We start from the raw sequence: 111,852 nt of genomic DNA on the forward strand, positions 1-111,852 counted from the left end.
ACAGTTTTTGTTAACATCTTGCTGTTATTTCTTCTTTTTTAATGCTTTGATATAAGAGATGCTTGCTTGTTGTTCCTAATGTTATTTTTATCTTTAATGTTTAATGCAGGTCACCTAGGTGGCATTTATTTAAACCCTAAAGTGGGATATAAATAATATTTCCCAATTCAAACAGTAAAAGGCCAAGGATGATGGGAATTATGGTCCAACATATGGAGGGCCACGGGTTCCTCGGCCCTGATGTAGGCTAAATAGAAAGCATTTGTGTTGACATTTAAGACCTAATCAGTTGTAGTGAACCAGTAGCTCTCTTGATGCTTGACATGGCCACTGGTCAGGGATGGTGGAATTTGCAATCCAGCAGCATCTGAAGGGTCACATATTTCCTATTCCTGCCCTAAATGGCCTAAAACTGGGAAAATATAGAGACTGCCTTTTCCACCATGAGTTTACAGATTTTGAGATTCTCAAATGGGTTTTTGCTGACAGTGCATTTATTGCCCAGATTTATGCTGTGTGGCAGAAGAAGAGTCTTCTTTGTGGTGACCCCTTCCTTGTCAAACGCCTTCCCTTGGAAGTCCAAAATGTTAGTTCCTGCTGATGACTTTTTAGAAAACAAGCTAAAGCCCTTTTTTCTGCTATCTTTTAGGCTGCAGTGTCAGTCCTTTCTCTGTATTTGTGCTGCCAGTGTTTTAGTTTTATTATTTTCTCAGTTTTTAATAGTCAGATTGTTCTAACAATTTTTATAGGGTAAATCTGAGGAGGGGAGAAGATGGAAATAAATCAGATCCTTTCATATTCCAATGAAAAACTCACCAAGGTATCACACAGTCATAATGTTATTTGTCATCATAACTGAGGCTTGGTACAAAGTATAAAAATGCATGAGTATAGTTGCCCATATAGGCTTGTAATTGAAAACAGAGGGACAGAAGGAAGAGATTTTCCTAGCTAAATAAAAATAAAAACAAAAGCAAAAATATCCATAAGATGCCGATGTTTCACAAGTGTTTATTGCTCCTTATAAAAAGTTGGTAATGAGTGCAACTTAGAAGTCGGTATGTTTTATCCTCCAATATTTGCCAGGTGGCAATATGTACACTTTTACACTTGACAATTCAATCCTGCATACAAGTCAAGGCCTGTTGAAAGGAAAGGGGAGGAGGTTCTAATGGCTGTAACACCCCTGCTAAAGGACTGTGAAATGTATAAATGTCGGTCTCCCTTTCCACTCTGTATAGGCTCAAGGCACATGTAACAGCTGCTGCCATGTTGGTTTCAGCCAGGAGCTGCCCCAATGATTGGGGGTACTTAACCCCTTCCCCATAGCTTACCTTTGACTCCACCCCCAATACTTGTCTCTTCAACCAAGCTGTGATGCCAGAATTGAGCTTGGCTGGAAGAAAGGTTATGGAAAGAAAAGTGGTGGGTGCAAGGATGGTTTTGCTCTCCTTACTGAGGTAAAAATAAAAATCAGACCCCCACTTTATGCATACCTGGGGAAGACGAGGTTTAAGCAAATGGGGCTGCTAACATCATGCATAGTTTGAAGACTAGAAAAGACCTATCTCTACACAGCCATACCATTAATCTGCATCTTTTTCAGTCACATACATGTAGCTCCTGAATGCTACCATTTTGAGAACTCCACAACTCACTATATGCTAAATAAGTTCCATTACCAACCATTTCTTTTGCTACAGCTATTAGGGAAATTTTTGTGGGGGGTGATTTTTGATCATCACTGGTGGTTTAACCCTATTCTGAAGTACAATTGTAGAGGAATTGTTTTCTCGTGCTTCCAGTTTTAAATGGCTAATAAGATAAATAATGGCTGCGAATTAAAAATTGGATTGCCTACATAAGACTTTTTCTTGGTTAACATTTACCATTCATTAGCTGGTGATGAGCTGCTATCTTATATCTCAAGGTGGAGTCATTTCACTAATTATTTCTGTTCTCCAGAAATATTTACTATAGTCTCCACAGTCATTCAAATAAAGGGCTATAATCAGGTGGGTTCTTTGTTTGTCTGCAAGGCTCCAGCAGCAACTCTCCGCCAGAGGATGTGATTATTTCTTCCTAGAAAGAGAAAACAAATTGCATCATCAGTGTGAAAAATAATCATGTTGAAATGACTATATGGCTTACTATATACTGCACTTATGAAGCCCCATAAGCACATCTAGGTTCATGCTGTAAGGTGTTTTAATTCTTTTGATGGTTCATATTAAACCAGTTGACAGGAGACATATTAGCATGGTGTTTAATATCTGGGGTGGGGGGAAGAGGGAGATCTTCATGATTAATTATCCTGTTCTGCCTTCTAACAGCTCAGCAAGGGATTTTTTTCTAAAGAGGAAAGAGGGAATGCACAGACTCACAGCCACATGATCAGCAGACTGATATAATGTATCTATAACTGCAGCGAACTATTTCTGACATAGCAACTGGGTGTTCAAATGCACTCCGATATTAAAATAGATGATAAAAAAGCTCTCTCTACACACGCAGAGCTAGCATGTTGGGGAGAAAGCTTAACTGGCAAGTTTTATGTTGTTGTCATTTTTGAGATGAGGGACCATTCGAGCATTTAATCCCTCACCTGCAGTTTGAGGTGCTGCAGTTAAGCAAGGGCTGTGTCATTAACGGCCTGCTAATCATGTAGCACAGCTCCTAAGGTTCACGTGAAAACCTCATTACCTCCATGCTAAACAAATAAACATGGGATGCAGGTGGGACCACGGCTAGGATGATTAATCATTCCAGCTCAGCTAAGCTCAATGAGAAGAGACTCGCTGGTGCTCATGTACATACTTACCATTGTTTGTTTTCAGTCTGGAAATAGCAGCTATTATCTTTCTCCATCTAGGATGTGGCACTGTCTAATCATGCAGAAGTCGAAGGATGCATTATTCACCCATTCCTATTCATCTTTGCCTTGGATATGAGTTTCTTCCTCCCCACCCTCTGCCAGCCCCACCTCCTTTTAAATGCATGTTCTCTTGCCTGCTGCCTGTTTGCAATTGAATCACTTGTATCTAGATCATCTGATGCTTATACATAAACAGCAATCATCTGAAACATTTCTAAAATGAATTTATTTTCGACAGCCCTAGCTTACAGGCCATTACTCATTGAAGATTCACTTTTTGCCATGTCTGGTACATTAAGATGCTTCAAGAGAACTGAAAAGGTTTTGTCTCTCTGTGTGTGTGTCTGTGTGTGTGTGCACGGGAGGTGGGTATAGTTTATTTGTTCAAATACATATTGTGCATGCACACACAACCAAAGCCAGAGATCAGAAAAACCCAGTGCCGGATTTACGTATAAGCTAAACAAGCTATAGCTTAGGGCCCCACTCTCTTGGAGGCCCCCAAAAAAATTAAAGGGGAAAAAAGTGGATGTACTTTGATAAAATACATATTTTGTTATGTGCAAATGGCTTTAGATACCCATTAGGTCCACAAACTACCATATAGGATATATTAAACACACACAGAAAATTGACAATTTGTTGTTGACAATGGACAGCTGGACATAAAAAGGGCCCCGTTACCTTCAGTAGCTTAGAGCCTCATCAAACCTAAATCTGGCCCTGGAAAAACCAAAGACAAAAGGGTGCAGCCTATTGAAATCAGTAGCAAAACTGACTTTCATGGAGAAAGAGGCAATCCTATGTCAGGATGCCAAGGGTCTTGTAAAAGAGTTCCTTCTTCTCTAGTGTAGTTTCTGGATAACTGGAGTAAAGTTACACGAATACACTGCATATGTAATTATATGGCCCGGAAGAGCCACTCTTGACCCTGGCACAATGATTACAGTTGCCTGGTGTAATATGGATCCCTTGCTTGGCTCCATGGTGAAGATATGTCTCTGTGACAGGCCTGGCTAGTTCACAGGCCACCTCTGCCTGGACAAGCCGCAGAAAGTGGTTTGCTAGTCCTCACAGATTAATCTCCTGATCTTAATGCTGTGGCACTCAGCAATGATATCAGGAAATAAAGTGCTCTTCCAGCTGCTGAGGGAGACTAAAGGGCAGCATTCCTTCCCCTACCCCAGTGTTGTCATGGTGGTGGGTTGCCGGAAACACAATCTTTTGCTCTTTACATATCTAAAACTGACATAAGGGACTGAGGGCATGCATTTGCACCACTGACAAACTGGTTTAAGAGCCATTCCCTCTCCCTGTGGAACTCTGGATTGTAGATCTGAGGCAGGCATAGGACTAGAGTCTCTTGGTTCTGGAAATGGCTGCATACACATGATACATTTCAGGAACATCTTTCCTCCAAAGAACCCCAGGAAATGTAGTATACCTCTCATAGTGCTACAGGTCCCAGCACTCCTAACAAACCATAGTTCCCTGGATTCTAGGTGTTGGGCGAATGTGCTGTAAGTGTATGCAGCCCTGTGATGACCCTAACCACAACCCTGCTTCTGCAAAGTGCTTTTAGAACACATCTGAAGGATATCCACATACAAAACCAATGTACAGTGGTACCTCGGGTTAAGAACTTAATTCGTTCTGGAGGTCCATTCTTAACCTGAAGCTGTTCTTAACCTGAGGTACCACTTTAGCTAATGGGGCCTCCTGCTGCCGCCACCACGCGATTTCTGTTCTCATCCTGAAACAAAGTTCTTAACCTGAGGTACTGGGTTAGCGGAGTCTGTAACCTGAGGTACCACTGTATCTACAAACCTGCACATCATTGGTTTAGGAGGGCTACCTGTAGCATTTTCTGCATTGTGTTTAAATGTACATGAACTTGACTTTTGGGTCTTTATAAACTCTCTCTCTCTCTCTCTCTCTATATATATATATATGAGATTTAATAATAGCAGGTAGACTGGCTGGTGCCTGTATACCATTGCATTTTTCTGTCATTACCACAGCTGGCTCTGACTTTTTTTTCCTGTATTTATCGTTAAGAGTGCACTCAGATGAAAAAGGCACCGGAGTTAGTGGCTGGGGAGATAAGGAAGGGGCAACATCCCAAGACGGCGCTGTTAAATCTCTTTCCCATTTGACCACAGACAATTAAGCGAGACTTGCCTGCTCACTTCAGGGGCCAAGCAAGTCCTCTAACAAGCTTGTCATAGCTGCAGCCATTGATTTTTCTCATCGGGGGACATCCCAATCTATTTTATTTTGAATGTCAGAGGCTAATGGACGTTTTGCTTTTGACAGGTGTCCCTGTGCTTCCTCCCTAGATGGATGGGCTTTTCTTGTGCTCTTATTGCCTATGATGAGCAAGCTGGGAGGAAGAGAAATACAAAGGTTTTCGTGCAAGCTTGACTCTAGGGAAAGAAGGGGGATACTGAAGTTGCCGCAGTCCCTGTATCTGAAGTTTGTAGGACTTTTTGTCGCTGGTTCTGTAACTATGCCCAGGGTTGTGTGCATGCTGTGATTCTGCAAGGAGCAGTGGGAGAGAAAGGCAATTCAGTTCCCATTTTAAGGTTAGCCCACCTAATATGCACTTTTCGAAGCAATACTCAAACTGAACGACTGTTCTCTTTTGAAATTCACACTTCTCTGAATTTTGCAATTCAGTTCCCCAGCCAAGATGGAGTAAAAAAAAAATTGTATACTATGGTAAATTGTGCATAGAAATGCATATATTTGTGAAAATGGCATCCCAAAATGCATTAATTTAAGGTAAACTGCTTTGCAAAAATATGAATTAGGCAAGATTGCATACAAAGATGTGTACATTTGGAGAAATTCGCACTGGTCAATTTTCATGAGAACATTAAAAAAATCGCAAACCAACAGAAATGTGGAGAACTTAAAATTCAGATTGGAAAAATGAGAAACTAAGATAAACCAAAATGGGTAGATTTGTGCATCCCTATCTGGAAGCTTGAGAAAATGAGACTGAGTCCACAATTCAGCTTCCCGACTATCTCAGCTGTCTATTTCATTTTATTTTATGGTCTTTTTAGTGCAAGATTCTAGACCCATGACCCTTCAGATGTTGTTGGACTACAACTCCCATCATACCCGAGCAATGCCCAGGCTGAATGGAGCTGACAATAGCAGAAGGGTCCCAGCCTTCCCATCTTTGTTCTAGCTTTTGTGGCTGCAAACATAAGCTTGAAAGTATGTGGGCAACACCAGCTGAAATTTTAGGGCCAAGCTGACAGTGATGTCATTACATATGCATTGCAAGTTTTTTAAAAACAAAAACAAGCAAATAACAAAACCAATTGCTAGTGCAGGCGACCAATCCCTTCCACTGCAAAAACAGGTACAGTGATACCTCTGGTTAAGAACTTAATTCGTTCAGGAGGTCCGTTCTTAACCTGAAACTGTTCTTAACCTGAGGTACCACTTTAGCTAATGGGGCCTCCTGCTGCCGCCGTGCTGCGGCGGCGCAATTTCTGTTCTCATCCTGAAGCAAAGTTCTTAGCCTGAGGTACTATTTCTGGGTTAGCGGAGTCTGTAACCTGAAGCATTTGTAACCTGAGGTACCACTGTATGCAGTATCGCCCAGGTTACCATTGTGATGTCAGAATTCCCAAACCTGCCAACAGGAGGACAGAGGAATATAAGGAAATCACAACTCATTTTAACTGTGTGCTGAGCAAGCCTTTTCCTTTACAAGGGGGACATAGCATTTGAGTCTGTAACCTGAAGCGTCTGTAACCCGGGGTAACACTGTATAGGGGAAAGAGAGCTTTAACCGTTTACATCTGCCGTGGTACAAACTGGAATCACAAACCAGAAGCCTGCTATTTGCAATGGAAGCAAAGTTTCCAATGGTGCCTGTGTCAGCTTTCCTCCCATTTCAAATAGCTGGCACATAGGGAAGACTGGTTCTGAATGGGGGGGCATGCCCCCCCCAACTTTTGACTGGTTGGTTAGTCTTTTTAAAAGCAAACAAACAAACGCCTATCTAGTTGGGTTCTCAGAAATCAAAGGAGGGTGTCTAACTGAGACTCCCAACCTTTGGGTGCAGGGTAAGGGCACTCATAATCCTTGCCCCTGCTTGCTGATGAAGAAGGAAAGAATGCCATATAATAAATTATGGGGAAATAAAGAAATCACACAAAATCAATAAACTTGCATCATCTATTTTGATGAACTGAGCTTTTCCTGATATGGGACCCGGATTGCCTTGGCACAGAACTTTAATAAGGATGGGCTCTTCCCCTCCCCATTTTTGCACAAAATACACAGGTCCCTTGCTATATCATGTATACTACCAGTTCCCCATCTTCTTTCTCCCAGAAGCATTACATCAGAATGAAAAATAGCTCTATCTACACTGCCTGACGATGTGCTTTGCATTCACAAAGCCTCTGACTCAGGCCCCGACAGCTCCAGTTAAAAAGGCACGCAGGTAGCAGGGCTGCGCAAAACCTTGATGAGAGGAATGGGGAGCAGCTGAGAATGAGCCAATAGTCTGATTTAGTATGTATATGGAGACTGTGAGAGGATTAAGCTTGTTCCCCTATTTCACATGCTCCCAAGTGATAGGAGCTGCATGGGTTGGGCTGCACTGCATTTGTCAACAGTTTAGTGCACACTTACCCAAAATATACACATTTTTACAAACAATTTCCCCTACTAGAATGGTTGTTTTTGCATTTTATTTTCCCTTTCATAGGCATTTATATGCATTTCTCCCTAATATGTAGAACCTGCAGTCTCTCTCTCTCTCTCTGTGTGTGTGTGTGTGTGTGTGTGTGTTTTCGGGGAGGGGGAGGTTCAGCACTTGGACCAGCTCTGGACAGTTGAATCCAACTGCTATACTGATTTCCCACAATGCCCTTGCCACAACACCATTGAGGCATTATGGGAAATGAAAATGGTAGCTAGACTCAGCCATCTGGTGCTTCAGATAATGCTCCACCACAGTCACCATGCCTAGAGCTAGCCTTCACTCCCCAAACCTGGAGCCAGCCCTGTCTGTAAAGACTAATTCTGTATAAGACCCGGGCTCACACTGCTTCTTCCTTTTGAAATATTCATCAAGCAAGTTCAGTTTTTCATATTCTGTGCACATAGCAAGTAATACCTTGTGGAAATCGATAAGGTCTGTGAGTGTGGCATGTCGGTTGGGATCCACCCCTAAGAAGCTGTAGAAGTCTCCGGAAGCATCCACCAGGAAATGTTTGAATCCACTCTGATGGCGATAGGACAGGGCATATCCCCAGATTTTCTCACTGACCCGCACTAGGAATGCTCCCTCAGACTTGTTCATCAGCAGCTCTTCTGCCTCCTGGCGACTAATAATTCCTGCCCAAAACAGAGCAAAAGAACTGTATCAAGCAACTAGTATTCCCTAGAGCAGGCTTCCTCAACCTCGGCCCTCCAGATGTTTTGGCCTACAACTCCCATGTTCCCTAGCTAGCAGAACCAGTGGTCAGGGATGATGGGAATTGTAGTATCAAAACATCTGGAGGGCTGAGCTTGAGGAAGCCTGCGCTAGAGGTCTGGAAACATATGCATAGTCCATTAAATAAAGGCATTCAGACGTCAGGTGAAGCAGGCTGTTTCATATAAAATCTTATAATGCATCAAATGGCATAGTTTTTAACAGAGGGATGGGGAACCTGTGACCTCCAGATGTTGTTGAACTACAACTTCAACCACCCCTTCCCACAGACCATGCTGTGGTGGAGCTATTGTTGGCATTCAACAACATCTGGAGGTGTAATATAAATTGTGGAAGAGCATTGTGAGACTGAGGATTTTTTAAATGTCCAAATGATGAATCTACAGTATCAGGCAAACATTCTGGAGCCTCTGGGAAAGTACATATGTAAATTACAGCACTGTAATATGAAGCACTTCAAATTGGGCTTTTTTTCTTCAGGAAGGAAAGACAACAGCCAGTCTTCATCATGGCATGTAAATAGACAATTACATTGCCCGGCTGTGAGTTGTGAAGGCCTCTCCCTGCAAGGCCCTTTCCACCTGGCCTAGGGGGCAGGGCCCAGACTCATCAGTCCTACTCAAGAGACTCCTCATGGGGCTGGAGGAACATCGCCCGGCTATTGTTTTATTGATTTAATATGCTGTAAACTGCTTTGAGGTTATTAAAAATATAAAGTGGTATAGAAATTTTAAAAATGAATAAATAACAATAAATAGATGAAGAGCCACCAACCAAAGCAGTCAATTGTTAAACATTCCAGAATTGCACAAAAAGTACCTAGATCTGTGTAATTCTGGTTATACATTTGCAAGGAAGGCAGGGGGACACAGGCTGATAGATAGAACCCCCATGTGACACAGATTGTCTGAAGCGGCATCATTAGATTCTAATACAATGTACCATGCGCCAAAGAGAATCATACTGGAAATAAGAGCTCTGTTTGCATAGGTAAGGTTTCACGTCTCTGCCTTTCTGGCCTTCTCTGAATATGCAAATGGAAGGGCTGGCAGTGCTTATATAGTATCTCCTTTTGCTGATGGTTACCACCTCAGTTTAAACACCACACAGATAGATCAGGCATGTTTGTCCTCGGTAAAGAGGGTTGCACTGGCAAGAGTAATGCCATCAGTTCAGAGAGAGCTGCTGGGGTTTTCGAAGTGGTTGGCTTTCTAGTTGACAACTTTGTGATTCTCTAATGGTGATGCTCTCATCAGGGAGCCTTTACTCGTCCACCAGGCAAACTGTGTTAAAGCAGCATGTACCACTGCCCATACAGGGCAAATGCCAAACAGCTCTTGGAATCAAAGATATTAGAGAGGGCTGAACTGGCCCCAGTGGCTATCTTTCTACCGTTGCCCGTATCACGCAATTTAACAGCTGGCTGGCTGTACCAAAATATAGCTACTGCATTCTAGCCTGCAGTTAGCTAGAATCCTGCCTCCAAACCAGGAGTGTATGTATGTGAGTGTATGTATAAATTAGCTTGTTGTACAAGGTAAAATTTATATCCGTTGTGCCACCCAGTTCTGCTTCTGCCCCCCGCCCATCACCACTGGCATGTGACCCCCAGAAAGTTGTCCAGAAGGGAATGTGGTCCATGAATTGAAAAGGATTCCCTGTGCCTCGGGTAGACAGAGCTAAGCAATGCTCACTCAAGGATAACTGCAATCCGGAAAGCACAGCTGGACCTATAGGGAAGCAGCCAACTCAGAGTGTGCATGAATACATACAGAGTGGCAAGCAGAAGAAGACTATATTGTAAAGAGAAATATTAAAGCTGATCCTCAGGTTTTGAAGTAGACTTCCCTGCTGTGCTCCTCACTTTTAAATATGTATATTCCCTCTAAAGCTGGAGAGGATGCAATGTGCAAATCTATGCACATGTATTCCACATATTTAATGTCAGAGCTGTGCCAAATATTCTCCAGTTTCAATATTCAATTCAAAAGTAGCATGCGCGCTACAGGCAAATTACAGAAAAATTCTCACGTCACCAAACACATGTGCTGTTTCGACACTGTTTGGTGTCCCCTAGTTCATCTGGCTAATGCATCTTTTCCCCTTTTCTCTGCTCCCATTGCCTTTGGCTTCATTTGTTCAACCTGCTGTATCATCCCAAAGATTGCATTGATTCACATGATTTTGTATATGAATGTCCAAGGTGTTGTCATATGAGATGTACCATCGTGGTGTCATTGACAACTCCCCGCCCCACCCCAAAAAACCCACATAGCTAAGGAGATGAAAGGGTGGCAAGGACAATGCAACTATGCCAGTGTTTTCTAACTTGAGGCGCATTTTACTTGTTATACCTCCATCTTGCCCTTTCTCCAAGGAACCCAGGTGTTTCCCAATTTATTGCCACAACAATTCTAAGAGCAGGGTTAGGTGGATGGACAGTGACCAGACCAAAATCATTTTGTGAGATTTATGGCTGAATGGAGTTTGAAGCTGGCCCTATTCCTGCTCAAATCCAAGACCATACACACACCACACCAGCTCTCTGATTTTATAATCTTTGCAGCATCGCTCTTCTAAGGCTGCCCACTGAGATTGACGCGATCTGAGCAATCCATTCCAGCTGGACAGCAGATTGGACTCTGCATATACAACAGAAATACTGAGCTGACAGCCATCCAGAATTTCACTGGCCATCATTATCAAACACACACCACCAAATGCGGTCATTTTCAACAAGCTGTTCACCTCCTCCCCCCAACCCACCACCGGAAGGAAAACATAGCAGTCTTCCACATTACCTTTTCTCCTGCCAGAGCATACCTTTGTTCTGAGGCACGGGTGTTATTTCATGGGTATAAAATTTTAGCTAGCTTAGGGCAACACTCATATTTGTTTTAGTTCTCTCCCCCCCCCCAAAAAAAAGCTGGAAAGAATTCTCAGGAAGCTTTCTTGTTATTTCTGTGTTTGGTTTTCTGATATCGTCAAGAGTTGTACCTTATCTTTTCAGCTCTCCCACACCTCTTTGTTTTAGTTTGCATCTAACCAGTCATTTGCCAAGTGTGTGTTAATTAGAGAAATGGAAGCCCTCCTCCTTTCTGCTTTAAAAAAAATATACTGTACTGTTCTCATGACAACAAGAAAGCAAACAGAGAAGGGTGGGGGCTTACAGAAACCACTCACTTTGGGACAGTTATTGGAAAATAAACAACATCTGTAGAAAACCAGTTGAAACAGTCTGAATTCAAGTGGTCTGGCATCCCATCTTGTCCTCCTAAGGCACCCTGTTTTGAATCACTGATGCCTTTATTAGTGTGATTTGAGATATTATGTTATCTGCAGAAATCCATAGCACTGACCTCTCCCCTTCCATTGTTCCCACCATTTTCCTCTTTTCTTTGGTTTTGAAAAAGGTACACACAAGACCAGGTGTGCAACTGGTCGGGGGAAAACAGCAAAACTGTGTTCATAGCAAAAGCTGAGCAGAAAGCATTTGTAGTTTTATTTGCACTCCTGTGGCCAAAATATATCTCCATCTTGGTGTGCTTTCTAATGCTGCCTTCCACCTCTGAAATTTTGTTTATTCTTTGCTGAAGTCCTGAACACTAAAAATACTATGTTCAATAGGCTGGTTTTTAAGGCTCTGGAGAGCTCTGTAGTCTTTGAGTTACTGGCTCACAGGATATGGTTAAGAGAAGCACCAGCACTTTGGGAGATATCCCTGAGCTTGTCAGAACAAACTTGGCAATTTCAGATTGTTAAGGGGGGGGGGGAATTATATGGTCAAATGTGCAATGAAAACCTTCCTAAGCATACAGAACTAACATACCAGCAAAGAGATTTTCCATTCATCCTTGTCCCTGCAAGGATTTGTTTTGTACATGCAGATGTGTAGCATCACAGTTTTTAATGTGGTGAAGATTTCAAACATGCCTCCCTCCGCTTGTCTGCTGGAATGGTACAACCCAGCAAAAACTGCCCTCCCTGCAATTGTGCAGCTCTGAGCACCATGGATGAGACAACTTGAACCCAGGTCTCCCTGATCCAGGTGTAGCGGACTCTGAATGGCTATGATTGCAAATACTACAGTTCTTCCATTGTTTAACTCGGAGCATTATTTAATATATATTGAAATGCAGTGCAAAGTGAATCCAAAGACAGCTGGACCTAGAAACTAAACTGCTGGAGGGATTCACCATCTGCTGGTATCGCAGGCTGAATTCACAGACTCGCTCGCAAGAAATCGCACCAGACGTGCTTGTACTGCTGGTAGCAAAAGCACAATTTTGCAGCTGGGAACAAGCAATAAGGATTTAACTGACATGAATAAAAGGTAAAAGAAAACAAATCTTCCCAGGTGTGAGAATATATAAATTAGAGAGTGATTCCCAGGGAAAAAGCTGCTATATTTCAAGGATAACTTCAATGGTGCTCAAAATGTGAATCACCCTAGGTGTGGGCAGTTCCTTGGAGATTTAGCAGTAATTTAATTCCTCCTGCACAATACAAGTTGAAAGGCTCAAGTACAGGACATATGAGACAATATATTAAATGCCATGGCTGCATTGAATGTTTCTTGATTCCCTTTTAGATTAACAGCTTTGAGGCAGGGGGTGAGGAATAGATCTGAGACCACACCACACAGGGTTAATTCCTCCCTCTTCGCCCCCCACCTGCTGTTGTCCCACCCAAAACGACCCCTTCTGAAGATCCTATTTGCCCCAGAAGAGAAGTCGTCATTGCTGCCAATAGAGCTTTCCATCAAAGAGAAGAGCAGCTTCAGGGGTGAGATCTTTGTCAGGACTGCACCAGGGGGGAAAGGGTTAACTCAACCTCCCCACAGCCCCATTTATGACCACCCATGCATCCAGAGCAATTATTAACAGGAATAAAATTAGATACTTTAAATACAAAAGGTAAAAAAAGGTGAAGGACAATTGGATGGTTAAGTCCAATCAAAGGTGACTCTCTGGGGTTGCGGCGCTCATCTCACTTTCAGGCTGAGGGAGCCGGTGTTTGTCCACAGACAGCTTTCTGGGTCATGTGGCTAGCATGACAAAACTGCTTCTGGTGCAGCAGAACACTGTGACGGAAACCAGAGCGCACATAAATGCCGTTTACCTTCTTGCCACAGCAGTACCTATTTATCTACTTGCACTGGCATGCTTTCAAACTGCTAGGTTGGCAGGAGCTGGGACAGAGCAAAGGGAGATCACCACCATCACACAGATTCGAACTGCCAACCTTCCAATCGGCTTGCCCAAGAGGCTCAGTGGTTTAGACCACAGCGCCACCTATGTCCCTACTTTACATATTTAATGCATCATCTAGTTATATGGGTCTTGATTGGAGACCTGTTCCTCGCTTCAAAGCTTCTTTCCATCCATTTAATGCAACTGGGGTGGTTGTGGGGCCACCACAGAGGGATATCTTAGGAAAGGGAACTGCAAAGAGGTTGAGCAAGATGGGGAGTGTCATAGTACATCTAAGGTAAGGAAAGCTGGCTTACTGAAACTTCAGAATGGAAATTGTATGGCTGCAGGGGGTGGAAGCTGTCAGGGAAATACTCGTTCCAAAGTAGCTCTGGATATGGTAACGCCTGTGCTACCTACTTCCTGTGCTTTGTGCCGAACCACAATTCTCCACTATTTGCTGGGAAATCCTGTTGTAGCAAAGAGCTTGGAAACAAGACCAAAAAGGAGCACCCAAAATCCCACATCATAGGAAAGGGAAAGGCAACCTGTGGCCCTCCTGGTATTGGACACCCATCACCCCCAGCCAGCATGGCAAAGGTCAAGGATGGTGGGAGTTGTGGTTCGGCAACATCTGAAGGAGCACAGGGTTCCCATTTTCTGTCTTAAGATCTGATTTCAAAATATAAGCTTCTTCATTGGCTGCACACATTCTCCAGTGGGCTCACAAGATATGACAATTCAGTGGGGCTTCAACCCAACCTCATGTTGTTTCCATTGTGCTTCATGTGGGGGGGGGACGGTGAAAAGATAGCAAAAAGCAGCAGAAATAGCATGAAAAAATCAGATTAAATGTTATCATTGGCTTGTGGGGGGAGGGGAGCTCCTTATATTAACTGTATTATTTTGGGCATTTCCTTCAAACTGGGCTGTTCCAGAAAGTCTACCGAGGAATGTAATTTCAGCATGTAAACTAGATGTGTGGCCTTTGGAAGTAAAAGTGTTTTATATTTACTGGTTTTTTACTTGATTTCTTCTTCCTATGGAACTTGTTTTTAATTACTGTTTCAGAGTGGCGTAAACTGCTTGCTCTAGTAAGTGGTATATAAATTTTGTTGAATAAACAGAATGAGCCGCCATTTTTGGTAGCAGTCTTGCATCAAGCATCACACCCTAGCTCTGCCCTCAGTTGACTGGTATTTGTTGAAAGGGACATGGGTGGCGCTGTGGTCTAAACCACTGAGCCTCTTGGGCTTGCTGATCGGAAAGTTGGAGGTTCGAATCCCCAAGACAGAGTGAGTTCCTGTTGATCTGTCCCAGCTCCTGCCAACCTAGCAGTTCAAAAGCATGCCAGTGCAAGTAGATAAATAGGTACCACTGTAGCGGGAAGATAAAAGAGGTTTCTGTGCACTCTATTTTCCATCACGTTGTTCCGTTGCACGATAAGCGGTTTAGTCATGCTGGCCACATGACCCGGAGAGCAGTCTGTGGACAAACGCCAGCTCCTTCGGCCTCAAAAGCAAGATGAGCACCGCAACCCCATAGTCGCCTTTGACTAGACTTAACCATCCAGGAGTGTGCTGACTTAACCTTTTACCTACCTGTTGAAAGAGCGCTGTAGCTCTGCCCATGCTTTGTTGCTCAAGATTTCTGAAACAGAAACCTCTACAGAATTATCTGCCCAAATAATATTGAAGTGTCAGGACGAACTGAACACCAGAATCTCTCTGAAATGAATTCCACAGCTCAGGAATGAATTCCCTAGCAGCTTTCCTTGCAAATTAGATGTGCTACACCCACTGCTGTGAGTCGTGGTTAAAACTCTCATTGTCTCCCCCTGCCTCTTCCTGAATTCAAGCTCTCAAGTACTGTAAACCTTTTTCAGATTGCTGTCAAAATATTTTCCCCACGTTCACTAACAAGCTCCGTGCCGCACAAGAAAGGTGGGCCACAGTATTACTCCTCACAGCACACTGCTTGTAACGCAGAGCCACAAATGAATGCTTCTTTGAACTGTGCTGTTGCTTCCTTTCATTTCTCCCCTCCTCTGTCTTTCATTTCAGTTTGCACAAAAAGATTTCATGATCTCAGAGCCGTAATTTATTTCACAATCCAGATAAGAAAAACAGGAAACACAGCTCTCTCTTTTTTACACTTCTGAATTTATCTACTATGAATATATTTACCTGCCCCTTTTTGCAGTTATTATTGTTTTTACTACTAGTACTAGTGCTACTACATTTCTCGTGGCTGAGTGGGGATTTGAACCTGTGTCTCCCAGCTCTGAGTCTAACAACCTAACAGCAGCAGCAGCAGCAGCAGCAACTGTTACCCATCTGACTGGGTTGCCCCCAGCCACTCTGGACAGCTCCCAACAAAATATTAAACCACTACACTACACTCCCTCTGTTTCTGTTCTCTTATTACTTCTGATGATGACTGCTATCTTGCCTTGCCAATGGGTCTCCACATTCTGCCCTCTCAAAACACTTCTGGCTCTGCTCAGCTCCACTGCCCACCTTTTGCCCTGATCTCTTAATTCTTCCTACCAGTGCTATTTTTCTAGAAAAAGAGGTGCCAGAACTCACCATGAATGCCTCCCTTGTTCTCTTATAATGGCAATGGCACCCAGCTGAGAGGTGCCAGAATTGAGTTCCGGTGAGTTCTGGCTGAAAAAAGTCTTGCTACTGAAGCAGCCACCTTATATTAGGGTATCGCTGCATTTGATATGTCCTATATATTTCAAGACCACCTCCAAATTGTAAACTAAAGACATGAACTCATTTGCATGCAGAGTTCCAAATGAAATGGGACTCTGATCAAAAGTGCAGCCACTAGACGTTACCGCAATATAAATATGATGAAATGGTGGCCTTGTTCCAGTAGTATCATAAAGCGCTGCTACCCTTTCATCATTCCAGGGGAAAAAAATCTAATTACTAACACACCAAAAACCTAATCTCATTTATTCAGCTCTTTCTTAAGCACCTATGCATTTCATCAGCATTCATAGGAAGCTGCCTATCTATTTGGATCTGCACTGTTACCGGGAGAAAATGGCCTGGAAAAGGAAAAAGAAAAATGGAAGTCGTTGCAAAATTCAAAAAGAAAGAAGCAAGAAGATGACATTTGCCTACATCTTATACAATCATTTTAAAACTTTAGCAAATGGTTGTCATTATAATTTTGGATGTTCCTTCATTGCAGAAAAATTGCTCATAATTTGTGTCAAAATTAAATTTCACTGGAATAATGGAGCGCAAGTATAGTGTAATCTTATGAGCTGGAATACAAATGCATTTTCCATGCTGGAGGTATATGTCTCTTAAAACACTGGGCATAATCTCTGAGAGCATTTGCAGATGACATAGTTTTGACGTTACAGGAGCCAGAATCTAGTACCAAAAGAGTTTTAGAATTAATTCAAGAATTTGGTCAGGTGACAGGATTTAAACTGAATAAGACCAAAACTAAGGTTTTAGAGAAAAACATGACATTGTTTGAAAAAGAGAAATTTCAGAATGAAACAGGTCTGTCTGTGGTGAGAAAGGTGAAATATCTGGGGATTAACATGACATCTAAAAATGGGAACTTATTTAAAAATAATTATGAGAAATGCTGGTCAGAAGTGAAAAAAGATCTCGAAATATGGTCAAATTTGAAGCTTTCCTTGATGGGTCGAATAGCAGCTATAAAGATGAATGTATTGCCTAAGATGTTGTTTCTGTTTCAAACATTACAAATTGTGGACAAGATGGACTGCTTTAAGAAGTGGCAGAAAGATATCTCTAAATTTGTCTGGCAGGGCAAGAAGCCCAGGATAAAATATAAGATTTTAACTGATGCAAAAGAAAGGGGTGGCTTCGCCCTGCCAGACTTCAGACTGTACTATGAGTCAGCAGCATTCTGCTGGTTGAAAGACTGGCTGCTTCTTGAAAACACGGACATTTTGGATTTAGAAGGTTTCAACAATGTTTTTGGATGGCATGCATATTTGTGGTATGACAAGGTTAAAGCTCACAAAGCATTTAAAAACCATATCGTCAGGAGATCTTTGTTTAATGTCTGGATCAGATACAAGGATTTACTTGAAAATAAAACCCCAAGGTGGTTGTCACCAATGGAAGCGAAAGCTCAGAAAAAGCTTAATATGGAGGCCAGTTGGCCAAAATATTGAGAAATTTTGGAGCAGGAAGGAGATAGACTGAAATTGCAGAGCTTTGAGAAATTAAAAAACAAAGTCCGAGACTGGTTACATTATTTTCAGATAAGGGAGGCATATAATTCGGACAGGAAAATTGGCTTCCAGGTGGAAAAATCTAAATTAGAAACAGAAGTGCTAGAACCTAAAACTAAAATTATGTCAAAAATGTATAACTTGCTGCTGAAATGGAATACACAGGATGAAACGGTTAAGTCAGCCATGATTAAATGGGCACAAGATCTTGGACATTACATCATGTTTGCTGACTGGGAACAGTTATGGACCACAGGTATGAAATTTACGGCATGTAATGCCCTAAGAGAGAATATTATGAAAATGATATATAGGTGGTACATAACCCCAGTCAAGCTCGCAAAAATATATCACTTGCCCGATAACAAATGTTGGAAATGTAAGGATGTTGAAGGTACATTCTTTCACCTTTGGTGGACGTGCCCAAAGATTAAGGCCTTCTGGGAAATGATTTATAATGAAATGAAAAAGATATTTAAGTATACTTTCCTGAAAAAACCAGAGGCTTTTCTCTTGGGTATAGTCGGCCATTTGGTGCCAAAGAAGGACAGAACTTTTTTTATGTATGCTACAACGGCAGCGAGAATACTTATAGCAAAGCACTGGAATACTCAAGATTTACCCACTCTGGAAGAATGGCAGATGAAGTTGATTGACTGTATGGGACTGGCAGAAATGACTGGCAGAATCCGCGACCAGGGAGAAAAGTCAGCAGAAGAAGATTGGAAGAAATTTAAGGAATATTTACAGAAATATTATAAAATTAATGAACTTTGAAAAGATGTTGATTTGAACTTTGGTGGTCTCTAGCTGTTATGATAAAGATAATGGGGATTATAATTGTTTTTGTTATTAAATTTAAAAAAAGTTGAGTGGAAAATAAGGTGATATTCTAAAAGGAATGTTAAGAGATTAGGATTTGCTGAATTAACAAATTGAACTAGAGAACAAGAAGGGGAGGTATGAGGAAGTCAAAGAAATATGTGACTGAAAAACTGTTATTGAAACTGAATTGTTTTTAATATTTTTCTTTTTCTTTTTCTTTTTGTGTTTATATAAAATTGGAAAATTTAATAAATATTCATTTAAAAAATAAATAAAACACTGGGCATAATCCACTGGGGATTTGTGAAAACAGGAACTACAGTATACTTTAAATATACTCCACCCTTTTCATATCTCTCCTGGTTCTGGGAGACAGAGGAGGGGAGCTCATCACAGAAAGAAGGGGGGACCCTAACTCTTCAACAGCCTGAGTCACCTCTGCCTCTTGGCCTCCCTCCTCCCACTTGCCAGCTTCATCTTCTGATTCTTGACTTCTCTCTGCCACAGACACTCTCAGCTCACTAAGCCATGGTACCCCTTCAGCTTCCAACACCTCCTCCTCCCAGTCTTCTCCCTCTGACCACTCATCATCACCCCACCACCAATCCCTGAGGTGTGAGCTTTCTTCTCTTAATGGCTCCCCAACTAGTTCCCCCCACCATCCAACCAGTCCATGATAGCCTCTGGGGGGTGTCTATCAGCAAAAGAGGTTTGTGAATATAAATGTCATCTATGTAAAAAGAAAGGGGGGGGATGATCTCTGGCTGGTAGCCTATGAACATAATCTAGCCATGAGGCAATGTTATTTGGCCCCTCATGGCCCTACCAAATTTCAACCAGGATTTTTTGCCTTTACCATGCTGCTTTCCCCTGGGAAACCCACACTTTAGTGCTAAATCAGAGCAAATGCCATTCAGGTTTTCTCCAGGTTGACATTTGCTCCAACTCAGCAGTAAACAGGAAGGAAAGTGCCATGGCAAGCCCTCAGTTTCACTCATATAAAAAGGTAAAGGGATCCCTGACCATTAGGTCCCGTTGTGACCGACTCTGGGGTTGCAGCGCTCATCTCGCTTTATTGGCCGAGGGAGCAGGCGTTTGTCCGCAGACAGCTTCCGGGTCATGTGGCCAGCATGGCCAAGCTGCTTCTGGTGAACCAGAGCAGCACACGGAAATGCCGTTTACCTTCCCGCCGGAGCGGTACCTATTTATCTACTTGCACTTTGACGTGCTTTCAAACTGCTAGGTTGGCAGGAGCAGGGACCGAGCAACGGGAACTCACCCCATCACAGGAATTCGAACCACCGACCTTCTGATCGGCAAGTCTTAGGCTCTGTGGTTTAACCCACAACGCCACCCGCGTCCCTTCACTCATATAGAACAGACCATTTTGAGAGAGAGAGAGAGAGAGAGAGAGAGAGAGAGAGAGAGAGAGATTCAAAGCCTTCGACAGCCAAGCAAGTTAAAGAGATCTCAATTCTAAGCAAACATCATTTGGCCCATGTAATACAATATGCAGAAGCAAGCAAGCAAGATGGTGTTCACTTTACAACTCTTTCCTAAGTGTGAAACCAGTTATTAACCTAAAACATGTGGCCCATTGTGCATGCTTGCAAAGAAAGATAGGTAATTTGTGGTGCTGCCTTTATTATGCTTTGTGGGAAGCTGTGAAAGCCTTTGTTCCAGCTAATTAGTTTGTGAAGAGGAAAGGCAGTCTTTTTGCTTCCTCAGCTTTCCTTCAGATGCTCATACATTTGGAGCAAATGCAGTAGACTTTGCTGTGCTAATCTGCACATAACCTAAAAGCAGCTGCTCCATACCTTGATTGTCATATAGGGTATATTCACACCAGCAGCGTTTCAAGTCACATTTACACACTGTTGTTCACATCAGAGAGGGGTCAGGGATGTCTTCACTTGACACATGAACTGTTTGGTTTCCCACCCACTGCAACACACACACACACACACACACACACACAGAGAGAGAGAGAAGCTGTCATATGCACATGTGTGGCAGCTGTCTCAAATGTTCACATTACCACTTACTCGACATCCATTTTGAATTGAAGCTGGTTTGAGGGGAAATGCATCAAAAAGCAGTATTTGTCAAGAAACTACAGGATCGATATGGGCTGTGGCTAAATGAGGCTTCAAAAACTAGCAATGGGTGTGCACTGGATGCAGAATAAGCGGTATTGTAAACATACCTAAACTCTAGCTCAGGGAGGGAGAACCTATGGACCTTCTTATGCTGTTGGACTACAGTTCCCATAATCCCTGGCCATGCTGATGGAACCTGGAGTCCAACACATCTGGAATGCCACAAGTTCCCCATCTCAGCTCTAGGAAAAGCAGAACTCTGTATCTCCTTGTTTCTGATGCTCTGCGCATTGCATCTGCTACCACAATCCAGCCTTTATACAACTCTACTTGATTATAATTATATTAATGGTTTGCTGTTTCTGAGGGCTCACTCTACCTGTTGTAGATATAATTGGGTGTCTCAACTGCAACACACTTTCTTACTTTTTGTGCAGGCAAAATTAATGAGCTTGGTCTAAAGAGAAGTCTTTCTAAATCTAGAACTTCATTGCCAGTCTGTTATAACTACATCAGTTACATAGTCAATAGCTAGAAGAAAATGAAAATGCCTCCCGATTGGCCGATATGGTCATTATGACATCACTGGTCTGTTTGTCCAACTACATTTACAGAGGTTCCTGTACTGAGCTGGACTTTGGCTGCCTTTATTGATAGATCAGCTGCCATACTGCAAACTTGTCTCGATACATACTGCAAACTTGTCTCCTTTGTGGGTGGACAAATGTTCTTCATGTCTCCTTAATGTACCTTTGAACTCTAGGGATGCATAAGAAGAGGTAAGCTGGTGGGGAGCAGCAGCAGGCGGGGTGAAAATCTGCAAGGGAAGGATGGCTGGATTTGTGTGAAAGACACAGTCCTGGGTGGGGTTGAAACTGACATTATGTCTGGATGCAGATGGAATTTCCTTGGGGCAGAGGAGCCAAGAGATGAGAGTAGGTCAGAGCAGAGTTGTGGATGGATTGATGCTGGCTCAGTTCTGATAGTTTCAGCCTAACTGATGGGTGCTTCAATCAGAATCCAAAAGAGGCACCAGATTAATGTGAGGAAATGTTTGATTTCTTAGGTAGCATTTACTGTTTTTAAACTGGGCATTGCCAGCTGCTTTAGTATCCCTGCTCTATAACCCTAAGTGTGTGGACATGCTGCAGTTGTTTCCTCCAAGGCATGGGGTAGATCTAGTCCAGTCTTCCTCAACCTTGGCCCTCCAGATGTTTTTGGCCTACAACTCCCATGATCCATAGCTAGCAGGGCCAGTGGTCAGAGATGAAGGGAATTGTAGTCTCAAAACATCTGGAGGGCCGAGGTTGAGGAATCCTGATCTAGTAGATCTTCTTGGATCTGGATTGTATTTCCCCTGATTTGGCATTTGCTAGCCCCCACCCCACCTCATGCTCTCATGCAAGGGAGTGTCCCTAGTTTCATTGGTGGAATGTTGGAAGATATATTTTGCGGGTACAAAAGAGGAATGCAACATCAGCCCCCAGTATTAGCAAACACTTCCATCTCTACGGTTCTATGAATTGTGTGTTCTGGGTGTGGTACCTAAGACTGCATCACAAAGAGGTATATTGGAAAGCTGATCTTAGCAGACTATCAGACCTATTCCCAGGAAAGTGTGCAACTGAATGCATGGGGACGCCCTTCTGATGTTCATGTTTAGGATTGCTCTGTCACAAGTGGGCATACAAACACCAGAGCGCTGCAGTTTAAGATCTACAAAGCTACTATCAGGGTTGCATGATGGTGGGAAATTCAGAACAGACATAATTAAATGATGCTTCTTCGACTACCCCCCTATAGAGAGACACATGCACAGCATCTATACCTGAACAATGGGAGTTGTGTGGTACAGGACTGCAGTAGGAAGGAGAAATCCCCCCCCCCCAAAATCGAGCAAAAGGATTTTGAACCAGAAAGAAGATCCCTCCATCCAGTTTTGGGTAATTCCCCTCTTACAATGCAGCTTTATATGATACACCTCCCTCTCTTGGATAGGGATTACTATCTGGAGAGGGTTTTGGGGTGTGGGTGTGGGTGTGGGTGTGAGTGTGAGTACAGGAGGCTGCAGGAGTAAAGGAAAAGAAAGGTTGTTTTCACAAGCCGCCTTCCCTTTGTGCCACTTTGGGGTACAATTCATAGTAAAGAAAATAATTAAACAAGTAAATATTAATAGATAAAACCTAAAGAGACATTGTAAGACAATTGGAAATCTGAAATAGTGTGTCCATGTATTGCCACCCCCACACCCCATGGGGCTTGTTTTCAATAGTTCTCTTCATATGAATGCTGCAGGCCTGGATTATAAACATGACCCATCAGATTAAACTATATACAAATGCAATTGGTCCTCTCGTTATCACCAAGCGCCTCAAAATATTACCGTGCACTGTGATGAACGACAGTCTCCTCAGCCGTGAGCCAAATGTATACAAACCACAGCCTTAACTCTCAAAAACTCTGAGAAGTTTCATCTAGGAAACCCTGCTGAGCGCAGTACACTTCGGGAGGGGGGGGAATACTCTGGGACATATTAAAGTATTACGAATGTATGTCACAGCAGCTGTCTCCTAACACTGCAGGGTTGCATTATTGCTCAGCAGTGCTGCACCATGATGAATTAACTCAAAGAACTATGAATTTTGTGACATAGGCTGAGTCATTGCATATTGACTCATTGATCTCTTCGTCTACAAGGCCTTCCATGGAATTTGAGAGAATCCCCAAGGGGGTCTCACCAATTTTGCTCTCTGAGTTTTGACCCTTTTCCAGTAGTTACTAGTAGGTTGTGCAATTCTGAATTAATAAGACTCTGTTTAGATGTCTGCTCAGCATTCTGTTTTAATCTGCACCAAATGCCTTTGGTTGAACTGATTCTCATGTTGAAATGTTTTGAAAGTTAGTATAAATGAGAAGTCCTAAAAGGGGGGGAAATATCCTATCTCTTGGACCTAGATCTGCCATAAATAAATTCAGTGTTGTTTTTCTAAAAATAAATAAATAGGGGTACTCTCATTTTCCTACTCATATTGAAATACTGCCTCTCAATGAGGCCAAACTTAGATTCGCAAAATGTTTAGGGGTATGTATACCCCTGCGTCCCCCCAGAAAAAAGCATTGCATAAATTTAATCACTTTTCAAAAGCCTTTGAAGCAAGAGGCCATCAACAGTTCTTGAATGTAATAATTCCATATGTTAGAAACACTTTACGTGAAGCAGTCTGTCCTTTTGTTGGTCTTAAACCAATGACCACAATCAATAATCAACAAGTATCGAAGGGCTATTATTGATTTGATTGGCTTCATTTCATCTCTGTCTCAAATTCACCATCAACAGAGTGTAAATGTTTTGTCAACAACTTCAGTTCTTCATTGATACACCATCTTTGACATGATTTCAATTATTTAATGATGGACGAGTAAAATGATTGGTCCGGCTTTTGTGTATTGAATAGTCAAAAAGGTTAATTGGGCAGCCTGAAAGAAGACCAAACATTGTATTACTGTCATTGAGAAGTTACTAATTTACTAGAGATGCTGATCTCTCTCTCCCTCTCTCTCCCTCTCTCTCTCTCTCTCTCTCCCTTCACTGCTTTCCTTTTGGTGGCAACTCATATTGAACTGTGTCTCGCCTGCCCTAATTGCAATTTGTTGCTAATGTGAAAATAACTGTTTGCTGTAGAAGCCAGTTAAAGCTAGGCTTGGCCTGTGTGTCAGAGAGATGGCAAATGAGCCCAAATACTGAAGGCAGCACATACACAGCAGCACCTGGGAATCCTTTAAAATAAAAAACAGGACATAAAGAGCCAACTCAGATATTCAGGAAAAATGTATAGGGCAGCTCCTTTCGAATGGTACCACTGCAGAATACATGTGAAGAGGCCTAAGCTAAAATCCTCCTTTTTCATACAACATGTAAAATGCCATAAGAAGCTTCGGCAGCACGATAAAACAGAACCATCTCAGTCCATCAAAGGCCTGGGGGAACAGGTAAGACTTTACCAGCACTGAAAAGATGTCACTGAAAACACCAGGTGATTCTCGCTGGAGAGAGCCAGATGGGGAGCCACAACTGAGAAGGCCACCTCCCCTTGTCATCAGCCTCCAAGCCTCCTCTCAGAGGAGAGAGCTGGAGAAAGGACCTCAGATGAAGGTTAGATAGCCTTGTGTCAAGCAATTACTATCCCACACTATCTGGTACATATCCCCACCATTTTCCTTATTGCATAAAGCAGGGGGGGGAGCAGGTTTTTGCACAAGAGCACTAAATCAGCTTTAATTGTGCAACCTGAATTTGCCAGAATGTGACTGACTCTCACCCCCTGTCCCAAATTGCAACGGTCTGGAAGCCCTCCGAGGCTGCTGCAGTAACAAAACAAAAGAGATTAGTAACCAACTCGTTTCTCGGAGTTGCTCCCAAGCTGCCTGTCTCCACTTCCCTGTTTGCCTGCTCACCTGCTTCTCAGTTTGCCATCATCCCTGATGGCCAAGGAACCAGCCTTTTCCAACAATGCATCCGAATCGGAACTGGTTTCCTAATGCCTTCCAACAGATTTCTGATCGTAGCTCAGATTCAAAGCACCTCATCTAGTGCCCGTGAACCACTTAATCTGAATTATTTAATTTCACTGACACTGCTGCAAAAGAAAACTGTTGTTTAAAATAGGGTATTAATTTTGTATGCTGCCCAGCTGGGGAGGGGGGAGCCGGATATCATTCTTTGCAGCTTATTGAGCAGCATTACTAAAATATATATTTACGACGCATTGTAAATTACAGTCTATACTTAACTACAAAGCCAAGGAATAAGAGGACTTTGAAACCAGAACAAATTAAAATCACAATTCTCTTTAAAGCTATCCTAAGAAGCAAAGCCTCAAGTCTCAGTGCTACAGTAGCCACAGTGTAGAAAGTACAATCAACAGGGAACTGCCGCCAAACCTAACCAAATATCAGTGCACTTCTACTAATTCTTTGCAATATATGAATTCATATTTGCCACATACAAATACATGGTATCTCTTTTTGGATCAGTTGCTTTGTGTCAATGAAGCAAGTCCAAAATCCACCACAAACTGAATGTTATACCCTTCACAGAGGGGTCCCCCCCCTGCCCAAACAGGCACATTAAAAGCACACAAGTTGGAAATATTTTTTTTCCTTAGAAACCCACATTTCAATTAAAGATTAAATAGCTCCAGGGAATTTGAACGGTTCCCTCCCCCCTCTTCTAAATTGCTTAAGCTCAAGTGAGAACTTTCTAATTAACAAAGTGAACTTAATATTTGTCTAGTTGCTTCTGATGCATTTATATATTGATTTTATTTAATGGGTGCTAGAATAAAGGTTTGTCTTTTTAACACTAAGGAAGTGGTAACTAGGTACGGTAATGCTGGGGAAAGGAAAGCTCATAGCAAAGGACTATACTCTTTCAAGTCCACATGATTCACCTTGTTTCCCCCAGGAAGGTAGGCTACAGGTCCCTTTTATTCCCAGGTCGTGGACCCAAGAGAAGCCTGCAGGCCCAGTTGGGTCTGCCCCCTGGGAGCAGCCTGCCCCCTTGCATGCTCGCAATTGGCCAGTTATGTGAGTGGGTAGAATCCCCTTCCACAGGCAGCAAGCTGAACCCCACCATCCAAAGGGGACCTCCTGTTAGCAATTTCACTCCTCTGATGCTGCAGATGAGATTGTTGTAAATCACGTGCCTGTCTGGGGAGAGTGTGGGAAACGGAAGACACTCTTATTTCTTCCGCCGTAATGTACTTTCACTTTTACTTGTTCTGTTCGTTCTCTCGGAGCTGGAGAGAACGGACGCCATCATGCTTTTGTCTGCACATAGTGTGTAAATAAATAGTAGAGCAGATCTACGATGTCTCACTCTTCTTGCTGCGTTATGCCAGAAGATTAGTGTGCATATACTAGCTGGTATATGTTGCTGAGCGCACTGCAGATGAGGGGAAATTCCTTTTCCAGAGCTGTGCGTACTGGAGGATGCTCAGAGTTTTGGGGTCTTGCAGGCACCCCCAGGACATTTTTCCAACACCTACATCAACATATCACAGTGGGCAGGGAGGAGCTCCAGCCCACAAAAGTGCCAGCTGAAAAGTTTGGCCAGACTTCCGGCACTGAAACTCTCTCAATCACTCTGGAATACAACCTATGCTCGAAAAATGGGATCTGTTGTTTCTCCTGTACCTCTCATCAGCTTCTGATACCATGGGATTCTTCTGGACTACTTTTACAGGATAGGTGGGGAGGGAGGCACACCAGTGCTCTGGAATTTGTCTCTGCACATCCCATTGTTGTTGTTCCTCTGCCTGGTGGTGGTGGGTGGGGGTGGAGCCTGAAATTCCCTGCATCTGCATAATCTACATCCTTCAGAACTGTGTGCACCTGGGAATGTATGTGGGTTTTAAATAATAATAATAATAATAGATAGCTTGTGTCGTATAAGCTTTTACTGTAGGTAAACATGCAAGCCATATAACTGCTAAGGATGGAAATGGGGCTAAAGTCTTTCTCGAGTGTCTGAGAGAGGCAACAAAGAAAGTGCCTTAATTTATATTCACCACAGGCTTACGTTTTCTTACCTGACCCCTTTGGTCCACATAAATAAACTCACATTTTTTATATGTGTACAAAACAGCTAATGGAAACCTACCCCCCAAAGCCTGCTTTTTATTTTCTAATAATCCTTCGGCTATTTCTCCATTGTAATGTCAGTAGGTTAAGTATTGTCTCCCACTGCTTCCTGAGTGACAACGTTTTGCAGTCTGATCTCTCTACATATTTCTCTGTAATCACGTGCTTTCCCTTGGCATGATTGCAGAGTGCAAGCAACCCCATTGAGAGCCCATTCGTGAGCATAATTTTGCCTTGTCAAGCCTCAAAAATATTGTGGTTCCAAAAGAAACTTCAGATTGACAGCTTCAGCGACTTCCATCTAGAGGCTGAAATCGATAAGGATGTAGTCTTATGGAGGTAGGTCAGTAGGAAGGTCGTCTGCAAAAAAGTTACCTGTAGAGTCAGTACTTTTACCATTATATATGCAGTATTTCTCTTCAATTTCTTTATTTCTTTTATGAATCGTTTCCCATAAGGCATCACAAAACAATTTGCAATATGATGACACATATAAAAGAGTTATATGCAAACTTCCAAAGCACCCCAAAGGACTTTAAAAATCCCTATTTCAATTTGTGGTGCTTTGGAGAGATCCCACTTCAGCTCAGACAAGACCCAAATCTATCCAAAGTGGATCCACCGGGTTCCTGATTTGGGATCAGTTCTTTTGTATACCTCTATAAGGGACATTTCCCGAGGCAAGAGAGTGAGATGGAGAAAGCCAAGTCATTTTTCCAAGTTCTGGTCACACGTTAGACTTAAAATGTGTGCTGTGGAATCTATTTTCAGCAAGCATTGTGTCCAATTCCATTAGTAGTTTTATGCAAACATTGAGCTTGAGCCAAAATCTATGTAAGAAATATTTAATATGAGTGAGAGTCAAAACATTGGATTAATTATCAGATAGTCATCTACTAACCCATTTAAAGTTATTTTGAAATAGCTCTTAAATGGAATTTGCCTTTATCTACATTGGCCAGAAAATGAATTTATAAATGCTTTATTGTTAATTCACTTCAGAATATTTCACAGGAAGTGATTCATAAAATAAATAAATAGTACTGTATTGAACATGAAATTCATCTAAAGAAGGAAGTGTTCTTTAGGCTGAAACTGTAGCACTCAATGGGATTTTCTAAGTACACATGCATAGCAGGGATGAGGGACCTGCAGCCCTCCTGATGTTGGAGTCCAGCTGTCATCTGTCCCAGCCAGCATGACCAATGGTAAGGGATGCTGAGAGCTGCAGTTCAGAGACATAAGTTCCCTGGGATATAGGTTTGCCCTGCTAGGGTATGTTGGGAAAAGGTATTGAAAGCTGTCCCAGCATAACTATAAATAATAGTAAGCATCATACAGCCATCTTGATGACATGAAAGCATTGGATAATCAAGCTGTTGTTGGCATCCGTCTGTCTCAAGAGACAAGGGAGTGTGCCTCCAGGGGTGAAGCCAAAACACTGTGTTAGCAGCACTGAAGTGACTTCCCTGGGGCACAAGCCTGGGCAGTGTGTATGGAGGTCCTGGGCTGCTCAGATGACAAGACCCCCTTCTTGGCCTTTGGGTCCAAAGGAAACCAGAGCAATACATTGGCACCAGTGTGGTTGCAGGTGTTGCCGAAAGGCACCATCCAACCATCTTAGGGAGTCCACTCCTGATTTTTGTAGGGTTTACTCTTTAGTCTTTTCTTCTCCTAAGGATACCCTACAAGGCAGCAGACGTTTAGGACCAGAGTTTTCCTTCTCCTAGATGGGCTACCTTCCCAGGTTGATGAACCCCATCTGCCCCGCACCTCCCTCTACAGCAGGTGCAGAAAGCACCTTCTTGACCTTTGGAGCCACTATTGGTTTGGCCACTCAATCCACTGAAAACTGTCTTCGCGTGCAGGAGAGGTCATAATCAAGTGGTGGAGCTTAAAATGAAAGGAAAGAAGCTTTTCTGAACAGCCCTCATGGCCAGGCAGCAGTGGTGGTAAGCAGAGCTCTGGATTTGTGCCCCTGAACTTCCTTACATCATCTTTAATCATGCCAGTACCATTCCGTATGGATGCATGTCAGTGGCAGCCCTGAGGATAGTGCCAGTGAGTGTAGTTATCTGTGTCACCACTGGACTGGTGAGTGGAGCTTTTTGTTGTTAAAAACTCAGCCACTCACATCCCACCCCTTGAAAGCCACCAATATTCTACACACACCCTTTTTGGGGGGAGATAAGTGGTCCTGCAAAAGTATACGTGTGGGATTCTGGCCTGGCCTGACTTTTGCTATCATGCTCCACTCATCGGACTCAGAAATGTCTGGACACACCCTCCCCCCAAAACACACACACACTTAATTAGCCTACAATAGAGTAGTCCATTACTGGCTATTGCTGCCTTCCATTTCTGTACACAAAGAGAAGTTCTTGGACATGTTAATTAGCAGTTGCTAGGATTCATCAACAGTCAGACGAGAACAAAACAGGAATAAAAAGCAAAAATACCTGCAAATCCACATGCCCTGGCATTGGTGCACATCCTTAATTAGTGACATGGATGGTCTTTCATTGCTTAAGCCTCAAGATTAGATTAAAATTTTACATTAATACTGAGCATTGTCATGCCCAGGGCAACTCGTATCCAAGGTACAGGGGGCTGCTTCTATTTCTTAAGCCTTCATCATGCTTCAGCAAGCAAGTCTGTTTCCACATCTGTGCTAGCACCTGATGTAATCACATTTCCCCCCTCTTTTGAATCAGTAGCAGCTCTCCAATAAAGCAATCTTTTTTCCATCCATCATCTACAGCCTTGGTGCATAAGCACTTGACTCCCAGTTAAACACAAAGGAAAGATGTTCGGTGCATTGTGGAGGGTTAGCAAGGCCTATTTCCACACTGACAATTAGACCGTCGGCATGAATTATTCAGCCCTCTGGCTCTCCGGTTTCAGAGCAACAGCAGTGCTGGCCTTTTTCGCTTCCTTTCTCCTTGCCATATGCCCCAGATCACGTTACCTCCCTTAGATACTCTTCTTTCTTCCTCCAGGAGGCCACGGCTCTAAAACATTTATCGTGTTTGCTAATAACGTCTTGGTGCAGACACTTCTCAACTACAATGGCCCTAGAATGACAATCACAAGGCCTTCAAAAGGACGGGCAGCTTTCTCAACAATTATTAAAAACTAAAGTGAGGTGACATGTTGTACGAAGGATCAAATTATTTGTGAGAACAAAGGAGGGAAATAACCACCACAGTGGCTTCCCAGGGGAGGTGAATTGGAGTCAACAAGGCAATCAACTTTTCCCCCCTTGGTATTGCTGAAGGCTGACTGACCTTGAAAAACAGCCATAATCACCTGGAAACAGTCTTGTACCAAACATTAATGCAAGTATTCTACAACCACCGAAACACTGATTACAAATGAACACTGGAACCCTCGACCAAATGCTTCCTTATTTTTGTCTAATCATTCACCTCAAGAGTACTGCAGCTACGGTGTAGCTGAACCTGTTTACTTCAATTCGCTTACATTTTCCTAAGTGTCCAAAAGTGCCTCGCTTTTTCTTCATGGCACACACTGAAAATACATTTGCGCAGTTTCAGTTATGCGGCTGTTCATGTCAGGTTTGTTTCCTCCATGCCCTTGCCATCGAGTCGTCAGCCTCATTTCCCCACACTGATGTTTAATCCAATTGTCTGACACAGCTGATGTGATTTGTCCATGATTTTGCAATGCCGCATCTGGGATGCTGAGAAACAAAATTACATAACACAGCCAGATCCCCCAGATCCCTCATTCAGAAAGGCACTAAGTTGTGACAAAACATAATTTCAGAGACATCTGTGGTGAACACGGTGGCCCATGTGGCCACCTTAAAACAGCCAGAGAAAAGCAAGAAAAGAAACAGCCACTACAGTTTTTCCAGTAAGCCCTCAGCCCCCAAGCACTGCTTGATTTTCTCATGCCCTCTGCAGATTGCCTCATTTTTCTTCTCCCACTCCCGGCCCCCTGATTGGCACCAGAAACGTTCTCATCCCATTTACTGTGGCAGCAAATACATTCCCTGTTTCTGCTGGGTCCCATTTCTCTCTATATATATATTTTTAACTCAGCAGCTCCAGAATGTAAGAAGAGTCCTGCTAGATCAAAGCAATGGCCCATCAAGTCTAGCATTCTGCTCTCACACGACTGGAGGCAAAACCAGTGAGAGCAAGGAAGCATTGCCCTTGTTCTGCTTCAGCTTCATGATGATGCAACACAATGGTCCTTAAGGAAATAATACCCCCAACTGTTCTAGAATGTCTAGCATGTGTAATATTCTTCCAGGATTCTAAATCTCCATGGGTACAGGAGGCTCTGTCCTACAAATGTTTGTCTTACAACTCACACAGATGGAGATAGGAACTTAGTTCACTCGTATCTGTTCCCCCTGCTCATGGTTAGGTTGTGCACTTGAGTAATGCCTGAAGAAGGCTAGACTGAGCTTTAGTTGATTCCTCTTATATTTCACTCTTCCTCTGAACGGAATGACTTACTTATCATTCTTAGGTGATCCCCTGCCCATTGTTTATTAATTAAATTTCTAAGCTGACCTTCATTCAAGGATCACAGGACAAATTACAATATAAAGACACAAAAATACATAACTTAGTAACAAACAATAACAATATCCCCAGAGAGAGAGAGAGAGAGATTAAAAGGCCAGCTTGTTTTATTAGCCAAAGGCTTGGGAGAAGAGAAACATTTTCTTCTAGTGCCTATAGATATGTAATGAAGGTGCCAGGTGAGCCTCCTTAGGGAGAGCGTTCCACAAATAGGGAGCCACTGCAGCAAAGGCCTGGCCTCATGGAGGAGGCACACAAAGAAGGCCCTGATGATGCTTGCAGGGTCTGGGTTCATATGGAGAGAGGCGGTCCTTGAAGTACTGCAGTCCTGAACCATCTGAGGCTTTACAGGTCAAAACCAACACTTTGAACTGGGCCAGGAAACTAATTGGCAGCCAGTGCAGTTGGGCCAGTATATACTCAAAGCACCTTGCCCCGGTAAGCAGCTTGGCCACTGAATTCTACACCAGCTGAAGTTTCTGAACTAACTTCAGAGGCAGCTTCACATATAACACATTGCAGTAATCTAGCGTAGAGGCTACCAGAGCACTGAAGGCAGAAGTTAGGCCTTCCAGACAGGGATGTAGTTGGTCCACTAGTGAAAAGTGATAGAAGGCAGCCCATGGCACCTAAGTGATAGCAACAGATTCAAAAGTACCCCCAAGCTGTGTAGTCACTCCTTCAGAGGGAGTGTAACTCCATCAAGAACAGCAACCTCCCATCCATCGAGTCTAGGGAACCTCCCACTAAGAGTTCCTCAGTCTTATCTGGGGCCAAAAAGCTCTCACTCCCCCCAAAGCATCACCCTCTGGTAATGACCATCCAAGTAAGAGCAGAACCACCACAAAGTGGTGCCACCCACCTGGACAGTGGCTCCAGAAGGATACCATGGTTGATGGTATCAAAAGTTGCTGAGAGGTCAAGGAGGATTAACAGTGACACATTTCACCCATCTCTCCCCCAACAGAGGTCATCATACAAGGTGACCAAAGCACTTTCTGTGCCAAAACTAGGTCTAAACCCTGACTGAGATGGATCTAGAAAATCATTTTCCTCTTTGTTCTCCAAGCAGCAGAGGAGGACCCATAGGAAGTTATCCCACGGTATCCTCACAACAAACCTGAGAGAGAGTTTAAGTTAAAAGACTGCCATTGGGTCCACTCCACCAGTACTCTAAATGTGTCCTTGGACAACTGCAGCATCTCACTCATGACACTGGGCATTTAAGGTATAACCCACTAAGAACTTCTCCTGTGCAAATCTATTTCAGTGAGTAGGACCTCTATACCTTGATAGGGCTTATGGAAAGAAAGGGGGGGAAATCCTTATGTCAGACAATCCCCTCCCAATTTTTAAAAAATTGTGTGTTTTAGCCAACCCCGCTAAATATTATTTCAAGTTTAGGAAGCTTGTTCTGCCTCCATTCATTTTCTCATAACAATACAGCCCTTTTATCTGTACTATTCATTCTGTGTAATGACTAAGGTAGCTTGAATTTAAATCACATAGAAATTGACTTTCTTTGGCATCTTGTAAACACTCAGACCTCTTCTATTTTTCTTTTCTTTTTCACAAACCCAGATACATGGAGGTGAATTTTCATCTATTTTATTTTATGAAAGATATGTCAGCGATTTGTGACACCGCACAAAGGGGCTTTTGATTCAAGTATTTCCTGCTGTTCACCAGTTCAGTCAGCCTCCATTCAAAGCCCCTCCAGGTCAACTGGAACAATCCTACTGATTCCCATTGGCCCTGCAATAATATCTTCCCCCTTGTAATCAAGGTTTACAGGCATGCCCAAACCACAATTTCCATCCCCACAGTGAACAGAGCTTTGCCATTCGCACCATCTTGAGCTCCTTTGGAGAAAAAGTCAGAATCATAGAATTGTAGAGTTGGGAGGGACCCCGAAGGTCATCTAGTCCATCTCCCTGCAACACAGGAACATGCAGGTGTCCCAAATGGGGATCGGACCCACTACCTTGGCATTGTCAGTTTCACACTCTAACCAACTGAGCTGCCTATAAATGCAACGAATAAAGAAAATAAAATTCAACGAATGCAGCATTACCTCACAAAGCACTTTGCATGTGAGTGTGAGCAGGTTTACCATTATTTCTAATACAACAACCTATTGATTGAATAGTTCATCCATTATATATACTTAAATCTTGCTTTTCTGCAGGGCGGGGGGTGGGAAGAGGCAAAGATACTCAAAGAGTACTATTCAACTACACTTTCCTCACCAACGTAGGCTTGGTTCCAAAGGGCTTCATTTCAGCCAGAACGCAGCAGCGGCCAGATTCAGTCCTTGTGTTAAGGAATTTCTCGCGCTTTGCTGAGACAGAGGCAAAAAAGTGGTGTGCAGTCGATGGTGGCTAAGCAGCTCAAGTGGTCATCAGAAGCAGCTGATATTTTAAGTCAAGTGCTCTACAGATCTTCTCAGACCACTCAGCAGTTTCATGAACAAAGGGATTTCACCTAGGCCTTGTTGTCAATGCTTTCTGCCTGCCAGTAGGCCTCACCCTACACTGCCTGGACAGATCTGTCCTCGAATCCAATAAAACCACAGGAAAGCTAAAGCTACTCATCTTTTGTTGTTGTTACTTGCTTATTGGTGTTCTTACTTTTCCTTGCACAATCACTTGCTATCAATGACGACATCAGATAGGCAAATCTGACTGGCCACACAGAATAGACACTTCTCTGTTTACATTGTGATCCTTGGATGGGTGGGATTACCAAAATAATTCATACAGAAAGGGAGGAAGAAGCAGCCTCTGACGAGCCCAAGACAAGATGATACCCCTTTCCCCATTGCACACACAGAAGCCCACCAGACTGGCAGCTAAATCTTCACTTTGAGACTGCTGACAGGTGTAGCATCCTCTACCACATCTGAGGCAGCAGACCAGAATAGGGGACTTAGGACAAGCGGGGCAGAGGTAAAAGTGAATGCTGCTGCTCCTTCCCACACTGGATCTGCCACCTGAGGCAGTTGCCTCATGCCTAATGGTAGGGATGGCCCTGCCTAGCATGCAAAGAAGGCAATCAAAGCAACAACCACCAAGCTGCAAAGATATCACTGAAAAGGGTAATTATTTGCACAACCAAAGTATTTTTTTTAATAGAAAATTTCTACCATATCAAAATTGTTTGATACTGCTTGAAAAGTGAAGCTGATAAATATTTGGCACAGTTCTAAATAAGACTAAACGTTTTAGGCTAGATTTTTAGGACCAGAATTAATAGCATTCTGAAAACATTTTTGATTCATTAAAATATATTTTTTCCCTCAGATTTCTTCAATTCAGTTTGAGGCAGGTTATGTTTCCTTCCACCAAAAGGCTGGCTTGCATGGACCTTTGTCACTGGAACCAATGCAGTAATTAATCAAGACAGCAACAAAAATGCAAGAGTAGCACTGCGAGCTACAATATTAGGGAGAAAGAAAAGCAACGGAACAATCATATAATGACAGTCATTCTTAGCACTTTGTGACTATTGAATACTTAACCTTTAACACCTTAGCAATACAACAGCCTTGTAAGGCAGACCAGTGGTATCATTATCATTATTATGAGCAGACCAGAGGACTAAGACAATGCCAGAAAATGGCAAGCCCGAGATCACATAGAGAGCTTATAGCTAAAGTGAGATTAAGAACCAGAAAGCTGTCAGCTTCCAAGCTCAGAGGTCAACCCATTGCTCACTGGGCTGTACTACCTAAGACTGCAGGTAAAAGTCCACATGCCTGAAATTTCCTTTATATAAATAGTCCCTGCACACGGAACTTTAGATGTCATGGAGAAAGGATTTAGCCTAGCTTTCTCCCTAACGTGCTAGTTTTCTACGTGCAGTACCGTACGGGCAACTCCCCATTTATGCAAGCGTCATATTCCAAAGCACTGCATGTTTAAGTGAAATCGCATATTTTGGAAACGCCATTGAAAAAGCCTGCAAACACCCTCTATACCCCTGGAAACCCTTGAAAAATCCTTTTAAAAAAACTAAACTCCATGACAATCCCTCCCTTCAACCCTCCTTGTTCAAACTCCAACTTTGCACAGGCCTCAAAGTCGGTGCTTATACTTGCAAAGGCTCATGGGATTTCTAGATGCTATTTTTGCGCCATTTTTGCACCCTTTCATGCCACTTCCAGGTTAGCAGCAGTGTGCGCATGCATGTGCACATGTTCCTCAAACACATGTACATGGGGAGTTGCCTGTACAGGACAGCATTAATTCATACGTGTTTGCACATTCTGAAGTGGTACACGGAATGCCTATGGAGAAGACACCACAGAACACCTAGCCTCCTGTCAGCCATATTGCTGGGCTTACCAGCAGGGAAAAGTGGTGGAACAGTGTGGACACAACAGTGGAAGCACTGGACCGGCTCCACTGATGCACTTATCCCATGCCTATTTTGACCACTGCACTGCACCAGCTAATAAACATCAACAAGGTTAACAAAATACTATTTCGAGAGAGATGTAGCTGTTCCCTTCTTTTATCTGTAAAAAGGCACCTGTGTTTTGGGGCTCAGGCTGTGCACGTCTCATGTGCTATAGCTTCCTCCAGGAAATAAACAAACCTCTCGAGCATCCCACCCCAGCCACTATAAGCTTCCCAGAAAAGCACTTCAGCCTTAAGAACGCCAACAAATAACAGTTTTACCATGAAACCAAGGCGCCACAGTATTAGCGTTCCTCTCGAATCCAGCACGGCGCGGAAGCTGCTCTTCTTTGAACCACTGAATAATAACTTCTCTGGAGAAAGGCCTCAGAGGCCGTTCCCAGGCTTTACTGTATTAAATGAAAAGAAAAGAAGGAGGTTAAAGTCGCACGGAGATTGCTGTGCTGAAATGAAATTGCACATTATGGAATAAAAGGGATTTCTTTTCTAACCAGTCAATGAGGCAATTATGGTTTGGAAAATGCTATTTCCCACTTTCTATAGTACTCTTCAGGCTAATTAAACATGAGGTTTGATTACTTAAACATGGGGGGTGCATAAAGAAGGCACCAGGCAAGTCTTTTTGCCAAAGCTATTTCAGAACCAGGGGGCTGCCACCCAAAAGTCCATAGTAGCCACCCAACCAGGGTTCAAGAAGATGAAGAGACAAAGCAAAGAGTAATTTTCAGGGTTCAATGAAGCAGCACACTAAAATGGTTTTGAGGCTTTTCTCCCAGTTCCTGAAAAGTGATAAGAAACCTGAGTCTATGGAAAAACCAGGCTTAGTTTGTTTTATTGGCTTTCATCCTGGAGGTGGAACAGAACCTTATCTTTTGCCCATCTTCTCCATCCAGAGCTCCTGATGTAGGAGGGCACTGTTTGCACCATTTGTTTGCATTCATGCCTCTACAGCAGCGACAAGGAACATTTTCAGTCTGAGAGCTGCATTATCTTATTGGGCCTGGATGCTAGCGTGGGTGGGGCAATGGATGCAAGTCCAACCGTGAAAAAAACTGGTTTGTACATGTATAAGCCTCAGGCATCCTGACAATTCAATGAAACATTCCAGCCAGGGGAAAACAATGGAGCAGTCAGTTATGAGTGTGATTGATGGGAGTCCTTGGGGCCAGATAAAGATGCCTGGTTGACCACATTTGTCCAGCCCAGCCCAGCCCAAGGATTTGGTTCCCTACTGCTGCTCTAGGGTGTGTTCTCTCATTCTTCCAAAGTCAACATTGGATCATTGGCTAAAGCTGCCCAGAGTGCCTAGGGCAACCTAGTCGGATGGGTGGGGTACAAGTAATAAATTGTTGTTGTTATTCCAACCCTCCTTAACCAGCCCACTGCATTTACGTGGAGGGTTGGAACATTGCTCAGCCACCTGCATAGAATCCCTTGTCACCTGTGGTGACCAAGCAAGTTGTCAAATACAAGGCGATTCAGAGAGCCCAAGCCAGAATGGTAAGGCATGTGGGGAAAGCTGATCCACACATTGAGATGCCTTCACAGAAATTATAGTGTGGAACCATTCCCATGTAAACATATTCATCCATTTGACTGAACATGCTCACAAGCCTTCCTGTGATGGGAAATCCTGAATTACCAGGGCTCCTGGTAGCAAAGGTGCTTGTAAGGATGTTCAGTTGAACATGCTGCCAAGCCCCTTCTATACCTTCCCATGCAATATGGGGAAGTTGAGGTGGGTGGAGTGGGCACACCCAAAGCACGTGGGGGCATAAGGGCAGGGACAGCATGCATGTGCCTGCTCCCCCTCCCCAAACCTTCTCACATTCTTCTGAATCCACAAATAAGGCTACTGCAATGATACAGGAGATATTGCCCTGCAATCCTCAAATTCCACTAAGATGATCTAAAGATCTAAGTGTATTTTCCTGTGAGCATCAACTTTCTAGCTCTCCACAAGGATGAAGATAGCAAGGCAACCTGACTCTTTGATCATACAATAATATCACTTAAGAGATGGATAAACAGCTTTGGGTAAGTACGGAATAATTGGCATAGCCTTGTAAGGATCTTCTTGGTCTCACTTGAGTATTAAGAAAGCATTCGCATCTAAATTATTGCTGAATTCCACACTAAACAGTTGCACTTTAGAACTTAAAAGGCTTAGAACCCAAAGCTGAATAATATTTAATAGCCCTTCACAATTATTGCTTTTCTTAATGTTCTTATGACTTTATTTTGGAAGAGCCTCCTTCATCTTAAGTGGCTTGGAATAACAAAAATAACCACAGTATCGCTACAAGAAGCAACTCACCAGCAAAACATAGAGAATTCACTGCCTTTCGGAGGCTACATTTTTTTATTCCCTAATCAAGCTGGAAATGCCAGCAACCATTAGAGGCACAATTCTATATCAAAACACAGCAAGACAAAGGGATTGCTTGTCAAAGTGGAACGCAAAATGCTGAGCAGGAAGGGACTAGGGTTCCTTTTGCCCTGCTGAGCTGCCAGACTTCACAGGAGCAAAGACTGACAATTGAGAGTCTCGGTATTAAAAATGAAAATACAAATCGATGCAAAGAGACTTGCACTTACTTAGTGGAACTTTTGGTGTATGCCGTTGCACATTATAAAAAAAAAACTAACAGCATGTTCGGGTTTCCACTCGCTTGTTCATAACACCAAGACTAATTAATAATATCATATGGTGCTGTGTAAACCCAAGAGGAGCCACTGATAAAACTTTGCCTAACTCCATCTGCTATGTCGGATTGTTTTTCACTGCTGGAAACCCACAGAACTTATCAGACAGGCAAGGGATCAATAAAAATACAATCAGAGGGGGCATTAATTTGGCCAAAAGAAAACTCACAACTAAGTTGAAATGGATTTTGTAAAGAAATTCTCAACCACAACCTGACTTGCTTCATTTGCTGCATTCTTGATTACAAAGATTTCTGATTTTTTTAGTTTTAGAGGAAAACGGTGCAAAAGTACTGAACTGTACAAGGGCCCTCAGATAGGGACTCTGTCCATAAAACCCAGGAGCTTTACAGCCTGTATTGGCAAAGCTACGTTTGCCTGTGGTCCACTCCTAATACTCAGCTTGCTTGGTGATGCGGTATGTGAACTACTGTATGTATGGCAGACACGGCAGCTATGGAGTGGAAGCAAACTCAAGGAACTCTAGATTGTGGTTTAAGCAGGCATTGATGTCTTTCTTTAAGCATACAAAAGTCTCTCTGCCTGGAATGTGAGAAGCAGAAATGATAAGGCCTTAGTTGGAGGTCAGGCTGTGCACCAGTCTGAAGAATGTGCAGGATTTATAGCTCCTTGCTGTTAAGTAAATTCCCCTGCTTAAAAAAATTGAAGCAGTGACTATTGTTGACATTGTCATAGCTGGAGGTAACACAATGTGCCAACATGAAGAGCTTGTTACTTCTTAATGTTAAGCAGATCCCTCTGCTTAAAAATAAACAAAAATAAACAAGGTGCCAGTTTGTTGATGACATTGGTATAATTAAGAGGCATCTAAAAGGAATCCACATAACCTTATGCCATAATACATTAGCTAGTTTTTAAGGTGTCCCAAGATTGATTGTTTATGCTGTAACATATGGACATGATCAACTCTCTGCAAAAAGTAACCACTACCTTAAAATGCACTGATATTTAAAATTGTTGGTTTGCCATTTAATTCTGAATGCATTCCAGAGCAATGTTGTCAAGAATCTTGCTTCCTCCGCTGCCTCTTCCCATTGGGAAACCAGAAAAGGCCTCCATATAGGAGTCAACAGCCTCCATATAGGAGTCATAACATGTCAGTTAAGCCTGGGTCGTCTTATTAATACAAACAAACCTGGTTGATACCGTCATGGTGAATGCTGGAATGGGACAGGCGTCATTCAGCTTTGCTTCTGGCTCGATATTCAGACCAGCTGCCTGGAACAGGTTACTGAGACCCGCCACTTTTCCTTTCTGGATTGCCCGCAAGGATTGCCGCCGGTACTCATCCCGGGCCCGGCGTGCTTTATGGCTCCTTTCCTCATCCGCAGCTTTTGAGCGACGTACTGTAGGGATGAGGAAGGAGAGACTCATCAGAGTGTCTTTGCTTTTTCGGCAAGCCAGAACATGCAGTTCTAAGTTGAGAGGTAACATGTCAGCAACATGGAAAGCCATCGAATTCCAACACATCAAGGTGAGGCTGGAAGACCTTCTATACCTAATAGAAAAATAACACATAACATTCCACAAATAAGGCACCAAGGGTCAAACTTTATATTGTTTGGCTAAGCCACAATGACATGCTCACCTCGCCTTACCAGCTTGCTTGCTTTTTTCTGTACAGAGACTTTTTAATATAACTGTGGGTTTAGAGCAGGAGTTGCCAACACAGTGCACATGGGCACTATAAAGACTTTCATTGGCACCCATGGGCAGGTGCTCCAGAATCTGTGCTTCCATTTTCAAAAATGTAAGCCTCTAGCCCTCCTAAAAATAAAGTTATGGAACCAAAATGTGCATGCCCCTTTCTAAATGATTTCTGTGTTTTCAGCCAATGAGTAAAGTCAGAAACTGTGATTCACAAGTGAGTTGTTTTAATGCCAGGCAGTAGGAATCCCTGAGGTCAGTAGCATAGCATGTGGGGCCAAGGGGGCCATGGCCCCAGACACAAAATTCTGAGGTGACACAACCAGGTGCCGCCATGCAAGTGCCGGTTTCTGCAGGGATCCCCATCCCACTGTGGTGAAGGCAGCTGAGCAGCCCAGGTTCACAGTGAGTGGGCATGGACAGAGGAAGGCAGGCAAGCCCAGCCCAGAGCTCCTCTCTGTGGGCGTTGGAGGGATTCACCCACCAAGGGCCGCAGCAGCTGGCTGGGGTCCTCTCAGGACAGACAGACCCCCACTTGGCTCTGGTGGGGGGGTGCTTTGCGGATGTCAGCAGCTTGCCTGCCCTGGGCACCAGCAACACACACTACATCACTGCCTGAGGTGCTAAAGTGCTGCATCTTTGCCTCCCCTTTAGTACATTTTTCCTGCTTCTGTCTTATTTTATAGTGCTTGGGATCACCATAGTTTGTCCTTCCTTTTCCCCTAGCAACCAGGATGCATCTTTTCTATTGGGGGAATGAGGGATCTGTTTTCAATTCAATATGAACCTGCCTAATTCACATGTCTCGAGCTAACACACAAACCAAATTGCAGCTCTGCTATGAAACAGGCACTTCTTTGAATTTTGCTACCAGCTCCTGAAGGGACCATCAGTCAACCTGAGAGGATTCTGTTGCTGTATATTTTATCCCAAATATTTGCTTTGGTATTTTATAATTATAAACCACCTTGGGTGCCTTGGCAGAAAAGCACTGTATGAATGCAATAAATGAGTAAATGAGGCAAAATTTCATTGAAAAAAAATGTAGACAGAAATTGCGGCTAGGGTCTAAAATGGAGAATGCATTACTGGCACAGGAAAAACAAGTGCAGAATAATCCTAACAGCAAAACATATTGGCTGCTCTGATAGGATTTCTAACCGCAAGTTCTTTGATAAAGATGTGAACGAATTCCTACTGTGTTGGGAATGAACTTGAGCAAGTCGCATCATTTGGGACAGATTAGGAGATCTCCATATTTTATGGCCTCCTTTGCTTTTCTGAAGAGCAGTGAGTCACAGGGCTAGGCTTGGATGTATATTATAAGAATGTCGCATGAATATGCATCACATTTTTTTTAATGATTTGCTCCAGCTGCTAGCTTGTTAATAGTCCTCGGTCTGTAGCTAATTTGGGAACAACTCGCAATAAATATTCAAGATAGAAATGGTATTTGACTGCAAACATTGCATGGTATGTTTCTGTTCTTCAGTTGAAGGGGGGGATAATTCTTGGAAAACAGGAAAACACACAAGCTGAGATCGCATCAATGAAAATTCAAGTAGTGCATGCCTATTATCCATGCACTGGCAAAATGCCCATCATTATGACAGGTGCCATGTGTGCAGAGGGAAGAAATGGCACACCACAGTGCATTTCTGTGCAATCTACGAACAGACACATCTCTCCAGGAGCGCAAGTGAGAGCCAAAGTCAGGTGTTGCCCTGATTGCACAAGCGTGCTCACAAGTGCAATGTTTTGCTTTTCTCCAAAGAAGCATAAGGCAGCCATTTGTGGCCAGGGGGCCATCTCGCCCTCAGGACTGTGGGCTTGGATCTCATCTATAAGCTCCCTACTGGGGTCAAGAGGGAAGCCATCACCACCATCTCTTACTTGTGAGAACCAGAGGAATCTGGCTGGGCGAATGTTATCATGCCAGACCTTGCTTGGACCCAGCAATGAAATGAAGCGCTGGTGTCCACATTTGAGAAATGCCCATGTAACATTGTTTGTTTTTTTAGCACTAACAGGCTATATATTTCAATTACCTATAGAAGAATGGTGTTGTTCTTTGTTTGGCTCGATGAAAGGAACCACAGCAGTGAATTAAACCAAACACTAAAATTAGTAACGCTTCGCCTATTGACTTGGCAATAAATAGCGGTGGGATGATGAGATGAATCCCCATTCTGTTAGAAATTCCATCTACTAAATAAATTAGTAGTGTCATCAATATCATTGCAACGTTCACCCTCCACAGCAGCTGCGCTAGCAATGCGCCTCTTCGACCCCCCCGACCCCTGGCACTGCTGAGCACAGCCGCTGACTTGGTGGTGGCAAGACATGATGGGACCTGGCACTGCTCCTAATGGATAATTTGGCTCCCGCAGTCAGCACATAATAGCAAAACGACGCAAACACTGACATCGCTGCATCTTCCTGGCCTCTGATGCTGGTGGACAGAAGCCAGGTTGTCATTGCCATACAGTTGAGGGGTAACAACAGGGCATGATTAGTCCATACAGTCTTGGATCATATGAAGGCACAAGCCTGGGATACAAGCAAGGACCAGAGGTGTTATTTCAGTAATGGGGCAAGACTCCTCACAGCATAAGTTAAAACACAATAAACAGATATATTAAAAAGAAAACAAGTGTGACCCAAGTAAAACCAGCATTGAAAACATGGATGGAAGATTGATATAAAATGGTGATAGAGAACTATAGATAGATATAACTGTGTTTTATGAGGATCATGAATATTGTATTTCGTATTTTCTTTTTTCTATATTACTCTTTTCTTTTGATCCTTTTATTATCTTTGTATAAGAGAGTTTGGATTTGATTTCCTAATATGTTAAAAACCTCTAATAAAATTCTACAGTGGCACCTTGGTTCTCAAACTTACTCCGTTCCAGAAGTCCATTCCAAAACCAAAGCATTCCAAAACCAAGGCGTGCTTTACCACAGAAAGTAATGCAAAATGGATTAATCTGTTCCAGACTTTTAAAAACAACCCCTAAAACAGCAATTTAACATGAATTTTACTATCTAACAAGACCATTGATCCATTAAATGAAAGCAATAAACAATGTACTGGAGTCACACAATCAATCAATCAGTAGCTGAACTGGGTTCCACACAGTCACAAAAACAAAACAAAAGAGCCACAAAACCGCAAAAAGAGCCACAAAACCACAAAATAAATAGTAAAATCAGGCAAACCTCAGCATAACACTCAAAATGGAAGCATCACACTCAAACTGGAAGCATAACACTCAAAACAGCATGTTCGGCTTCCAAAAAAAGTTCGCAACCCGGAACACTTACTTCCGGATTTTCAGTGTTTGGGTTCCAATTTGTCTTAGTACCAAGGCGTTTGAGAACCAAGGTACCACTGTACTACAAAACACAAAAACATACACACAAACAAAAATACAACACCCACCCTCAGAAGACTCTGCCAGTTAGTTGCCAATGCCTGTAGAACAAAACAGTCTTTGCCTGCTATTGAAAGCAAACCAGAGCGATACCAGCTTAGCTTCTCATGGAAGGGAGTTCCACGATCTGGGAGCAGCCTCCAAGAAGGCCATCCTTCTTTCTTAGGAGGGAGAAATGGGTCAGTGGTCTCTCATTTAGGTCTAGACCTCCCCTTTCAGTGGTGATAAAGTTACCACTTCTCTCAAGTAATGAGATAAGGCTTTTTACTATTATTGAAGATTTATTTTTATTTTACAGTTACCAAGTTCCTGTCTCCCCACCCCCCCATATATCCACACAGGATCACTTATAAAAGGGCAGAAATCACGTGACACCCAGATATAGCTCAGTTGGCAGAGCATGAGACTCCTTATCTCAGGGTCACAGGTTTGAGCCCCACGTTGGGCAAAAGAGTTTTGAATTGCAGGGGGTTGGCCTAATTGACCCTTGTGGTCCCTTCCAACCCTATTATTCTGTGTAACCCCAATGACAGAAATCAGGCAATCCCAATACTAAGGTTCCTTCCAAGTCTGTTTCAAGAGACGGTATCTCCTTTTCAGCAACAGGGCTTAGAATTATTCCTGAAATAATCAGTATCCCACCCCCCACCCCCATTGATTAGAAGCCAGGTACAATCATAGTTAATGGGAATATCATTTGTCACATGCAAAATTAATTTGGTTCAAAGTGACCTGATCTCATATGAATGGCAGGTCACGGTCCTTAGGTAATTGACATTCAATAAATTATTCCAAATTCTATGAATAAGGTTGTATTCATAGATAATGTGGCCCCTGCTATAACACAACTGAGACCCACAACGGCACTCAACGCAAGGCAGCGTTACTTTGTAAAGTGCTTAACATTTAACCAGATCACAGCAGAAAATTAAAACAAATCACAAGCCCGTGCCCAAAAGTTTGCAATCTAAACAAATATGACACAAAGGGAATCAGAAGGACGACAAATGGGATCCTCCTAAAGCGAGGATCGTGGTTGCGCTTGGGACCCTTCAGCCACCCCCACGGGGTGTGTTGTTACTAGGCGTGGCCCAAGCCTTATCTGTTGGGCCCCGGGATCGCGCTTGGCTGTTTGGGCCAATGGGGTGATTGGCATGATCCTGGGGACCTATAAATGCAGCAGCACAATGGGGGTGGGGCACTTGCTTCATGCTGCTGAACACCCACCCTCCCTCCCTATTTTAGGCGCTGCTGTTTTGACCTTGCTTTGGATTGGGTCGTCTGCTTTGGAGCAGGGGCTGGGTAGGAATTTTTCCATTTGGCTTTAGCCACTTGGTTTTCACCTACCCCCTTAGCAATCATCAGAACTTTGTAAGGTTTGGCGGTTAGGCATTGGTTTATAGAAATGTGTGGGAGGGGAGGTGTGGCCATCACCTGTCCCTCCTGAAATAGGTTAAAGGAATCTGGGTGTCCTGGATCTCGTCCAAAGTCCGCTTGAGGGGCTAGGGCCATGCCAGGACCACAGGAACCCCAGGGTGAGCTTCAATTGATCTTCACCATTGTTGCTCCCTCATTTGGTGTTTACTCTTTCAGACTGCCAGTCAGAGAGGCAGGAGTCAGTTCCTGACCAATGCCTAGGCCAATACCGCTCAATTTGTTTTGTAATCAATAAAGCTGTGGCCTAAATTTTGCCCAAATACTTAAACTAAAATTATGTGTCCATTTGAAGTTATTTAATGGGAAAGGGCTTGGGGACCTCGGGATGCAACATTATATATTGGGAATGCCAGTTTGAACTTATTAAGCACATAAAAACAATCAAGCATGCATCCTTACTCCTCCCTCGCCAGAGGTAGTGAAATTCCTCCCTGGTGCCCTGAATATGGCCACTGACTTCATCTATAGCAAGGTCAGATTCAACCTACCCACTGAAGTGGGTGTTTGAAGCACAACAATCGGGAGGGACGGTGGGAGACCCAAGAAAGGTATGCAGTGGGCCCACCTTTATTCCTGGGGTCAATCAGGCAACCAATCCATTGGCCAATCTGGCAGGCAGGCTCACCTGGAATCTTTCCAGCCACAGGGAAAGGCCTGTTACATCTCCCTCTGGTGGGAAGACCCAGCACAGGCACTGCTTTGGCAGCAGGCTGGCTCTATTCCTCAACACCACACTACTGTGGAGATCGGCGGAATTATTAAACCACTCTGGGATTTATAGCTCAGTGAGTGGAATAGCGGTCTCTTAACAACTCTCATCCCCCTTAAGAAACTACGGTTCCTAGGTTTCCTCAACAGGCTTCCTCAAACTCGGCCCTCCAGATGTTTTGGGACTACAATTCCCATCATCCCTGACCACTGGTCCTGCTAGCTAAGGATCATAGGAGTTGTAGGCCAAAAACATCTGGAAGGCCGAGTTTGAGGAAGCCTGCCTCAAGAGAAGCCACTGTACAAAGTGGGATGATACTGCTTTAAATGTATAGTGCAGATGGGACCTTAGATACAGACAACTCAGAAATACTAAGAATAAAGTGCAGGATTAATATCTTTTTGCATGGTCTCTCAACCATGTGAACCGTACCTGTAGTCTGAAGTGGTACAGCCCCAGCAAAAGTTTGCTCATCTTCTGGTTTTTTGGTTTTTTAAAAAATAATTAGGCTAGAGTCTGAGGTTTAAAACCAGTAAATTCCACTTATTACTACGAGTTTCACTGTCCTTGACTAGGATTCTCAACACACCAATATATTTCTCTTCCAGGACTAAAGTGGGGAATACAATGATGATGCAGATAAAATTCACTTTCATATTGCTTTTTTCTGGTGCTTTTTATTAGCATTCTTCATAAACCCAAAAATGAAAATGAAATGAGATAAGGTGGTTATGCATTTTATTGGGCCAACTAATTTGTTTTGTATTCTTTGAGACCCAGTAAGTAGCAATAAGCTAGCACAAGATTCATAAACAAGAACTCACCAAGGAAAATGGAAAATACGCAGAAAATCACATCAGTCCAGCAAAAACAACACTGAAAGTTCAAAACTGGAGCAAAGTGTTTGTGTTAAAATTCCTGTAAGATCAACAGGAGAGGTGTTGCTTCTCCAACCCCCCACTCCTCTTGTTGTCTGACTCCAGATTCCCATCGTCTTCAGCTAGCATGACCAATGGTGTTAAGGTCAAGGTGGTGGGAAATGCAGTTATCAGCGTTTGTAGGGCCACAGGTTCCCCATCCCTGATCTAAGCTATTAAAGCTCTTTCTTCCTGTTGAGCCATTTAGAAAGGCACCGTGTTTTTGTCCTTTCTAATCCTACCAGTACTTCCGGATCACAATGCTTTCCATTCAAGGCCCGGCTCACAAATCATATGGCATCACACTGACGTTTTCTCAGGCTAAACCAAGATCTCGACATCATTTAAAACCCTCTGCCGGTTAAAATTTACTCACGTTGTTCTTCCCATTCATGGTCTTCCTTTTCATTCTGCGGGCTATACTGCTGGGCTTGCTTGAGGCTCAGGTACAGCTCTTGAGCTCTGCGTTCCTCCTGTTGCCGTATCTGCTCTTCACCTCTTTGCCTCTCTTCTTCCTCTCTTTTCTAAAAAAATAAAAAAGGATGGAGGGAATCAAACAGCAAATAAGGAAACTTCCTATGCGGGCGCCACTACCGAGAAGGCCCTCTGTCTGGTTCCCTGTAACCTCACTTCTCGCAATGAGGGAACCGCCAGAAGGCCCTTGGCGTTGGATCTCAGTGTCCAGGCTGAACGATGGGGGTGGAGACGCTCCTTCAGGTATACAGGACCAAGGCCGTTTAGGACTTTAAAGGTCAGCACCAACACTTTGAATTGTGCTCGGAAATGTACTGGGAGCCAATGCAGATCTCTCAGGACCAGTGTTATGTGGTCCCGGCGGCCACTCCCAGTCACCAGTCTAGCTGCCGCATTCTGGATTAATTGCAGTTTCCGGGTCACCTTCAAAGGTAGCCCCACGTAGAGCGCATTGCATTAGTCCAAGTGGGGGGAAATGAGAACGAAGAGCAAAGAAATAAATACTGGAAAGGAAGTATGCAGCCTCTCACTTCTCTAATTGTCCAAGACTTTCTGGAGAGAAAGCAATCCTATTGTTTGGAAATTACCATATATACTTGAGTATAAGCCGACCTGAATATAAGCCAAGGCACCTAATTTTACCACAAAAAAGGGGAAAATTTATTGACTCGAGTATAAGCCGGTTCACCACACCACAAACCTCCTGGTGGGCCGGAGTGCGCGTGTGTGCGTGCGCATGTGCACACGGCAGAGGGGGCTTCTCTCTCCACCCCAGCCCCTCCTGTCCCCCTGCCTACCAGAGGCTGGTGGCGGCAGCGGTGGAGGAAGAACAAGCAGCCCGAAAGGGGTGAGACCCTCACTCGAGTACAAGCCGGGGGGCTTTTTCAGCATAAAAAATGTGCTGAAAAAGTCGGCTTATACATGAGTATATACAGTAAGCTCCATTGCACAAGATGGTGGCATGCCATTGAGTAAAGACAAGACAGACACAGGGCTCCTGGGGTCCTTGCTTCAAACAAGGACAAATAAATGAGCTACATTTATATCTGTGCAAATGTAATGTCAGGAGTGTGCCCTAACTCTACGCAGTTTGTCATAAAAGTTTCCACTAATTGCTGTATCCACACACAAACCAGATGAGCTGTTGACAGCAGAGAAATACAAGAGGCTGCGCAGGAGTCTTAAGAAATTGCTTTGTTTCTATGAAGAACGTTGCCTTTTTGTTTCTTAACAGCTTGGTTCTCAGCGCTGTTGCACCTTGAGAGATGCTGGGTGTGTAGTGGGAGTTTTAGCACTGTCAACATTCAAAGATCTTTCAAAAGAAGATCCTACATTGTTTCTTCCTGACCTTTAAAATACCAGCAAGTGCTGAGGTTGCTTCACTGCTCAGAGACAAACATTTTTATTTATTTAAGAATACGGTTAAGGAGAGTTGGCACTTTCTATTAGTAAGGAGAGGGGAAGAAAATAAACAAAGACAGGTGTCTCAGGCTTCACGAGGATGGTTAGATGGTTTCTGCCCAATGACATTTCAAAAATGACTGGAATAAAGTAAGCAATTTGCTAATTATAGGCAATTATGATATTCAAGGAATATAAAATTGGAAAGAGTGCAACTTTCTACCTTTGGGAAGCAATCAAGGTGTTATTCCAGGTGGTCTGAATACCGTTATAAGGGTGACATCTCGTTCAGCTTCAGTTAAGTAGGTATCATGAAATTTCGTACTTGCTGTTTATATCAGCTGGGAACTCAGCAACTTGTTTTACTGAGGAGGTTGGTGCATGATGAGACCCATGAAACTTAACAACACCCTGCAGAGTTTCCAGGCCAAACCCTAAGAGGGTCTCTCTCCCTTTAAGGTAGTTGTTCCTCAACCTTTTAATGCCCAGGGAAAAAATATTTGAGGCATACTCGACACAATGCAAAACTTAGTTAGCTTCTTTATCATCTCTAAGAATAATAGGTAGACGTCCTTCTCACAATTCTGGGATAGCCCAGTTCATTGCCTTCAGCCTTCCAGTCAGTCATGGTCCAGAGACAACCTGCACTTTCTGGGCAACAGCCATAGAACAGGTTGCATAAGGAAGCCTACGGAACATCCTTCCTAGAGGTTGTGTCTTTTTTTTTTTTTAAGAAATATTTATTAAGATTTTACAAAAAACAGATATACAAAAACACATAATAAAAAACAAGAAAAAAATAAGAGTAAACACACCAAAAAAATACAAAAAATTAAAAACAATTCTTTTTCATAATTTAAAACTCATTTGCTTGTTTCTTTGACTTCCTCACATCTCCCCTTCTTGTATTCCCATTTAAATAATCAAATCAGCAAATCCTTACCCTCTTTCATTTATCTTATCTCTATAACTTAACATTTTATAACTCAGTGTTTTCATCCATTATCAATTCATTTTTGCATATTCTTATTAACTTTGTTACTAATACCACTTATTTCCAATCCAACACCATTTTAGTTTGTTTTTTTTACCTATTTATGCCCTTCTTCCATATTCTTCAAGCATTACAGCTGGAAACCACTTAATTTCTATCCAACATCATTCTAACATTCATTAATTTTGCAATATTTCTGTAGATAGTCTTTAAATTTCTTCCAATCTTCTTCCACCGCCTCTTCTCCCTGGTCCCGGATTCTGCCAGTCATTTCTGCCAATCCCATACAGTCCATCATCTTCATCTGCCATTCTTCCAAAGTGGGTAAATTTGGTCAAATTTGAAGCTTTCCTTGTTGGGACGAATTGCAGCTATAAAGATGAATGTATTGCCTAGAATGCTGTTCCTGTTTCAAACATTGCAAATTGTGGACAAAATGGATTGTTTCAAGAAGTGGCAGAAAGATATCTCTAGATTTGTCTGGCAGGGCAAGAAGCCCAGAATAAAATTTAAGATATCAACTGATGCAAAGGAAAGGGGTGGATTTGCCCTGCCAGACTTTAAACTTTACTATGAATCAGCAGCTTTCTGCTGGTTGAAAGACTGGCTGCTTCTTGAGAACACAGACATTTTGGACTTAGAAGGTTTTAACAACGTTTTCGGGTGGCATGCATATTTGTGGTACGACAAGGTTAAAGCACATAAAGCATTTAAGAACCATATTGTCAGGAAAGCTTTGTTCAATGTCTGGATAAGATATAAGGATTTATTGGAAAATAAAACCCCAAGGTGGCTATCACCAATGGAAGCAAAAGCTCAGAAAAAGCTTAATATGGAGGCCAAATGGCCGAAATATTGGGAAATTTTGGAACAAGAGGGAGATAGACTAAAACTGCAGTTTTGAGAAACTAAAAAATAAAGTGCGAGATTGGCTTCATTATTATCAGATAATGGAGGCATATAATTTGGACAAGAAAATTGGCTTCCAGGTGGAAAAATCAAAATTAGAAACAGAACTGTTAGAACCCAAAACTAAGATTTTGTCAAGGATGTATAACTTGCTGTTGAAATGGAATACTCAGGATGAAACGGTGAAATCTGCTATGATTAAATGGGCACAAGATGTCGGACATAACATTATGTTTGCTGACTGGGAAAAGTTGTGGACCACAGGTATGAAATTTACGGCATGTAATGCCTTAAGAGAGAATATTATGAAAATGATATACAGGTGGTACATGACCCCAGTCAAGCTTGCAAAAATATTTCATTTGCCCGATAATAAATGTTGGAAATGTAAAGAAACTGAAGGTACATTCTTTCACCTTTGGTGGACGTGCCCAAGAATTAAGGCTTTCTGGGAAATGATCTATAATGAAATGAAAAAGGTATTTAAATATACCTTCCTGAAGAAACCAGAGGCCTTTCTTCTGGGCATTGTCGGCCAATTGGTGCCAAAGAAGGACAGAACTTTCTTTATGTACGCTACAACAGCAGCAAGAATACTTATTGCAAAGTATTGGAAGACACAAGATTTACCCTAGAGGTTGTGTCTTTTCCCTTCCCTAGCATTGGACAGTGGTTGCTGCATGTGGTTTATCTGCTCCTACAGATATAGTGGCAGATGTACTCAACAGGGGCAGATTTAGACACAAGAACTTGCTGTCTCAAAGCCAGGTAAGCAAGGCGCTGGACTTTGGGAAGGAGGCATGAGGCTCTGACAGGGTCCTATTGTCCTCCCCTCCCAAAACCTCATTAGCACTTTCCCAGCTTTGAGAAGGAAGTAGGAGGGCGCTAGGATCCTGCCAGAGCCCTCATGCATCCTTCCCAAAGCCGGTTGCCTCTTTACCCACCTTTGGGAAGGCAGTGTGAGGGCTGAGTGGGGCACCAAATTTTGGCCTGGCACAGGGTGCCATAATACCTAAGTCCACCCTTGTAGTCAACATCGCAGTTTCAATTTTCAGTTCCCCTAACTAGTGTGCCCTGAATACAGTTTAGAAATCACTGCTTTAAAAATTCCTTTAAAAATGTGGCGTGGCCCCTGGCAGACATTTCTATTCTACACAAGTCTGAAAGGGAACAATGGTGTGGACTTTTCCATGGCACCGGAGCTGGAAACCATACATTTGTGTTAGTGGAACTTTTTCATTACTGAGGTTCCATTGAGACATTGTTACTCATAGAGTGTGAACGTTATGCCCATTTTACAGTCATAAAACAGATGTCATCTACCGCATATGGTAATGGGACCTGTCACATAATAGATGCCTCTCTACAGGATCCTCTTATATTTGTTATGTTAATCAAGTAACGGCATACCAGCTAAAACTACAGTGGAGCCCTGAGAGGGCTGGAAGAGAATTATTTCCTAGTAAGAAAACTGTTTGCCTTCTTCAAGCATGGAGAGAGTTTTAATTAAAGTCAAAGGAGATATGTGCATAATAATAATAAAAATGTCCTTTATAATGCACAGCTCAGTTCTGATGCTATAAGAAGTAATTTCCTGTTCCTCCTCTAGCCTTCCTACCAAAACCAGGGTTGAAATCAACCCCAGGTTCACTTTTCATTACAGAATTTGCACAGAAGCAGACCTACAGTATAGTCCTTCTAGAATAGTGTCACCTGCATAGTGGTCAACAATATCCCCACACTTCAGCCACCTACGATTTACAGTTTTCCTTCTATAAACAAAAAGGGCTGAGGCAAAAAATAGTTAATGAACTCTGTTGATTTTTGCAATTGGGGTGCTTTTGGGGCGGGGTATCTTTTAAAGTTAATACACTGGAGTAAAAATGTCCCATGTATTTTTTTCAAGCAAAAAAAAGTGGGGGCCCATGGAAACAGATAAGTGCTTTTTCTCTGACAAAATATGCATGAATTTCTTATGGAACGTTTCACCACCCTGAGACACATTGGAACTCAGCTTAGGGTAGCAAAATATCATATTAAATTGTCTGTGCCAGTTCCTTCATTTCTGTCTATGAAAGCTAGTACGTATAGCAGAGAAACATTGAACCTGCAATCCATTGGTGTTTGTTGATGTTTTACCACAAACAACACACTCCGAATTCACACCCAAAATTCTACGGGCTGGTTCACATATGAATTTCCATCACTCGGTTACCACAACAGGGTGTGCAAATGACCCAGAACTATCCTGAGACATCCCAAAAGTGAATTATTACATCATCTCATGCTTTTCAGTAGAGTCCATTCATAGACTCATCTTCCAGCCATCATTATTACAATATTGCCAAGAGGAAGAAGGATTCCCTATTCACTTTGGTAAGTGAAGATATAATTTTTCTCGTCTGGCCAACTTTTGTATCCTGATATATAGCAGAAGGAATAAAAGTGATTTTTTTGAGAGAGGGGTCTGATAATACTGTGTGATTAATGGTTAGACACCTTCTCACAATGGACAGCACACTTTCATTTCCCAAATCAAAATGCTTCCAGATGATGAAACTTTAATGGAGTTCATGGTTTTTGTTCTCTCTCTTCTGAAGATTGTTTCAGATATTGCCCCGGTCATTTTTCCAGGAAAATATAGATATTAATGGTGTATTAAATATTTTAAGCATGGTAAAATGAGCGTGTTAACTGGTCTGCAACTATTCCACCCCTGCTGAACCATTCATTAAAGTTTTGTTTCTTCATTTCTTCAAGCATGAACAGATTTTTAACTGAAGCACCCATGTGCATCCATGTAATAGCATTTGTTCCTGTAGAGTAGTGGTGTCCAAACTTTTTTAAGAGGGCCAGATTTGATGAAGTGAAGGGCTGTGAGGGCCGACCAAAGGGCCAACCAAGGTTGTTGAGCTTTCTTTTTTAAGGATCGAAGTTGTTGGGGTGTTTTTTAGGATTTTACCCCAGGAAATAAACTGCTACAGGGGCTGGATTAAACTGACCGGCGGGCCGGATTAGGCCCCCAAAACAGACTTGCCTCCTGTAGAGGGAAGAAAGATCTGGGGGTGCTTCCAGACTGGTGTCTGTGGAATTGCAAGTGATTCTTCATGTGTCAGGAGGTATAGCAGTTTTTGGGGTCTGTACATCCAGCCAAGTTCTATCCAACTCTAGTAGGCATACCATAGTCATGTGGACAGGAGACAGACAATCGGGTATAGGGTGGTATATAAATTCTAACAACAACAACACACCCAAACTTATTATTTTGGAGCACACATTCTTTTTTAAATCAAAGTTTATATGTGTGCTAAACATTTTCTTATTTAAGTGCTATTGCAGGATTTTATTTTACTTTTTCAAAAGGCAAAAAAGCATTTTTTGTCACAAATTAAAAGTTTTTTTAAAAATAAACACTGCTAATAAGGTAATAGTGAAGATGTGTGCATACGTGGCAATATGCTCATATGCTCAAAATGTCACTGCATGCATCAAAACTATGACTCCTTAAAAAGATGGAAATGTGTACACTTGCAGACCCTCTTTCCAAAACATCACCTTTTGTAAGCTCTCAAAATAGACAGAGGAAGCACGGGAAAACACAGGAGAACAACAGTTTGATGATCACACCAAGTAGATTCCTGTAAAAAGTGAACAAATAAACAGTGGTAGTTCTGGAGTACCCAGAACACCTAGCATGATGGCTCCTTGTATGTGGAACTTCCCCCCTACTAAGGTGTATCTGATCTCATCTCTTTATAATTTTAGGTGACTAGCTGCATCCTTCTTGGCATTTGAAGGAGAGACCTGACTGCTGCTGCTATTAATTTTTGTTCCCTTTTTTTTTTTTTGGAGGGGGAGTTTGTGATTTGTTTTAAGAGTTGCATTGTTTTACAAATTTTTAAGAACCTGTTTGCTTGTTGCAAACCACCCGGTGGTTTGCACAAAGGGCAGTGAATAGATTATGTTTAAAAATTGGCACTTTGTACCAGCATCTTCTCAAAGGGCAAATCCACCATTTCGTAAAGTAACCAGACCTGACCTCAATCATTTGTACTCTGGTCAACTCCCGCTAAAGTGGGAGAGGGGGGCAGGGAGTGGAAATCCTAGAGAACAAAAAAAAAAATTAAAAATCCCACCAAATTTTATTTTTAATTTTTTACAAATTCTGCTATAGTTTTCTTTGTCTGAATCATGTATAGAAGAAGCCAAACAAACAAGAAGCCAAATGCCCAATGTCTTCACATGGACATTTGAAACTGGGGGTTGCAAAATACCAGCAAGGCTAATGACCCCCAGAGAGGAGGGGTAACTCCCTTGAATCAGAAGCTATACTAATGTTAGTGGAGGTAGCATTTGACCCATCCACTTTAGCAGCCAAGGAAGCTGTCGTGAGGTTTTCTGCTGAACCTCCTACAGCTTATCCATATGGATCACTATGTATGAAACGTTTCCACCCATTGCGCTTGTGGAAAGTGCCGTTTGATTCTAGCACACAGGCTGAGCAGCTGTTTTTGAGGGCAGGTGGGTCATCCAAGGTCAAGAGGCTTTTGCACTTTAGGGGGCAGAGGTGTATTATAACTGCTCATTAAATCTGGAGTACAGTCTTAACAAAGCCACTCATATGGGGGGGAAACGCTGCTATTTGCTCCCTTAAAAAGAAAAAAAAGGTTGCAGAGCACCTCATTTCATGAAGCACAGGAAGACTAATTGTGAATCTGTCAAAATAAAAAGAGTTGTGCACAAGGGAACAGATAAAGAAACTGTTGTTCTGCATGTGTCTTCCACCAGCCAGACTCCAGTTTTTTATTTGTAGCAAACAGGAGAAAAACGGCTTCCATCTTCTACTAGGGTTGCTAGGTTGCAACCTTGGACCTAACTTAATTGGGAGATAAGGCACTTGCGGCTTCTCCTGCATGTGTTCCTGCTCCCCGGTTTTTTTCATCCACATCTCATCTCTGCAAGCTATAGCAAACAGGGCTCTGGTTATGTCAAACCACAGGCAGGGTGGAGGAAGAGGGGGTGGGAGAGAATCACATCAAAGGGGAAAGGAGCAGAAGAAATGCCTGCTTCATCTTCTGGTTGAGTGGCAGATTTAAAAGTTCCAAGGGAAGTCTCCAGGACCCAGATCCAACCTGGTGGCTCTTCCATATCCCACATTATCCTTGCAGCCACTTCCTCCCATCCCTGCGGCAACATCCCCGCCTTCTGCCTACAAAGTCCACAGCTTTGGTGCAGTAAAGAAGAGCTCACATCCAAATCTTTCAAAAGAAGCTATAGAAAACACACTAAATACAGCCACCCAGAGTGGCTGGGAAAACACAGCCAGATGGGTGGGGTATAAATAATAAAATTATTATTATTATTATTATTATTATTATTATTATTATTTGAAATGCATTCCTATGGAGCCAACTAGAAAATGCACACAAGTACATTTTTTTCACACACTTCAGATTCAGTAGGAATTGAATAGAATATTGGGAGGGGGAGGTAAGCCCCACCCCACATAATTGATCACAAGACATGAAGCACAAACAGTGTCGACTTTGGGGACCCCACCCCCTCAAATATCTTTTTGAAGGAGGTGAAGGGATCTTGGTCCCTAGGAAATGGTTCCTATAATAAGAACTATTTAGGATCTTGCAAATCTGGAATTTGTAGGTTGGGGTTCATGCTACCAATGACACCAATATTTCTCTCCCCCCCCCCACACACGTGTAGAAAAACAACTCAGTGTAGGTAGTCTTGCTCAGAAATTGACCAAAAGGAAAATATTTAAGTGCTCTCTTCCCCAGTGCCAGTTCTCCTATCAAATCTGCACTTCTGCCATGTGCCATCAGTCCCTAACGTGTGTTAATTTTCAATTTTGGATATATCCTGTGCATGAAACTAGATGTGCTGTTTGTTGTAGGTCTCCCATTTCCTGGAACATTTAGTCAATACGTCCTATTAGGTAGAGTGAGGCAGCTGCCTCAAGCAGCAAATGAAGAATGGTAGCGAGAGGTTGAAGAACATGCCACATGATCTGTCTGTGTCCACCTAAGCTAGTCAGCTACCCTTGAGTGACTGGATTACACTGCCCAGTCCAGTAATGATTACAGCCTCAGCTGCCAGTCCAGTCAGCTTCTATATGTGGAATGGAGAAGGGTAGACGTTTGTCCTTCAACAACAGCAGCAAAATGTATTGGGTCACCTCTGCTCACCATCACTGGGTGGCTGCTACTGGCAGGGGCAAAAAGCTTTGGGAAGTGTCACAGGTAAATCTGGGGGGAAACAAGGTGGAGAATATTACACAGGGCTGCTCTTTTCAGCTACCACAGATTCTAAGGGCCTACTCCATTTGTATATATCATCTCAAAGAGAGCCTTCACCATGAGTGAAAATGCCGTGATATTCCCGAGGAGTCTTGCTATCCCAGGAAGATCAACGGCAGAATGCAAACATATAAGTTAAGGGAGTCAACAAACCTTTAATTCCTCCTGGATTTTCTCCTCCATCATTTTGGCTGCTTTGCGATCTTCTGTCTCTATCTTCCACTTCTCTGCCACTATTCGAGCCTTCTCCTTCGCCATAGCATCTCGAAACTTCTTTGTGATTTCCGCTTCTTTTTGCTTCCTTTAAAAAAAGGGAGCAGGTAGGCAAGTAAAAAAAAAAGGAAAAACAGCAAAGAGGATTGTGACTCCTGAAAAGCTCACATGTTTATTTTGAGGTATGCCGGGGATTAGGAAACAAATAGACTTGGTGGGCCAGATCTTTACCTCCCCAGCCACCAGTCAAAGTTGGCCTCCAGTATGGACAGAGATAAAGACCAAGCAAGATTGAATTACACACTCATGAAGTGATGTGCAGGGAATTTAGTCCTGCTTTCCAGCTGCAGGATCCAGCCACATCTCTGCCTGCCCCACATATGACATCTGCTATGGGCCCAATGGGAAGACCTAGTGGCCCAAATTTGGCCTGCAGAGTAGAGACGGGGGGCTACCTTTGAAGGTGACCCGGAAACTACAACTAATCCAGAATGCGGCAGCTAGACTGGTGACTGGGGGCAGCCGCCGAGACCACATAACACTGGTCTTGAAAGACCTACACTGGCTCTCAGTACGTTTTGGAGCACAATTCAAAGTGTTGGTGTTGACCTTTAAAGCCCTAAATGGCCTCGGCCCAGTATACCTGAAGGAGTGTCTCCACCCCCATCGTTCTGCCCGGACGCTGAGGTCCAGCGCCGAGGGCCTTCTGGCGGTTCCCTCATTGCGAGAAGCAAAGCTACAGGGAACCAGGCAGAGGGCCTTCTCGGTAGTGGCGCCCGCCCTGTGGAATGCCCTCCCATCAGATATCAAAGAGATAAACAACTACCTGACATTCAGAAGACATCTTAAGGCAGTCCTGTTCAGGGAAGTTTTTAATGTGTGTCATCTTAGTGTATTTTTTGTCTTTGTGGAAGCCGCCCAGAGTGGCTGGGGAAACCCAGCCAGATGGGCAGGGTAGAAATAATAAATTATTATTATTATTATTATTATTAATAATAATAATAATAATTCCTTCCTCCCCTCTATATACATATATACCTGCCAACCAAGGATAACATTTCACTCCCAATAGGTTGCCTGTAGTGTCATGAGAGTGGGGCAGGATCTCAGACTAATTCACAGCAAGATCTCACTGAGACTGGTAATTATTGGCATTCTTTCAAGCAACCACCCTTACTGTCTGAGAGACAAAACCTCAGAACTGAAGACTAAAGCTCCATGGATTCAGATGATTCCCAACAACAATGGAAACACAGAGGTCCATGTGTTTACAACCTCTTCATCCATATAGAGGTCTTTGTGGGTATCAAAGATCATGGAAAAACCTGGAAAAGATTCCTGATTAAAGCAAGAGACATAATATTCTTAAGTTTTTTAAAAAACTTAAATGCAAATTGATTAGATTTTATGGCTTTGTTTGTTGGTTCGGTTTTTGTTTTTGTTTAGCACTAATGTCATAGCTGACCGAACCAAAGTGGGTTATTTATAACAAAAGCAAAGATGGATATACTTGATATTTTAGATTAAAAATTGAAAACGGTTTTGAAATGAAAGCATTGTCCTATACTTCGAGGAGACAGTGTTCTAGAAATGTGAGCCTCCTTATCCAACATCACCGACATGAGTAACTTTGGTTTTGCAAAATGCTCACCATAATTCTTCTGCTTCCTTCTGGGCTTGTTGTCTGGCTCTTTCTGCAATAAGTTCTTCTGTAAGCTGCTCATAAGGCTTGTCTCCAGGAGCTTCTCCCATAATCCAAACCCAGACCTCGCCATCAGTCCCACAGAGCCACTGCACTCGTTTGTCATTACCTGCAACAGCCATCAAAATACACAACGAAAGGGCTTTGTGACAAGGGAATGATGTTCTCAAGAGTCAATAACACACAGTCGGCACAAGGATCAAAATACAAATCATGGACCTAAGCACATGAGCTGTTTCACAGAACTGAAGCCAACCTTAATATGTTACACCAACCCTGTGCTTATTTGTGGCAACACTCTGAGTGAACATCAGGACCAGCAACTAACCTCCTGGGAGCTAAGCTGCAGGCTTCAATTTCTGAGCCATCACTTCTCTTTTGGTAAAAAAAAAGAAAAGAAAGAAAGCGGCAGACTCCAATCAGTTTCACCAGTTTGTTTTACTCACTTCCTTGCCTTGCCCTGCTCCCATATAAATTTCCTTTTCCTGCTATTGCACTTGGTTTTGTGCAACAAAGCAGTTTACCGCTGACTTCATAATGCTGGCTGTTGATCACTCAAGATGACATCACAATACATCACCGGAGGTCAAAAATACAATCTTTTGAAGTGTGAAATCTTTCTGTAAATGCAGAACTGTGTGAAGGAGGCTACCCATAACCTTTTCCTGAGTCTGTTACAACAAGATGTATGCCCAGGCTACCCAGGAAGAACAAGACACACCAAACCTATCAAACAGAATTGTGTTAGAAGTTAAAGTTATGTTTTGAGTTCCTGAGCAAGAATCATGTGATATGAATATATAATATAAACCTCAAATGATCCCAGAAGTTCCCACAGCTCTGGTCATTAACATTATGGAGTCAATCTTGTCTGAAAAACATACTTAGGTCTCTTAAATGGAAACTGCTTCCTTGTCGAGATATGTGCAGAAATTAACTGATTTTATTTTATTTAGAGAGCGTGAGACAATGACACTGCACATGTGTAATGGCACACTTTCCTAAATAAGTGCGACACAAGTTCTATTTTGATGGAAACAGCAAGGTTAAAAGTTGCAGCCCTATGAAGTGAAAATGTCACCAGCAGCCACTGAATGGTCAGAACTGAATGAAAAAAAGAAAAATTATGGGGAAATTAAACAGAAATCTCATAAAAAGCAGGGTGGCTGGTGGGCCGGGGGTAGTTGATAGCAGCTCCTACTTTGAAGAAACAGAACAGCTACCAAATCAAAAAGTTAATATAATTGTATAAATAAAACATGAAGGGATGATTCCATACATATACAAAAAGGCAGTGAAGAGAAAGAAAAAAGTTGTTCAATTTAAATCAAGCCAGAGAAAAATGATAAAAGTCCCAAAGCAGATTGACTGAAAATAATGTTTAGGTGTGGGGGAAGAAATGTGTGTGAGAGGGAGGGGAATCATGGGGAAATATTGTCTAATAACTGTTTGAAACCGTATCAATAACTAGGGGCATGCAATGCCCACAAAAATTGATTTCATAGAATCATAGAGTTGGAAGAGACCACAAGGGCCATCGAGTCCAACCCCTTGCCAAGCAGGAAACACCATCAGAGCACTCCTGACATATGGTTGTCAAGCCTCTGCTTAAAGACCTCCAAAGAAGGTCTTTGGCAGCAAATTCCACTGTCGAACAGCTCTTACTGTCAGGAAGTTCTTCCTAATGTTTAGGTGGAATCTTCTTTCTTGTAGTTTGGATCCATTGCTCCGTGTCCGCTTCTCTGGAGCAGTGGTGTAGCGTGGGGGGTGCAGGGGGGGCCGGCCGCACCGGGCGCAACACCTGGGGGTTAGGGTTAGGGGGCGCAAATCCATGGGTTAGGGGGCGCAAATCCACGGGTTAGGGGGTGCAAATTACTTGCCTTGCCCCGGGTGCTGACAACCCACGCTACGCCACTGCTCTGGAGCAGCAGAAAACAACCTTTCTCCCTCCTCTATGTGACATCCTTTTATATATTTGAACATGGCTATCATATCACCCCTTAACCTCCTCTTCTCCAGGCTAAACATGCCCAGCTCCCTTAGCCGTTCCTCATAAGGCATCGTTTCCAGGACTTTGACCATTTTGGTTGCCCTCCTCTGGACACGTTCCAGTTTGTCAGTGTCCTTCTTGAACTGTGGTGCCCAGAACTGGACACAGTATTCCAGGTGAGGTCTGACCAGAGCAGAATACAGTGGCACTATTACTTCCCTTGATCTAGATGCTATACTCCTATTGATGCAGCCCAGAATTGCATTGGCTTTTTTAGCTGCCGCGTCACACTGTTGGCTCATGTCAAGTTTGTGGTCAACCAAGACTCCTAGATCCTTTTCACATGTACTGCTCTCAAGCCAGGTGTCACCCATCTTGTATTTGTGCCTCTCATTTTTTTTGCCCAAGTGCAATACTTTACATTTCTCCCTGTTAAAATTCATCTTGTTTGTTTTGGCCCAGTTCTCTAATCTGTCAAGGTCGTTTTGAAGTGTGATCCTGTCCTCTGGGGTGTTAGCCACCCCTCCCAGTTTGGTGTCATCTGCAAATTTGATCAGGATGCCCTTGAGTCCATCATCCAAGTCGTTGATAAAGATGTTGAATAAGACCGGACCCAAGACAGAACCCTGTGGCACCCCACTAGTCACTCTTCTCCAGGATGAAGAGGAACCATTGATGAGCACCCTTTGGGTTCGGTCAGTCAGCCAGTTACAAATCCACTGAGTGGTAGCATAGTCAAGACCGCATTTTACCAGCTTCTTTACAAGAATATCATGGGGCACCTTGTCAAATGCCTTGCTGAAATCAAGGTAGGCTACACCCACTGTGTTCCCTTCATCTACCAGGCTTGTAATTCTGTCAAAAAACGAGATCAGGTTAGTCTGACATGACTTATTTTTCAGAAATCCATGCTGACTATTGGTGATCACAGCATTCCTTTCTAGGTGCTCACAGACTGTTTGCTTAATGATCTGCTCCAGAATCTTCTCTGGTATTGATGTCAGACTGACTGGGCGGTAATTATTTGGGTCCTCTCTTTTCCCCTTTTTGAAAATAGGGACAACATCTGCCTCCTCCAGTCTGCCGGGACTTCGCCTGTTCTCCAGGAATTCTCAAAGATGACTGCCAGTGGTTCTGAGATCACATCTGCCAGTTCTGATTTGTGTTTGTATTTGTAGATCAGGGTGCTTGAGACAGTTTGAGAGCTGTTTGGTGCCTTCTTGTTTGGGACCAAATTAGATCTGTTTAAAACAAAACTTTCCCTGGCCACATTCACTTATAATGGGGAATCAAAACAATGTCTAAAACTCCCCACACAGAGACTTTTTCACAGAAGTGAATGAAAATCGCAGGCATACAAGCCCCTCCAGAGTGGATTAAGCCTGCCAAATCATAGGCAGACGCATTCCAGGAGTTTTGTGCAAGAAACCTTTGAAGTTTGATCTTTAATTGTTATTATTTTTGATACCTGTACCTTGTTTTCTGCCAGAAATGGAGGCATGAGCAGCCCTGTTGAAAGGATGAAGCCTGTCAAATTTCAGAATTATAAGTGCAGTGATTCTTCTTCAAGAACATACTTTTTTGGGGGGTGGTTACAATAGAAATCAAAGGGTGACCAGGATACTGAAGTAATTAGTATAGATCCCAAAGAAATTCTGAAGTGGGGAAAATATTACCCACCTACCTGGCACCCAGAAAAGACCCTGTTACCACAAAGTTTGTTGGTACAGAGGGCTTCTGCTCTCCCCCTGGGATTTTGGGGGATATAGCCACTTCTCCCAGGGAGAGAGACATGAAAGGGTGATGGTAGGAAAAAACAGAATAGATCAGTGTGAAAAACAAACACTTTTTAATATTTTGCTCAACATCTCTCCCACAAATTACCGTGGTTTGAGTGCCATGGGATAATTAACTGTGATTAAAGCCTAGACAAAAGATTCCCTGCATCTTTCCACCACTTAAGTTCAGGATGTTTTGCTATCAGCTTCATTTTGCTTTCACTGTATTTCATTTTATTTTAACGCAGTGATAGCTTTGAAAATGCTGTGGGGGGCACCTAACTTCACAGAGTAACTTGGGGCTTTAGGGAGCCCCTTATCTGACTCAAAAAATCTTGTTAAACAGCGCACTCCAACTCAGGCATGTCCATATCACTCCTATCTGCCTCATAATTCAGGAAGTAAATGAAGTTCACGCACACCCCTACCAGGAACCAAGTAGAGGGGTTCATACAGTAAAGTGTCAAAAAGCAGAAGCAGTATAAATATAACATCAAAAAAAATGGGAGAAATTCACAAGTCAGCAAAGTATAAACAAAGTTGTTTATGTGTCTCCCTAAAGGCAGGAACAATAGGGCAAAGACAGTGATAACAGTGCACTTTTTTGTGGAAACCAATTTTAAAACTCCACATGGACATGGCGTATAATGTTTTCATATACAGGAAACAGTATGTCATAACAACAAACCTGTATCCCGAAGAATAGCTTGTGAGCGGTTTTAGATATGTTAGAGCCAAGTGATTTAAGAATGCAATGAGCAGAAAATCAAAAACTGTTTTAACCTTGTTAATCAAAGGAATGAATTCAGATGTATTTATTTGTGTGAGAATGTTGCATTTAGACCTAGAATAATTAAAGTAATCCCAGGAATATTCCATCAGCCATGAAGAGAGGAGGCATAACAACACTCCTCAAACTGAAAAAGGTTTTTGAAGCGTATGCTTGTACACAGGCAATAGGGAAGCATTATTGCACATACCCTACAACTAAGGCTGTTTTTCAGCCAGAACTTGCCGGAACTCGGTTCTAGCACATCTCAGGTGGGCGCCATTGCCATTAAAAGAGAACAAGAGGGGTGTCTATGGTGCGTTCTGGCGCCTCTTTTTCTAGGAAAAAATAGCACTGCCTATAACCTAATACATTTTCACCCACATAAATGTTGGCTTTTCATGAAACAAAATTTTGAAGAAGTACAAGGCATATGATTGTGCAAATCTAGCACATTTGGAAGACAGTGTCCAACATTATGATGAATCAACAACATACATTTATCCTAGATATATACTGTATTGGGCCTAATGAAGTTATGTGGTACTTTTTAAAAATAGAAACATTTATAACCCACCCTTTGGTCCCAGTTGGTATAGATTCCAATAATTTAAAATCAGAATAAAAAATTTTGATGGAGCAGATTGAGGTACTTTCATATATCCCTGCATCATGCACACCAATAAAAGACAAAAGAATCTGAAACATGGGACACTTACATTTAAAGTAAGGTGAACTTTAATGCTTGGTTATGTTCTCTAGGATCCTGAATTCAGCCACACAGTCGAGGCGATGGTAGGTAAGCAGTATATAAATTGTTTAAAATAATAAATAAAACAGACTGTTGTGAGCTGCACTTGACTTGTTTTATGAACAAATGCTGAGGTAAAATTATCCTGATGTACCTCTGGAAAATGGCTGTTTTGCATCGGCACACATCAACAGCAAGGCTCCTATCAAATAAGAGTTTGTGGACGTTTTATTCTCATTATTCACTACTGTGATGTGAATGATGGATGGTAGGAGGCAACACTTCAATTCGCAGTTCATTCTCTTGTGTTAATGGACACTATGTAAAACATTGCTTATGGCTAAGCAAGGTCTTTAGTCTCTCCTTCTCCCCATTACTATAGCAGATGACTGTACAGCAACTACAGTGGTACCTTGGGTTAAGAACTTAATTCGTTCTGGAAGTCCGTTCTTAACCTGAAACTGTTCTTAACCTGAGATACCACTTTAGCTAATGGGGCCTCCCACTGCCACCGCACAATTTCTGTTCTCATCCCGAAGCAAAGTTCTTAACCCAAAGGTACTATTTCTGGGTTAGCGGAGTCTGTAACCTGAAGTGTCTGTAAACTGAGGTACCACTGTATCAACAAACCAGTGGTTTTTAACCAGTGTGCTGTGGCACCCTGGGGTGCCTTGAATGATCGTCTGGGGTGCTGCAGGCAACACTGGCCTCTGTCCCTCTTTCCTTCCCTCCATCCTCTGATGCCCTCTTGCATCTCTGCCTGCCAAAGGCTTGCACAGCTGTTTGTTGCAGCAGCCCAGGCTATAAGCTCAGCAGGTGAATGCTATGTCTGGGGCTAGCCAGGGGGTCCTTTCTAAGCCCCTGTGGAGCAGTGTGTGAAGACACCTCTCTTTGGGGCAGGGGAGCAGGTCAGAGACCAGGGGTGCCAGCAGTGGTTGCCCAGAGGACTCCCAAGAAGAGGGGAGAGGAGGCTGAGGGAACACCCCACAAGGGAGGGTATTTGAAAAGTGGTAAGGGACTGCCATCTCAGCAGGCAAGGGATGTCATAACTGGGCTCCTGAACCCCACAGGGGTGCCACAGAAAGGATGTACTTGGGCAAGGGAGCCGTGGACCCAAAAAGGTTGAAAACCTCTGACGTGCCATAAACCCTTAATTTTGATGGCTTCCTACATGAGAAATAAGTTTAGACTGGCAGAGTTGGATGTTTCTCAGCCACATGCAAGGCGGACCTACATTTGGGGGGCCTTGAAGCTTGAGCTGTCATGGTGGCCCCTTTGCAACCAGCAACAAAGTCTGGGTAACCACTGTTATCTTCTTCAATGGGCCTGTTGAAGACAGATCACCACACCTATACAACATTTGTGCTACTGACTCTCAAACTTTGGGACAGCTTTCTATAAATCCAGGACTGTCCCTGGAAAATATGGACATGTGGAGGGTCTGAGCTTGCTTAGTTTCATAGCAGATCTGCCCTTGCCCACTTGTATGCATGTGACTGCTGGCCTTCTGCAATGCACTCTTCTGTACAGAGCATGCACATCCAGACTTAAATAGAGGTCTTTCTGAGAACGTAGCACTGCAGCAAACACAAACTCAAGAGCAGAAACAGTTTTCTTCCTTTGCCTTAGAGCCAAGAACAGGCATCAGTTTTATAAGCAGGAACATTTCTTTTCCACCCAGAGTGCCACTGTTCCCTGAATAATGAAATTCAGGCTAGGAATCTCTCTAAAAACAAGTTAAGATAAATCTCAATAAATAGGTCATATGGAGGCAGCCTGGTACCCTCCGATTGACTGGAAAATATCCAATTTCCCCTGATATTTGGAACAGTGGGGGGCAGGACAGATAGGTAACAAGTCCATCTGAGGCTATTTTGGAGAGTTCACTCATCTCTGGCCCTATGGCTTCACCTGTGCTAAGCAAACCAGCATCCCTAAGAATTGTTCGGATTGCATCCTCAAGGCATATCATTCTAGTCTGCATCCATCTGGTAAGTACACAGCACATTCTCTTTTTGCCAGTGACTACAATGGCAACCTTCCAGGAGGCAGGAGGCTGTGACTAATATAACATTGAAAATGTATACTCACTATTGGTCGTAAACACAAGCAGCGCTAGCACCAGAACCATAATATTTGCTTGTCCTTTTCCAGTGCCTTCTATGACAGATAAATAGAAACCACTTCTGGCTGAACTTCACAGCAATGAACTCAGGAAACAAGGCCTTAGAGAGCAATACGGAGCTTAGGACTCTGGCCTATAAGAATCATTAGTCTCCAATGAACTGCACTGCCAGTCTAATATATGCCATGGTCTGGAGTGGCTGTTCCCAGCCTCATGCTCGCAAAAGGCCAACAAAACTAAAAGAAAAAAGAAGTTTCAGAACATTAAGGGGGGGAGCAGAGGAAGAACCTTCCACAATACACCAGGCAGTAAGAATTTTATGAAGAAGACCCTCTGACCTGCAAAACTATGAACTAAAAAAAAACAATTCCATGGCAATACCGTAATGCTTCCCTGCAGCATCATTCATGCGGAGTGCTACCCCCCCCCCAAAAAAAACTAAGCATCCCCATTTATGGGCCCCTGTGATTAATTGAAGGTACTTTTCACACTTTCTCAGAGTTTTCATTATCACGATCTACTCACTTCTATCCATCGGTGACAGAAAAGGGGTAGGGAAGAGAGCTTTGGAATGGAAGGGATCTGAGAGTTTCCCTTCCGAGCCACTGACATGTCGCTCTCCCTCTTCCTTTTGTGAGGGAAGATCAGCGTACATGCCAACTTTTTCCATCCCAAATCCAGGACACTCAAACCCCCATTGGGTCTGCTTGTCTGATCAGCATTCTGAGGGCTCATCCATAATTGCCCTTGTCCTTGAAAAAAAGCAGGTGTCAGAGCAGTTTCCCCCTTGTCCCACACTTTCTAGCATGGGTAAGAGCAGTTTTGACCTTGCCTTGCTGCTTTCCCCCAGAAAATCCACTCTTTAACTATAAATTGGAGCAAACATCAATCCAGAGAAAACCCAATCAATGTTTTGCTCCAGTTCAGTGGTAAAGAGTGGGTTTCCTCAATGGAGCAATGGCAAGTCTGGATAAACCTTCAGAGTCCCTTGGTACCTAAGAACCTGGCTCCAAGATTCCCTGTGATAACCTGTAATACAGTTTTTGGGGTCCATCGATAATGGCTACCAGAATTAAGATGCTGCATACCAATATTATATTCATCCATTTTTAACAAACCTAAGAACATATGTAAGAAAATCTGTCTCCAGCCCCAGCAGAAGTCAGGCAGGTACAGAAAGATCTGCATCTCTCATTTGAGGCCTCAAGTCATTTGCATTCATGCTGCTAATTAAAAGCCATTTAAAATAACTGGGGCTGCAGTTGATGGGATATTGCTAGAATCAGCTCATTGCATGCAGGCTCATTTATCATTGTTTTTAGCAATTATGGCATCCTTGACAATTCCCCATTGTTTGCCATCTCCACAGCCTTTTGAAATTGATTCATTTTTGTGTGGAAAGTCCATTGCAAACCCAATTGGATATCAAATCTCAGAGAAATACCATTAGTTAGACAAGGGTTGCAGCACACTCAGCCAAACGAAATATTCAGGTACTTCAGTCACTCTATTGTGTGGCAGATTAATTGCTAATTAAATTATCGTTTTAGTGGATCATTGCCTTGGAACCTTAGTAACATTAAGGTACTTCCAAATCCTGCTTGCTGCTGACTACAATTTCCTGTTTAATCCCTTTGTTTCCAGACATGTTCCTCACAACTAAAGCTCCCTAGATGCAGTAAACTAGTATAATAGAAACTGGACTGCACTAAACTTGTCTTCCTAAGGTCCTAGTTTGTTTCATGTGAACGGTTGGTTAATATGGGGAAGAATTTAAAAATATAAGACAAAAACCTGCTGTGGCACAGTCCCGATTTCTACCATTTTGTCTTGTGTGGTGTTCATCCACAGCTATGGCTCTCCCCATATTATTAAGTTTATTATTATTATTAAGTTTATTAAGTTTTATTAAGTTTGCAGATGAGACCACCATAGTGGGTTTAATAACAGGTGGGGACGAATCAGCGTATAGAGGGGAGGTCCAAAAAATATCTACAGGGAACAACTTGCACCTTAATATCAGCAAGACAAAGGAGATGGTGTTGGACTTTCAGAAGAAGAGAGGAGAACTAGCCCCGCTGTACATCAGGGAGGGCTGTGTGGAGAGAGTCTCTTCCTTTAAATTACTAGGAGTTTATCTCAGTGAAGACCTTACTTGAAAAATAAATACAACCCAGGTGGTTAAGAAAGCCCAACAGAGACTCCATCTCCTCAGAGCATTGTGGAAGAAGGATGTCAATCAACATTTGATTATCTCCTTCTACCGGTCAACAATAGAAAGTGTCCTTTCATACTGCATCACGGTGTGGTACGCTGGTTTGACACCATCTGATAGGAAGTGCCTACAGAGGGTGGTGGTGTCCTGTAAATCCGCTGGATGAAATAGCAGAAGAACGTTGCCTCAGGAGAGTGAGGAAATTTCTCCGGGATGATTCACACCCTGGCCGGCACTTTCTTGATCTCCTGCCCTCAGGCAGAAGATATAAAAGCATGATTAGTCACACCAACAGGGTAAAGAACAGCTTCTATCCGTGGGCTGTTAGGCTGTTGAATGAAAAGATAACAACAGGGCAACTGACTTTTGGGTTTGGTGGGTGTGCGTCAGTAAACGAGGGGAATTAAGACTAAGAGAGCTGAGTGGGGGGTGCTCATGTAATCTCACTGTATACAAGTTGTATAAGTGACAATAAAGTATTTCAGTTTCAATTTCAATCCTAGACTCTCATTCAGAAGCACAGGATTCTGTTTTGGCTGCCATGGCAACCAAGGTTCTTAACAAGCTGGAGGCCCATTGGGTGGTTGGAAGGACCATCAAGTGGTTGGCTATACCTGGCTACATCCCTTTCCAGCTGGCTTTGACCCAGTTTTCTTTGCCTCTCACTGTCCATTTGGACTCTGTCCACTGCTTCCCCTGCAGTTGAAGCTCAGATTCCCGGCTTCCTTTGCCTCCTCCTCATGCTGTTCAACTGTGGTCCACCTCTGTGGCCATGCTGGAAGAAAAGAGCTGACTTTGTGACATCAGCTGCCACTGAACCAATCTCCTCTGCAATTTAGATTTGAACTGACGGTGGAGATTTGTGCAGTAGCTGCTGATGTCACAAAGACCCTGAGCTACTCCCTGCTAAAGCAAGAGGAAGCAGTCCTGTCCTAGTGTAGAGTCCCTTGAGAGAAGAAGCAGTTGGGGTCCTCCTAAGAGAATATAGTAAGTTCCTCAAATAAAGCTTAGTACTTTCCTCCTCCTCCTTAGCTACCAAAAGAATTCAGGAGGGAAGCTTGAGACACGCAATTGCAGAGATGTGGGACACGCATCATCTGTTTAAAATAACGCAGTTTCATCACTTTCCTTAAGTCAAAGCGTTATTTGGCTATTGTATGTTTATTTGAGCTGCTTGTTTATTGAACCCTTAGGTCATACATCCCCAGGGCTCAGGACAGGTTATTTGAAACAAACAAATCACCTGACCTTACATTTAGAAAGTTGTGTTCTCATCCTTGCTGCTTAAAAGATTTCATACTTATTTGTTTCCTTTCTGCTATATTCTGCTGCAGCTGTTCTGCACATTTCAAATATGCTCCATCAGCATTCAGTGATCCACCATAGACCTAATCATTCTTCTTTGTAGTTTTTGAGACAAGCTTTTGAAGGCTTGTTTTCTCTCCCTCCCTCCCTCCTTCTCTCCCACCACGTATTTTGAAGCCTAGTGCATCCTAATGTACTGAATGGTTTAGCACAGGGGATGGGCAATGAAATTAACTACCACTTACATTTTTTATCAATGCTCACTGTTGATGAATTGTCACACGTTCTGATATGGATTTGTCAGATCTGCAGGATAAATACTATTCAGTTTCATAATCAATCGGCTAATAATGCCCTTATAAAAGCTGCATTGGAGCACATGATACGAGCATATTTGAGCTCATCACCCACATTTCTGGGCTTAGATATCGGTAATATTCATGATACCTGCTTAGGCCATTGATAGCCATACTAGCTTTGTCCCATTTTTGCCTTGTTTCCATGCCTCTGTTTTCTCACTGTAGCTTACTTATTATCTTCCCCCATGCATACAGTATTGTTAAGAACTGTGTGTGCTGTTCTCCATTTTCAGTTGCCACAAATGCAAAGAATTGATGGGCAGCTTTGAATTTTAAAAACTCTCACTCTCCATTAAGCTGAAGCTGAGACACCATAGGCAAAAATAGTCGCTCCTTATCTGAGTGCTGTGAAACAAGCCTTCATCCTCCCTGCTGCTATGAGAGGCAGCGGTGCCCCTGCTAGCTACTTATATGCCCTCTACCATAAACCAAGTTCATGAGTGTTGCTGCTGAGATGACACATTCTCACTGCTGAGCATGGCATGCAACTGGCATGGTAAGGCTATGCTGTTCACATGACCTTTGATCAGCTGAATAATAATAATAATAATAATAATAATAATAATAATAATAATTTATTTCTACCCCACCCATCTGGCTGGGTTTCCCCAACCACTCTGGGCGGCTTTCAACAGAATATTAAAAACAGAATAAAACTTCAAACATTAAAAACTTTCCTAAACAGGGCTGCCTTCAGATGTCTTCTAAAAGTCGGATAGTTGTTTATTTCCTTGACATGTGATGGGAGGGTATTCCACAGGGCAGGTGCCTGGTTCCCTGTAACTTCACTTCTCGTAGTGAGGGAACCTCCAGAAGGCCCTCGGCACTAGACCTCAGTGTCCAGGCTGAACGATGGAGGTGGAGACGGTCTTTCAGGTATACTCCTTCAGTTCCTGCATCATACTGGGAAAGGGAGGGGAAGGAGCATAGCAGGCAGGTCAGTGTGGTGCAAACACACTGGCAGCAGCACCAGATTGGATCTGCTGGTGCATTTGCACCATGCCAACCTCACCAGTTAATGGTTCCAGTGCTGAACGTCTGATGTTCTCATCACCACCTGTAGTTTCTTTTTTCAGTAGCAGAACACACTTTATTGTTTTAAGGTCCAGGTATAGAGTCAATCAGAAGTTGCAATGGTGCCATTCCATCTGGTCTGCTACCCTCACCAACCATACTGATACCTGGTCTTTCCATCCTGTAAACATTGCACAACTGACCATTATTTTACTTCAGTGTTGATAATGTAATATTTATTGCCAATTTTGCACCTTGTTCTGGTTGTACCCATCCCAGTTATACTAGTGAGAAATCATATATGGTTTTCTTTCATCCTTGCTGAAAATTCAGTCAGTTTTCACTCATGATTCAAAATGCCTTTCCTATTCTTATAAAACTGGCTGATAACTCTTGCCTAGCCTCTAGTTCATTAAAGCCTGTAAAAAAATCTCTTTCAATAGGAATCATTTATGAATACTTGCAAAATCATCCAATTAGAGCCTCTGGAACTTTGGGAGTTAGGGTTGCTAGGTGACTTGTATTTTAAAAGGCATATCTTAGGGCCAATTCATTTTTATTTTCCCTGTTGGGGAACCTATTTCTGAGTACAAAGTACACACAGCATTATTGATGAATGGTTCAGCTCACACATGTATAAATCATAGCCTTTTCTGGCAAAATCCCTGCAAGCAGTGCCCCATTAAGGGCCTGGGTCCTGCTTACAAGCATTTCCCAGCAAATATTGCAGATAATAGACATGCATGCCATCAGCATGTTTGGCAATAGGTTCCGAAATAATGTATGAAATGGCCCTACAGTGTGTTGGCCTCACTGATTTACAGAGTCTAATCAATGTCATTAACTCCAAATTAATGCAGGCACAGAATGATAGCCATATGCCTGCATTAACTTCTTGGTCCTCTGTTTTAATAGATAGCACAGAAACATTAAGAAAATACCCAGCCTAATAATGTAATATTGCTTTCTCCCACCACCACTCAATGCCAAAGACTCAAAAACTTGCTCCAAGCATTTAAAACAACAACAACAGTTGCAGACCCTCCAAGTGTCCCTATTTTCCAGGGACGGTCCTGGATTTACAGAAGCTGTCCTGGTTTCTGATTTTATCCTGGAATGTCCTGCTTTTTCCTTAATATTTTCTTGTTTTTACTGGAAAAACGTTGGAGGGTGGAGTTATGTGACCCCCCGAACCAAGGAGATAAGTAACTACAGTGGACTCTCGGGTTACGTTATCTTCGGGTAACGTAACTTTCGGGTTGTGAATGTGGCAAACCCGGAAGTGTATACTTCTGGGTTTTACCACGCACACATGCACAGAAGCGCTCTGCGTGCCGCATGCAGAAACACTCTATCGCGCCACATGCATTTGCAGAAGTGGCGCCTCATGTTGCGGACTTTACAGGGTACGTAAGGACCCCCAGAATGAATTAAGTTTATATCCAGAGGGTCCACAGTACACAACTTTTGGAAGGCAACCATGTAAAGGAAAGTTTTTTTTAATGTTTAATGTTTTATTATGTTTTTATGTATGTTAGAAGTCACCCAGAGTGGCTGGGGCAAGCCAGCCAGATGGGCGGGGTATAAATGGTGTTTATGTCAGGAGCTCGTCCTACACTCGAGAAGGACCCTGGCAGAGACACATGCCCGACTGGCATGTTCCCTCCCTCCTGGTCGATGATTCGGGAGCTTCAAAAGCTTTCTTCAGCCTGAACATCACAGCGACTGATGCCAACAGGCACCGGCACACTTAGGGATATGCAGAGTTTGCGCAGCTTGCGTAACAGACCTCAGCAACTTAGCATTTTGGCTAATCTACTTTATTTACATATAAACACACACGGAGCACTGCAACATGGCTCCCTCTCTAGCATCAGACAGCAAAGAGAAAAAACAAAGGACAATAGTTCCACTTCACGGAACACAGTAACACAAACATCCTGTCTCCGTCACTTCCCACTTTGTGGAGTCAAAACATATATTGACATGTGATAGACAACAATCCCATGACTGCAATCACGGAGCAGGAATTCTAACAGTTTATGGAATGGGATGTCCCTATTTTCATTGAAGAAATGTTGGAGGGTATGCAGTTCTTACAGAAGTCAAGCCGTGGGATAGTCATCCCTGCTTTAGACTGCTATTTAGTGTAGTTGACCAGCTCCACTCCATCCGGAAAAAGCCATTGTGTTTAAATGAGTCTTGATTTTGTAAGCATTGCTTTGGATTTCATTGGCCAATGGGAAGCAACAGGAAAGAAACAGAGAGGGGTATTTTGTGAGTTTCAAAGGCAAAGATGAGGAGAGGAGGCACAAGATGGCAGATGGGATAAAGAACTAGGGAGGCAATTGGGAACAACAATGAAACAGGCAAGTGGAGTGACAGGGGAAATGCTAACTTACACTAAATGAAGGGTTGGGGAACTAAATGCTATTGAAAGAGCTACCTATAGATATACAGAAGACATAGGGGGATGCAAATGGTGCTCAGAAAACTAATACCCACACCAGATGGAGGTGAGAAACCAAATGCTACTCACTAAAAAGAAAAGGCAATGGCAACCCCTTCCACAAGTGTGTCACACTCTTATGCTGAAACAGTACCACGCATTCTGCCGACACACAACCAAAGCTCCATGGCTGGAAGTAGGGTTCAGCACCCTATCTAGTGGCTTTTGCTGCCAGGTGATGCTGAACGTTGGGTTCAGTAAAGCTCAAAGTACAGCAGGTGGGCAGGTTAGCAACTTCCCCCAAACACCCTCTCATACATTTGACATCCAGTTTAAGGATGTTAACAAGGTCACGGCCAATGTTCTGTAGCATCAATTGCAGTGGTACTTACTCTTGAGTAAGTGTGCCTAGGATTGCGGCCTAAACCTACCCTAAACCATAAAAATAATCCCAAGTTTCATGCATTGTAAGCCTTCTGTTCACTGCTGTGTGTTCATGCTGCAACTACCGTTCCTATCTCCTGCCAGCTGCTCCTCCTGGGCTGAGGACTTCAGGATGAGAGCCCTTGTGGTCTCCCCCAAAGACATGCCCTCTGGACAAGGTGCAAGAGTCACAGCCCCTGGAAGGAAGGGAATGAAACAGCCTTGATCAGGAGTCCCAGGTGAACAAGAGCTCTCACTGCCTCTTCAAATGGGCAGCTCTCCGAGTGCTCACCCACTGAGAAGGGTGAGGAAAAGGAGCCAAGACTTTGCGAGGGGATATGCAAAGCTGCTCTGCTGCAGGAGTTATTGGATGAAACAAATCACATGGGCCTAATTCAGACTGGATTCAGGCCTGGTTCGGGGACAGAAGCAGCCTTGAAAATCCCTAAGGGATTTTCAGGGAGTATGGTCCTGTGGCTTTTTCTTCTATTTGGCTTTTGATACCATCGAGACTGGATCATCTCCATGGGTTGGACCTAGTGGTCACAGTGCTGCAATGCTTCCACTCCCAAAATTTCCAATACGAAGTGGCCCAAACCAGGATACCATTTTTCAGGGCTGCGTGTGAATCATGTGACTCACATGAGATTGTGCCCCCCCCCCAAAAAAGCTTTTTTTCAGGGCAGAGATCTTGTGCGGTGCTCCAAAGTGTGCATTTGGGGGGACTGTGTTTTTTAAAAAGCGCTTTTCAGGGGTCTTGTGGGACAGCTAGCCACATGAAATATGCCTCTTTATCCATGTGCTAACTTCTCCAGCAAGTTGTTGGATTTTGTTTATTCTTATCGTTATCATTATTGGACAGCCTTTTAAAATAAAACTGCTGGAAGGCTGAGTTGAGGGGGGTTTTATATAGGTGTTTTTATTGCTGCAGGTTATAAACTCTTGCTAGTTTTAAGTTATGCTTCTCTTTAACAGATAGGCTATTTTAATTATTTGTTTTATTGTACAACAGTTTGGGCATATTGTGGAGAAGAGGCCAACAAGCTTTATATATAAAAACAGATAAGAGGCTTGGGAAAAGATAGCACTGTCAAATAGAATATTAGCGTCACAGCAGATTTGAAATGAGGGTGAAATGACCCATTTCCTTCTAATACTAATTAGGTTGCTTTAAAAGTACATGATAATTTTTTCTAATTGGCTTCTCCTGACATACTACAAACAACAACACAAAAAAATCAGGCAGGCAAAAAAAATCCACCATTGCTTCCCACTAAAATTAGTATTTCTGCCTTATATACTCTACTAAACTGGACATTGTACTTTGCCTGGAGAGACATGACATATTCACTTAGCCGTGGAGCTTTCTATTTATTTATTTCATTAAATATTTCTTCGCTTTTCAGTAGTGATCAATTCTCTGTGCAGATTGTCACTTATAAGCTGATAGGCAGAAGAGACAAACACTACAACTTATTCCCGAATTATAAGTGGCTCCTAAGGCAAAATATTTCAATGGAAACATTGTTTGAAAATGGTGCCACCGTGACCATAGTGGAAAAGTTGTACGGTTGAAAGATGGTCTCTTAAACAGGCTCCACCTTCTGCATAATCAAAAGGGACAGAGCCAGATGCTGTTGAATTTTCCAGAACAGCAGGTTTTTCCCCTCATCAGTAAAGGTGCTTTGATCATCCTGGAAGGCAGTCTTCTCACCATTCAGGGTCAGATTTTTTTAAAAGAAGAAGAAAAAACCCCCTGCAGATTTGTCATTCTATAATTGAGGAAGGAAGGCATTATCCATAATTGATTAACACAAATGCTTTGTTGACAAAAGACGTGGGTGGTTAATAAATGGCATATTCAGGCTATTATCTGGATTTTGCTATTTTAGGACAAGCCCCCAAGTCAGTAGCAATCAAATGGCATATAAGGAACCTTAGTGAAAGGCTCACGCTCAGTGATTTCAGAGTAGTTGTTTCGTGTCCCAGATAGATCAGTTGGTTAGAGCGTGGTGCTGATAATGCCAAGGTTGCAGGTTCAATTCCCATACAGGACAGCTGCATATTCCTGCATTGCAGGGGGTTGGACTAGATGATCCGCAGGGTCCCTTCCAACTCTATGATTCCAACTCTATGGTAGGTATGTGGCTAAGAAGCGGGTGCTGCTAGTTCAGCCTCTATACTGGGAACAGCACAGAGGCTGCACCTGTGGTTTGATCAATGATCTTCACTTAGAAATCACTAAGGGGAAATGATATGGCCCTATTGATGCTACTTTTTCTCTCAGCAACCTTTGATCACAGGGTATAGACACCTGCCAAACTGGTTCTTCTCATTTTTGTCAGGGAGGCCCCAGGGAGGGGTAATGATCAATTCCCCGTTGTGGGTGCCCTAAAGTGAAGGTCCTTGGAAGCAGAGATCTATTCTAGCCTCCTACTCTGAGTAAATGGAAAAGTGATACAGCTTTCCAAGATCATGTTGAAGAGTAACTCCCATATTATGCTCCAAGATACACTTAACTGTGTGCTGGGAGAACGAAAAAAGGAAAGAAAATAATTTTAAGCTCTCTTGAGCCCAAGGTACTTACTTGTGAAAGAGATTTCCTACTCCATTTCTGTATGGTTTAACCAGTCTGTGGGCATTAACGCACACTTTTTAAGTATATCCAAAGGTCAGGGATGGTTTTCCGGTTTATTTAGAATCTGTGGAAGTTGGTTTTGCTGTTATGAACAAAACCAAGCTCCCATTCATAACATCTAAAACTATCCTGACAGCTATGCAAAGAGCTGATGGAGGCAGGAGCCCAAGCTAAGGCACATCTGTTACTACAAGTCTTGTTTAATCGTTTAGCTCTTAAGTAAAAGAAGCAAGATTTATGCACAACAAGAGAGCCCAGCATTGGCAGAAAAAAATAATCCTGTTTCTACACAAGTACCCAACTACCAGCCCTACTAAGGTAACCTATTATGAAGGACTTTGGGGCTTGAACGGAGAACCTCCGGGTTCAAGGCTGGGACTGAGGGTATGCAGGTCTACAGACACAGAAGGGAATCATGTGTGAGCTTCAGCCTCTGTGATTGACAGGCAAGATTAAGCCTCTGGATTAACCTAGGGTAGGTATTGTATGAACCTCTGGCCACCAGACAAATTGGTCCTAATTTGCCCTGTGAGGCCATTTTTGCCAAGCCATGTTCACCTGCCCCACAACTTGACATCATGTAATTTCAGGTGTGGGGCTAAGTATAGTTAATTCACACTGAAATGAAAACGTACACGTATTAATGAAGGCTTAAAATGGAAAATGGCTAAATATGTATTTCCCAAGCTTATGATCTGAGATGAGAGGTATGTGCTGAAGAAACACCACAATATCATAGGGCATAGAGAGACCTGCCTCCTTCTATGCAAAGACTTTTCTATTGAAAATTTGCAGTAAAGTATTGCTTCTCCATTTGAAGTAAGAATCCTTCTTTCAGAGGGCGAGAGAATATATGCGATTAAAATTTTCAGATTCACATGGTATAATGTACAGGGTAGGGTTGCAATCCCTGGCACACTCAGTTGGAGATATATATCCACCTAAGCATTGTGGGTCCTACTTCTCACTAAAGAAGCATCGAATGATGCTTTAAGAAAGCAAGATATGGAAGCTCCTGGTTCAAGACTCACCTGGGACGAAAACTCATTCTCAGCCTTATTAGAGATCCCTAGCACAATCACAGGGTTCCAAGAACGAGAGCAAGGCAAATACGTGTTTCTGAAATGAGTTGATATCTGGATGCCAGGTGCTGGATAGCTCCATCGGTAGAGCCTGAGATTAAGTCTCAGGCTTGTGGGTTCTAGCCCCACATTGGGCCAAAAGATTTGTGCATTGCAAGGGGGTGGACTAGATGACCCTTGTGGTCCCTTCCAACTGTACAATTCTAGGATTGTATGACTCTAGACATAGGGATGCCCTAGGAGGCAAGTGAGAATCAAAGGGCTTAGCGACACCTCCGTTTGCCCTGCGGCTTTCCCTCGTGGAAACCGGATCTTTAGCGCTGAATCGGAAGAAATGGCAATCAGGTTCTCCGCAGCTTGACGCTTGTTCTGATTTAGTGCTAAGGAGCGGGTTTTCCGGAGGGAATCGGCAAAGCCATTTGAACCCATGCTTTCTAGCCATGGGGCAAACAGGAGTGTGCATGAGCCCAAAGTTTTGTCTGGGGTGTTTAAGTTACAATAGCTCGAGCTGTGGCCAGAAAACATTGAAAAATGTGCACCAGCCCTGTGACATTCCTAAAACTCTAGGTAATTTGAGGTATTTTTAATTATCTTTATATTTCCACAGCTCATCCTTGAGGAGTGTACAAAGTTCTCTCCAGCCCTCTTTTCACCCTCACAACAAAGGTAAGTTATTCACCAAGTGAGAGTTACACAACTAATTGTGGCTTTGAACCAGGGTCTCCGTCTCCCCACTCTGAATCCCAACACTCTAACCACTACAGCGCACTGGCTGGCATAGGGCTTTCTGTGGAACACAGCGCTGTGAGACTCCTTCTCACCATGCAAGCTGCAGTGCCAATTCAAAGTCACCCATGTAAGTTTTTCAGCTTAGCCTACTAGCATAACCTTGGTCTCCATTGTACTCCAACTGAGTTCAGAATTGATCAGGCTGCCTTTGTTCCCATTTAAGGTGAAAAACATTGTCCTTCCCTTTTATGAAGGATGGAAACAACTTTCGCCAGTCACTCTGCCCCAATTTCACCACCACCACCCCCCCCCACACAAAAACTGCAGCTAAAGAGATGGGCAAGTCATTTGGAAGGAGCAAAGTGTCATAAAACATTGAGCATAGGTGAGACGCATGCATGCAGAGATAGAAAGACAGTATAAAGTTTCCTGTGATCGTTTTCTCCGCTTTTTCATCATTCTTTGTAAACCAGAAAATTAATTACCCGGAAAACAATTCTGTGCACTAAAAAGCAGAATAGGTTTAATGTATAATTTATATATGGAAATGCAGCTGTCAACACTGTGACAAATTACTATATAAAAATGTTGCAGTTACATTTTTCGGTGTTAGTGTGCATTATGTTCATCTTCTGCACAAGACAATCTTCATCCTCTTAATGTTGTTTTGGCGCACAGAGCTGAGCTGCATTCTGAACCCCCTACTCCCAACAAATGACAGATCAATCAAATTGAACAGGCTTTTATTTGCACATGGGAGGGAACTGCAAGAATGCAAGAATGCTCTTGAAGGTCTCCCGAAGAGATACCCTTCACACTATATTTAAAAACAGTGGGACTTAGACAAGCGAATCAGAGATTATAAAGTCTTTCAGTCCAAGTGCGAATGGGCCATTTTGGGCACGTCATATGCTGTGCCCGCAAAACACCTCTGACTGATGTGTGTCTATGCTTCTGACCCTAGATGACTATAGCACACAATTATTTCATAGTCTTTGCTTTGTTTACAGGAAAAACTATATAGTTGTTGTTATTGATTTATTATGCAAATACAAAAGAAAGGCAAAGCGTACATACATCTGGCAAAAATAAAGACAAGAAAAGAAAAAGAAAAGAAAAACACACACATACCTACATACAAACAAAAACAAAGCAGGTACAAAAATAAATACGAAATGAAAATGGAACACATTCAAAGAATATAAACAGTAAAGTAAATAGCTAAGAAAGACATCCCAGGGTGCCATTTCTCTGCTGAGGTACTGGCTTTTCTGGAATGGGTTCCATTTGCAATTATTATTATTAGTAATGCCCCGCCCATCTGGGTGGGTTTCCCCAGCCACCGTGACATACCCTACAACATTTCTCCAATGACAACAGGGACGTCCTATTCCATAATAATAATTTTTTTATTTATACGCCACTCATCTGACTGGGTTGCCCCAGCTACTCTGGGAGGCTTCCAACTTATATAGAAGCATTAAACGTGTGTTTTTTAAAAAAAAAAACACACACACACACAAAACTTCCCTATACAGGGCTGCCCTCAGATGTCTTCAAAAGCTTGTATAGTTACCTATCTCCTTGACTCAGGGGCTGAATAACTCCATACTGCCCATACTGCTCCAAGGAAAATAGGGATGCCTTAAGGAAAAGTGGGATATTCAGGATCAAATCAGAAACTGGGACAGCTTCTGTAAATCCAGGACTGTCCCTTGAAAATAGGGACACTTGGAGGGTGTGCCATGAAATAATGCAGGCATAGGCAAACTCGGTCCTCAAGACGTTTTGAGACTACAATTCCCATCATCTCTGACCACTGGTCCTGTTAGCTAGGGATGATGGTAGTCCCAAAACATCTGAAGGGCTGAGTTTGCCTATGCCTGAATTAATGTATAATCATGTCCTCATGAGGCATTCAGAGGACAATTTAGAGAGGGAGGGTATTGCTCACCACCCCACTCTAGCCCATTCACAGCCCAGTAGGGGGACTGGTGGTGCCAGTAGGCCCTACATTTCTGGTCTGCTAGTTTTACACACTGTTAAGCATTATACAGAAACAATGAGTCTATGGATTAGGTGTGCAAGTCGAAAGGCACAAATCCCCACACATAAAGAGAAACAAAGAGTCGTGCTTAATCCATAGAGGAGAAAAAAATCAGAGCTGGCTTAATCCCCTTTCATTTCAATGCGACTGAACTGCAACTACCGTATTCTGCACTGGAGCCATTGTGACTCATTGGGCAGAGTTCTAGGCCTGAACTTGGAATGCTTAGGTTCAAGACCAATACACCTGGCAGTTGCCTGGGTGAGGTCTCAGTTTCCATCTTCTTGGGATTTCCTTCACAGGGCAACTGCTAGAGCAGAAAATATGAGGAATACACAGACATTGAGACATTCAACTCCCCACAGAAATGACTGGTGATCAGAAAAGCTGTCAAATCTTACTCTGCTTGAGTCTCGCTGTCCTTTGCAGCACAGCCGCCTCTCCCTCCTGCGTGTCTTCCTCTCTCTCCCTCCATCGCCTGACCTGTTCTTCCCTCATCTTGTAGAAGAGGACATGCTTCTGTTCTTCATTCAGTTCAGCCAGTAGCTCCGGGTCGATGTACATATCCCTCAAAATTTGCTGCAGCATGGCAATCCGGTCAAGAAAGCAACGCGTGTGCAGTGGCCAGGTGGAAAAGACAAAATTCAAAACTGAAGGAAAAATACCCTGTCCAGTCCAGCCAACTGAACGCCTTTAGCACTTCCTCAAAAACAACTTGAAATGAAAGTGCTGGCCCTTCCTGAGAGGGATTGGGTTCTCTTTCATGCTCCGATCGCTTTCCGTTAATCGCCACAATAATAATAGCTTGTGTCACCTATCAACAGGTGTCCAATGGGGGGGAGGGAGAGATGGAACAGGAGATTGGCAGGGCGAAGGCGTACAAACAAGGATGAGCCACTTGGATGGTATTAAAAGGCTCCCAAAAAGGGGAAAGAGGATAACTTCTGACAGCTGCCACTTAAATACCTGGAAACAGTTCAGTATTCTACAAAACTGATCCGATTATGGCACGGTGTCCCAGGTTTCTTGCTTCTCATTCCCACGGTGCTGTGTTCCCCTTGATGTAGTGCTGGGGATTTGTGCCTCAGGGTTTATTTTTAAATCTATGATGTCATGGTGAAAAGTAACAACTACACCGGTGATATCTATGTCATTCCAGCGCCTTTTGGGAACTGATCCCTTCCGATAAAAGGCAACAAACGTTTACACATTATCTGTATCGCTGCTTACTCTCCCCGGTCGCTGGAGCACACACCACCACCTGGCTCTGTCTAGGGTCATGTTTACTTACTGCCAACAGACATGGTGATTCAGCACTAACGGATTTAAAAGTTTTTTAAGGGGTTTTTTCCCTCTCTCAAACTTGCAGAAAGGAATGGAAGAGCAGCCCAAAGCTGTCAGGAGGAAAACTTGCAAGGCAGCTAATTAATATTAATTAAGCCAAAGTCTGGCCTTGGCAGTTCAAGCACACTGCGTTAACCCTCCTGCCATCGGTGTGTTTTCCATTCTGCAGTGGGAAGATAGAGACGAGATTGCTTTTTAAGCAAATGGTGACCTTTTGCTGTTTACTGGCATTTTCCTGCTCTCCGTGAAATACTATTGTTAGCTCCTCGGGGTTTCTATTACAATAATTTATATGCAACTAATCATAGCCCCGTCCAGCCTCTAAGGTCTAAGATGTGTAATAATAGATTTTAAAGCATAATAGACGATGGTAAAATTCTGTTAAAATCCCATTTGAAACAGCTAAATGCATAACAAAACTGCCAACCAGTTGAACTCAGGCCACCAAAAGGCCATGGAGATGTTAATAGTCTAACAAGATGCTCAGGCTTTTTGAATTATTCAGATATCATCAAAATAGTTTTGTAAGACATCTACTCTTTTTCCCCCCTTGCTTTTTAGAAAAGATAACTATTTTTTGGATCATCAGAATGTAAGAGTCCTGCTGGATTAGAGCAAAAGGTCAAGCAGGATGCTAAGGGAAGGCAGTCTCTCTGGAACATCAAGAGAACCATTAAATTCAAAAGGCTACATGACCTTAACATTAGCTTTCTGACTTCAGATCTTCATCGGCTGAGAGTCACATCCTTGGCCAACTTGTATCGGATTCCTCTATGCCCGTCTTAGGTGGAGTGACACCTTAACCGCATCGTAGCATTTAGACTGGAACAATTCCAGTGCCTCTAAGGAAGGTATCGTCATACTCGAGAGAACCGAGTAGTATAAAAAAAGGCTTTTCAAAATAAAACCTAAAAGAACCATTAAAAAACAGCCTGATGAATACCAAGCATGCTGAGTAGCCACAGAAGGTGGGGATGAGAAGCAAATGGATGTTTTGGAGCCCCCTATAGTTTATACTACCACGGTGGAGGACTTAGCTGGCTAGCTAGTACCCTGAATAGGAACATTTCTCTTAGAAGGCAAGAATACGTTTTGTTGCAAGTCTCATTTGTAATCCAACTTCCATCTACAGTCAATTCCACATCATACATCCAAAGTACATGGATGCCCCCAAAGAATCCTGGGAGCTGTAGTTTGCCATTACAGAGTTGCAATTCCCAGCACCCTTAACAAACTACAATTCCCAGGATTTTTGGGTGAAGCTACATGCTCTACATGTATGACATGAATGTGACCTAAAAACCTCTGCTCCATTTTCAGCTAAAGAAAACTGCTAAGTGCAGCTATTTCAACCCATAAACTGACCAAAATATCTGCCATACGCAACACAATACACAGAGCAGTGATATAATAACAAAATGCAAATTCACACAAAAATACAGTGGTACCTCGGGTTACATATGCTTCAGGTTACATACGCTTCAGGTTACAGACTCCGCTAACTTTGCTTCAGGATGAGAACAGAAATCGTGCAGTGGCAGCGCGGCGGCAGCGGGAGGCCCCCTTAGCTAAAGTTGTGCTTCAGGTTAAGAACAGTTTCAGGTTAAGAATGGACCTCCGGAACGAACTAAGTACGTAACCAGAGGTACCACTATATTGCATTTTGCTATCACATCACTACCCTTTGTATTACAGTTGCCCTTGGTGAAATATTTTTGTGTGTGACTTTTTGCATAGGCAATATAAGACATTGTGGAAAGAATTTCCCCTCTGTTCTTTGTTCCCCCAACTCGGCATTCATACGCATATATTGCTGCTGGACTTGGAGGTTCCATTTAACTATCATAGCTGGTAGCTGCTGATAGAACTATCCCCCATAATGGAAGGTTTCCAAGCTTCTCACATATCTTTTTCCCAACGTCAGTGAGAATGATGTAAATCAAACAACTTGTTTGTTTTAAGAGGTGGACATTTACTGATCATGATTCAAGGTAACAGAAAAGGGCAAAATTCTCTAAATGATTATTCTGGTCAAAGTCTTTCTTTTTTCTTTCTGGCAGAAGCTTCCTTGGCAAAACTCTACAGTCAGTTTAAAAAGGTAAAGGTACCCCTGCCCATACGGGCCAGTCGTGTCCGACTCTAGGGTTGTGCGCCCATCTCACTTAAGAGGCCGGGGGCCAGCGCTGTCCAGAGACACTTCCGGGTCACGTGGCCAGCGTGACAAGCTGCATCTGGTGAGCCAGCGCAGCACACGGAAATGCCGTTTACCTTCCCGCTAGTAAGCAGTCCCTATTTATCTACTTGCACCCAGGGGTGCTTTCGAACTGCTAGGTTGGCAGGCGCTGGGACCGAGAAACGGGAGCGCACCCCGCCGCGGGGATTCGAACCACCGACCTGACGATCGGCAAGTCCTAGGTGCTGAGGTTTTACTCACAGCGCCACCCGCGTCCCTCAACAGTCAGTTTACACCACCAAAAACGCTTTGTGTTAATTGTCAGAGCAGTTCAGCATTGGAATGAGTGGATCACTCTCTGTCAGGTTCACGGGTGTTCATTTGTAATTCTGTCCTATTCCATTTCTGCTTTAATCTGTTATTTTCTTTAAAAAAAAAACCTCATGAAAATTTGTATTTACATTTGCTGACAAAAAATACATTTCTAAACAAAATTTCTCTCAAATTACGCATTTCTAAAATGGATTTTTCCTAGAATACACATTATTATAGGCCTTTTGGTACATTTCCTAGAATCATAGAATTGTAGAACTGGAAGAGACCTGTAATGCAAGAATCTTAACTAAAGCATCCATGACAGATGGCCATCCAACTTCTGCTTAAAAACCTCCAAGGAAGGAGACTCCACTACTCCTTGAAGGAGTCCATGCCACTGTCAACAGCTTTTACTGTCAGAAAGTTCTTCCTGGTGTTTAATCTCCTATTTTGTAATGCAAAGCCATGGGTCTGGTCCCTACTATCTAGAGAAGAAAACAAGCTTGCTCCATCTTCCATGTGACACCCTTCAGATACTTGAAGATGGCTATCATATCTCCTCAGTCACCTATTTTCCAGGCTAAACATATCCAGCTCCTTCAACAGTTCCTCATAAGGCTTGGTTTGCAGATCCTTGAGCATCTTGGCCACCCTCCTCTGCACATGTTCCAGCTTGTCAATGTCCTTCTTAAATCATGGAACCCAGAACTGGACACAGTACTTCAGGTGTGGTCTGACCAAGGCAAAATAGAGCAGTACTATTACTTCCCATGATTGGAACACTAGACTTCTGTAGACGCTCTCTGCTTCTAATGCTCATTGACAGCATGAGGGATAGATATAAGATATATGTTCAGAAATACAGTAAAGGTTCGCTATCTATGCTAGCATTCGATTGACGTTGGAGAGAAATTGAGTTGAGAAATAAGATTAAGGGTACATATTGATATAGGAATGTATCAGATAAAATGTGAAGAAATATACAATAATAAGAGTACATTCATTTGTAAAAAAGGAATATACAGTGTGATTGACAGGAAGTCTGTAGTGTTGGTACATATATGATTTTGGAACAGTTTTTTGCCTTTTTTCTCTTTTTTTTCTCCCCCCCCCCTTTTCTTTAGGTATATATATATTGTATATAAATTTTTATACATGTTGAAATTCATATTATAATAAGCCATGTAATGTAATATGACAATGTATACATATGTAACACAAGAATGTTAATTAAAAAAATGCTCATTGGCAGCATGAAGACACCCATTGGCGGAGTATTTTCTTCTTTTTATTTGCAAACATACATGCATGCCTATTTTCATACAGTTTGTTCCAGTTCGCTTGTGGGAAGCAAAGTCCCTGTTGACTCCTCTTGCACATCAACTCCATTGAGTGGAGTGGAATTTGCGGAGACTCACAACAACCTCTCTGCTTGAGACTGGTGATGACTTCCTTGAACGGGGGAGCTCCATGGGTTGTTCCCATTGACAGGAATTGGAGGGGTGTAAAGAGAGAAGGTAAAAGAAAGAAACATCTTCCCTTCTTGCCCCACCCCTCTCCCTTTGATTTTTTTTATAGTACATGCTTGTCTGAGATGAATTCAACAGAATGCTTTTATGTTAGTTGTGGTGGTTACAGTAGGTTAGCCTCTGATAGGGATTGGATGAGCTATCCCAACGTCACAGGTTGGAAAAGTAGGCAGAAGTGTATCCAGTTATCATTGCCTGGACTGCTTAATCCTACAGAAAAGCAAGGCAGGAAGAATCAACAGAAGAAGCAGAGGTATCTAGGGAAAGAGAGTGGTCTGCAAAATTGCAGCAGCCTAGATTAGAAAATCAAAAGGAAGATCTACAGAGCTGCTGTCAGGGCAATTGGTTGGGGTAGATGCTCAGTGCTGCACTCAGTAGAATGAGTAGGATGGGGCCACCAAACATGGCAGGACTGACCTATCACACAGCAGGAGGGGGGGTCCCTCCAAGACTATTAAATGCAGAGTCAGAAATTAACTAAGCACACAACTGGAAAATAATTTCAGAGGAAAGAAGGAAAGCTGAAAGAGAGTGGGGGCAGAAAAGAGACCTGCACAAGCCTAGGGATCTGTAGAAGGGATGAAAGATGAAGCTCACATATTGATTTGAAATAGCCAGCCAAATCTTTGACTTAAAGGTCTCTTGTTACCTGCTGCTTTAATGTTGTCACTCAGCATTTGGTAAACTTGGTGTCTAGGCCTTTGCCTTATAATTCCCCTTTCTTCAAATAAGAGCAGAATTGTTGTTTTCTAGAGCAAAAGTTCAGAATGTATTACTCTTTGCGTGGTTGCTATCACTGCATAGCACATGAAGTTTCGTCAGACCAGCTGTTTATATACCACTTTCACAGACTGAAAGCTAAGTTATTGGGACTCCGTAAATATACAAAAATTACCTATTGAAGTCAAGAAATAGTGTACGGTGCCCTATTTATGTCTGACAGTCAAATGTTAGAGAAGCCTGTATAAATCCTCTAAACTCATTGTGCTTTTGTCATAAATTGCTATTATTATTAAGCAGATCTTTTGCATACAGGTGAACAACACAGCCTTCAAGCTGGACACAGCATCATTGTATAGCCAAGTGCAACAGTCTCAAGTGAAAGTTGGTGTAACATAGCAACTGAAGGTATGTGTGTCAGCTCGCTCTTATCAGGCAAGAAGCCACTAGGCAGCCTTAGATAGTAAAGCATGTAAATGTCATTGGAGAAGATCTATGATATAGGATCTTCAAGCATGTGGGTAGGGGGTTTGCATCTCCAAGACACAAAATAGCTACCTAACCAGCATATTCTCCAGGTCATCCAAAAGTCAATGGGTCAAATCTAGACTAAGTTAGATGCAACAGGACAACCTAGTTATGACTTGTGCTTTGAAATCCATGGCATCGCGGTGTAACTAAATTAGTCTGGATTCAGCCCAATGTATTGGTGACCCTCAGCAGGGACAGCTTGCCCAATGGGGCACAGCCAAAGCAGTAGCCACTCAGCAGCAGTGTCACTGCCACTTACTGGGAGAGGAAAGGGGAAGATGGTGGCCAAGTTGGGGTTGCATGGGCAGACTGGTGGTGCCAATCCAGTGCTCCCAATGGGGGGCCCACACAGCTCCATTGTTGCTGCTGTCTCACCCCTCTCCTAAGTGTTAATGTCGTTGCTGCCTGGAGATTATTGATGTGGCTTCACCCCACCGAGCAAGTGGCATCTGAGCCCTCTCTAAAGATCACCGGGGAGCCATTGTAGAATTGCAGGCAGATTCTACCTACTGTGAACTTTCATGTGGTTTATTTGTTGGTGACACAGACTTCTGCAGATATGAAGAAGAGGAAGAGGAAGAGGAAGAGGTAGAGGAAGGGGAAGAAGAAGAAGAAGAAGAAGAAGAAGAAGAAGAAGAAGAAGAAGAAGAAGAAGAAGAAGAAGAAGAAGAAGCAGCAGCAGCAGCAGCTTTGAAGATAGCATACTCTGATCTCTGCCTTTAGCCAGGGAATCCTTGGAAGTCTCCTCCTGCCATCCAGCTTACAGATACCATGGCAAGTGAGAGATCAACCTGGTCCCATTCATTGGGAGGAGCTGTCTTGATTCCAAAAGCCTCCCTCCTTGTCTTGATTCCAAGAACACTTGACTCCAGCTGCCAGTTGCCCACCTCTGGAACAGCACCAACTGCTATTAAAGCCACCAACTGCTCTTCAAGCAAGAACATCACGAGGGAAATTGAGCCTGGATGCAACTGGACATTAACTCCCGCGTAACTCACCATTTTGTTCTGGCCTTGAAGGACTGACCACTCTCCTCTACCTCTTCTCTTCCTTTGTGTCTCTTTATATAACCCTTATGGCAGTACCCTTCTCTCTTTCAATTGATGAGAGTCATTTTGAGAGGCTGTCATTGTCTGAAAAGTAGGATAAAAATATAGTATTTTTAAAATTTGCTTTTCATAACAAGCCCATGAAGAAGAACACCTTAATTCCCATTTTACAGATGAGCACAACTGAGGCTTAGGGAAAATAACTTATACAAGATGACACTTCTGGACATCAGGTCAATGCCCTAACCAATTGATTGTGCTGACTTTTATCACAACTCCTTACTTGGCAAGGTACTTGAATTGCCATTGTAGTTTTATCCTCACATCTCCAGATCATTCACCCAGCAAAAGGTTAGTATCTCATGTTCAGTTGCCTTTAACCTTGAGATATAGATAGACCGACAGACAGATGCATTCTATTTCCTTTCCTTCCTATTGCTTTGAAAATTGTATTGGGGGGGGGGTTCTGGGGTCCATAGCTTTCATCAGATTTTCAAAGGTTCCTGTGAGCCAATAAAAGGTTAAGAAGCACTGCTTTAACTGATAATCTACCTTATTCGCTCACCTTGATTTTATATTTTCACATAACTTCCTTTCTCTAAACTAAACAGCTCTCTGGCTAAAATGCAGGAATGCTGAAGCAGCACAAAAAGAATTTTATTCAGAGTTTATGACATAGCCAAAGCCCACCTCGGCTGTGACATTTATATAAAAACAGTCAGGTGCTGCATATGAGGGAAGGAAGATGGAGGGGAGACCTTCTTAAATAGAGAGGATGTTAGGCTGGAAGAAATAAAAATCTTAATCCTAGACCAAGTACATGACATATACAAGATCGTGACATTTCATTCTGGATTAATTGGCCTGGAATTACTACCACTGCTGTATTTACAATTAGTAATCTGTATTATAATTGTAACCCACATATTGTAGTATTTTGCCATTTTAGGGAATTAGGCAGTTATCCTAGCTATGGTACTGAATTTTCAGAATTCAGGATTTTCAGAGGTTTTCCTTCTTAAAGCTTGCTCTTTTTACAGACGGGGGGTGGGGTGGGCGGGCTGAAACCTTTGTCAAACCTTCTGAAATTGTCAATGTTTGAATTGCTACCTCTTGGTGTCATTTTTAGGCAACAGTTCTCATTAGGCTCTATGTTTATCATGGGGTGTACAAGTCACTCAGGTACTAGATACCAGATGGATGTCATTATGTTATCACACTGACATATCCTGTTCTGACAGGGGTGAATCACATGCCAATGGGAAGCCTGCAAACAGGAGATCACTGAGGATGAGTAAATATTTTTTTAAAAAAAAATCACATGGTAGAACCAATCACATATCATACAGAAAGGGTGATGTCATCACAATACTGACTAAAGCAGGCATAGGCAAACTCGGCCCTCCAGATGTTTTGGGACTACAACTCCCATCATCCCTAGCTAACAGGACCTGTGGTCAGGGATGATGGGAAATGTAGTCTCAAAACATCTGGAGGGCTGAGTTTGCCTATGCCTGGACTATAGGGTAATTCAATTCAAATATTTACTGACAGTGAGCAACTATTCTAACCAGAATTCTGAGAAACAAAAATGAACAGAGAAGTGGGTGAGTTGTTCTGACTTAACTAGTGCTAATTATGCCAGTTTGGTCTCAGATTGGTTTAAATTCTGCACCCTACATCAGGGGTAGGGAAATGGCCTTCAAGAATTTCTAGAGTGGCCCACCAGCCCTCTACCCAATTTATCAGTGGCATCAGTTGCAGTATCAGCAACAGCAATTGTAAAACACCCTTGGATGAAGCAGCGGTATATAGATTTAATAAATAAAATAACATGGGTGGTGAGGAATGTACCTGAGAACTTTTGATTTAAACAAGAAAACTCTATTTAAATAGATGCACTCAATTTATATAAACAGTGTAGTCCAAAGAAAAATACTCCACAGTATATATTTTGGATTTCTACCATCTTTATGTAGCTTCCAAGCCACCGCTAACCTTGAGGAGGTATGTACTTCTAAATGCATCACTATTTGAAACAATAAAATGCTCTGAGCAATTTTTCTCCGTGCTCTCTCTAGTAAAGAACCACCCACCTACCAGATAAACGGATTGGCTTTAGAAAGCCAAGTGGACAAAGTGGTATCAGCAGTGCTGGTGTATATAGAGTGGCATTCAACTCAGTTTTACTCAGTGTAAACCCCTTGAAATTAATGGACTTAATGTAGCCATGGCCATTAATTTCAATGGGTCCACTTTGCATAAAACTTAGTTGAGTACCCCCTTCAGAAAGGTTTGCCGTGGAGGGCTACCATCATTGCAGCCCTTGGAACATGACAGCTGTTGCTGCCTACCTGCCATTACCAGGTAAGGAAAGGGGCACCAAGGTGGGAGGCCCACCTGAGAACCCACTCACACCCAGAAACAATCCTGTTCTGGTGAAATAATAGGTCCCATGATCCTCTGCATTTCACAGGGGTTCCTTAACAGACAAGGTAGAAAGAGTTCCTTGCAGGTAGAAACAGGTGGGTGGTGAATAAACCCTAATGCACAGCTAGGTTCAGATGGGGTGGGGTGTCTGATCACTACAGCACAAGCATCTAGTGAATTCTGGTTCCCAGGCTTTCCTACCATGGCCAAAAAGCTGTTGCATACACTTCAGTATAAAGCTTCACATCTCTCTCAAGTATACTAATTGCCCAGGCTGAAGTGGCAATACAGATGTAGAGCATCATCAGCTGCAAAAAGGATGCCCAGATTTTTCCCACAAAGGGCTTCCAACACGTGGCCAGGAAAAAAACAAGCAAAATGTAAAACAGAAATGGGCTCTCATAAAAAGCACACTCTGAATATGTAAATGCAGCAATGAAACTGCTAGCACATTTGCAAAGCAAAGCAGGGTCTGGTACGGTTTCAAATTGGATGGCAGACCTCATGTTGAGATACCTGCAATGCAGGGGGCTGGACTGGATGACCCTCGCGATCCCTTCCAACTCTACAATGCTATGATGCCATGAGAAAGGGAGGGAAAATACAAGCTTTTATCTAATTAAATTTCAAAGTATAAGCATGAGTCAACCGGCTAGCTAAAGCGTGTTAAGGAATAACAAAAGTCATATTATCTCTTGATTATGCACCCATAAATACTGTTTGCATGTGGCACATTAGAGGTGCACAGCATTTATTATTTAGTGAACCTTGGAAACATAATGGTTGTGTCACCATAGACCAAGGAATCTGGGATCAAGCAGTGGGAGAAGCAAACTGACAGCCTGAGAAGGGGTGAGGGCGATAATGTTTTATTTGTGGCTGTCTTTCCACGCAGAGAAGCGTCAATGAGAAAAGAAAATGCAAAGGAACACTCACCCAAACAAATCTTCCCTGCCTCCGATCTACCCAAACGCTACTGTCAATTCTTAAAAATGGAATACCGAAACCCTGTTTTCTCCCCACCCTGCTTTAATTATGGATGGTTTGTTTGTTTCCTTTCATTTTCTATTTCATTTCCCCTTTCAAAGGACATAGTTAAGTCTATGGTGCCCTCTCATGGCCAGCCTACATTGTGCTTTCAAATAGGGGGAAGGGAGAGTCTTGCTAACTACGGCTCCACTTATCTGCTGTAAACTGCCTTGGGAAGTGTGATTGCATACCCTCCAACGCCTTGAAGACAAAATCCAGGATGCCATCTTTCTGGGCACCATCTTCCCATTTTTATCACGAGAGCACGGCAGCCATCTTTGTTGCCATGATCTTTTGCACTTATACGCCGTGGCCTCTTCCCCCCCCCCAAAAAAAGTGCTTTTCCAGGCACAGTGCCCCAAAACACACATTTTGGGTATACCATGCAGCATCACAACCCAAAATAACACTTTTTCTGGGGGAAAGCGCGCCACAAAATTGTGTGAGATCAGGGCAACTAAAATGGCTGCCATTTTTTCACGATAAAAAATGGAATGGTCCTGATTTTTCTGGAACATTTGCAGGGTATGTGATTGTGAAAGGATGAGTGTCAATATTGTAAGTGATCTAATGTACAGCGATATTCCCAATTACAATCCCACAATGTAAGCCAAAGCGAGTGGCACCTTCCTGATGTAGGGATTCAGCCTACTAGAAAGATACTACATATGTTTTCTGAGGCCAAAGTTCCATGGGGTTCTACTGGACTTGCTCCCTACTGAGTGTGCTTAAGATTGCAGTGCCTTCAAATCCACAATAATTTGGCATGGTTAAAGTTATCTGGTTGTATGAATGACATTTATTACGGTCCCAGACCAGGTTCACATACCGTACTAAGCAAACATAAAACACAATAGAATTAAGTTTGAATTAACAATCGAATATGACAATAAACAATATGAATATGACAGCCATTAGAAATGTGGTTTAGGTCTTGGTCTCTAAAATATTATCTAGAGTTTGCATCTGAGGCCTTAGTCTTTGTAATAGCACAGCTTGTTCCCTGAGTTTCATCTGGTTGTGGTGGAAAACAGTTCCTTCCTCTTGGCATTTTTGAAATCAGACATATATATACTGCATATTATTTTGGGATTTGTTGGTGTATCAGCACAAAAACAGAAGTGGAAATAAAATATCTGACTGTCACGTGAGCTTGGAATGGTCAGAGCAGCAGTGGGAGCAGCAGTACTCAGTTTTACAGATGGAAAAGAATTGGAGGGATGAAAGGGAGGCAGTTCACACCCAGGGAAGATATTGGCATGGCATGAGTGGCAAGTGTGATTGCCATGTTATTTTGGAGTAAGCGCCAGAGATGCTGTGCTGCATCCCTGAATAATTAAACCCAGGAGAATAATTAAACAGGAGAGAAGTGCAAGCCAACATCCCAAAAAGCATCTCCCTGCATCACATGAGCTGCCCTCAACAAATGGCTGAAGTCTTCTTTAGTGACCGAATCGAGGCAACTTATTTTCTTTGTCGAAGACAGAAGGGTATGCTCTCCTCAATGGCAATGAAGAAAATGAAAGCAGGAGGAAGATAGGAGAGTTCCTCCCTCACAGTGCCTGGGCTAGGAGGATGCCCAGAACCACATTCCAATTTCTGGTGGTCAGTTGGTCGGTCATTAGGAAGAGCTATTGCTTTGAGATTCTCTTTGGCCAAGTGGAAGGTGCCGTCACACCTGGGGAAGGCAACGTACTGTCACATGTGATCAGTGAAGCTCAGCTGTTAAAAAGTACTAGGCGAAAGGACATGAGCATGGCAGTGCAAAGAAGAAAGGCAGGACAAGCAGTGTAGGAAGGTATCATCAACCGTGTCACCTCATGGACCACTCCTCTAACCAAGTGTACCTGTGCCTCTTTTTCAGACCACACTAGACAGGCTGGCATTATTGAATGAAGCATACACAAGGGAGGTGAGGGCTCCCAGTGGCACAATAGAATTTGGGCCTATTATTATCATTATTATTTATTGAATTTATATACCACCCCATACCCGGAGGTATAGAATGATTAAACATTCTTCTGACATTCTTCAGTTGTTGTAGCTTTCAGCCAATGCAGGATGGGCAACTTTGGAGCCAGCAAATGCAATATACAGCTAGCAGTGATTTCAGGGCAGGACTTCAGGGCAAAAATCTAGTGCCCCATTCAGCAGAATGAAGAAGGCCCTCCATATGCGGCAAGGCTGGCTTACCCCATGTGGAAGCAAAACATATTAACTTCTAACGAGGGGACTCCTCATAAGACCATTAAGTCTAGGCTGAGTCTAAAATTACCTAACTGCACTACTGTGCACAGCAGGTAATGAGCCTTCACCAATACATACAGAGATTCCTTGGGAAATGTATTTTTATTTTTAGATCCTGGAACAGAACAGAACTCGATGAAAATGTGAGACAATGAGCTCTTAACATTATATATATGTGGCTATAATGGACCTAAATTATCGTTGGTAGATGTGATACGCTGTCTTTTGTTAGATTTGTCTGTGTTTACGTTTTTATATTCTGGTTTTGTTTTTGAGAGGGGGAGATGGGAAGGCATTCGGGCAGTGATCCTTGGCGTGAGTTAGAGGAACTACAGGCAAGCAACGAGATCCCTTGCTTTGTCTACAAAGTGTTTGAGGGCATGCCATTTCTTTTCAGCATGAGAGTTCATTCTCCAACGTAGCGTTTTCTGCTGATCCATTTGATCTCGCCTCTATTTGGCTGCAAGAAATCAAGTCTATCCCCCACTCTGAGACCAACTCTACAAAAAAGACTCTGTCAGCATGGTTACAGTTCTGTAAACGTTAAACTAGCATTGTGGGATGTACCTACAGCACTGCGCCTCCCACCACGCAAGACAAATGTTTTAAAGGGCATTGTGGTTTCATCTTCCAGGCTGACACCTGAGCCACACGGAACACTTTTTCAGTTTGTCTATTTGTGTCCCTTGGTGCCCTTGTAGTACATATGATTACTTTTGAGTCTGGCAAAGGCCTGCATAGTTCAGCAGAATTTCTTAAAGCTTTGACAAGCTGGTCAGAGAGGGCATGACTCCAATTTTGTTTCAATTGGTGGATGGTGTTTGAAAATCTGACCCGCATTTACAAAGGGCGGAGGCTAATACAACTGGGCGAACTTTCCTAACTGTAGTTTATCCAGTTCCAGTAATTTTCTCTTTTTCTATAGCAAGATAGATGGGCTCCACTTTCTTTTTATATATTAGACATGCTTCGCTATTAGGCTTTTTTTTTGTAAGATATTTATTAAGATTTTTTAAAGTATTACAATAAAATAAAATAAAAAAATAACAAATATACAAAATAAAAATAATTAAAAACACACAAATTTTCCATTGCTTATTTTCCTTTAGCTTGTTTCCCAGACCTCCTCATACCTCCCTTTTTTGTATTCCACCTCAAATTGTTGGTTCAGCAAATCCTTACCATTATGTTTTTACCTATTTATAACCCTTTTTTCATATTCTCTTAAAGCATTACAGCTGGAAACCACTTAATTTCTATCCAACATCATTCTAACATTCATTAATTTTACAATATTTCTGTAGATAATCTTTAAATTTCTTCCAATCTTCTTCTGCTGACTCTTCTCCCTGGTCTCGGATTCTGCCAGTCATTTCTGCCAATCCCATATAGTCCATCACCTTCATCTATTAGGCTTATTCATTGTTGTTCAATAGGTTTATCTTTCAGGTACAGTGGTACCTCGCAAGATGAAATTAATTCGTTCTGCGAGTTTTGGCGTCTTGCGAATTTTTCGTCTTGCGAAGCACGGATTCCCTGGGTATTAACGGTTTTAAGAAAAAGGAAACAAACTCGCAAGACGTTTTCGTCTTGCGAAGCAAGCCCATAGGGAAATTCATCTTGCGAAGCAACTCAAAAAACGAAAAACTCTTTCGTCTTGCGAGTTTTTCGTCTTACGAGGCATTCGTCTTGCGAGGTACCACTGTAGTTTGGAATGCATGTTTCTTTTTTCTGTAATAAAGCAACTTCTTAAGGACTACTTGGGTTGCATCCAAGAGACTGCACATGGGCAGTTGTTTTGTGGGGTTTGTAGGTGAGCACTGGGGGAAAGCAGACTCCCATGTTACTTTGCAGACTTCTTTGTGAAACCTTTGCAATGGTTCCAAAGCTGCTGCACATTTCAAAATCATTTGTACACATCTACATTCACAGAGCTAGACAAGCAGCTGTCTGGGATTCTTCCATGATCTGGTAACCATGTTGCACTAAAGAACTTGGCTAAACAATAAGTAGGTTTTTTCCCCAGACACTACGCAACATAGCTGCTCATGTGGTAGACAACTGCAATAATGCCACACATTTTTGTATCATGCTGAATAGAAGTAATTGGGGGGAGGGAGTAGTAAAACCTCTATTTTTGTAAGCACATATTAAATTCCCAGACACAATTTCACTGCTCAATTTTGAAGTAAATTTTGCACTCAACGTTTTAATTTGTTCTGAATGTGACATTTTACTTCAAAATCCATCATGCAAATAAAGCCATATGATGTAAGGTAATAAACAACATTGCATGGTGAATATCAAATATAGTCAAAACACTAAATACTAAATGTATGCCAGCTTTCCATTACTACCAAAATGAAACAGCATATCAGCAACACTGAGCTGTGGGAGAGTGAATTTTGGGATAAGAACAAGTTGTAAAACATCTGTGAAAGAGGACTAGAGCTCTATATTTTCTCCTGCACATGGAATGCCTTGGAGTTTTTTTCTCTTGTCATGTTTTGATTTCCTTGTTCCCTCTATCACAGTCTAGTCCAAAAAATGGAATCAAAGCAAAACTATTAAAATAAAATTGGGCTCAATTACTAGTAGCTCTGATTAAATTCACTCCTCCCCCACCATCCTACCACCCTAATGCTAAGTGGTCTAGTTTCTATTAACAGCTCTGCAAAATAGTGATCTTTTGTCTCAGTCTTGTGTTGAGCAATGAGTGAACTCAGGGGAGAGGGAGGCCAGCCAATTGACAGTCTCAGACATGGGCAGAGGGGGCAGCTGCCCCCCATCAAGTAAATAAATAAAAATACTTAAATGTAACTGACCAATTCTGTCACAGATAACTTGGTTCTGCCCCCCTAAAATAAATCCTGGCTATGTCCATGCTTTCAAAGGTGCACTTGCCTGTAGGCAGAATTCATATCCAAAGTCAGGTCCAGTCCTAGGGTCAAGCAACCAGTAATTCACATGGTCAGAGGGTCCAGGGAATCTGATTATCAAAGGTCAAGAGGAGCAAGAAACAGCAAAGTTGGGCCAGAAACAACAAGTGTTGTTTCCAGCATCTGACTGAGGCTGGAAACCCTGCTTAAGAAGCTAGTTGGTTCTCATCAGCACCTTCTCCTCTGAATCCTTGAAGGCTGATCAGCTGCAGATGGAGTCACTCCGCCTTCTCCCCCTTCAGGCTGCTGTTCAGCAGGCAAAGCTGACTCCTGGCCCATGGCATATTTCCTCTGTCCTTCATCCGTTCCCAGCATCAGGTATTCTGCTAATTTCTAGGATACTGTCTGAGATGTCTCCAAATCTGTCCATCTCATCTTCCTCCTTCGCTAGTGGGGGGAGAATGACTTCTGTAACAGAAAAAGAGAGGTGGGGGAGGTATTAAGATTGTGCTTGGAGAACTGATGGCCTCTCAACCTGGGTGGAAAGGAGACACCCTTCTTCAAATGCTATGTCCCCCTTGTAAAGGAAAAGGCTGCCTCAGCACACAGTTAAAATGAGTTGTGATTTCCTTATACTCCTCTGTCCTCCTGTTGGCAGGCTTGGGAATTCTGACATCACAATGGTAACCTGGGCGATAATGCATACAGTGGTACCTCGGGTTACAGATGCTTCAGGTTACAGACTCCGCTAACCCAGAAATAGTACCTCAGGTTAAGAACTTTCTTCAGGATGAGAACAGAAATTGTGCCGCTGCAGCACGGCGGCAGCAGGAGCCCCATTAGCTAAAGTGGTACCTCAGGTTAAAAACAGTTTCAGGTTAAGAACGGACCTCCAGAACGAATTAAGTTCTTAACCAGAGGTACCACTGTATTTCAAAGATTTCCACCATGAGGCAAATATCCCATTAATGAATTGGGGAAATTTCCTTTATTGGGTATGGAGATACTGTATAGCTTTTCCGTCTGCCTCTAAATGCAGCAAAATATGTTATGCTCGCAATAATTTTTTTAGTGCACTCTCCAGCACCATTTAGCAACATTATGTATAATGCATCGGTTGTGTTGCGTTGGCCTCACATCGTGTTAGGAGGCTGAATTGATTGCTGGTGTGATTAGAGGCCACAGATAGGAGAGGAAGTTAATCAACATGACCTAGTAGCTTTATGGAAGACATTGACTGAATTAGTCATGTCCCCAGCTACATTTCTGGGAGTCAGACTTTCTTCGCTTAAGCTACCATAGCTTCTTCCTTGCCAATGAAAAGACCTAGTTATGAGTGGGGTAGGCAGATCTTCATCAAACTCTTGCTCTTGAAGAGTAAATTCTTTTAAGGTTGAAATTGGGACAATGTCTCTGAAAGTGACACCCTTCCTCTTTGCCCTTATTTCCTATAATACCCTTGCCTCAAGCTATTTTCTCCTCCAATTCAGTCACCCTCAATCATCCCAAAGTCAGGGCAGTGTACATAATAATTCAGTGACATTTTTTTTTCAGCAGCTCCTATTTCAATTTTAAAGTTTCTAGTCCTTAGGCTAGAAATATACTTGGAAGTGAGTATGGCACAAGGGCACAAGTAGCTAACTTGTGACCCATATTGAGGTATCCAAGTGATAGCTGGTGGCCTCTGCATCCGTCTGCCCTCCCCTTCCATATATATATTGCTGCATATTGCAATATATGTGACCCCTACTGTTACAGAAAAGTCCCCACTAATATGATAAGCAAAGGACAGCCATGGGATGCTCAGATTATATAGCCCATAGGTACTAGCCACCCTCATTTGTGTGAACTGCTTAAAAGATTATTACCGTATATTAAGCAGTATACATTTTTTAAATAAATAGTTATTCTGCACAAGCCCCACTAAAATGAATGAGGTTCATGTGCCCCAATAGACCCATACGTGCACACCACCAATCTTATTCATTCATTTTCCTCAGCTGCCTCATCACGCACCTTTATTTATTTTATTTGTTTATATGAACATCTATAGACAGCATATTTGTAAAAGTGTCCAGCACAAAAACCATCACAAAAACCACACTAAACAGCATGTGGAATTTCTTCATTATATAGTGTTGAACAAAGGGAAAAGTAACAAATGTTCCATTGAAAACAGCACGATTCAATAGAAAAATCTATTTATGTTACTACCAGATCTGCCTCTCCTCGTGATATCACAATTGGTTGCTCGGGATATGAATTGTGCAAGCTCCATCATAAGTCCCTGGAGTAACTGAAACATATCCAGGGCTTGATATTCCAGCCGACTAAAGTGTTGCTATAGCATTTATATATATCCGCTCTAACCTAATATAACAAGCCCCTGCCAAAGCAAGGCAGGCTGCTTTCAAACAAAGATGTCACCAAACACAGTTGCCAGCACTTAAAGGCAAATAACTGCCAAGGGGGATGGAGATAATACAATAGTCTTGGGCTGGTAATTTTATTTGGTTTTTATTTTAGTCTCATAAAATGATAAGACTTGTCATCGTAATATCAGTTATAGGAATGGAAACAAAGCAGTTTACGGTCCCCCTTTACAATTCATCAGATTTGCTTGCAGATTAGTCAGCATCAGCAAATTCTTTTCTTTTCTTTTCTTTTTTGTTCCTTCTGTCACAGTCAGAGAATAAAATAACATGTGCTACGGAATACAGGTCAGCTCTCCTCATACGGAGCTCGGAGCATTCTTTGTTATTTTGCAACACCAACAAGAATCTGAGCAACCAAGTCATTAAGAATGTAATGGATTTGATACAGACTTCGGGTGCAATCCTCACCCTAGATATGTCAGGATGGACAAGTTGAGATGTGGTGGATCTCTGGCTTAGCTGGTGGGTTCCCATCTCAGCTGGGCTATGCTGGCGTAATCCCCCAGCCCCATTTCAGCTGAGGTTACACTGGCATAACTCCCCTATCCTGGCTCAGCTAAGGCCCAGCCAGCTAAGCTGAGTTTGACAAAATTTACTCCAGTGTAAGCTGTGAAAGATGGGTGCTCCAGGGGAGTGGCTGGAGCAAGACCAGGCATGGGGGGGGGGACTTACCGTGTTGCAGGGCTGGCACAAAGTATTTTGGCATCTGAGGCATACCACAAAAAATCCACACACACACACACCCGCCAGCCAGGGAAGGAAGGGTGGATGAGTGCCAGCTAGTGGGGCTGAGGGACCTTGTCCCCTCCCCCCCCCAAAAAAAATTAATGACAGGGCTGGGCCCCCTCAATATACCCCTGTGACAAGCCGGTGTACCTGTTAGGTACATCAAGAATAAGGGGGGGGAGACCAGCAACATCTCCTATTCGCCATGAGGCCACTGTAGAGGTGGCATGGGGTGGGCAGATCTGGTCTCTAAGGAGTGTGCCACAGCTATTGCTTGGAGGTAATGATTGGAGGCTGGATCTGCTGCCCCTGTGACTCCTGCCACCTGAGGTGTCCACCTCATCTTGCCTCATGTGTGGGCCGGCCCTGCTCTGTTAGATCCAAACTCTGTTCCGCTTGGTTATGTGACCTGGCAACCCAGTGTAAGGTATGCTGGCCCAAATAGTGGTGTATACAAATGTCTGTTTTATAGGCTGGCTGTAGCTCCACTCCTGAACAGAGTCTGGATCTGTCATATTTTACACCGTCTTAAAGATACACCAGCATAATTAATCCTGTTTTACCAAATTTAGGAATTCTCCCTTAGTGATGCATAGAGCAGACCATCTCTTTGGGTTGTGTCATTCGAGACTACAGTTGTGGTTTGAATGCCCCCCACAAGCATACAGAATTTGGATGTCAGGGAGAAGGTTCATAGCTAACTTTGCAGCGTGATCATCCATATGCAGAGACGGCTTTGTCGCAACTGTGATACACAATCTGTGTGAATAGCAGAGGGAAGACAATACCACAAGTGATCTCTATTTGAAGAAGAAAAGCGTAGTAGGAAGAAATGTAGGTGGGGTGGGTGTTTTTTTCCCCTCTCCAAAAATGTAATTAATAGATTACATACAGGACACCTAATCGTGAGAAAGAATCTTCGGAGAGACATAGTAATAAATTGAATCTGACATCCAGAGTGCCAAGCCCGACTCTGAAGAACCTGATAGAGATAAATGGGGACCAACAGAAACAGACATCTGCACTGCCACTTCCCCCTTGAGCTATAAGTGGGCTAATTGCCAAGAAGCAGAATTTATCTTATTTTTTCTGATAATGCTTGCTGCTACACTCAGATGCATATGGGAATAGAATTCAGCAAAGCTCCCTGCAGTGCCTTGCTCCAGAATACCTTTTATCTTAACCCTTTCAGTCCTCATCCCCAACCAAAACAAAGCCTAAATACATTTGACTGCATTTACTCATGTACATTCCTTGTTTCCCTTCAACCTCCAGCCAGCTCCACTGTTGCCACCAGCCCTCATCCACATGCACTATGCTTTTCAAGTACACAAGATAAACAAGTGTTTGGGGGTCTTTAACTCAAGAGTCACAATATACCAGAAGTAAATGGCATATTCAGGGGGCCTCAGCAATGAGATGGCAAACAAAGCTTAGAATTGGAAAGTGTACAGTTTACTACAAAAGACATAGATTAATACGCAGATAGAAGGTTGTTTATGCAGGCAGTGTATTTACAGACACCATAGAGGAATGCACACAGAGAGTAGAGTTCGAATAGAAATGAATGTTGCTTCAATGCAACATAGCTGCCTGTGTAAAAGCTGGGAAAGGAAGGTGGCGAGAGAAATATAAGCATGGATATCCCAAGGTGGGAGGAACGGAGAGCAATTCTTCTCCAGGGAGTAACAGTAAATGAGTTTGTCCTAAGCACCAGGCCACTAGGGATTACTTAGGCCTGTGATGGACAAACTTGACCCTCCAGCTGTTTTGGGACTACAACTCCCATCATCCCTAGCTAACAGGACCAGTGGTCAGGGCTGATGGGAATTGTAGTCCCAAAACAGCTGGAGGGCCAAGTTTGGCCGTCACTGACTTAGGCAGTACCTGACCAGATCTTAGAGGTCAAATGCCTTGACTCCTTGCCAACGAACAACCAGAGGAAAGCTAACAATGGGACAGCGAGTGCAGGTCAAACCTCCAGAGGCTCCCTTTGTGGGCCTGCACTTTCTGGAACTATCACTGTGATGACAGCTGGAGAAGAAGGAGCATATAGTACTTCCTGTTCCTCTCTCCTCTCTCTCTTTCTTGGGGCAGCAATGGATGCAGACATGCCTCTGTTCCAGCTCCAGGTGCATGCCAGAAGCTGGTTATACTGTAAATATAAGTATTTAGCCTGCATAGTTTTTACTGCTGTCATTGCTGTGAGCCAAGGCAAGAGTAAGTAAATCATATTTTAAAACTTACTCTACAAGGTGCCTGATACTTTCTTCTCTTTTCATAATTATCCAAATCCATAGTATTTTACAATTAATTCTTACTCTAGTCCTAGGCCCATTTGGTACTTTCAAATAATTTCTACTTATCATATGTTACAATGTTTAGCTAAATACTTTAAATTTCTTCCACTCTTCTTGGTATTCCTCTTCTTTCTTATCGCGGATGCTTCCAGCCAGGTTGGCTAGCTCAAAAAGTGTAACATCTTCATCTGCCATTCTTCTACTGCTGGTATTTCTTGTGATTTCCAATTTTTGGCCAATAAAAGTCTTGCCGCTGTGGTGGCATACAAAAACAATCTAACATCTTTTGGGGCAATTCCAGTCCTATAATTCCAAGCAGAAAGGCTTCTGCTTTCTTACTAAATGTATTTTTCAACATTTTTTTCAACTCATTATGCTTTTAATTTTTGTTGGGTGGGATTTTTAAACTCAGTTCAACCCACACACATGGGTACGTGGAGGGATAAAGTGCAATTAATATATCCTCTCCTACCTACTAAATCCCATCCTGCACAGTGGAGGGTTTTAATCCTTAAGTGATGCTAATGAGTGGTTCTGTGACTACCAGTAGGGCAGTTCCTTATTACTCTGATGTGTCTTGGATAGTTTGATTAGCTTACAATTCAGGCAGGCAGGAAGACATTTGCATTTTCAAGGGAACTCAAGCACTAATGCATAGTTAGTGTGAGGTCTTCCTATTGATTTACAAAGTTAGAGGTCAGCCAGCATGCACAGCAACTTTCTTGCCTCATATACATAAAGTTCTTACTTTGCATACTTTCGCAGCAAACTCGAGCTTTCAGAGTCAAGGTGCTAAAGAAATGACTAAAACAACAACAAGGTCAGCTTCTTGGCAACAACACCATCTATAACATGCAGATCTAACACAAGCCTACCTTACAGAGTAATAACAAGTATTATTGGGATTATGTGTAAATAATGTAAAATGTGATATAATATTTCTTGCCTTTACAGTGGTACCTTTGTTCTCAAACTTAACCTGTTCTGGAAGTCCGTTCCAAAACCAAAGTGTTCCAAAACCAAGATGCACTTTCCCCTAGAAAGTAATGCAAAACGGATTAATCCATTTCAGACTTTTAAAAACAACCCCTAAAACAGCAATTTAACATGAATTTTGCTATCTAACGAGGCCATTGATCCATAAAATGAAAGCAATAATGTACTATACTATAAAATAAATAAGACAGTATTGTAGATGATAAAAAAAATTTAAAAAACAATCTTACCTGCACTGATGATAATCATTGTTTGGATGGGGGGGCTTTTATTCATTTCTGCAGTCACATAATCAATCAATCAGTAGCTGAACTGGGTTCCACACAGTCACAAAAACAAATTAACTGAAAAAGCCTCAAAAATAAAAATGCAAAATAAATAGCAAAAGCACCAAACTTAATACATTCTGGAAGTCCGTTTGACTTCCAAAATGCTCGAAAACCAAGGTGCCGCTTCTGATTGGTGCAGGTGCCCTGGAAACAATAGCTGACAGCAGCATTGGACATTAAGGTTCCGAAAAATGTTCAAAAACCAGAACACTTACTTCTGGGTTTTCAGCGTTTGGGAACCAAGGCATTTGAGACCAAGGTACCACTGTATTCTCCACACAGAACATGGATCCAAACTAGGCTACTAGAATGTGATTATTAATAGTTACATCCTGGGTTTTTTTCCATCACAGAATTTAAGGCATCATACATGGACCTTACTGTGGTCTGCTAACTCACCCAACTCAGGTCTGTTTAGGTTCAACCAGGTGGCTGTGCCCTGAGACCATAGACTACTCAGCCACTGTCCAGTGGTTTCCTTAGACAAATGTACACTAGCAGGCAATCTGCAAGACATCTGTTAACATCCATTTAATTTGTCATGCTTCACCCAAATGCACTGGGGATCTGACCTATAACAAGTTGCAATGACAAGATATGGGAATTGGTGTCGACCTGGTATAGCACAGCTCCACTGCCCTGGGAACTGTCAACTTTACATTCTGCAAATTGCAGCATTGCTAGAATGCATGTCAAGGGAAATTTTCCAAATCCAAGACTTCAGCTACCACTTGGACAATCAATTCTTGCTCACTCCCCAAAATATATGAACCACAATCTGACACTGAATGTGCTACACTGATAGGAATGGAAGATGATTCAGCAACAATGAATTTAAGTGCTATAAAGATAAGGCTGGTCTATATACACCACAGATCATGTGGTAAAAGTTGCCCCTGGCAAGTTTTCCTTTCGGGTGTTAGGTGAAAGATATTCCATTGAATTCCCTGTTTATTTATTTAATCCCACCTTTCCATTAAGGAGCTCAAGATGGTGTACCTGGTTTTCACCACCTTCATTTAATCCCCACAACAACCCTGTGAGCTTCATGGCTGAGTGGCGATTAGAACCCAGATCTCCTCTGATCTCCTCTAACCACTGCATCACACTGCACATGCACACACCCTCCACATGCTGGGGATGGTGGGAGATGTTGTCCAAACCATCTAGGGAGCACTAGACTGGGGAAGGCTGCTCCACATCAAAAAATACAATACGTCAGAGTGGATTCATCATCATGCTCTTTTTTCCAAGGAGGAAAATTCAAATATTCCACACAGACACATAAAAACCTGAAGAGTTTGTTGTCTGAAGGGGCACAGTCAACATTAGAAAAGTATGCTTGCTGCATCAGTCCCAAAGCCCTGTTAGAACAGCATCCTGTTTCTCCTACTGGACTCCTGGGTGCAGCATGTTTTCATGGTGCCCAGGGCACTCACACCAGGGAAGCAGGGTGCAGAGAGTGAACAGGGCCCCCGACACACCAGCCCAGCGCTTGCTGCTGATGCCACCAGAGCGACGCCAGCCCTGAGGGGGCACAGGGCTGGCTCGGGGAGGGCAGCTTGAGCAGCGCATCTCCCCAAAAAATGCACTCAGGGCAATCACCCTCAAAGCCCCACCCATGCTATGCCTCTGCCCAGATGTCCCTGGGAGCTCCACAAGCAGACAATAGCAGAACAAAATAACCCTCTCCCATAGTTCTTCCCCAGCAAGTGATATTCAGAAGCATGCCATCTCTGGTCCTAGTGGGAACAGATAGTCATTGAGACTTGCAGGCAATGATTCAGAAATCGGGTCCCCCCCCTAAAAAGGGCACGTATTGTGGTGAGACCTGGACAACCGACCCCATGTATTGTGGGTGGGTACAACTGGTAAGCCACAACACCTGATTGGTAGGTCCCTCGAAGCTGGGTACAATCTGGCCAATGGGACGCAGTCCAAATGGTTCGAGGGACCTATTTATGCCCATGCACGTGACCCAGAGCTTCCTCTTTCGGCTTGTGCATTCGGAACACTCGCCCACCTCTCCCTACTTTTGGGTTTGTTGCACTTGACCTTGCTATGCTGTCGTGTGTTGTCTGTCGGCAGGAGTTTTCCCCACTTGGCTGATTGGCTGTTGCCATTTGGGTTTTGCCTGCCACGTAGCAAATCGTCACAACTTGTAAGCTCTGGTTATATATTATAAGCTCTGATTCAGGTGATAGGAATGGGAGAATGCTCTCGCCATCCCTAGTGAAGGGTATTCCGTTAAAGGAAACCAGGGACTCGATGGTTTGATCAACCCCTGAGAGGGGGTTATGCCCATGCCTGTGTCCAGGGGGACATTTAGGTGGCGGAGTTAGCCCGTTCCTGGCTTTCCGCTTATCCAGGTGTTCACCCTTGGCTGACCTATGCTGGTGCCCTGGATCAGTGCTACCTGCATGGCAGGGAGCTAGTCGAACCAGAGCCTATGCAACCACTCACATGCTGTAATCAATAAAGTTGTGGCCTAAATTCTGCCAAAAACCAAACCAAAAATTTGAGTCAAGTGTGGATTTATTTAGGGGGGAGGTTTCTGGGTCTGAACATGCAAATGGTTTTACCACATGGCTTCATGTGGACCAAGCCTTGGTTATGATGACTGACTTCTGCAGGGTTGTGCCCCTTTTATGTTTGGATTTCTTCTTCCTCACCAGTCATGCTATACACAATTGCATAAACTCATCCCTACAAATCTGAGAAACAGAGTACAGGAGCAGGTAAAGTCACCACCACCAAGTGGCGAATCATATAGGAATGGCATAGAGCTGAAAGACCATGGCTAGACTTCCCAAAAGACAGGGCAGTTGCCTCATAATAGCAAACTATGCACAGGAACAGGATACAATCCTTGTATAACATCACTGGGAGGTTACAGGTGAGATGCGATACCAAACAGAACAAAATTCATTGAACTCAACAGTGCAACAAGTGGAAGCGAATGTTCTTGCAATGTCAACTCTGACCCTTAGGGGATGCATCTCAGGACATCACAACAATGACAATTTCACACAACCAAGTCATTTGAGAATATTGCAAGGTTCCTATTAGTATGGCCATGAGTAGTTCTGGGGAACAAAAAAATACAGCCAGATGCAAGAAGACATCGCAGCTGCTAGGCTGCCCCAGAAAAGCCTGCTCTGATGAGCTTTAAGGAGGGGAAGGGAGGCCTGCAAATGTAATGCACTAGGGAAAATGTCTTCAGAATGGGAGTTTGGCCAACATGCTGTTGCAAAGGATGCTTACGCCTTTGATAAAGATGCTCTGAGCTGCTTCAGTAACATTCTCAACACATCAACAAGTCAGGCTAAGAATAATGTTGTGACAAGTCTGAGAAAAAGGCAACATGAGGGCCTTGTAAAGGAATGATTCACCACTTAGAGGGGGAAATCAGCACAGGCTGAGCATTTCACAGCTTCCAGCACCTTGAACCATCGTGTACAGCCCTCCCGACAAGAGCTAAATTCAAGTCAGATCAAAACTGCTCCCTGCACAGATTCCTCTTAGTCACTTCTTTGCTCTTGAAGCACTTGTCATCTTCATCATCGGAAATTACAATTCCCCTGCAACAGGAATGATTCTCACCTCTCCAGCTGAAATTGTTGTTCGTCCCAGCAATCAACAAGCATTGGCTCTCTTTAGCTTCCCAACTGCCGTGTTGCCATGCCTCTAGATAACCACTTGTAAGTATTCCAAGGCTGCTCATAAATTCAGTGTGAAGAGAAGGCAAAGGACAATAAGATATATGCTTTAAAACTCTGTGTTGCATCCACCATTAGCCCTGCTCATGGTGAGTAGACCCTGAGTAGACCCATTGAAGTTAATGAACCCAATATTATTATGTCCATTCATTTTAATGGGCTGGATTCAACTTCCCCATTCCACAAGCACAACCCCAAAACAGGGGCCAAGCTAAAAAGGGAAAGGACCCCTAGACAGTTAAGTCCAGTCAAAGGAGTCTATGGGGCTCATCTCACTTTCAGGCCAAGGGAGCCAGCCTGTCCTTCCTTACCCCAAATGGGAAAGGTGATAAAGTCCTATGATCCCAAGATGAAGAGAAAAATCTATTTTTATTAATTCTCTGCACATTATAATTTTGTAAGTTGTTTGTTTAATTATTTTTGGTCTGAAAGGGCTACCAATGCACTGAGCAATATGTACATCATAATAAAAATGCAATAATAAAGCCCAGCCTAAATCAGTATCTATACACTAAAAATCTTTGATCTCTAGCCTTTCCTTGGGAAAGGTGCTTAAAACTCCTAGATGATAGTGAGCCCTTTCTGCATCTTTCTCAGTTATGTCCCTTTTTGAGATGGGATAGCAATAAGCTTAAATTACATTCTATAAAATAATGATGATGCCATCATGTTTGGGGTTGTTCAAAATGCAGGGAGACTTGAGACCACATGCACATAAGCAGACATTTTGCTTTTTTTACTGCTGGTATTCCAGAAGAATTGTTTCACCCTGTTTAATTGGAGAAGATGGTCTCAGCTACTGAAGAATCCTCAGCCTCAAGGCACACAATTTCTAGGCAGCAAACCTGTTCAAGGTGCTATTCTCAGTGACTTTCAGCTGCTTATATGATAATAGTTGTGCATTCTGCCTGCTTGTCCTCCCCTGCGATATGACAGCCAAAGAAAAAGAAGAAAGAGGTCTCACAAAATAATCATTCTTAGTGCTTAATGCATGTGTTGGAAGTGTGATCATGAGCTCTGGTTTCATCCTCTATAATAGTTACCCTCTGCTCCCACTCCTACACTTTGCCTCCTGTTTGCTATTGTGCTGCAGAAACATCGTGCTCAGCAAATGGGCTTACACAGAACCCTCCATTTTCTTTAGAGCTGAAATGCAATTGCTCCCAAAACTATCTTCTCAAAGCTTCGTTTGGTGAATTTAGATGCTGAATGTTCTTCATAAAAAACGGTATCTGGCGAAAGGTCCAACTACCCCATCATCCTGTTTCCAAGAATCATCAGTCAGATGTGCCACAAAGCCCATGAACAGGAAATAAAGGCACCCTGTTCTGTTTTTTACTCCCCAGTAATGGTAAACAGAGGTATCTGCTTTTGAAGCTGGAAGTTTCATTTAGCTATGAAGGCTATTAGTCATTGGTTCACCTACCCTCCATAATTTGACTTTTTAAAGCCCAATTTTCTGAATGTCCAGGTATTTTCTGACTATTTGGTATCTGGTATCCTATAGTTAAGGGACACGGGTGGTGCTGTGGGTTAAACCACAGAGCCTAGGGCTTGCCAATCAGAAGGTCAGCAGTTCGAATCCCCGCGACAGGGTGAGCTCCCGTTCCTTGGTCCCAGCTCCTGCCCACCTAGCAGTTCAAAAGCACATCAAAGTGCAAGTAGATAAATAGGTACCACTCCAGCGGGAAGGTAAACGGTGTTTCCGTGTGCTGCTCTGGTTCACCAGAAGCGGCTTAGTCATGCTGGCCACATGACCTGGAAGCTGTACACCGGCTCACTTGGCCAATAAAGCAAGATGAGTGCCACAACCCCAGAGTTGTCCATGACAGGACCTAATGGTCAGGGGTCCCTTTACCTTTACCTTCATCCTATAGTTGATGCTTCCAATATTTGACAATATGGTGACAATTGCTGAAGTGTCACAGCATATAGTATTTGACTGGTGACCGCTCATAATGAGATGCTTACCAAACAATCAAGCCAGGGTTGACCCAAGACATTTTGCTCCTTGGGATGAAAGGAAAAAATCACACACACTCTGCGCAGAAACCAACATGAGCAGCAATTGTATCTTTCTTCAACATTGGTGATGGGACAGATTTCTTCACCGCGCCCAAGGGCAGCAGGCTTAAGAAGTGCAGGGCAGGCCATTAAGCACACACCTTTGGTCCTTCAACACTTCTGTCTCTCAGCCTCCATCACCTGAGGCAGCTGCCTCATTTTACCCACTGGCAGAGCCTACCTCTGCTTCAAGAGATCCCCACAAGTCTGGTGCATGTGCCTTTTAGCTTCTGAGATAAAATTTTGCATTCAGCTTCACATTCACAAGACAAATTTTCATCTGAAACTTTCTGTTGAAAAATCTGAGTTGTGAAATTGGAAATTTCAGTGACTTTCAAACAGCCATGTCTATGCATTTCAGCTTGGGTTTCCTGTTTTTCAAAGGTGTACTTGCCTCTCGCACCTAGTGAAATAATATGCTTAGGGAGGGGACATTAGTTCTACATGAGAGGGTTGGAATATAATAGCAGTTTCTATTCCATCACCAAATTACAGTTTCTAGGATTCCTAGGGGAAAGCCATGACAGCTGAACTGGTATAAAATGAATATACACTTGGAGTGTAGATGTACTCTCAGAGCATAGACATAGAAATGTAGCACCCAAAATATGGAAACAAACACAATGGCAGATCTCAACAAGTATTGTAAAACTATTAATGGTAGCCCTGGGCATTTCAAGGACATGTGATTTTCCACAGCGCCCTGAGCAAGTGCTCAAGCTGTATTTGTGTGTGTGTCATGTTGCCTAAGGGCTGAACTAACAGATACAACAGCAGGTACATGTCTATGAACCCCAGTCACTGAACTGCTGCAAAACCTATTAGGAGAGGACATGATCTGCAGAGGAGAAAAAGTGAGGGGGCTTTTTCACCTTCTCCTGCCACCTCCCACCCACCCACAGGGCCAGACTCACCACTGGACAGCATGAGGCAGATGCCTCAGGCAGCAGATTTGGGGTGTCACGAGAGAAATGCAAATGGTTAGTTATTTAATCTGTTATAATTGTATTTTTACAGCCAGGAGAAGTGTTTGTGGGATTTTCTTTTTTCCCTCAGGTACCGAAATAACTTTGCTTGGGGTTATGCAACTTGACGCGGTGGGAGGGCAGGGAGCCTTTTTTGGCTTCCCCTCAGGCAGCAAAATGTATTGAGCCTGACCCAGTTTTATGTAATATTCCCATCCGGATCCATTAGCCACACTGCAGGGTAGAGAGCCTGAGGGAGAGTGTCCAGGGAGGAAAGCAGTGGGTGAAGGAGACTGAAATGCTACACGCCACACTTGCCACTTCTCATGAGCCAAGTTCCACCACACCACCATTTAGATGTTTGGTAACAATTACAGTCCCAGATTTCGGTCTGCTGTGAAACTTCTAGCTCAGCCCTGATCTGTTTTCTATCCCCCTTTCTTTTGAGCAAAGAGACCCAGTCAAAACACCTTTTTGCATAAGTAATTGAGGAGAGTGAGTAAAATCAGGCAGCATTCAAAGGAGTGATTATGCAACAGTGTCTACTTTTCTGCTCCTAAATTTAGTTTTCATAGCAGCATATAATTACATTACATCCCTCTCTGTAAAAAGCAAAACAAAACAGTAAGAACTTAATCATTGTTGCTTGGCTTATATTGGAAGCCTTATAACTAGGCGAGCATTTTAGATCTTTAATAACTTCTTGCTAATTCATCCTTTCAAATAAAGAAAGACAGAGAAAACAAATGAACAGTAATAGGGAATGCACTACCTACCTCAGCCTTCACCATCCTTTGCAATTTTAGACCACAGCTCCCATCCAGCCGTGCTACCAGGGCAGATGGGAGTTTTAGTCCAAAACATCTGGATGATGCCAGATGGGTGAAAGCTGGCCTACATGACTTGATTCATTCAAACATTGGCAAAGCAGTGTGGGAGCAACTTGGTCAAGTCAAAGGCCTGGTTCACACATGCATATGGATGTCGTGAACTGGCAGGACAACAGAGAGGAGGAAGAGGATCCGGGCGAGGGGTGTTGATATTTTCACCCCCTCCCATTGCGAGAATCTCCTGATCTGATGTTTTGAGAAAGGAGGGGGCGAAAACTGCTCTTCTCTTCTTCCGCTCCTGACTGACTGCCTGACTGTGCATGGAGAGAGTCTTATCTATGTAGTGACTAGATGGCTGAGTGGGA

General features: G+C 42.9%; 1 protein-coding gene and 3 long non-coding RNA genes across 11 annotated transcripts; 2 read left to right on the top strand and 2 right to left on the bottom strand.

The window, feature by feature from the left end:
* Positions 1-995: 995 nt before the first annotated feature.
* Positions 996-97,773, bottom strand: SH2D4B (SH2 domain containing 4B). 6 transcript variants are annotated; one of them, XM_083614819.1, is made up of 9 exons: positions 97,149-97,773; positions 88,488-88,622; positions 59,153-59,312; positions 57,442-57,589; positions 47,573-47,720; positions 40,183-40,393; positions 36,582-36,709; positions 8,025-8,245; positions 996-2,082 (listed from the first exon to the last, which is right to left on the bottom strand). In XM_083614819.1, the coding sequence occupies exons 3-9, from the start codon at positions 59,251-59,253 to the stop codon at positions 1,990-1,992; spliced, it is 1,050 nt and encodes a 349-aa protein (XP_083470945.1). In that variant the 5' UTR covers positions 59,254-59,312; positions 88,488-88,622; positions 97,149-97,773; the 3' UTR covers positions 996-1,989. The 6 variants fall into 6 exon arrangements, 5 of the variants coding, with proteins under 5 accessions (XP_083470945.1, XP_083470943.1, XP_083470942.1 ...); XM_083614817.1 differs by having other exon boundaries at positions 97,070-97,773; XM_083614816.1 differs by lacking the exons at positions 88,488-88,622; positions 97,149-97,773 and adding an exon at positions 86,888-87,104.
* On the bottom strand, positions 11,602-21,377 carry LOC310763045. The gene is made up of 3 exons (XR_014548425.1): positions 21,078-21,377; positions 15,139-15,187; positions 11,602-12,637 (listed from the first exon to the last, which is right to left on the bottom strand). It is a non-coding gene; the product is annotated as an uncharacterized lncRNA (long non-coding RNA).
* LOC310763035 lies at positions 21,388-36,574 on the top strand. 3 transcript variants are annotated; one of them, XR_014548405.1, is made up of 4 exons: positions 21,388-21,477; positions 27,528-27,679; positions 32,969-33,127; positions 35,202-36,574. It is a non-coding gene; the product is annotated as an uncharacterized lncRNA (long non-coding RNA). The 3 variants fall into 3 exon arrangements; XR_014548406.1 differs by having other exon boundaries at positions 32,972-33,127; XR_014548407.1 differs by lacking the exon at positions 35,202-36,574 and adding an exon at positions 34,157-34,704.
* Positions 81,752-83,161, top strand: LOC310763074. The gene is made up of 2 exons (XR_014548455.1): positions 81,752-81,852; positions 82,783-83,161. It is a non-coding gene; the product is annotated as an uncharacterized lncRNA (long non-coding RNA).
* Positions 97,774-111,852: the final 14,079 nt, after the last annotated feature.

This window comes from Podarcis filfolensis (assembly GCF_964270895.1).
Source record: "Podarcis filfolensis genome assembly, chromosome: 5".
Lineage (NCBI taxonomy): Eukaryota > Metazoa > Chordata > Lepidosauria > Squamata > Lacertidae > Podarcis > Podarcis filfolensis.

Excerpts from the sequence above, each read along its gene's own strand:
- SH2D4B (XM_083614815.1), bottom strand. The coding sequence starts at position 81,465 with ATGCTGCAGCAAATTTTGAGGGATATGTACATCGACCCGGAGCTACTG. Across the intron at positions 57,590-59,152 it reads AAGGAAGCAGAAGAATTATG|GAAGCAAAAAGAAGCGGAAA; the intron begins GTGAGCATTTTG and ends CTTTTTTTAAAG. Across the intron at positions 36,710-40,182 it reads ACCATGACGGTATCAACCAG|TAAAGCCTGGGAACGGCCTC; the intron begins GTTTGTTTGTAT and ends CATTTAATACAG.